This window comes from Styela clava, chromosome 5, assembly GCF_964204865.1.
Source record: "Styela clava chromosome 5, kaStyClav1.hap1.2, whole genome shotgun sequence".
Taxonomy (NCBI): Eukaryota; Metazoa; Chordata; class Ascidiacea; order Stolidobranchia; family Styelidae; genus Styela; species Styela clava.
The window spans coordinates 10,716,711-10,860,194 of NC_135254.1; the positions used below are offsets into that span (position 1 = coordinate 10,716,711).

General features: G+C 33.5%; 15 protein-coding genes across 23 annotated transcripts in view; 8 read left to right on the forward strand and 7 right to left on the reverse strand.

Moving 5' to 3' along the window:
- Window positions 1–2,090, reverse strand: part of LOC120344702 (uncharacterized) — a 7,024-nt gene extending 4,934 nt beyond the window's left edge. For all 3 annotated transcript variants that reach the window (XM_078112832.1, XM_078112831.1, XM_078112830.1), the window contains exons 1-4: window positions 1,946–2,090; window positions 1,699–1,872; window positions 987–1,223; window positions 125–255 (exon numbers count right to left, since the gene is read on the reverse strand). In XM_078112832.1, coding sequence (XP_077968958.1) covers window positions 125–255; window positions 987–1,223; window positions 1,699–1,872; window positions 1,946–2,009 — 606 coding nt within the window. In that variant the 5' untranslated portion in view covers window positions 2,010–2,090. The remainder of the gene's footprint in view (window positions 1–124; window positions 256–986; window positions 1,224–1,698; window positions 1,873–1,945) is intronic.
- Window positions 2,091–4,232: 2,142 nt separating this feature from the next.
- Window positions 4,233–6,965, forward strand: LOC144422986 (collagen alpha-1(XXI) chain-like). The gene is made up of 5 exons (XM_078113127.1): window positions 4,233–4,389; window positions 4,840–5,014; window positions 5,477–5,540; window positions 5,960–6,105; window positions 6,519–6,965. Exons 1-5 carry the CDS (start codon window positions 4,326–4,328, stop codon window positions 6,631–6,633), a joined length of 564 nt encoding a protein of 187 aa, XP_077969253.1. The 5' UTR covers window positions 4,233–4,325; the 3' UTR covers window positions 6,634–6,965.
- A 6,051-nt stretch (window positions 6,966–13,016) lies between these two features.
- On the reverse strand, window positions 13,017–23,825 carry LOC120344885 (macrophage mannose receptor 1-like). The gene is made up of 13 exons (XM_078112638.1): window positions 23,762–23,825; window positions 23,514–23,687; window positions 23,013–23,249; window positions 22,255–22,385; window positions 21,672–21,738; window positions 21,082–21,255; window positions 20,456–20,710; window positions 17,107–17,280; window positions 15,643–15,897; window positions 15,090–15,217; window positions 14,482–14,695; window positions 14,156–14,261; window positions 13,017–13,861 (listed from the first exon to the last, which is right to left on the reverse strand). Exons 1-13 carry the CDS (start codon window positions 23,823–23,825, stop codon window positions 13,579–13,581), a joined length of 2,262 nt encoding a protein of 753 aa, XP_077968764.1. The 3' UTR covers window positions 13,017–13,578.
- A 5,858-nt stretch (window positions 23,826–29,683) lies between these two features.
- LOC144422884 (uncharacterized) lies at window positions 29,684–33,318 on the reverse strand. The gene is made up of 6 exons (XM_078112837.1): window positions 33,204–33,318; window positions 32,328–32,458; window positions 31,340–31,541; window positions 30,991–31,141; window positions 30,774–30,871; window positions 29,684–30,477 (listed from the first exon to the last, which is right to left on the reverse strand). The coding sequence occupies exons 1-6, from the start codon at window positions 33,298–33,300 to the stop codon at window positions 29,864–29,866; spliced, it is 1,293 nt and encodes a 430-aa protein (XP_077968963.1). The 5' UTR covers window positions 33,301–33,318; the 3' UTR covers window positions 29,684–29,863.
- Window positions 33,319–45,827: 12,509 nt separating this feature from the next.
- LOC144422881 (uncharacterized) lies at window positions 45,828–54,600 on the reverse strand. 3 transcript variants are annotated; one of them, XM_078112828.1, is made up of 11 exons: window positions 54,133–54,600; window positions 53,889–54,062; window positions 53,199–53,435; window positions 52,332–52,462; window positions 51,504–51,570; window positions 50,571–50,698; window positions 50,045–50,120; window positions 49,295–49,942; window positions 48,360–48,510; window positions 48,143–48,240; window positions 45,828–47,588 (listed from the first exon to the last, which is right to left on the reverse strand). In XM_078112828.1, exons 1-11 carry the CDS (start codon window positions 54,233–54,235, stop codon window positions 47,416–47,418), a joined length of 1,986 nt encoding a protein of 661 aa, XP_077968954.1. In that variant the 5' UTR covers window positions 54,236–54,600; the 3' UTR covers window positions 45,828–47,415. The 3 variants fall into 3 exon arrangements, 2 of the variants coding, with proteins under 2 accessions (XP_077968954.1, XP_077968955.1); XM_078112829.1 differs by having other exon boundaries at window positions 48,190–48,240; window positions 49,295–50,120; XR_013475418.1 differs by having other exon boundaries at window positions 47,499–47,588; window positions 48,190–48,290; window positions 49,295–50,120.
- A 1,918-nt stretch (window positions 54,601–56,518) lies between these two features.
- On the forward strand, window positions 56,519–62,172 carry LOC120344886 (uncharacterized). Its single transcript, XM_078112839.1, has 6 exons — window positions 56,519–56,678; window positions 57,097–57,271; window positions 57,734–58,888; window positions 60,687–60,798; window positions 61,208–61,311; window positions 61,423–62,172. The coding sequence occupies exons 3-6, from the start codon at window positions 58,874–58,876 to the stop codon at window positions 61,681–61,683; spliced, it is 492 nt and encodes a 163-aa protein (XP_077968965.1). The 5' UTR covers window positions 56,519–56,678; window positions 57,097–57,271; window positions 57,734–58,873; the 3' UTR covers window positions 61,684–62,172.
- Window positions 62,173–62,267: 95 nt separating this feature from the next.
- Window positions 62,268–66,165, reverse strand: LOC144422994 (uncharacterized). The gene is made up of 5 exons (XM_078113137.1): window positions 65,803–66,165; window positions 65,050–65,177; window positions 64,483–64,696; window positions 64,183–64,288; window positions 62,268–63,909 (listed from the first exon to the last, which is right to left on the reverse strand). Exons 2-5 carry the CDS (start codon window positions 65,125–65,127, stop codon window positions 63,657–63,659), a joined length of 651 nt encoding a protein of 216 aa, XP_077969263.1. The 5' UTR covers window positions 65,128–65,177; window positions 65,803–66,165; the 3' UTR covers window positions 62,268–63,656.
- A 3,421-nt stretch (window positions 66,166–69,586) lies between these two features.
- LOC144423048 (matrilin-1-like) lies at window positions 69,587–71,793 on the forward strand. 2 transcript variants are annotated; one of them, XM_078113221.1, is made up of 4 exons: window positions 69,587–69,713; window positions 70,059–70,233; window positions 70,957–71,020; window positions 71,623–71,793. In XM_078113221.1, exons 1-4 carry the CDS (start codon window positions 69,650–69,652, stop codon window positions 71,770–71,772), a joined length of 453 nt encoding a protein of 150 aa, XP_077969347.1. In that variant the 5' UTR covers window positions 69,587–69,649; the 3' UTR covers window positions 71,773–71,793. The 2 variants fall into 2 exon arrangements, with proteins under 2 accessions (XP_077969347.1, XP_077969349.1); XM_078113223.1 differs by lacking the exon at window positions 69,587–69,713 and adding an exon at window positions 69,816–69,975.
- Window positions 71,794–72,208: 415 nt separating this feature from the next.
- Window positions 72,209–75,291, forward strand: LOC144423047 (uncharacterized). The gene is made up of 4 exons (XM_078113220.1): window positions 72,209–72,301; window positions 73,778–73,889; window positions 74,324–74,427; window positions 74,538–75,291. Exons 1-4 carry the CDS (start codon window positions 72,287–72,289, stop codon window positions 74,796–74,798), a joined length of 492 nt encoding a protein of 163 aa, XP_077969346.1. The 5' UTR covers window positions 72,209–72,286; the 3' UTR covers window positions 74,799–75,291.
- A 1,139-nt stretch (window positions 75,292–76,430) lies between these two features.
- Window positions 76,431–79,551, reverse strand: LOC144423050 (uncharacterized). The gene is made up of 5 exons (XM_078113225.1): window positions 79,189–79,551; window positions 78,436–78,563; window positions 77,869–78,082; window positions 77,569–77,674; window positions 76,431–77,295 (listed from the first exon to the last, which is right to left on the reverse strand). The coding sequence occupies exons 2-5, from the start codon at window positions 78,511–78,513 to the stop codon at window positions 77,043–77,045; spliced, it is 651 nt and encodes a 216-aa protein (XP_077969351.1). The 5' UTR covers window positions 78,514–78,563; window positions 79,189–79,551; the 3' UTR covers window positions 76,431–77,042.
- A 3,421-nt stretch (window positions 79,552–82,972) lies between these two features.
- LOC120345112 (collagen alpha-1(XXI) chain-like) lies at window positions 82,973–86,672 on the forward strand. The gene is made up of 6 exons (XM_078112838.1): window positions 82,973–83,099; window positions 83,445–83,619; window positions 84,343–84,406; window positions 84,847–84,992; window positions 85,314–85,419; window positions 86,471–86,672. The coding sequence occupies exons 1-6, from the start codon at window positions 83,036–83,038 to the stop codon at window positions 86,642–86,644; spliced, it is 729 nt and encodes a 242-aa protein (XP_077968964.1). The 5' UTR covers window positions 82,973–83,035; the 3' UTR covers window positions 86,645–86,672.
- A 13,974-nt stretch (window positions 86,673–100,646) lies between these two features.
- Window positions 100,647–110,943, reverse strand: LOC144422883 (uncharacterized). Of its 3 annotated transcripts, none has more exons than XM_078112835.1 (10): window positions 110,805–110,943; window positions 110,558–110,731; window positions 109,846–110,082; window positions 108,980–109,110; window positions 107,158–107,224; window positions 104,431–104,558; window positions 103,900–103,975; window positions 102,636–102,786; window positions 102,419–102,516; window positions 100,647–101,989 (listed from the first exon to the last, which is right to left on the reverse strand). In XM_078112835.1, the coding sequence occupies exons 1-10, from the start codon at window positions 110,866–110,868 to the stop codon at window positions 101,262–101,264; spliced, it is 1,854 nt and encodes a 617-aa protein (XP_077968961.1). In that variant the 5' UTR covers window positions 110,869–110,943; the 3' UTR covers window positions 100,647–101,261. The 3 variants fall into 3 exon arrangements, with proteins under 3 accessions (XP_077968961.1, XP_077968959.1, XP_077968960.1); XM_078112833.1 differs by having other exon boundaries at window positions 103,777–103,975; XM_078112834.1 differs by having other exon boundaries at window positions 100,648–101,989; window positions 103,837–103,975.
- Window positions 110,944–115,394: 4,451 nt separating this feature from the next.
- LOC144423034 (uncharacterized) lies at window positions 115,395–118,647 on the forward strand. The gene is made up of 4 exons (XM_078113194.1): window positions 115,395–115,498; window positions 116,939–117,050; window positions 117,490–117,593; window positions 117,704–118,647. Exons 1-4 carry the CDS (start codon window positions 115,484–115,486, stop codon window positions 117,962–117,964), a joined length of 492 nt encoding a protein of 163 aa, XP_077969320.1. The 5' UTR covers window positions 115,395–115,483; the 3' UTR covers window positions 117,965–118,647.
- A 2,100-nt stretch (window positions 118,648–120,747) lies between these two features.
- On the forward strand, window positions 120,748–129,019 carry LOC120344507 (uncharacterized). Of its 2 annotated transcripts, XM_078112945.1 has the most exons (13): window positions 120,748–120,871; window positions 120,945–121,118; window positions 121,400–121,636; window positions 122,355–122,485; window positions 122,993–123,044; window positions 123,817–123,990; window positions 124,202–124,456; window positions 124,739–124,866; window positions 125,327–125,405; window positions 125,517–126,128; window positions 126,884–127,034; window positions 127,138–127,235; window positions 127,814–129,019. In XM_078112945.1, the coding sequence occupies exons 1-13, from the start codon at window positions 120,808–120,810 to the stop codon at window positions 128,548–128,550; spliced, it is 2,892 nt and encodes a 963-aa protein (XP_077969071.1). In that variant the 5' UTR covers window positions 120,748–120,807; the 3' UTR covers window positions 128,551–129,019. The 2 variants fall into 2 exon arrangements, with proteins under 2 accessions (XP_077969071.1, XP_077969070.1); XM_078112944.1 differs by having other exon boundaries at window positions 125,327–126,128.
- A 155-nt stretch (window positions 129,020–129,174) lies between these two features.
- LOC120344945 (uncharacterized) lies at window positions 129,175–136,704 on the forward strand. Its single transcript, XM_039414289.2, has 7 exons — window positions 129,175–130,899; window positions 131,187–131,405; window positions 132,105–132,281; window positions 132,762–133,004; window positions 133,646–133,928; window positions 134,002–134,048; window positions 134,273–136,704. Exons 1-7 carry the CDS (start codon window positions 130,851–130,853, stop codon window positions 135,601–135,603), a joined length of 2,349 nt encoding a protein of 782 aa, XP_039270223.2. The 5' UTR covers window positions 129,175–130,850; the 3' UTR covers window positions 135,604–136,704.
- The last annotated feature ends 6,780 nt before the right edge of the window (window positions 136,705–143,484 follow it).

A 143,484-nucleotide genomic window follows, 5' to 3' on the forward strand; every position in this document is an offset into this window, starting at 1 on the left:
CTGTCAATGTTATATTTGTAACAGATCCGGCTGAAAAAGATGACTTTAGTGAAGGAACCGGCTGACAAAAAATTTGAACCCACCACTGGTTATATATATATATATATATGTAAAACAATTTTACTTCAAACTGTGATGCCGTATCGTTGCATGAGTATGGACCAATTCTTCCGCTGTCAACACAAGTTCGGTTTCGCTGCCTCATTCCGGGGCATTCACAGCTTCCCCAGGACTCCCATGATCCCCAATTCCAGCCTGCAGAAACATGTAGATTAAAATATTCGTTATATATTTTACAACCGAGTATTTCAAAGCAATATGATATCAGTAAATTTAAATCAAGATGAACTGTTAATACAATATGAGCGGTAGAAAAAATAGCATAGCTGTGCATAGTATAAATAACGATGAGATGACATTATGGAAACGTTAAAACATTTTCAAAATCTTTCCTGCACTTATAGCTAATCGAAAAAAGTTTTGTACGGAATATTTTAGATGAAATTCAGCTGACACGTTTTTGGCGGTTTTATCGAAAACTGAGATTTCTTCTGACAGTAATTTAATAATATGGCGCTGCTTTCTTTATTAAACATAATTTATCCAGTTAAATTTAAAACATCTGACCCAGTTAACTCAATTCTCATTTTTTTATAGGAGATTTTACTCAAAGAAAAGTCAGTCGCAATCACTCGAAAAATGTAAACTAGTGTCTGATTAAAATGCGCGCAGTCGCAGAGATGCCAAGTGCTACTGAAATCAAACAGTATTTTAATGGTGCAATAAGCAACAGCGAATACCTGATGAAGTGATACTTGAAGCACTTTAAATCGATGCTATAAAGTATGAGGCAGTAAACATGGCATGAATAAAATTTACTAGATTGGAGTCAATGTCATTAAAAATATATAAATATTTATTTGTATAAAGAAATAGAAATTGCGTGGAAAATTTAGTATACATTTATTACAAATAAAGTTTTTTACCGATTACTCGTTGACAGACAAATGCAGTTGGCGAATTCGCAGTGCAATTGACGTCATACCACGGTAGATTTGCATAATACGTGTGCCACCACCCCATAGCAACACAAGGTTCAGGTTTATCACTAGAAGGTTCTCCTGAGTTCCAGTTAGTGTAAGTTAGTTCCGAATTGTCATTCCAGATGAAGGTATCGTTTGTGCCAACTTCCTTTAATCCAATATAAAACCCATAGGGTTGTCCTGTAGACAATAAGATGCTTTAGAGCAGAATTTCCCAAACTGGGCTCCCTTAGCTTAATTGAGCAGTAAAAAGCATTAATGACGTTTGTGTTGCTACATATATGAAACATTATCCTTCCTCATCCTTTCTCCTGGTTAGACACATAAATTGATTCGGCATACCATAGGGATCCGACAAAACTAAGATTTACAAATATGGGTACGCGACTTAAAAAGTTTGGGAAACCCTGCTTCAGATTAATGGAAAGTTATGTAAGGTTGTATGTAAACATGGCTGGTTAGGACTGTTGTACATAATTGAAAACAGGTAAAACAAATACGTAAAGACTGACGAATTAAAAATTCTCAAACCAACGTATTGAGAATTCCAACACAAATCCCAAAACGCATGAACAAAGATAAAAATCATAATGTTAAATAACCTTAAGCAAATTCATTTCGGGATTTGGGGTAAAACGTGAAATGTCTTGTTTACCTGAGGTAGCTGAGACTTGATTCTGAATAAACATTTGAATCTCGCTAGTTTTTATCATTGCTATCTCACCATCATTGTTTTTACAGAATGTTTCACCATCAACATAGGATTTTTTATCATCTTTTCCAGATACGTAGTATTGGTAACTTCCAAATGCATTCCACTTACCTCTACCTTGTCGTAAAATAAAGAGTTTATGAATAAGCACATCATTTGAAAGTCATGATGATATATAGTATATGCCAACCTGCGCTAACGACGGCAACCATCCAAGCAAAAATCCCAACGAATATCAAAAGATTCTCCTTCATTTCCGCGCTAATTATCTAACTTTCTTACCCCATAACATTCTTATTTGAATCCAAAAATTGAATAAAACGAGATTGATATATACCAGATAGGGAAAACTAACGAGTAACGACATAAACTTCTCAAGACAATAGTAAAACATCAAAATCTATGAATCGATTAGATAACACTACTACATATCTACAAAGCAAATAATTCAATGCATAATACTTCATGCCATAACTAGGAACGAATGATTTGATTGCCCACAATAGCATTAAATGTAAATATTCGAAAATTTTTGATATTATATTTAGTACACTGCAACTAAAGTTCATATTACTAGCCGCATTACTTCCATTATCAGAAGAGTGATGCAGATAAGACCTTAATTCGACTTGCCGGGATGAAATCATAAGCAATATGATCTGACAGTTCTTACCTTACAATAACTAAGTCTAATATGAGTAATGAAGTTAATAAAGATAATATTTTTATAGAATACAAAATGAAACTTCCTATTACGAGTGGGATGTTTGAATAACCTCCTAGTCACAACATTTTTGAAATTACAGCAAAGAGATGATTAATGACGAATATGCTTCAGGAGAAAATACTTATTACAAGACTGATTAGCCTTGTTATGCGGTATTCTCTAGTCACCTATGTTTATCTCAAGATTGGCCTATTTAGTTGAGATTTGAACGCAACAATTGTTTCTTTCCTAAAAATAAATATCTGTATCATATTTTAATATATGAATTGTTTCTAATATTGGACGAGTTATTTAATATGAAATCTTTGATTCTGGTTTCACCGATCAACTCAAATTATTCGCTTATGTTGAAAATGATATTTCGATCATATTCTGTTTGTTTTTGTAGTATAATAAACAATAACCATAATAAAGTAATAAATATTTATTTCACGAATGACACATGAATAACAGACGGAAAAAATGAAAGAATTGTATTGTTTGCTACATTGATTGGCTAATTGGTTGTGTTTTCCGTTTTGGCTTCTACTACAGAAGCCATACGATAACCATTACTATGGCCTTCTTACTAAGGAAATGCATGTCGAGAAAACAACAACGGAGAATATGACCAATCTAAGCAGAACGAAGATGGAAATTACATAAACAACAACTATTAAAGTCATACATGAATATCATGACAACTTTATAAGCAAAGTCTGGTAAAGCGATGAATATTGTGGGCTATACTAGAGTTTTAACCTAATAAAAGTTTAGTAATCTCTTGTGACTGACTGCTGTGCTATCGTAAATGACAGAAGGATTATTGAACCATCATTCAAAATACACAATTCGATATTTGTAGAAAAATTATTCATTTATAAAATAATAAATACATGAGTTCAAATCAATTTCGTTTTGTGGAACAAAAAAAAAACATAAAATTCAAAAATATGTTGAAATAAATGAACGATTGTTGGTAAATGAGATGAATTCAGGTTTTAAGTTACACACAAAAAAATTAAATTATATGTAACAACATGATTTCTCGAAAATCATTCTTTCTCCTAAGGGGTGTAATTAGACACTTTTATTTTCCATTGCAGAAATGAGTGTAACATTACGATGATGACTTGTGCAACAAACACTATTTTCTGAAAGTAGAAGTGTGAGCTACATATTTAGTGACAACTTGTGTTTATTTGGTATGTGTATGTGACTCGTCGAATTTTTTAGAATTTGACCAAGTTTTGGGAAAGTTTAACGAAATTTGATTCAAAAATTACGATTATATATTGTAAACTGGATTTTAGAGATACACTAAAATAACTGTTCACGTTTTGGCGTTTGCGAAAATGATTCACTGAAATAATTAGTCATAAAAAACGAACCTTGTTGATCCCCTCGCATTTAATTGATCATAGTATAGTTAAATCTGTATTCAATTTGCATTTGTTCGTTTATCATTGCATTTTAGCCACTTGTGCTGTATATTTGAAAAATATGGGAATTTTGCACTGCGACTGAATATCTCGAACCGAAATTAGAATGGCGATAACAAGCAGTGATATGTAAATGGGGCATTGACGCATGTATCAAGCGCACGTATTTGACTTATTGTACATATTTTCAATTTCAATAATATATGAAAGAATAATATACTAGTGGCATAGGTAACTAAATGCCAAGGATTTATCAATTCTTTGTGGAAGAAATTTCTTTAAAATGTTTTGGTATTTTTATTATTCATTTTGTTTAACAGAGCGTTTAACGTTTTTCAGAGCTAATCATTTTTACTGCTAGTTACATGCGCAAAGCATTACAATCTATATTTGAATTTTGTCAGCTTATATGATTCAGAAGAATGAGAATCGAATTAATATTTTTGTTGGTTCTTCTTCAATATCCGAGGCATCTGAACGCAGCAGGTATTATTTCATTGTTATGACTTTTTTTTTAGAAAATTCACTGAAAACAAGGTTACTCATACAGGTATAAGGGAGATTGATCTGATCAAAGATTTTGAGACTATAAGAGCTTAAAGGATAGAATTGAGTGTTGGTAAATACCGATCGGCACTAAACTTAAAAGCAGTTCATATCAATACAATCAGTAAAAGATGTGTGAGGTATTGAATTCCATATACATGGAGTTTTTGGAATGATCTTAGAAATTATAGGTACACTAACAGTAAACTGATGAGAGCTCACAGTCAATCGTATTTAACGGCTGAAAACATTTTAGGGGGACAATATTCACATTTTTGAACATTTAGTAAGCGGTAACAACGGTTGCCTGACAATATGAAATGGTAAAATTTGTTTAGATAATATAGGATTACATTACGTTATGTCTCAAATAATAATTTATTTTGCCAGAATGTCGGGAAACGCCCATGGATCTTGTATTTATGCTGGATGGATCGGGTTCTATCACAAATGTGAATTGGGAGCTTATGAAGTCATGGGTCAAGTTGGTAGCAGAAAATTATGACTTAGGCGGATTAACACAGATTGGCGTCGTTCAGTTCTCACACTGGTTTTCAAATGAGAAGTAAGCTATAGAAAGAGATTTCATTTTATTTAATTAGATTTTAAGCCGCATTTATAAATAATTTATTTAAATTATTTGAAAGCAGCTGCTCTATTAGTCAAGATCAAATTGCCTAGAAACAGCTGCCATGACATGTATTTGGCTTAACTTTGTGGCGAAGAATGATTCCTTCTTAAGCGTCAAATGAGATCATCATGATCACCATAGTTGTCAAAATTATGTCAACAGTGTTTTAGCTCTGTTGTGTATTTTAGTGCTTTATTAAAAATTAACAAGGAATTAGTTTTGATCGTTTTCCACTTTGTTCCACTTCGCTGCGAGTGTTTTTACGACTTTTATCTGGGTACAGTAAGACTAAGATACATTCTTCTAAAATCATTTTCGGCGTTTGTTTGTATTTTCAAATTCATTGTTATTCAATAAAAAAAATTCGATAAAATAATTTTCATTTTCTTTTCATAGCACACAGCCCTATTTAAAAACTGAAATTCAGCTAGGAAAACTGAAGACCAAAGCCCAATTGAAGGTAAAATATTCATCAAGGGTTGAGCAGTCGAGACTGGTACCGTCACGGTAAGATCAGACCACAGTTCTTGCTGATGAGGTATCGAACATGGCGGAATAAAAAGTATTCCTCTCTAATTAAAATACAATAGTAAACTTTCGAGATAATCATTTGGTTCTATAATTTTTTTAAAAAATTCCATCCGTAACAACAACAAAAAACAAAACCCAGAATTTAGCATATTTTAGATTCACATGTACAATGAACGCAGTTGCAAAACAAAGCTAGTGAGATAGTTTGGGGTCACGTTCTATGCGAAAAAGAACTAAAGTTATATTTGTCGTATGAATTGTCTTATTTAACGATTTGTTCACAAAATTGTGATACCTTCAGAATTCAAAATGCAATTAGCTTTAAATTAATAACTGAGTATTCTTTAGGCCGCTGTTGACGAAATATCAATTCATGGATTCACAACTTACACTGCACATGCTATCAACAAAACAGTGAACGAAGATTTCATGAGATCTGATCGTTTTTATGATGCTTCAGTGAAGAAAGTCATTATTTTATTTACAGATGGAAGGTAATAACTTGTGTGTACGTCTGAATACACGTAAAATGCACCTTTGAATTGTATCGTTAACTGTTGTTAATGTTTTTGTTATTATTGTTAATGTTTACGGTTCTTGTAAGGGTAGTTAGCAGAGTTCTTTTGATATATCCGTATATTTAGCCCTTTGTTTTTCAACTTGGGTTTCTGCGCGATATATATTATTTTTATACCATCAAGATATTAGTTGTTGAAAATCTAAATAAATGTTATTTCAAAGCTGATTACTACTTTATTATTTACCAAATTATTCTAATCTTAGACATCAAAAAATTAAGAAGTAGTATAAAACCGTTTTCGTTTTGCTCGATTTATTGAAGGTATGCTCGTGTAACAAGTCTTAAATATGTGTGTAGATTGTAGATAATTTTTTAAATCTTTTGAAGATCTACCGACAGAAATGATTTGCTTTTGTCAGCAAAATATGCTCGGTCAAATGGGATTACTATATTTGCAGTTGGTGCTGGAGGTTATGTAATGGAGGAATTACAGGTAATCTGAAAAGTTGTAACAAATTGAAATAAGAGAAATTTTATGTTTCAATATATTATAGCTTTTCTACCTTTTGTCTAATCAATATATTTCTGTGTATCAAAGATTGTTCATCAACAAGACTGAGAAAGTATAACCAAATTAGTTATCAGGATAAAACTCTTTTTGACTGAGATTGATAAGTAACAATGTAGGCTACTGTAGTTGTTTAAATGTTCTTTCTATTTGGGCATTCGTGAGTGAGACCAGCTTCTTCTCTGTTTCTTATATCTGGGATTGGCAAAACATATTTCATTCAAATAATATTTTTCTATTAAATAATTAGGCATGATGCATGGATAAATGACGTATCGCGGGAGCTCGAGCTGATATGCGACTGGCGACGTTCCATTTAATCACTGTAGCCCCAGTGGTGATGACATTTGTGACTGCGAGCACACTTGATTTGGATTAGACGCCCAGATAGACGCCCAGGATCTCCGCTGATACATGAGGCTCGTTCTCCAGCAAAACGTTAAGTCATGCATGCAAAATTGCAGATCAATAACGGCAGTGTATTGCGGAACTGCCAGTTTATTTGGACGCTGCGCGGCTCTTCAGCATCTCAGCTTGTGCGATTGTCTGTGGCTAATTGTCAAAACATGTTCACTTGAATTCCTAACTTCCACAAATCGATACATCCATACGTTTGATATCAGAGCACTTTGTTTCCTTATTGCAAACCATAATACACTGCATTTGATGAATGATCTCGTTTGCAATGAATTTTCCATTAGGAATAATTACTATAGTGACGCTATGATTCGAGTCTTTGCCACCATTCACGTTTTGCCTGTGCTTGAACGTATTTGAATAAACAGCGCTAGGATTGAGGGCATGGACGTGCCTTTGCTGCTGTCCAGTATGAAGTTATGATAATGATGCCCCCCAACTTCAAAAATAATTCGGGGGATAAACAAATTAAAGCTGTTGCTATACATGAGAATGAATGAATTAAAGGTCACGTATGAGGGGAATCTTTGGAAATATGTGATAAATCACGCAATGACCAGACGAGCACATTGGCGGACAAGAGCGGTCAGCCACCATCATCATCACAATCAGTCACACATGACCATTCACGTCATGTCAACTTTACTTGAATAAAACACATACAGAGAAAAATGTGTAATATCGTGAACTCTACAGCTTGGATCTGCTGCCTCTCCCCCGCTGGCCCGCCCCAGAGTGAGGATGAAATTCACTTAGTCTAGGTTGAATTAAATGTTTCAAGCATGGTCTCTACTAGCACAATAAATCGCTTCTCAAATATCTCAATACCTGTATCTTGAAAAAACAGATTCGAGCTATGTTCATCTATAGATCATAGTTGAATTATACCCGAGGAAATTTGAACTCGACCTCGGCAAAAACAACTTTGTGTTGGCATGTAATAAGACTCCGGCATCCCTTTTAATTTAGCTTTCTCTGGTATGATTGTCTCCATTACGATTTTAATATTCATAGTTCTAGCAAATTTTATTTATGTCTTTGTGTTCATTTTTAACTACATAGTTCAATTGGGATCATATGAGTAGGAAATAACAAATAAAACGGTAACTAAAATATTTTTTTAGTAACGAACAAGACCTAACCTCGTATAGCTTGACTACAACGGATGTTTAAACCGAAACATATAAAAATCAACTTTTATTCACAGATTATTGCAAATGGCCAGGTCAATAACAATGAACGAGTGATCACAGTTTCAAATTTTACTAGGCTGAATACTACGGTAGACATTTTAAAGCAAGGTATATGTGCTATCCAAGGTAATGTTGATATTAATAGTCAGTTTTTTATTGAGGCTGCTACGATGTGTTAGTAGCATATAATTTCGAACTACGTTTTCAAAAAATTCTTTGCGCCCGAATCTGATATTGAGCCAAGACACTATAATAAATAAATGTTCCACATTTCGACGCCTAAGCTGAAATGATATTCGATTTTTGTTTTGTTAAAATCAGTGGATTATAAGATGTTTTGCAGGCTATCACAACAGAATTAACGATTGAAATTTATTTTCTCGTTTTCGAAAAGAATTTCGTTCAAAGCGCAGAACATATAATAACTCATTTCCTACAGATTTTATAGCATATAATATAGAAATTCACATTCACCACAAGTTATAACAGCTGAAATGTACAAATTAAAGAGGGAATTATATAAGATTCAAAAAAATATTTATATTCGTTTATAGTTCCCTTCATAGTGTCTCGCTACACTTGCACAACTTCATCGCTGGAAGTTCAATGGGAAACAACTACATTTAAGTCGGTCTTCTCATACAGACTTCAAATTCAGGTTGCCTTTATAAATAGAATGAAAATCATTACATTGGTCTAAACATTTTTACTGTGCGCTAGAACTTGCCATTTCATGCTAAATATCACATTTATGTATTTAACTTATAGGATCTCAAGACCAAAGAAATCAAGAAGACAAGCGTTCAGTTACTCATGAAAAAGGAACCAACAATAAAAATTCACGGAGAAAACACATCTTCGAAGTTTGCTTGCGTCACTACGACAAATTTGTATATTTCAAGCAACTACGAAATCGTTGTTGAGCAAATATCGGCAAAAACAAACAATCAAATAAAAACCATATCCAAAGTTCTTCACAATGCAAATGGGAAGACTATTATGCGGTTAACGTTTCTTGATTTTGTCTAAGTTATATTCCGGATATCAGACATTTTCAAAAAAAAAAATTGTTTTACACATACCAACTTAAAACACATGTAAATCTATAAATGTGTGCGTGTTTTTTTCATTCAGTCTATCGGTGGAAACCAAATAAACATATTAGGAAAATCCATCTATTATATGCTGATATAGCCACCACCACATTCAGAGTGTAATAAACTGGGTTAGGAATGCGCAACCGGAAATATTCTTGTCCGCCAAGCTCTGTTCTTTATGTATTATTTACTACTTCTGGTTTCTTATTCGAGGTGAAAGTGTAGATAACACTTCATAAAAATATTGTCAACTGACTACAGCTCCAAACTTGATTGGAATCCTGATTCAAATTGATGATACATTCAATTATTCAGGATGTACTTGGGCATTTGATAATGGCAAGGAAAGCCAACATTGCTTCACAACGCAATCGGACTCAGTTCAGATGAATTAAACTAAATGTTCTTTTTTTCATTCAGATTTTAGCTTTGTCAAAAAGTTATCACCATCCAGTGTAAATAGATTGAAATCTTGTTTTCAAATTTATAAGGAAAATAGGTCGATTTTTTTTTAAATTTCCAAACTCGCTTTCGAGATCAATTTGCTTTGACTCATTCTAATGGAATATTTACTAAGAACTCATTTCACACTTGGTAAATAAAAACAAAATGAATATAATAAATTTTGATTGTATTTATCGATAGTATTTTAGTCTTGGAGAAATCGTCATTACCAATAATTAATTTTTAGTACGAGACTAAATCATTTAGTTTATACTTTATCGAATACCTTATTGCCCAACTTAAGGACAGTCAGCTAACTAAAGAAAATCACTCGAGCATGTATGTTTTTACGTGGGGACATTTGTTTTACGTCACAATTCACAAATACCGCAATCGATGTTATGCTACGGTTCACATCATGAGAAAGCGTTTACCAAGATTTTATATATATGTGATTTTTGTTTAATTTGGAAAATTTTAGGTCAGGATGGTCCAAGGTTGTCGGCTCCGCGGGCCACAAAATTATTTTTGCATGGTTCGCGGGCCACAATAGTGCCAAGAATAGGTAAACAGTGCAATACAAAACAAACTCTTTCATTGTGCAAACACATAGTTATCAGGCAAAGCCATTCTAGGCTAATAGAAGCCGCATTCGATTTTTAGTTTTCTCTGATGCATATATTCTCGTTAGCATATATTCCCGATCAAATAGTTAAAAACCTGATAATAATTTAGACTGACAAGCACATTATTTAACTTCGCTAGTTGACTCAGCTAGCCATAACACTATTTAATTCAGTGACATTATAAACACTTGAGCGAAATCAAGTAATCTTTGAAGTGATATATATATTCACTATATGGTCGTAAATTCTATTATTCTTGTATGAATATGTCAGTTCAGGATTTCTTGATAGTGTTGATAAAAAATTACAAGAAATTCCGTTTAAATGATAACACGCATATCCTCATTCAAATTTATGTTTAATCTGACTACTTTACAAGTCTTTATCAAGAATGTAACTAACTGAAGCGAGTCATATGAAAGCATATTATATTTTCTGCTCATCCTTTATTCAAAGTATTGACATGCAATGCAAATAGGAAAGTGTGAACTTATCACTTAGTCCTATAGCATTAAATAATATGACGATATCACCAAGCTTCAAATTATTAAATAACAATTATTGCAATAAGAATGTCAGTGGCACCTACAAACAAAAAAGAAACAAACTTTACAAAAATGTGTTTCTAATTTAGAAGGAAACATGGGATGGATGTTATCAGGGTAAAGAAACCATTATAAAAGAAACCATTAGCAGCCTAGATCACGTTATGCGAGTTATACAAATCCAGATCCATCTTCGCCATATTTAACAAAACGCATCAGCAGATGACGTCACTACACTTGACTTGCCTTTTTAAAACATCCGAATTTTACATCTGCGATACTGACGAAAAATAAACGTTCATAATTTGAACAACAGGAAAAACATCAACCAATATGCAATGTTATTTTTGTTTCAATAAATATCAGTTAACACAAGCGCAGAAGTTCAAGAACAAGATAGTAATAGTTAAATTCACAACGAAAATAGCAATGAATGATCGCCATTTATATTCAACATGTCAAGCATCATATTCATTTTCAGGCATTGAATTGATGTACGGATGTTCTATTGTTTTACCATCATCCATTTCTTCGTATTGATGATCTCTATCTTTTATTTCCTCATAAATATGCGGGATTTCATAATTTCCATCTTTCTCTTCTCTTATCTCATAGTTTCCGGAGTTCAGTTGTGATGTTTGAATTTCATCAAATTTTTCATAAGAACTCGGGACGTCACTAACAACGTTATTCATCTCTGAAAGACTTTGTGGTTGAGTTGCGATTTTTTGAGAATTCCTTCTGTGAAGAACAATAAGTTAAAGATATTTTATTTTATAATATTTTTCGAAATCGTTTCCGAGATCAATTTGCTTTGATTCATTTAAATGGAATATTTACTATGAACACATTTCACAATTATATTAGTAAATTTAAAAAAAAATGAATCTAATAAATTTTGATCGTATTTAGTGATAATATTTACTGCCTTGGAGAAATTACCATTATAATGTTTAGTACAAGGTTATATTATTTAGTTTATACTACTGTCGAATAACTCATTCTAAAACGTAAGGGCAGTCAGCTAACTAAGAAAATCATTCGAGCACTATATTTTTACGTTGTTACGTATGGTTGTTCTCTATTAGTACGAGACTAAATCATTTAGTTTATACTTTGCCGAATAACTTATTTCCCAACTTAAGGACAGTCAGCTAACTAAAGAAAGTCATTCGAGCATGTATGTTTTTACGTGGTGACGTATGTTTTACGTCACAATTCACAAATACCGCAATTGATGTTATGCTACGGTTCACATCATGAGAAAGCGTTAACCAAGATTTTATATGTGATTCTTGTTTAATTTGGAAAGATCTAGATCATATTTGAACAAATACATTCAAATCTAATTATTAATTTAAGATTATATGGTTACAAACATTATTTATATATAATCTGTTTGACTTATATTCATAGTTTTGCACAAAACAAAAACAATATTGGACCATACAAGTAAGTTCTAAATGTTGGGTGCTCCCGAAGTATGCGAACCAAGATGGCGGACATCGGAACGTAACATGGGTAACAGGTTAGGGTTAGGCAATAATTTTTTTCCAAATTTCCTTATTTTAGTCCTATCATCAGTTCGAAGACTAGCCAAGAGCCTCCCGTAGTATTTATACTTAAAATTATGGCCTAACCCTAACCTAGTACACATATTACATTCCGATGTCCGCCATCTTGGTTCGCATACTTCGGGAGCCCCAAATGTAGTTATATTTTAAAGTTTCTATTACAAACACTTGAACGAAATCAGGTAATCTTTGAAGTGATATATATATTCACTATGTGGTCGTAAATTTTATCATTCTTGTATGAATGTGTCAGTTCAGGATTTCTTGATAGTGTTGATAAAAAATTACAAGAAATTCCGTTTTAATGATAACACGCATATCCTCATTCAAATTTATGTTTAATCTGACTACTTGACAAGTCTTTATCAAGAATGTAACTAACTGAAGTGAGTAAAATGAAAGCATATTATATTTTCTGCTCATCCTTTATTCAAAGTATTGACATGCAAGGCAAATAGGAAAGTGTGAACTCATCACTTAGTCCTATAGCATTAAATAATAAGACGATATCACCAAGCTTCAAATTATTAAATAACAATTATTGCAAAAAGAATGTCAGTGGCACCTACAAACAAAAAAGAAACAAACTTTACAAAAATGTGTTTCTAATTTAAAAGTAAACATGGGATGGATGTTATCAGGGTAAAGAAACCATTATAAAAGAAACCATTAGCAGCCTAGATCACGTTATGCGAGTTATACCAATCCAGATACATCTTCGGCATATTTAACAAAACGCACCAGCAGAAGACGTCATAACACTTGACTTGCATTTATTAAAAAATCCGAATTTTACATCTGCGATACTGACGAAAAATAAACGTTCATAATTTGAACAACAGAAAAAACATGAACCAATATGCAATGTTATTTTTGTTTCAATAAATATCAGTTAACACAAGCGCAGAAATTCAAGAACAAGTAGTAATAGTTAAATTCACAACGAAAATAGCAATGAATGATCGCCATTCATATTCAACATGTCAAGCATCATATTCATTTTCAGGCATTGAATTAATGTACGGATGTTCTATTGTTTTACCATCATCCATTTCTTCGTATTGATGATCTCTTTCTTTTATTTCCTCATAATTATGCGGGATTTCATAATTTCCATCTTTCTCTTCTCTTATCTCATAGTTTCCGGAGTTCAGTTTTGATGTTTGAATTTCATCAAATTGTTCATAAGAACTCGGGACGTCTTTAACAACGTTATTCATCTCTGAAAGACTTTGTGGTTGAGTTGCGATTTTTTGAGAATTCCTTCTGTGAAGAACAATAAGTTAAAGATATTTTACATGTAGGCTTTTGAATAAGAAACAATGGATTTTTTTCTTGAATCGCTTCTATTATAGAGGAATTAGGCGTCATTGTGATCGTTGGACACAAAAAACTAGACGAAAGTGTGAGAGCACATAATCTCAGCCATTATTCCGGACATTGAGATTGGATATGCGGCTGTATAAAAAGTTTCACTTTTCTGACTAAATTTAAAGGAAATACTAAAAAATTTTAAACATTTTATATACACATTTTATTGTTGTATCGAACAATTCTCACCTCATTACTCTGCATTTACGAATCAGCAAAACAATTCCAAATAAAATGGCTGCAAGAATCAATGTGACTATGGATGAGATAATTGCAACCAATAGAATGTTGTGTTCTGCAATATATTTCAATATATAATAAGAATCATAAACCTCAATAAATTTATCAGGTGCGACCACAAACAACTACACAACAGTAATGAAAACGGGTAAATATCAGTTGTAAAAACCAGAAAGTCAGTGAGCATATTGTACCACAAAATAGTAGTTCAGAAAATCGAATTATGCGCACTTGAGACTAATGTCTCTTATAATTTGTAAGCTATATAATCTTACCACTAGAATTCGTTGTAGTAGTAGTGATTGCACTGATGGGAGAGAGAATGTTTATCTCCGTAGTTTTTGTGTCATTTGCAATGGCAGACAATGCGGAAGTATGTGTCATGTCAGTAGGAGTTGTAAATTCATGATATTTATTTGTTGTTGTCATTTCAACGGTTGAAGGGGTGGGCGTTGTTTCACAGGTAGTGTCTTTTGAACATTTGGTCGTCTGAAGAAAGTAATTGTGATTTAGCAATATTTCGATTCAATATATGTACGATAATTTTTTATTTATTTCAACGGTTTTTTAAATCTGTATAATGTTCTTCAAAAAGTTGAACAAATATAAAAATGCTCACAAAAATATTGATTCACATGCTAATGAAAAATATCGAAAGTGAATAATTTAGATGAATCAGAAACCTTTTTGGTAATTCGTCAATAGCCAGGTCTTGCGACCTGAATCAGAAATATTGAAGATTCACTTTTGAAAGTGCAGCTTATACATTAATATAGTATAAACTAATAAAAAAACATAGAATGATAATCATTTTTCTTTTAAGCACTTTAGAAGATCAAAAACTATTAAATTACTACAAAAAGTGGCTTTCCCTATTTTTTACCTCAAAATTAGAACCAATGCAATTATTGGGCCCCATCCTGCTCGAGTCAATGCATGTCCGATTTCTTATTTTCATCATAGAGCTGCAGTAACATAAACTCCACGATGACCAGGTTTCCCAGTATTTCCCTACACAGTGTAAACATAATCATACGTACGATTCCTCTTTTTATTGATTTTATTCATGGTCCATATTCCAACTATATCATATTCTAAACTTTATGCTCTTTCAATTTGTTGAATCTTACAACTAAATATAGATTCAGAGCCAGGTTTTTTTTGTCATAATTGAAACTAAGTTAAGTTGGAGTTCGTGTAAATTTATATTCCTTTTCACCGTTTGCGTTATATTAAATCTTATTTTTAACATTTTATACTGTTTTAAGCACACAGCAAAAGTAAATTCGCGCTGGAGTTGAATGTATTGAAGCTATGTTGAATAAATATAGCAGTTTGACCTGTCACTTCATCACTTCCTATTTTTTTTTACTTTTATCAGAAAAATTATGCTAAACATTCGTCTCAACTCGGTTGTCAACAGACATTTTACTCACCGATAATGCGTTGACACACCAATCCTTTCAATCCTGTTGCTCCAGTGTCACAGTCCATCGTATGCCATAGAAGATTTGCGTCATAAGTTTTTTGTTCACCTATCGATACACAAGTCTGTGTTCCACTATCAGTATCATGATTGTTTGGTTCCCCTTCATCCCAACGAATGAATGAAAGGTTTGTTCCGTCGTTCCATTTAAACATCGACTTTGATTTGTCATAAACAAGTCCAATGTAGAATGTGTATGGTTCTCCTGTAATAAGACATATCATATCGTCACGCTAATAACCGAATTGCGTAAGTCATTTTTGGCGATTTCGAGTTTTTTTTATAAAATAGGTATTTATGTAATACTGCGCACCTGTCTGTTAAATCAGATTTTATTTTCAAGAATTCTGAAACCCATAAAAATGGAGATTTAGTATGACATGCACATTTGTGCAATTGTTTCGTCATAATGAATTATCATTGTTACAACAGGACTATTGTGACGTCACAAAGGAAAATAACCTCAGCGAAGTATTTTCGAGTTTTTGCATCTCGGATTCTAGCTTAGCGCGTATTAATTTAAATTTATACTACAGTATAGGAAGACGTGCACTTGTGATATTCACTGTCCGAGTCCAATTCACCTTGGTTGGCTTTTATATTGGGTGCATTGCTGTTTTATTCTTTATATTTATTCTTAGTCTAATTTCGGTGGGTGTGCAGGACATGTTATATTGATGAAATATATATTTTTAAACATAAAAAATAATGTAATTGAAACTGATTAGCTATTTTGGGGATTAGACATTGTAGATACTGAGAATTACATTCGTTTTTGGAATGTTTTGTTTTCAGGACTGGTGCATATAGTAAAGTTGCAAAATTGCGTATGTCCCCAAGTCATACACACATTTCTGCCTAAGTCACAGTGCACCATTATGACGTCACTTAACTGCGTCATACAAATTAACTTAAATCCGGCTACGATCAAAAAATTGAACCATGGCAAATCATTGACTCTCAATGGCATAACAATATCATTAGGAAGTTTTTTACGTTTTTCTCAAAACTGCTAAAAATGACTTACGCAATTCGGTTATTAGCGTGACGATATTGTTTTATACTGCTAGGGCACGTCTAGACAAGTGTTTTAGCGATGATCAATCGGTTGAAGCGTTAGCTCTAACTGTGTTGGCGTAGCAGATTACGCATCTTCGTTTCAACAGCCATCCCACGTCACCCGTGGGTGTAATGAATTGGTCAGAAAATGCCAAACAGTTATAGAATCTCCCTATATATTGTTAGATATCAGTGGTTTTTGTACAGGTCCGCGTTCGCGTCCTTGTGGGTGTCATATCCCACAGGGATCGGACTTATTGCATTTCGTTCGTAATGCCATCAACGACCGAAGTTATTATATCGCCGCAATACATACACATTCATTGACTTTCAATACTTATAATATTACACGTACCTGATCCATCAAAAATAAGTGTTTTTAGAAATCCTTGAGTAATATCATCCTTTATTAATGCTAATTCACTTTCTTTATTTTTGCAAAAAGTTTTTGAATCTTTATAAGATCTTGTACTACCACCCGGTGAAACGTAATATTCATAATTTCCATTGGAAAACCAGTTTCCTCGATCTGTTTCACAAATACATCAAATAATTGAATAATATCAGTAACTTGAAAAATGCACAGTGAAAATGCACGGTGGAACGAGATGGCATCAATTATTGCCGGCACTTACTTCAACATACCAAAGTGAAAAATAAAAAGAAACGTTGATATATTAACTCATTTAAATTTTCCGATCATAATCCGTTTTAGCACCTTTCGAATAGAGCGAATAGCATAGTAAATAGCACGGCGTGATTCAGTGAAAATATTCGTAACTTTATTACAAAAAGATGTTTGTTTTGACGTGACTTATGTGAAGGAGATTGACCCATTGTTCATATATATCTTATCTCTTTTTTTGCAACGATTGTAAGAAGTGGTCAGTTTAATGGAAAATGAAGACGTAATAATCTAATTTTAAAATGAGTTATTCATTCTCACTCAGTGTAGTCGGAGCTGTGGTCAATGAAGGCATAATTACATTGCAGGAAACGGATGGCGTGCAAATCTAAAAACAACGTTCGATATTTAATCATGCATGTAGGTGTTTCAAAACCGAACTAACTATAAGTCCAAAATTCAATATTTCATGTAGAATGATCCAAAAATAGTTTTTCTGCGGCAATGAAATCCAAATTAATGGGGTCTGGACTGAAGGATTTGCAAGTTACATACAAAATTGGATTATGGAAATATTTTAATACGTCAATCAATCTGTTTAAATAATAACGAAATAGACTAAACTGACTTGAATAAATTTACCTGGGTGGCAATGCCAGGTGTAGCTAAATAATATCGTCGATGAAGTTTGAGTACAAAAATCGATCAAACGATTGCTATATAATGTAAGCGTGCCTCAACAATGTGTATGAGAAAAAATGTTATTCCCATCTGTTTATTATAGTTTTGGAACGACATGCTAGAACTTTATAAAATCCTGAACTTGAATGTAATAGTTATTAATACAGCTAGATAATGAGCAAGAAATTTGATAGGAAACAAATTAATAATGAGTTATATATGTAAATAACGTTCACTTTGGACTGTGTTGCCGTATCATTGCATGAGTTTGGACCAATCCTTGAGCTGTCAACACAAGTTCGGTTACGCTGCCTTATTCCCGGGCATTCACAACTTCCCCAAGATTCCCACGATCCCCAATTCCGGCCTGCAGAAACATACAGAGAAAAAAAGATTTTTATTTTCAACTAATATGATATCAGTAAATTTAAATCAAGATAAACTGTTAGCATAGATGTGCGAGGTATAAATAGTGGCAAGATAACAATATTAAAACTTTTAAATCTTATCAGAATCGTTCCTGCACTAATAGGTAATAGTTAGTTTTGTACTGAATATTTATGATAAAATTCAGCTGGCAGGTTTATAGCATTTTTTTTATTTATCAAAAACTGAAAGTTTTGTTAACAGTAAATTAATGATATTGTGCAACTACTTTCTTTAATAAACATAATTTATCCAATTTAAAACATTTAACTATATCTCCAAGTTAGTACCTACACTAAAGTCATAAGATTTTAACAGGAATGTTTATCTGAGATATCAGGGAGACGCTTTGAGTAATAAAGGCAATGATAATCATATACCAACGCTCACGGGCATACTACAATTCAAAAGCATTTGAATCAGGGGCCCGCTCACTGCCTCAAATTCGACAATACAAGTGCGAGAATATACTTAGATCGGGTCGGCACGCAGGTTCGAATCAGGGCCGGATTTAGACGATGTGAATCCCTGGGCCAGGGGCAAGCCCTGTCAAGCGTGCCGAACTTGGCACGCGAGCCCATTTATTCGGCACGCGAGCGAGGCTTCAGAAACGAAATCATTTTTCTTCCGAAAAAAAGTTTCAATACTCTGAATTATCTGTTGAAACTCTGCTTCCGTTTAATCATTATTGTTTGTTAACAATCCGTTATTTATTTAAATTCTTTTTGACCATTCATGACATATGGCTTCAAAGAAATATTTTATGACTTCACAACTGAGTGAGCTATCGACAAATTTGGTCGGCACGCGGAAGAATTTTGTCATTAAATTCAGTCGATTTTGGCACGCGAGCCGGAAAAGTTGCCCTATGCCTAGGCTATGCTAATTGTAAGGGCCCTCTGTAACAATGACGTCACATCAAATCTGTCATAACGACATATAAGTGATTGCAAGTTCTTGTATTATGATATCACAAGTTCAGTTTTTGAATTCTGTGAGTTACAAACGTTTAGCTACCGCCAAGATACTTACGTACAGAACGTCATGGCACCAGAAAAGTCGACTTCATAAAAACTCGTTTATAATGAGCTCTGGCATAGTAAAAATTATATGGAATATTACTTACATTCTCGGTTGATTAGATGTATCATTATATACAGAAATATATAGGTATTTTTTTCATAAAATTAAGATATTATTACGTTAAAAACTGTTCAGGTAGTTAAAAAATTTTTCAAGAGTTTTTCTAAGTTATACATATTCATTTATTCGGTCATATTTCTAATTTTCCAATTTTTCAATCGGTAAATATTTGGAATTATTACCTTCATTAAAAAAATATGAGAACTATAAAGTTTTAAACTGACATTATTCTGGAACAAGCCTTTACAATTCAAAAACGATTTAAAATGAATAATAGTTCAAAATTGATTGTCAAGTCCTTCGAAGTTAGAGACCCCAAGACTTTAGCCTACCTTGCCCAATAGTATATTCGGCCCTGGTTCGAATCCCATGAGTGATGTGACAATGCGCAAGAGTGTTGGACTTCTCAACGTCATAGGGTGGTTCACGTAATGGCTTATCGGTTGCGTCTTCCTCCGCCGGCCACGTTTGCAGACGCCTTGCGCTACAGCCTGAGAAGGCGTGTATGGGCAAGCCATCGATATTTGTGGTGTTTCGACGAGTTTATTGGGAATAAAAAGCAATGGCAAGTTTCTACATAAGTTTTTCTTTGTTAGGTTTTAACTTATTAAATACAAAAAAATAACACAGCCATTTTGAACAAAACTGGCAAAAAACTTGACTTACAACAATTCTCTTCAAACAAATCTCTGAATATATTGAAGCTATTATGAATAAACATAGCAGTTTTGCCTGTCACCTCATCACCTCATTTATATTTTTATTTTTAATATAAGAAAAAAACGCTAAATATTCGTTTTTATTCGCTGTCGCAAGTTATTTCACTCACCGATACGTCGTTGACACACCAATCCTTTTGGTCCTGTTGCTCCTATGATACAGTCCATCGTATGCCATAGAAGATTTGCGTCATAAGTTTTTTGTTTACCAATCGATACGCAAATCTGTGTTCCACTACCAGAATCATGATTGTTTGGTTCTCCTTCATCCCAAAGAGTGAATGAAAGGTTTGTTGCATCATTCCATTGAAACATCGACTTTGATTTGTCATAAACAAGTCCAATGTAGAATGTGTATGGTTCTCCTGTAATAAAACATATCATATTGTTTTACAATGCTAGGATATGCTTAGACTAGTGTTTTAGTGAGGGTTAAGCGGTTGAAGCGTCAGACATAATTGTGATGGCCATGGCATTGCAGGTTATGCATCTCAGTTTCCCGCGCCACCCATGGGTGTAATATTTTGGTCAGACAATACCAAACATCAATAGAAGCTCCTTATATATTGTATCTTATAGTTTTGTACAGTGATTTGTTCGAGTAAATAAGCGTTATATCCCGCAAGGAATGAAATTATTGCATTCCGTTCGTAATGTTATCAACGACCAAAGTTATTATATCGTCGCAGTACAAACATATTTATCGGCTTTAAATACTTAAAAGTAATGCACATACCTGATCCATCAGAAATGAGTGTTTTTATAAATCTTTGTGTTATTTCATTCTTTATTAATGCTAGTTCGCCTCCTACATTTTTGCAAAATGTTTTCGAATATTCATAAGATCCTGAACTACTACCCGGTGAAACGTAGTATTCATAACTTCCATTAGGAAACCAGTTTCCTCGATCTGTTTCACAAATGAAATATCAAATAAATGAATAATATCAGTATCTCGAGAAATTCGCAGTGAAAATGCACGGTGGAACGAGATGGCATCAATTGCAGGCACTTGCTTTAACTTCAATACCGAAGTGAAAAATAAAGAGAAGCCTTGATATATTCACGCATTTAAATTTTTCGACTTTAAGCCGTTTTAGCACTTTTTGATTAGAGCGAATGGCATAGTAAAAAGCAACGACGTGATTCAGTGGAAACATTCGTAACCTAATTACAAAAGAGAAGTTGGCTTCGACGTGACTTATGTGAAAGAGAATAACAAGCCCATTGTTTATATCTCTTTTTGCAACAATTGTAATAACTGGTCAGTTTGCTTGGAAATGAAGACGCAACAATACAATTTTAAAGTGAAGTTTTCATTCTCACCTGGTGGAGTCGGAGCTGTGGTCAATGAAGGCATAGTTGCATTACAGGAAGCGTCTGGCGTGCATATCTAAAAGCAACGTTCAATTTGTTCAATCGTACATGTAAGTGTTTGATTGGAACTAACCGTAACTCCAGAATTCACGACATTATGAAAAAAGGAAGAATTTTTCCTCAACAATAAAATCGAAATTAATGGTGTCGAGACTGAAGGATTTGCAAGTCATATTTAAAATTACAATTGGATTATGGGATTATTTTAATACGTTAGTCAATCGGATTCAATTAATAACGAAATACGACTAATAACTGACTTGAATAAATTTACCTGAGCGGCAATGCCAAGTGTAGCTTAATATTATTGTTGATGAAATTGAGTACAAAAATCTACCAAACGATAGTGTGCATGCGTAAAAATTTATTCTTATTTGTGAGTTATAGTTTTGGAACGAAATCTTAATCAACATGCTACAACTTTATAAAATCCTGAACTTAAATTTAATAGTTATCAATAGAGCTAGGATAAGTGCAAGCATTTTGAACGGAAACACAATCAAAATGAGTTATATATGTGAAACAAGTTTACTTCCGACTGTTTTGCCGTATCATTGCATATGTATGGACCAATTCTTCCACTGTCAACACAAGTTCGGTTACGCTGCCTTATTCCCGGGCATTCACAACTTCCCCAAGACTCCCATGATCCCCAGTTCCAGCCTGCAGAAAAATACAGAGTAAAATGAGAGTTAAATTTTTTACAACTAATATGATATCGGTAAATTGTTAATGTAGTATAGACGGTAGAAACAATAGCATAGCTGTGCAAAGTATAAATAGTAATAATATGACATTATTGAAACTTTTGAACATTTCCAGAATCTTTCCTACACTCATAACTAATCAAAAGTTGCTAGTTTTGTCCGAGATACATATGATAAAATTCAGCTGACAGGTTTTGTTCAATTTTCTTCCATCAAAAACAGAAAGTTCTGCTGGCAGTAAATAAATGATATTGTGCAACTGATTTCTTCAATAAACATAATTTATCTAGTTGAATCTAAAGCATTGGACCTAGATAACCCAATTCTCATTTTCCGTAGAAGAATTTGCCCAAAGAAAAGTTATAGTCGCACTCACTCGGAATAGGAGATACTCGTATCTTGATTAAAATACGAGGAGTGTAATCTGAAGTAAGGTATTTTGATTTTTGATGGTGCAACATACACTATAGCGAATATCTGTTATATCGAAGTCAATGGCATTAAAATATATAAATAGTTATTTGCATAAAAAGGACATTTTCCACAAATTAAGTATACATTTATTGCAAACAGAGTTTGTTACCGATTAATCGTTGACAGACAAATCCAGTTGGTGCATTCGCAGCGCATTCGGAGTCATACCACGGTAGATTTGCATGATACGCATGCCACCACCCCATAGCAACACAATGTTCAAGTGGATAACTAGAAGGTTCTCCTGTGTTCCAATTAGTGTAGGTTATTTCTGAATTGTCCTTCCATTTGAAGATATTGCTTGTGCCAACTTCCTTCAATCCAATATAAAATCCATATGGTGTTCCTGTAGAAAATAAAATGCTTTGGCGTAATAGAACGTTTTGTCGTGTGTAATATTTGTTGTGTGGCTGGTTGGGGCTGTTGGACATAATTGAATACATGTGCAAATATACGAAGACTGACGAATTAGAAATATTACGAATTCAATTAAACAAACGTATGAATGATTCTTGCGCAAATACCAAAACATTTTTATGACTGTGATGGTAAATAACCTTGAGCAAATTCATTTGGAGATTTTGGGTAAAACGTAAAATGTCCTATTTACCTGAGGTAGCTGAGACTTGATTTTGAATAAACGTTTGAATTTTGCTAGTTTTTATCATTGCCATCTCGCCATCATTGTTTTTACAGAATAATTTACCATCAGCATTTGATTTTAAATCTCCTTTTCCAGATACGTAGTATTGGTAACTCCCAAGTGCATTCCACTCACCTCTACCTTGTCGCAAAAATAAACAGTTTATGAATAAGCACATAATTTGAAAGACGTGATGACATATAATATATACCAACCTGCGCTAAGGACGGCAATCGTCCTAGCAACTAATCCAATGTATATTAAAAATTTCTCTCTCATTTTCACTGCTAATTATCTAACATTCCTAACTTTTTTCATTAACATTCTAATTTGAATCCGAAAATTAAAATAAAACAAGGATAATGTATATTCGCAAGCTAAAAACGTTGTCATCTTCTTCGTCACAAAAATGAGAAAATTCAAAAAAGTTTTTGGGTAAGAACTAGTATGGAATATTAACGACGTTTTCGATTTTCGATAAATCGATTGGATAGCACTACTAAATTTCTTTCAAAGCTAATAACACAACTGTATGCAATACTTATGAATGAATGATTTGATTTCCCACAATAGCATTAAATATAGGTATTCAAAAACCTTCGATCTTATTTTCAGTACACTGCAAATAATTATCAAATTTCTAGCCGCATTAATTTCAGTTTCGGAAGATTAATGCAGATGAAACCTTAATTCGACTTGCCAGGATGAAATCATAAGTAATATGATCTGACATTTCTTAATTATACAATAATTAGGTCTAATATGAGTAATGGAGTTAACATTTTTACACATGTAAAAATAAAGCGTTTGTGGGGGACAGAAAGAGTAAAACTTACTATCATGAGTGGGACGTTTCAATAACCTTTTAGTTACAAAGTTTTTGAAATGACAGCAAAGAGATGATTAATGACGAATATGCTGCAGAAGAAGATACCTATTACAAAGCTACTTAGCAATGTTATGACATTATTCAGTCACTTATGTTCGTGTTATATATTGAGCAAACCTTATTCATACAGAAACATAGTGGCATTTTAAAAAATGACAAAACTCGGATATCAAAATGTAAAAATTATAACAGGGTTGGCCTAATGCTATTTAGTTGAGATTTGAACGAAACAATTAGTTTCTATTCTAAAAGAATTAAAAATAATATCGTTTAGTGCCATTTCACACACATTTGGTTTTTCTAAATAAATAGTGAGTTGCGAAAATAAAATTGCAAAACTTCTAAATGCAAGTATATACAAGTGTTATAGTGATCACTGGCTCAGAGATATCTTTATGCGGTAATGTAATAAATAAGGATAAGTGTGCTCCTACATTTCATGAAAATGTCTTTTTATGCATTATAATAAAACCGTTAAATTTGAGGTGAGATAGCGGGTCCTACAGGATTTAGAGGTAATGTGAAAGACATGATATATATAGACTATGGCATTCTTGCGGTTTTGCAATCTTCGGGTACTAAGAATCAGAAATCGATTAGTTGGAGTTCAATTACGATAAAATAGCCTATAGGTTCATCACTACAGCATCGACAACAACAGTAATTTAGAAAAACGATTTATATGTCCATTTCGTGTTCACAATTTGCACGAGGCTCTATTGCATTCAAATAACCATTTTTGATTGTTACTGCAGATTTCAAGATTAGACACCGGGCTGTCATCCTCTGTATGCCAACAACAAACGATAATGTTACTTGAGCATAGCGATCAATTAGACTTCTTTTGCCACAATGACATATTCATCACCTTTAGGAACAGTAACTGTCCTTTGTATTCTATTCTGACTGCCGTGGTCTTATCAATTTCCTCATATACATCCTGTTCACATGATTTAAAACTTGGATTGACGGGTGTTTCAACCTTAATGTAGTCATCTTCAAGACTCCCTTCTTCAGCTAGACATTGACGGAGTGCGCTCGAGACTACTTTGATTGTTGATTCACTTTGTATTTCAGCGAAAATTTCGTTTCGACTATCCACAGGAGAATTTCTATCGTCTATTAATATTGGTATTGTAGGTAAAATCATATTCTTTATGACAAATTTATTCTTATTTGAAACATTGTTGAGACTTTCTTTAGTTCTCCGGGATTCTTCGGTCTCTGTAGATTTTTGCTCGTATTCTATTGCACTATATGGCATAATATCATTTCCTTTTTTTATGCCTGTGGCTTTGGGTAAGGTCGGCAAAGTACTGCGCTACAATATTTTGATTATGCTACTATTTTTGGTCTTTCTTCTCATTGAATTTTGTTTTGTTAGGATAACTTCCGGCGGCAGTACAACCTATAATGACACAGTTTTCATTTCCGCCATTATTATTGGGTTCTCCAGTAAAACATTTTTCATAAGATTCAATCTCGCCATCAATCCACGCAAAGAAGTTATTTCTCACTTTTTGTAAACCAATAAAAAAGCCATATGGCATATCTGTACATTTTTGTTGTTAAGACTTCGTTGATTTTTACAGAAAATTGGTTAAATAAGAATAAACGTTTCACATTTTTAGATAAGGTAAGTATATTTTTAACAAATAAATTGGCTTACCATACGTCCCGCTTTAGGCGGGACAGTCCCGCTTTTCAGCGTTTTGTCCCGCCATCCCGATAAGTCTGCCAAAAGTCCCGCTTTTCCAGCATAATACACAAACATGTTCTCGTTACTGTTGTTTCTGTGTAGCGCAGCGCTAGCCTACTTACTGAAGGTGAATGCGTTCGTTTCCCGCTGATTCCCATTGATGGCAGACGTATCGCATGTAAAACCAATACTAATTAGTCTCAATTCGAGTTATTTGTACCGGTATCGTTAACTTCAATTCCTTCCTATTTTTCGAACTGAACCCGATATTTGGACAGAGAATATGCGCATGAAATTTCGATAACAATATGGTCAATAAAGACAGTCGAGACAGCTTCAAATGTAGGAATGTAGGCCTATGTAGTAAAATCGGAAAATGTGAAGTTATAAAATCACAGCTAAGGGGTCGTTGTCTTTCGAGGCGTCCCGATTTGAATACACAAAAATATGGTAACCCTACAAATAAAATAAATACACCAAGTCGTAGACACAGCTTTGCTTGTTAAAGTTAATTCAAGCTAAATTAATATCCAATAATTCAGAAACTTCAGCTATCATCTATCAGCTATATGAAAAAGTTTTCGTCACATTTTCAGAAATTTTATGTCAAACTTATTACTACGCATTTTTAATACTGAATGACGACTACACGAAAAACACCAAGAAAGGAGTATTTGCTCAATGTCATAGTCTATAACAGGGCTTCCCAAACTTTTGAGCTCGCGGCCCCTTTTAATATATTAAAATTTTTCGCGGCCCTTGTCCACGTTAAATAATGCCAAACAGTTCAAATTATGCATTTTTGATGTTTTATTGGCACAGCTAATTCTCGACTTTAACATGTCTACTCAATAACAAAAACAAGCACATATTTATTCAGATTAACGATTCTCAATTATTCAGTGTAATGGGTACGAATACTTTTCGCTGCATATACAGGCCTAAATGGTGAATTACAATGTCTGGCTACCGACGGCATGGTCCTTATCTCGAATTATTCACTCTTATTGATCAAACTTAGCATAAGGCAGCATTTTGTGCGACGCCAAATTATCAGGGAAAAAACTCATGGCGCACCTACACGACAAATATACTACCTCGGAACAAAACACAATTTTGTCATCGTTAATATGTACTTAATGTCTTTCTTTTTTTTTTTCTTTTTTCTATCTCTGCCTGGTTTTTCTTTAAAATGCTAAAAAAATCACTCAAAATTGATGAACTCGGTTTAGCAAATGAATAAACTGCAGCTTATATGAAATTGCAGCATGTAGGGTTTATCTCTTATATTACGTAACAATAGACCCTACGTACAGAAAGTAAACACATAGAATGGCAAAATGACTTTGATTCATAAACACGTCATTTGAAACAATTAAACATTTAGAATAACTATGATATGTAATATGTTTTGAGGAGCACTCAGCAAAACGTCTTCGAAAACCGCTAGCTTAACGATTAAAGCCGACATTGTTATGGAAACCGCAAACCGGGTTTCACGATCAGAATATGCATTGTTATGCAAGCGCCATCATTCTACCGTGTTTCTCCGAAGATCAGACCAAGCCTGAATTTTAAAAAAGGATTTCAATATAAGCGCTCGCCTTTAATCAGCTCAAATCGTTTTATCCAGCCTCCTACAAACCCTATCCAATCGTCTTATTTATTTCACAGACCTACAAAATATTGCATGTTCTGTTACTTCCCTGCATTGCCCTATTTTAAAGATATGACTTTAATCCTTCTCAGCGATTAATGAACAGTATTTATGTATGCAAAATGGATATATTTTTTCAGTTTCATGAAGTTTAGACATCCCACTCGTTTACATTATTTGTTTTGACGTGTTTTATATACGTGGTTTCTACATCACCACGCTTTCCTATTCTTGCTAATATACGAACATGCATGCAGCTATACGTTATGTTGTTTTGAGTCGATAAATTTATAACAAGACATTTACACAATGTGAATTATATGAAAAAAAGATGGTGAAACTTATAGAGATCTTATAGTAAGTTTCTTATTGTTCACACTTGTTCTGGAATATGTAACACCAAAGTAATCAATTGTATTGGTGGACAAGAGCCCTCTCCTAAATTTATTGTATGTTTTTCCACATATGTGACTTTTGGTTAAATACAACTATTATAAAATTAAACTCAGTTACTTCGTAGCGCTATTCATAAATCGTGGTTGAGCCTAACAAATCTTGTAACATGGCCCTGATTAGGTAACAAAATTTTAGACAAATAATGGCTGTGACCTCCAAGTCAAGAAGTTTGATTAAAATTCATATGAATTTACAATGAAAGCTATATATGTGAAGGTAAACTAGTAATATATATTTGCGAAATGCGTTTTAAATTCAATGTTCGATAAAAAATAAATTCAAAGTAGTTAGTAAAATTCTCTGACCAAGTTTATTGCATATATATATTTGAATAAATGTCAAATTCTAACAGGATTGTCAGCTCTACCACTAGAATCAGATGAAATTTAGTTTTGCATATTTCATACCTTTATTGCGAGATTTGATAGACAAAACGGAAAAGCTAGATTTGATAAAAATACCCATCGATTAAATAAAATTGGTAGTGTAAATATTTATATATTGGAATGAAATACTGTTACCATGACGAAAAAGGCAATGCTATGCATGATTGAAAAGTATGGATTCAACTTTATTTATGGAATCTGTATATAAAATATAAAGCAGTATAAGGCAGAACAGCGTAACATATTCGAAAACTAAAAAATAGTCAAAATTTACGGTAAAAATAACTTGAAAAACCCTTCCAGATAACCAGACAAATGAATATTGTTCCCAATACATGTTTATATCATGGCATCAAAGTAGATATAGTTTGGTAAAGATTTTAACAACAAAGGCGTTTTGTCTAATAACCGATCCGGGTCCGATCTGTAAATAGTTAACCAAGTAATCATTGAAGTAATCAAATGTTTCATTGAAGAAGAATATCATGACAATTTTCTAAGTTTCGTTCACACCTTCAATGAAAATAACGCTTTGGTAAAGCAGTTTGAATTGGATTGTTCAAATTCATAATTATTTTACAAAATCAATTAAAGTAAATTCATTGTGAATTTAACTTATATATTGGTACTATGCTGGCCTTTTTGTCAGTTTTCTTTTATAAATTGTCGACGATGGGGCGAAGTTGTTGAACCTTCATCATTCAATCAATTTAAAACAAGCTTCAAAATTACTATCGTAAAGTTTATTGGGATTAGAAAATACCTTTTCAAATAACAAAGCAGGAGCAGTTTATAATCAACCCGGGGCGCTCCAGAGGTGTGTGTACCAATATGGAAGTAGTTAATTTTGTTCGCCTACTTTACATCAAGTTTTGTGAAGGTACTGAAACCTGTGGGCAGAGGGCATGTTAACTTGACTAACACAGACAATCCCAAGTTCGTAATACAACCAAAATAAAGGGAAATCGGGATAAAATTATGGCCTAACCCTAACCTGGTACACACCCTACGGAAGTAGCCAACCAGATGTATAATATATTAGATAATCAACAGTTACCTCCAGAAGCAACATGGCTCGTAGTAAGCATTAGTAGGTTTATTTATCAGTCTGAACCTGTTTTTCTGCTACTAATCCAATAAATATGTGATATTGATTATAGTTTAATTTAACTTTCCCATCCTTATTTATTATTGTCAATATTTGCATATGGATCATCGTTTACTTCAATGTCAGCCTTCGGCATCTCCCGTGACATCGGAATTCTGATCAGTTTCAGGTTTATTGACCGTTGCATAAGTTACTTCATTGAAGTTTGAAGAATCATCTTTTTTGGGTTTCTGTACAACAGCAAGGGTCACTTTATTGTCGTCTCCATCTGAAGATATTTCCTTTTCATCAAAGAAGTTTTCTGATTGCGAAATTTTTTTAGAATCCTCAACATTGTGTTTTTGAACCGTTTCATAAACCACAGGGGAGTTCTCGTCAGGGAAACCAGAAACCTTAATTTTTTCACTCTTTTTTTGCTTATCAACAACAGCGTATTGAGTTTCTGATACATCTACCGCGTCCAAATCTTTTGAGGATTTGGATAACTTTTTCGATTTTGTCTTGATAACAGCAGTATATATAGCATTGTTGTTGCCTTCTGTGGTCACATCGTTTATCTGATCTTGATGGTTATCGGCAATGGCGTAGAGGAAATCTTGCCCGTTTAATGAGTCAACTTGATCTTCGGGTAAAAGAGAATTATTGTCTGCCTGTTCATCAGATTTTACAAACGTCTGATAACGAAGAGTTTCCGTATTTTGAGAATTGTCTCGACTAGATACTACATCTTCGGGATCTATAGCAGTAAAACATGTTAGTGATATATAATAATGTAACACCTTATCTTGTTTTATGCTTCTCTGTGTAGTATTCCTATATGCTTTATATTCTCAATATATTTCCACAAAATCACTGTTTTTCCTATTAGTCATATAGTTCAAATAAGATAATCATATGGTGCACATAGAAATGAGCATTCCTTTTTGTTTGTCATACATTTACTAGCATGTGGTAGACAGTAAAGTATAGGAATTCATCAACCCAGATACAATACGTTGACGTAATACTTTAAAGGAAGTTACATTAACTTACGATCTGACATTAGATCCCTCGGATTGAGATGATCTTCAATTTCCAACCCATGATTGTAATTGCCAAGCTCTGCTGTGTTTATGATTCCTTGTCCTCTTCTGAAAGCAAAACTTTAGATTATATACATTCCATGTAAAATGAGTGAACCCTTAAAAGAATATTTGGTATTTGTTCACTATTCATAAGAGATATAATGTCATAATGTGGGATATATTACCTTTTTTTGAGTTGCTTTGAAAGTATATAAACAATGATAAGCGCTAAAAGAAGAAATCCGCCGATAGTTCCCACGACTGGTCCGATGATTGATGTTTGTGCAGCGGGTGTAGATGGACGAAGAATACCAACCGTCGAAATGTCAGGAATTTCTGTGTGAGATAATATAAGAATTAATATATATGATCAGAAATTTGATTTAATACATTATGTTCATTTAGACAAGCCAACACATTTTCGCGAGCTGAAATTGAATGTAAAATTTTTTGCAACGCGTTGCTTGTTGATTGCTACTATATTCTGAATTGGTAATGACTGTAGAATTCTGCTCAAAGCATGTAATGTCGTACCTGCGAATGAAGAAGAAGTGCCTTGCAAGTTAAAGGTTGCGTTTGTCACAACATACACACCGGCAGTCATGGTAGTCATTGCGTCGGAGGGTTCTTCGTTTGTGGGCGAGGTGGTTAACTCACTAGCAGTCGTAGTTAATGGAAATGTTGTTTCCGCAACAGTAGTCGTATAACAACTTGGGTCTTTTGTACAATTTGCAGTCTGTATTTTGTAATCAAGTTGTTTACATTATAGAGTCGCAATCGCGTTGCTCAATTTATTTGTACCCCTTTGTGATGTCGCATCGAGACGTTTCTAGACTTGCCGAAGTCGGCGAGCATCTTTGATTAAGATATGCGCCGTTTGTAACTGTAATTCCTAGATTATGGTTGTAAATGCAGTAGGTTGCGTATGACTTAGTTCAGTTACCGTGACCATTAGATTTTGTTTTTAGTTGTTTAGGGCTATTGCATTTAGAATAGTTATATGTTTATGATGGAATAGGAATTATAGCTCCACTGAATATCCCTTATTGTTATTTATTTGCAGTTAAGTTACTTATCTTAATTGTGATTTAAGTTGTTCACTTTTGTAAAACCCGTTAGGGTACTCATTACCCGTTACGATACTAGATACCCATTACCCCGGTTTGGACGTATCGTATTTGTTATCAAGACGTTATCTACACCTGCAAGTTACCTATATGTTTACTGTCATTATTTCTGGATTTGATGATTAACTTTCGACATTAACATTTAAAGTTCTGTGGAACCTTTTCAATATAAGTTTCAAAGCAATTCAGATTGTTTGACAGTGTGGAACTGGGGAGGGATTTTGCAAGGTTCAACTAAGATCGTATCAAATTATTATTGTTTGCCGAGCAAAAGGTTCGGGGTCTACAGTACGCTAAAGTCAAACGCTAGAACTCTAGTCCAAATATCCAACACCGGCTGGCAAAATATTTGAGTCCCACCACTGGTCATATATATATATGTAAAACAATTTTACTTCAAACTGTGATGTCGTATCGTTGCAAGCGTATGGACCAATTCTTCCGCTGTCAACACAAGTTCGGTTTCGCTGCCTCATTCCCGGGCATTCACAACTTCCCCAAGACTCCCATGATTCCCAATTCCAGCCTGCAGAAACATGCAGATTAAAATAATAGTTATATATTTTACAACCGAGTATTTCGAAGCTATATGATATCAGTAAATTAAAATCAAGATGAACTGTTAATACATTATGAGCGGTAGAAAAAATAGCATAGCTGTGCAAAGTATGAATAGCGATGAGATGACATTATGAAAATTCTAAAACATTATCAAAATCTTTCCTGCACTCATGTCTCATAGCTAATCAAAAAAAGTTTTGTACTGAATATTTTAGATAAAATTTAGCTGACAGGTTTTTGGCGGTTTTATCGAAAACTGAGAATTCTTCTGACAGTAATTTAATGATATTGCGCAACTGCTTTCTCTAATAAACATAATTTATCCAGTTAAATTTGAAACATCTGACCCAGTTAACCCAATTCTCATTTTTTTTGTAGGAGAATTTACTCAAAGAAAAGTCAGTCGCAATCACTCGTAAAATGTAAACTAGTGTCTGATTAAAATGCGGGCAGTCACAGAGATGCCAAGTGCTACTGAAATCAAACGGTATTTTGTTGGTGCAATAAGCAACAGCGAATACCTGATGATGTGATACTTTAAGCACTTTAAATCAATGCTATAATAAACTACGAGGCAGTAAACATGGCATGAATAAAATTTACTAAATTGGAGTCAAATGTCATTAAAATATATAAACATTTATTTATATAAAGAAATAGGAATTGAGTGGCAAATTTAGTATACATTTATTACAAACAAAGTTTTATACCGATTACTCGTTGACAGACAAATCCAGTTGGCGAATTCGCAGCGCAACTGACGTCATACCACGGTAGATTTGCATGATACGCGTTAAACCACCCCATAGCAACACAAGGTTCAGGTTTATCACTAGACGGTTCTCCTGAGTTCCAGTTAGTGTAAGTTAGTTCCGAATTGTCATTCCATATGAAGGTATTGTTTGTGCCAACTTCTTTCAATCCAATATAAAATCCATAGGGTTGTCCTGTAGACAATAAAATGCTTTAGAGCAGAATTTCCCAAACTTAGCTTAATTGAGCAGTAAAAAGCATTAATGACGTGTGTGTTGCTACATAGATGAAACATTATCCTTCCTCATCCTTTCTCCTGGTTAGACACATAAATTGATTCGGCATACGATAGGGGTCCGACAAAACTAAGATTCACAAATAGGGGTACGCGACCTAAAAAGTTTGGGAAACCCTGCTTCAGATTAATGGAAAGTTATGTAAGGTTGTATGTAAACAAGGCTGATTAGGACTGTTGGACATAATTGAAAACAGGTGCAAATATGTAAAGACTGTCGAATTAAAAATTGTCACACAAACGTATTGAGAATTCTAACACAAATTCCGAAACGCTTGAACAAAGATAAAGACCATAATGTTAAATAACCTTAAACAAATTCATTTCGGGATTTGGGGTAAAACGTGAAATGTCCTGTTTACCTGAGGTAGCTGAGACTTGATTCTGAATAAATGTTTGAATCTCGCTAGTTTTTATCATTGCCATCTCACCATCATTGTTTTTACAGAATGTTTCGCCATCAGCATATGGTTTTATATCATCTTTTCCAGATACGTAGTATTGGTAACTTCCAAATGCATTCCACTCACCTCTATCTGGTCGCCAAAATAAAGAGTTTGTGAATAAGCACATAATATGAAAGACCGGATGATATATGATATATACCAACCTGCGCTAACGACGGCAACCATCCAAGCAAATATCCCAACGAATATCAAAAATTTGTCTTTCATTTCCGCGGTTAATATCTAACATTTCTAACTTTCCCCATAACGTTCTAATTTACATCCAAAAATTGAAATAAAACCAGGTTGATATATACCAGATAGGGAAACTATCTACATAAACTTTCCCTGACAATATTAAAATAGCAAAAGCTATGAATATATTAGATACCACTACTAAATTTCTTCAAAGCTTATAATACAATGCATAATACTTTAAGCAATACTTAGAAATGAATGATTTGAATGCCCACAATAGCATTAAGTATAATTATTCGAAAACCTTCGATATTGTTTTTAGTACACCGCAAATAAGAATCATATTTCTAGCCGCATTACTTTCATTATCAGAAGAGTGATGCAAATAAGACCTTAATTCGACTTGTCGGGATGAAATCATAAGCAATATGATCTGACAATTCTTACCTTACAATAACTAAGTCTAATATGAGTAATGAAGTTAATAAAGATAACATTTTTATAGAATACAGAATGAAACTTCCTATTACGAGTGGGATGTTTCAATAACCTCCTAGTCACAACATTTTTGAAATTACAGCAAAGAGATGATTAATGACGGATATGCTTCAGAAGAAATACCTATTACAAGACTGATTAGCATTGTTATGCGGTATTCTCTAGTTACTTATGTTTATGTCATGTATAAAGCAATCCTTATTCATACAGAAACATAGCGATATTTTAAAAAATGAAGCACTCAGATATCAAAATTTAACAATTAGAACGGAAGAGGATTGGCCTATTTAGTTGAGATTTGAAAGCAACAATTGTTTCTTTCCTAAAATTAAATATCTGTTTCATATTTTAATATATGAATTGTTTCTAATATTGGACGAGTTTTTTAATAAGAAATCCTTGATTCTGGTTTCAGCAATCAACTCAAATTATTCGCTTATGTTGAAAATGATATTTCGATCATATTCTGTTTGTTTTTGTAGTATAAGCAACAATAACTATAATAAAGTAAATAATATTTATTTCACTACTGACACATGAATAACAGACGGAAAGAATGAATGAATTGTATTGTTTGCTACATTGATTGGCTCATTGGTTGCGTTTTCCGTTTTGGCTTCTACTACAGAAGCCATACGATAACCATTACTATGGCCTTCTTACTAAGGAAATGCATGTCGAGAAAACAACAACGGAGAATATGACTAATCTAAGCAGAACGAAATTGGAAATTATATAAACAACAACTATTAAAGTCATAAATAAATATCATGACAACTTTATAAGCAAAGTCTGGTAAAGCGATGAATATTGTGGGCTATACTAGAGTTTTAACCTAATAAAAGTTTAGTAATCTCTTGTGACTGACTGCTGTGCTATCGTAAATGGCAGAAGGATTATTTAACCATTATTAAAAATACACTTGATATTTGTAGAAAAACTATTCATTCATAAAATAATAAATCCATGAAATCAAATCAATTGCGTTTTGTGGAACAAAGAAAAAATAATCATAAAATTCTGAAATTTTGTTGAAATAAATGAACGATTGTTGATAAATGAGATGAATTCAGGTTTTAAGTTACACAAGAAAAAATTTAAATTATATGTAACAACATGATTTCTCGAATATCATTTTTTTCCTAAGGGGTGTAATTAGACACTTTTATTTTCCATTGCAGAAATGAGTGTAACATTACGATGATGACTTGTGCAACAAACACTAGTTTCTGAAAGTAGAAGTGTGAGCTACATATTTAGTGACGACTTGTGTTTATTTTTTATGTGTATGTGACTCGTCCAATTTTATAGAATTTGAGCCAGTTTTGGGGAAAGTTTAACGAAATTTGATTCAAAATTTACGATTATATATTGTAAACTGTATTTTAGAGATACACTAAAATAACTGTTAACATTCTGGTATTTGCGAAGATGATTCACTGGAATAATTAGTCATAAAAAACGAACCTTGGTGATCCCCTCGCATTTAATTGATCATAGTATAGTTAAAGATATGAGCATTTCGCACTGTGACTAAATATCCCCAATCGAAATTAGTACAGCGATACCAAGCAGTGATATGTAAATGGGGCATTGGCGTATGTATCAAGCGCACGTATTTAACTTATCTATTATACATATGCCTGAAATTATACATATTTTAAATTTCAATAAAATATGAATAAATTAATATACTAGTGGCAGAAGTAACTGAATGTCAAGTATTTATCAATTCTTTGGAACAAGTTTCTTTAAAATGTTTTGGTATTTTTATTATTCATTTTGTTTAACACGTTTTTCAGAGCTAATCATTTTTACTGCTAGTTACATCCGCAAAGCATTACAATCTATATTTGAATTTTGTCAGCTTATATGATTCAGAAGAATGAGAATCGAATTATTATTTTTGTTGGTTCTTCCTCAATATCCGAGGCCTCTGAACGCAACAGGTATTATTTCATTATTATGACTTTTTTTAGAAAATTTACTGAAAATAAGGTTACTCATACAGGTATATGGTGGCCCATCGTTGTCACGTGTAAAATTTAAAAAAAAAATGAAAAAATAAAATGAAAAAGCAAAAATAAAAAAATAGTTGTGAAAAAACACAAAAATAATTGAAAAAAAAGAAATAAAAAAAAATTGAAATTAAAAAAAAAATTGAAAAATAAAACAAAAAATAAAAAATAAAAAATAAATTAAAAAAAAAAAAAATTAAAAAAAAAAAAAATTGAAAAAAAAATTGGATAAAAAGAAAATAAAAAGGTTGACAACGATGGTCCGCCTCGTGGCCTATCGTTGTCACGCGTTTTTATTTTTGGAAAATTTGATGCTGCTTGGGACCAACGTTGTCAGGCTTAATCCTACACGCACAAATGTGTTTCCTGGGTTTCTAACTCACTACTGATTTTCATGAGCACTATCCAATAAATTCAACATGAAAATGTTCTATAAATTCTCCATGCTACAAGTTCAACCACAAGCAATATATTTATAATAATGATAAGAGAATATAGAATTGGATACGAAAATTTGTTTTTACGTGTAGAAGGTAATTTAATTGGAAAATGCTGCTTAACTGCTCAGACACTCGTGCGATGCCGGTACGGTACCGTCTGACCGTACCCATGCAATCACTCGTGAAAGAATGGGAGATACGGATAGTCTCGTAGAATATAGTCTACTGAAACACTCTCTGCGCCTGCCCCATACCGTACAGCCGTAACGTACCGATCCAGACAAATGATAAATCGCCCGTGCTCAACCATTTATTTCAATCCATACCTCGACTCACTATATTCTACTAGGATCGAGGTATGGATTGAAATAAATGGTTGAGCACGGGCGATTTATCATTTGTCTGGATCGGTACGTTACGGCTGTACGGTATGGGGCAGGCGCAGAGAGTGTTTCCGTATTCTATATTCTACGAGACTATCCGTATCTCCCATTCTTTCATGAGTGATTGTATGGTTAACGGTACGGTCAGACGCAAAGCGACTATAACCGACTACCGGTATTTGGTAAGACGGTACGGTACCGGCATCGCGAGTGTTCAGACAACTGAGTAGTTAAGCAGCATTCTCCAATTAAATTACCTTATACACGTAAAAACAAATTTTCCGAACTTTCGTATTCAATTCTATATTCTCTTATCATTATTATAAATATATTACTTCTTGTTGAACTTGTAGCATGGAGAATTTATAGAACATTTTCATATTGAATATTGCTCAAGAAAATCAGTAGTGAGTTTGAAACCCAGGGAACACATTTGTGCGCGTAGGATTATGCCTGACAACGTTGGTCCCAAGCAGAAGCAAATTTTCTAAAAATAAAAACGCGTGACAACGATGGGCCACGAGGCGGACCATCGTTGTCAACCTTTTTATTTTCTTTTTATTCAATTTTTTTTTTTTTAATTTTTTTTTTTTTTGATTTTTTTTTTTTGTTTTTCCTTTCGTTTTTATTTATTTATTTTTTTTTTAATTTTAATTTTTTTTTCATTTTTTTTTTAATTATTTTTATATTATTTTTATGTTTTTTCACAACAATTTTTTTATTTTCGGTTTTTTATTTTATTTTTATTTTCAATTTTACGCGTGACAACGATGGGCCACCATACATATCATTTAAGTACGGTATTTAAATTATGCGCAAATAATTAAAATTTGATCTAAATTTGTCGCAAATAATGTTACAACATTCAGGCCGCGAAATGATTTAATGTAAAATGAAGCATGGTAATCGGAATAACGTCAATAAGTCGGCATCAATAATTATTATAAAATGCTGACTAGGTAGTAAAGTCGAATAATGTTAAAAACGGTGCAATAACAAGTCTTCGTCCCGAAGCAAGCGCAAGTATAATCAAACGAGAGAATACGCTCGTCGTGGCATTGATAAATTGGAAACCCGACACGAAATACCTGCGATGCCTGCTGATGCTTTAATACAAGCAGTTCAAATCAATGATATAATGAGCATAATCATGTGCAGTAAATCCTGACATAGTTACAATTTACTAAATTGGCGTTAAAATATATAAATAGTTATTTGCAAAAAGATTATGACTCTTGTGCTTTACAAAGTTCCGACAACCATTTATTGCATAAAAGATTAAGCTGTATTCACAAAAAATACATAATCTACAAATTAAGTATAAATTTATCACAAACAAAGTTTGTTACCGATTGATCGTTGACAGACAAATCCAGTTGGCGCATTCGCAGCGCATACCACGTCATACCACGGTAGATTTGCATTGTACGTGAGAAACCACCCAATAGCAACACAAAGTTCAAGTGCATAATTAGAAGGTTCTCCTGTGTTCCAGATAGTGTAAGTTAGTTCCGAATTGTCATTCCATATGAAGGTATTACTTGTGCCAACTTTCTTCAATACAATATAAAATCCATAGGGTTGTCCTGTGGATAATTAAATGCCTTAGCTTAGAGTAATAATAAGTTTTGTTGTGTGTAATATTTGCCGTATATAACCATGGCTGATTGGGGCTGTTGAACATAATTGGAAACATGTGCGAACACTTGTATACTGATGAATTAAGAATTCATAAACCAACGTATGGGGATTTCTCGCGCAAATCCCCAAACCGATGAGCAAAAGATTCTAATGATCATGATGATAAATAACCTCAAGCAAATTCATTCAGGGATTCAAGATAAAACGTGAAATGTCCTATTTACCTGAGGTAGCTGAGACTTGATTCTGAATAAACGTTTGAATCTCGCTCGTTTTTTTCATTGCCATCTCACCATCATTGTTTTTACAGAATGTTTCAGCATCAGCATATGGTTTTATATCATCTTTTCAGGATACGTAGTATTGGTAACTTCCAAATGCATTCCACTCACCTCTACCTGGTTCGCAAAAATAAAGAGTTTATGAATAAGCACATAATATGAAAGACCGGATGATACACGATATATACCAACCTGCGTTAACGACGGCAATCATCCAAGCAAATATCAAAAGTTGCTCTTTCATTTCCGCGGCTAATTATCCAACATTTCCAACTTACCCATTAACATTTTAATTTGAATGTAAAAATTAAAATAAAACAAGGATGATATCTATTTGCGAGCTGAAAACGTTGTAAACTTCTTCGTCACAAAAATGAGAATATTCAAAAAAGTGTTTGCGTAAGAACCAGTATGGAAAACTAACGACATAAACTTTTCTTGACAATATTAAAACATCAAAAACTACGGACTGATTTAGCACTCCTCTTTCAAAGCTAATAATACAACATTATGCCATACTTATGAATGAATGATTTGATTGTCCACAATAGCATTAAATATAGGTATTCAACAATCTTCGATCTTATTTTCAGTACACTGCAAATAATTATCAAATTTCTAGCCGCATTAATTTTAGTTTCAGAAGAGTAATGCAGATCGACTTGCCAGAATGAAATCATAAGCAATATGATCTGACATTTCTTATTATAGAATAACTAGGCCTAATGTGAGTAATGAAGTTAACATTTTTACACATTTAAAAATAAAGCGTTTGTGGGGGACAGAAAGAGTAAAACTTACTATCATGAGTGGGACATTTCGATAACCTTTTATTACAACGTTTTTTAAATGACAGCAAAGCGATGATTAATGAAGAATATGCTGCAGAAGAAGATACCTACTACAAAGCTCATCAGCAATGTTATGATATTATCTAGTCACTTATGTTCGTGTTATATATTGAGGAAATCTTATTCATACAGAAACATAGTGGCATTTTAAAAAATGACAAAACTCGGATATCAAAATGTAAAAATTATAACAGGGTTGGCCTAATGCTATTTAGTTGAGATTTGAACGAAACAATTAGTTTCTATTCTAAAAATAAATATATGTATTATATTTTAATGTGAAATAAAAATAATATCGTTTAGTGACATTTCACACACATTTGGTTTTCATAAATGAATAGTGAGTTGCGAAAATAAAATTGCAAAACTCCTAAATGCAAGTATATACAAGTGTTATAGTGATCACTGGCTCGGAGATATCTTTATGCTGTATTGTAATAAATACGGATAAGTGTGTTCCTATATTTCATAAAAATGTCTTTTTATGCATTATAATAAAACCGTTAAATTTGAGGTGAGATAGCGGGTTTTGCAATTTTTAGGTACTGGGAATCAGAAATCGATTAGTTGGAGTTCAACTACACCAAATTAGCCTTGGGTTCATCACTACAACATGGACAACAACAGTAATTTAGAAAAACGATTTATAAGTCCATTTCGTGTTCACAATTTGCACGGGGCTCTATTGCATTCAAATATTTATTTTTGATTGTTACTTCAGATTTCAAGTTTAGACACCTTGCTGTCATCCTCTGTGTGCCAACAACAAACTGCCCGTCAGGCGATAATGTTACTTGAGCATAGCGATCAATTAGACTTCTTTTGTCACAATGACATATTCATCACCATCACCAATAACTCTCCTTTGTATTCTATTCTGCCTTCTGACTGCCGTGGTCTTATCAATTTCCTGGTATACATCTTGTTCAAATGATTTAAAACTTGGATTGACCGGTGTTGCAACCTTATTAATGTAGTCATCTTCAAGACTCCCTACTTCAGCTAGAGATGGACGGAGTGCGGTCGAAACTACTTAGATTGTTGATTCACTTTGTATTTCAGCGAAAATTTCGTTTCGACTTTCCACAGAAGAATTTCTATCGTCTGTTAATATTGGTATTGCAGGTAAAATCATATTCTGTATGAAAGATTTATTCTTATTTGAATCATTGTTGAAACTTTCTTTAGTTCTCCGGGATTCTTCGGTCTCTGTAGATTTTTTGCTCGTATTCTATTGCACTGTATTGCATAATATCATTTCCGATTTTTATGCCTGTGGCTTTGGGTGAAGTCGGCAAAATACTGCGCTACAATATTTTGATTTTGCTAATATTTTTGATCTTACTTCTCATTGAATTTTGTTTTGTTAGGATAACTTAAGGGGGCAGTACAACCTATAACAGGGATGGTGAACCTTTTTCGACGAATGGGTCAAAAATTATTTTTTTATCACGGAACAGAAGAGTGTGGGTCACAAATAGTTAATCAATGTTAGTATCTATAAGAAACTTGCTGCTGCATCCTATCTTTCAAATCTTATAAGCTTCGGTTGGTGTTGTGTAGCTTTGGGCTTTATTTATGCAGCACTTCAACCAGAGACTACTGGACTGTTTATGACACTCGATTTTATGAAATTCATGTACAAAAACACGCATATTATGAATTACCCAAAAACGTTTAGAATGAAGCGGCAAATTATTTTGCGCACCAAAGAGTTTGGAGGGAATTCCACTTTGATAGAGTTATAGTTTTCGATTGGCTTTCAACCAGATTATGGTACTTTCACACTGCCACCATTGTTGTTTCAGATTTCTAGGTCCTCATTTTGAGTCTAACAGATTTCGTTTCCTCCACGACATTGTAGGCGAGAAACTAATGAATGCAAAGTAGCATCTAGTTTTCGTATACCCTAAACTAAACAGTCTGCAGTGCCTTTTTGGTTCACGTGAATGAACGCTGTAACACAGTGGTTCTCAACCTTTTACTGACCGCGTACCACTTTTGTGTTTTTACCATGGCCGCATACCACCGACAAAACCGCTTTTGTGGCGGGGAACAATGACACAAGAAACGCTCTATGGTACTATTTTATGTGGCACTACATCCATTTTTAGAGCTTCGTGCAAAGTTTCAACGTAATAATTATATGCAGTAACAACGTAATAATTGCGTGCAAAATCACGAGAGAATTTGCGTCGTTTATCGTCGGCTCTAATCATCGTCATCACTGAATTATCGCAAAACTCGGACAAATACACTTCGGTCGGCACTAGCAGCTATCCGGAACTGCCTAATCTAGTCTTCAAATTATTTGGACTCAAAAGTCAAGATTATGTCGATCAGCCAATACATACATCAGACAGTAATAGTAACATATTTATGATGTATTTAGGCAGGGGTGAAAACGTGCGTCCAAGATTGGGAGTTCTGAAATTACCATACCGATCCGGAAATTTGTATTTGGGCGTTCGCAGGCCTGGCTGCCCAACTGACGTTACATTATGTAGTTTACTTATTGTTAACTTTGTTTGAAGCCGGTTTTATCAATTTTTATCACTTATAAGTTAGTATGTTTTTATTTCATTCGTGCCTTGGCGGGTCACCGAAAAACACGGTCGGTCACTTTGTGACCCGCGGGTCAGTGGTTCGCCATCCCTGACCTATAATGACACAGTTTTCATTTCCGCCATTATTATTGGGTTCTCCAGTAATTCATGTTTCTTAAGATTCAGCGTTATTTCTCACTTCCTGTAAACTAATCAAAAAGCCATATGGTTTTTCTGTGCAACAAATTTTTGTTGTTAAAATTTGGTCGATTATTATGAGCTACAATAAATCTTTGTCGTTAAGACTTCGTTGATTTTTACAGAAAATTGTTTAAAAAAGAATAAACGATTCACATTTTTAGGTAAGGTAAGTATATTTATAAAATAAATACACCAAGTCGTAGACACAGCTTTGCTTGTTAAAGTTAGTTCAAGCTAAAATAATATCCAATAATTCAGAAACATCAAAATTAAACAAATTTTTATCAGCTATATAACATAGCTTTCGTCACATTTTCAGAAATTTTAGGTCAAATTTATTACTACGCATTTTCAATACTGAATGACGGCTACACGAAAAACATCAAGAAAGGAGTATTCGCTCAATGTCATAGCCTATACAACAGTGGTAACCAAACTATTTAGTACTCATTAGTACTCATAGAGGCGTTTAGTACTCATGGTCCCCTATTTATCGTTCCAGCAGTATTTTATTTTGTAGTGTTATTTTGATTGGTAGATTCCAAATCCCATCATGTTCAAACAATTCAAACTCAACAAAGTGAAAATAAAATACCTTGTGAAATACCTTTAACGGTCAATGAAATTAGGAAAAACTTGAAATTTCCATGTAAAGGAAAAAGTAAAATCAGAGTTGAGTCTAGCATGGTGGCCCCCTCCAACTGCTCTGTAGCCTTTGTAAACCACAGGTCATAGGTTGGAAACTGCTGCTATACAATATAATCATGCCTGAGTCCGGGATCACAAGACTAGGAATAAAATTTAGCGTTTCGCTTGTTTTACCAAGAGCATCCCACCCTGTTGTATACAAAAGTTTTTACTTTTGTCGAAACTCCTTATGTCATCAGCTTTAGATACATAATATTCGATATTTTTATAGTCTCTGCCAACTCCCACGACGATCTATTTAGAGAAAAAACTTTGGTACACTGGTTGTGTACATTAAAATTTATATAAAAAAAAACTCAATCGTCTTTTGGTTTTCAAAAATTTGAGATTAATATTTTTGAAAAATCATTTTCTCTGGCTACTGTTTAATAATTTCGTAAACTTTTTCAAATACCTTTGAAAAATACAACATATTTGGAGATGTATTTTTTTTAATTTTTGAACAACGTTTAATTTTAACATTGTAATTATTTCCATCATCGTTGTTATATTGAGTGTCAAACTGGAACAATTTCTCGAGTGCAGAATACATGTTTTGAAGAGAATCGACTTACATATATCACGTACCTTGGACAGAAGTAAATTCATAAAGGTTCGTGCTTTGAGTTGTTTTTGTTGATCGGGTTGATATAATGTATGTCGATGCCGTTGAAAAGATTTTGTCCACCATATAGTTTGGGAACTGGTTTTATCCGATGTCCATATTGCCTCTAGAGTTGTCTGCTGGACTGATTGGTTGACGGAAGTGCAAAGCAAAAACAGTCTCCTTATCATAAACTGTTGGGGCGATGTTGTCAGCGTTGGCTGTTGTCGATTCGTCCCACCCAAAACCAGATGAGCCAAGAACAGCTATTTAAAAAATCACAACAACTAAGCTTCAACATTTTTGATACTTGATTCATTCAGAGTAATTTTTCATAAAAACACGAAAACCCTTTCCCTTATTTATTATTTATTTCACATCTTCGATTCTAGAAAGTAAATATTTGGTGCTATCTAAATCTATATTCTGCAAATTTTTTGATTTATATTCACAGTATTGCAAAACTCTTACTTGTAAATTTCATGACACAGAAGATCCAGTAGCAGAAGAAGAATTTCTACGTTTACGTCAACATATATAATAAAATCTCAATAATAACTTGAAATCCCTTTTTATCTTGAACTACCAATCAAAAAATTTGCGCACGTGTATCCAGCTCAAATCGTTTTATCCTGCCTCCTACAAACCCTATCCAATCGTCTTATATATTTCACAGACCTACAAAATATTGCATGTCCTGTTACTTCCCTGTATTGCCCTATTTTAAAGATATAACTTTAATCCTTCTCAGCGATTAATGAACAGAATTTATGTATGCAAAATGGATATATTTTTTCAGTTTCATGAAGTTTACACATCCCAATCGTTTACATTATTTGTTTTAACGTATTTTCTATACGTAGTTTCTACATCACCACGCTTTCCTATTCTTGCTAATATACGTACATGCATGCAGCTATACGTAATGTTTTTTTGAGTCGATAAATTTATAACAAGACATTTACACAAAGTGAATTATATGAAAAAGAGATGGTAAAATTTTAGAGATCTTACAGTAAGTTTCTTATTGTTCACACTTGTTCTGGCATATGTAACACCAAAGTAATCAATTGTATTAGTGGACAAGAGCCCTCTCCTAAATTTATTGTATGTTTTTTCACATATGTGACTTTTGGTCAAATACAACTATATAAAATTAAACTCAGTTACTTTGTAGCTTCATTCAACAAATCTTGTAACATGGCCCTGATTAGGTAACAAAATTTTGGACAAATATTGGCTGTGACCTCCAAGTCAGGAAGTTTGATTAAAATTTATATGAATTTACAACGAAAGCTATATATGTGAAGGTAAACTAGTAATATATATTTGCGAAATGCGTTTTAAATTCAATGTTAGAATAAAATAAATTCAAATTAGTAAACAATTCTCCGACCAACTTTATCGCATATGTATATTTGAATAAATGTCAAATTTTAACACGATTGTCAGCTCTACCACTAGAATCAGAGGAAATTGAGTTTTGTATATTTCATACCTTTATTGCGAGATTTAATAGATAAAACGGAAAAATTGGATTTGATAAAAACACCCATCGATTAAATAAAATTGGTAGTGTAAATTTTTATATCTTGGAATGAAACATTGTTACCAAGTCGAAAAAGGCAATGTTATGCATGATTGAAAAGTATGGATTCAGCTTTATTTATGGAATCTTATGAATCATTTTTTTTTTCTGTTTTATCAGTGTATATATTATATAAAGCGGTATGAGGCAGAACAGCGTAACATATTCGAAAACTAAAAAATAGACAAAATTTACGGTAAAAATAACTTGAAAAACCCTTCCAGGTAACCAGACAAATTAATATTGCTCCCAATACATGTTTATATCATGGTATCAAAGTAGATATAATTTATAAGATTTGAACAACGACGGCGTTTTGTCTAATAACCGATCCGGGTCCGATCTGTAAATAGTTAACCAAGTAATCGTTCCAAATGCACAACGTGAAAGCAACACGATACTTTCCATTGGATTTGGATCGAAATTCTGCTTTACTGCTTGTTTGTTTCATTGAAGAAGAATATCGTGACAATTTTTCAAGTTTCGTTCACACCTTCAATGAAAATAACGCTTTGGTAAAGCAGTTTGAATTGGATTGTTCAAATTCATAATTATTTTACAAAATTAATTGAAGTAAATTCATTGTGAATTTAACTTATATATTGGTACTATGTTGACCTTTTTGTCAGTTTTCTTTCGTAAATTGTCGACGATGGGGCGAAGTTGTTGAGCCTTCATCATTCAATCAATTTAAAACAAACTTCAAAATTATTATCGTAAAGTTAATTGGGATTAGAAAATCAAAATACCTTTTCAAAAATCAAAGCAGGAGCAGTTTATAATCAACCCGGGGCGCTCCATAGGTGTGTGTGTGTATCAATATGGAAGTAGCTGAATTCATTCGGCTACTTTACATAAAGTTGTGTGAATGTACTGAAACCTATGGACAGAGGGCATGTTCACTTGGCTAACACAGACAGTCCCAATCTCGCAATAGAACTAAAATAGGGGGAAATCGGAATAATATTATGGCCTAACCCTAACCTGGTACACACACTACGGGAGTAGCCAACCAGATGTATAACATAATATTAGATAATCAACAGTTACTTCCAGAAGCAACATGGCTCGTAGTTGGGTAAGCATTAGTAGGTTTATTCATCAGTCTGAACCTGTTTTTCTGCTACTAATCCAATAAATATGTGATATTGATTATAGTTTAATTTAACTTTCCCACCCTTATTTAATATTGTCAATATTTGCATATGGGTCATCGTTTACTTCAATGTCAGCCCCTTCAGCATCTCCTGTGACATCGGAATTCTGATCTGTTACAGGTTTATTGACCGTTGCATAAGTTACTTCATTGAAGTTTGAAGAATCATCTTTTTTGGGTTTCTGTACAACAGCAAGGGTCCCTTTATTGAGTTTCTGATGCATCTGCCGAATCCAAATCTTTTGAGGATTTGGATAACTTTTTCGATTTTGTCTTGTTTACAGCAGTATATATAGCATTGGCGTTGCCTTCTGGGGTCACATCGTTTATCTGATTCTAATGGTTATCGGCAATGACGTAGAGGAAATCTTGCCCGTTTGATGAGTCGACTTGATCTTCGAATAAGAGAGAATTATTGTCTGCCTGTCCATCAGGGTTTGCAAACGTCTGATAACGAAGAGTTTCCGTATTTTGAGAATTGTCTCGACCTGATTCCACATCTTCGGGATCTGTAGCAGTAAAACATGTTAGTGATATATATTAATATGAAGCAGCTGTTTTGACACACTTGAAGCATTTTCGTTTGGAGGAGTTGGAAAATAGGTCGGAGCCATTCAGATTAACTGACTACAGATTTGAATACGGACTCATACACGCTATTACCTACCCGAGTTACCTATATTAATATAATTACCAAAACTGAATGCATGATAAAGTTCATTAGAAACAACAATTCTGAATTTTTACGTGGAAAGATTCTATTTAGTATCGGTTGGTATCGTTGCAACAGGATGTGATTTAAATGTAACATCTTATCTTGTTTTACGCTTCTCTGTGTAGTATTCCTATATGCTATATATTCTCAATATATTTCCCACAAAATCACTTTTTTCCCATTAGGCATATAGTTCAAATAAGATAATCATATGGTGCACATAGAATTGAGTATTCCTTTTTGTTTGTCATACATTTACTAGCATGTGGTAGACAGAAAGTATAAGAATTCATCAACCCAGATAGAATACGTTGACGTAATACTTTAAATGAAGCTACATTAACATACGATCTGACATTATATCTCTCGGATTAAGTTGAATTTCCATTTCTAACCTTTTATTGTAATTGCCGCGCTCTCCTGTGTTTATGATTCCGCGGCCTCTTCTGAAAGCAAAACTTCAGATTATATACATTCTCTGTGAAATGAGCGAACCCTTAAAAGAATATTTGATATTTGTTCACTATTCATAGGAGATGTAATGTCATAATGTTGGATATATCACCTCTTTTTGAGTTGCTTTAAAAGTATAAAAACAACGATAAGCGCTAAAAGAAGAAATCCTCCGATAGTTCCCACGACTGGTCCAATGATTGATGTTTGTGCAGCGGGTGTAGATGGACGAAGAATACCAATCGTCGAACTGTCAGGAATTTCTGTGTGAGATAATATAGAAATTGATATCAGTACAATATAAATGATCAGAAATCTAATTTAATACATTATGTTCATTTAGACAAGCTAACACATTTTCGCGAGCTGAAATTGAATTTGAAATATTTTGCAACGCTCACATTTGAAAATTATTCGTACGAAAGTTATTTGACTGCTTCATCTTGATTGTATGTTAACATTTAAGCATTCTAATTGGTTTTTTCAATGATCGAATGTTGGCCACGTTCTCGCGTGCATATTAGTAAAGGACTCAATTCTACAAAAGGCGAAACTAACCTATAAACTTATGACTTGGTATGCTAAACGATTGCTAATGCCGTTATAATTATCCCACGTTCCGTTTGTTGGTATTATTTAAGTTTGGTTTCATTGCAGATTTTGCCAATATTAACTCTGATCAAATGTATATTGTTGCTTATTTGCAGCTAATAGTATGAGGTCAAGCCCGTAAAATTATAAATCGCAGTTTTTTTGGCGCGATTCTCATTTTTAGAAAGTGACTTGAGTTAAAAGAAAGATATGAATGAAGTATTCCTAATTCTGCTACCGGAGAGTATAAATTGATTTTGTCCTCAAAGTGAATTATGACTTCCATGTTTGCGTTTTGTGACATTACATTTATATTGTGACGACCCGTTTACATTTTTACTTAAATAGCGCGCCTCATATTAAACTCAAATACGCTAATATGTGAATAATATGTAAAAAAAATTTAGATTTTGTAATCTTCTCTGCTTTGAAATATATAATCTTTGTGAAATTTACTCGACGTTTCGTCTTCAGTTGACGATTCAAAAGTAGCAATCTTTTGCGTCTTTGTTTGTTCCATAGTGGGTTTCATAGTGCTTTTATGTTCTGTCGTCGTTGCGGTTGTAACACTAATTGAAGTTGCGTGTTGATTGCTGCTAGATTCTGGATTGGTAGTGATTGTAGACTTATGATCAAAGCTCGTAGTGGCGACAGTAGACGTGGAATCAGTTTTTGTGGGAGTGGAAAAAGATTGAGTAATTTTTCCTGTCGTTGTTTCCATTACCGTTGTTGCCGTAGACAAAATTGGCGATGTCACTTCGAAATTACTTCCTTGGCTTGTTTCGCTCGTTGATTGTATCATTGTATTTGTAGGGATTGTGGTTTCCAATAAGCTACTTGTTATTCCACCGCTATCAGAAGATGTCATTTTATTTGCCATCGTCGTTCTACTCTCATTTGTCTGTGCGAGGGACATGGGGGATGGCCCTGTAATCGTCGTGCTTTCTGTATTAACAAAGTGGCTGTCCATCCCTGTGGTTGTCGTTGGTTCGGGGAGATGAATAGTTGACTGGGTTAAATTTATGCCCATTTCTTCAGGGCTGTTAATTTTAGTTTCAGATGTGAATTGGAAGGTCACTGTCGTCATTTGGTCTTGTTCAGTTTCTGCGAGTGAAGAAAATGTGCCTTGCAAGTTAGAGGTTGCATTTGTAACAACATTATTTTTCTCTGTAGAACCGGTAGTTATTACGTCGGTGGTTAACTTACCAGTTGTAATTAATGAAAATGTTGTTTCCGCAACAGTAGTTGTGTAACAAGTTGGGTCTTTTGTACAATTTGCAGTCTGTTAAAAATATTGAATCAAACTAAGGGAAAATTGAAATTGATCACTATTAATAATTCCCAAACATTACTTTTAAATGGCAAAAGTTTCTGTATCATACCCGGAAAGCATTAATATTTTCAATATATATACACAGGATATGATATAGTATCACTCTGATTCTTCCACCGCCAAAACGATTTGATCATGCCGTGGAAATAAGTTCTACGATATATTATTTTGAGGTTCAAGATCATCTCTAACATGCTAAAGTAGATTATTCCGAATGGAGAATGCCATCACTTTATAACGTGATTACTCGAGAATGAAAAACTATCATTCAATATAGCTGTGTATAAATTTGACATTGAGTTCAAGCTACACTACAGTAAAAAATTGCAGATAAAATAAACAACCACGACGACAAGAAAATCATAAAATGTACACGTTAAATATTTAGCTACTTCATACCTCATTGCGACTGCCAGCGCATGCATCGGGTCCTGTTCGCGGAGAATTAATGCATGTGCGATTTCTCAATTTGATTATGGTTGAGCAGTTACATTCACTCCAAGAAGACCAGGTTCCCCAGTATTTACCTATATTGGAACTGTTATTTTTTTATAAATGCAATCAGCTAGATAGTAATATATATAGATATACAAAGGGGGTTTTCAGCAAAGTTCTAACTTTCTAACAAACTTTTTTGCAAAATGTTCTCGAATCTTCATAAGATCCTGAACTACCACCTGTTGAAACATAGTATTCATAACTCCCATTAGGAAACCAAATTCCTCGATCTGTTTCACAAAAGAAATATCAAATAATAGAATAACGAGAATATCGGTCGGAGACCGAAGACTTATCCGTTGAAAGTTAGGGGATCCCCCCAAACAGCGATCTTACTCCACAGTGACACTTTGTGTCCCGTCACTAAATATTTAATAACTTGCTAATTATACTACATAATTTGCCCAAAATCAATAGGCTTCTGGTCCGAGATATGATAAACGTACAAGCAAAATCTGAAGCAGATTTAATCTCGCTTTCGTTAGATATCGCGTGCATCTAACAGACAGACAGACAGACAGACAGACAGACAGACAGACAGACAGACAGACAGACAGACAGACAGACAAATACCTATCAACATACTTACCGATTAAAATCGATAAGTAATGACAGTATCTCGAAAAATGCGCAGTGAAAATGCGTGAGCTAGTGAAAACATTTGAAAAATAATTAAAAAAAATACGTTGGCTTTGGGGTGACTTATATGGGAGCGAATAACAGAGCCCATTGTTCATATCTTATCTCTTTTTCCCGACAATTACGATAAGTGTCGAGTTTGATGGAAAATGAAGACGTAACAATCTAATTTTAAAATGGGTTTTTCATTCTCACCTTGTGGATTCGGAGCTGTGGTCAATAACAACATAGTTGCATTGCAGGAAGCGGATGGCGTGCATATCTAAAATCAACGTTCAATTTGTTCAATCGTGAATGTAGGTGTTTTAACCAAACTAAATTTAAGTCAAAAATTTAATATTTAATGTAGAATGATCAAAAAATGATTTTTCTCTGGCAATAAAATCCGAAATAGTTGGGTCCGGACTGAAGCGTTCGCAAGTCACATTCAAAATTGGATTATGGAAAGATTTTGAGATGTTAATCAATCTGTTTGAATTAGTAACAAAATACGACTAAACTGACTTGAATAAATTTACCTGGGTGGCAATTCTAGGTGTAGGTATTAATGTCGTCGATGAATTTGGGGACAAAAATCTACAAAACGGTTGCTATATAACGTAATTGAGTCTCAACATGGATATGTATGGAAATTTTTATTTTATTTTATTGGGAAGTTAGGTTTCAAACGACACACTAATCGACATGCTAGGACCCTATAAAATCCTAATTTAAAATGTAATAAATATCAATACAGCCAGGTAATAAGCAAGCATTTCGAGCGGAAACACAATCATAATGAGTTATATACAGTGGTGGAATTCAGCCGGTTCGCAACGGTTCTATGGAACCGTCTCACGGAATTTTATGAGATCAGCTAACCGGTTAGCATTACTGGTTACTGTCAATGTTCTGTTTGTACCAGAACCGGCTGAAAAATATGACTTTTGTGAAGGAACTGGCTGAAAAAAAATTTGAATTTCATCACTGATTATATATATATATATATATATATATATATATATATATGTAAAACAATTTTACTTCCGACTGTGATGCCGTATCGTTGCAAGCGTATGGACCAATTCTTCCGCTGTCAACACAAGTTCGGTTACGCTGCCTCATTCCCGGGCATTCACAACTTCCCCAAGACTCCCATGATCCCCAATTCCAGCCTGCAGAAACATGTAGATTGAAATAATAGTTATATATTTCACAACCGAGTATTTCGAAGCAGTATGATATCAGTAAATTTAAATCAAGATGAACTGTTGATACAATATGAGCGGTAGAAAAAATAGCATAACTGTGCAAAGTATAAATAGCGATGAGATGACATTATGAAAACTTTAAAACATTATCAAAATCTTTCCTGCACTCATAGCTAATCAAAAAAAGTTTTGTACTAAATATTTTAGATGAAATTCAGCTGACAGGTTTTTGGCGGTTTTATCGAAAACTGAGAATTCTTCTGACAGTAATTTAATGATATTGCGCAACTGCTTTCTTTAATAAACTTAATTTATCCAGTTTAATTTAAAACATCGGTCCCGGTTAACCCAATTCGCAATTTTTGGTAGGAGAATTTACTCAAAGAAAAGTCAATCGCAATCACTCGAAAAATGTAAACTAGTGTCTGATTAAAATGCGGGCAGTCGCAGAGATGCCAAGTCCTACTGAAATCAAACGGTATTTTGATGGTGCAATAAGCAACAGCGAATACCTGATGATGTGATACTTTAAGGACTTTAAATCAATGCTATAATAAACTACGAGGCAGTAAACATGGCATGAATAAAATTTACTAAATTGGAGTCAATGTCATTAAAATATATAAATATTTATTTGTATAAAGAAATAGGAAATGAGTGGCAAATTTAGTATACAATAATTACAAACGAAATTTTTTACCGATTACTCGTTGACAGACAAATCCAGTTGGCGAATTAGCAGCGCAATTGACGTCATACCACGGTAGATTTAAAAAATAAGCGTTAAACCGCCCCATAGCAACACAAGGTTCAGGTTTATCACTAGACGGTTCTCCTGAGTTCCAGTTAGTGTAAGTTAGTTCCGAATTGTCATTCCATATGAAGGTATCGTTTGTGCCAACTTCCTTTAATCCAATATAAAATCCATAGGGTTGTCCTGTAGACAATAAAATGCTTTGTAGCAGAATTTGCTAAATTGAGCAGTAAAAAGCATTAATGACGTGTGTGTTGCTACATTGATGAAATATTATCCTCCCTCCTCCTTCCTCCTGGTTCGACACATAAATTGATGCGGCATATGATAGGGGTCCGACAAAACCACGATTCACAAATAGGGGTACGCGACTTAAAAAGTTTGGGAAACCCTGCTTCAGATTAATGTAAAGTTATGTAAGGTTGTATGTAAACATGGCTGGTTAGGACTGTTGTACATAATTGAAAACAGGTGCAAATATGTAATAAATGACGAATTAAAAATTCTCAAACAAACTTATTGAGAATTCTAACCCAAATCACGAAACGCATGAACAAAGATAAAGACCATAATGTTAAATAACCATAAGCAATTTCATTTCGGGATTTGGGGTAAAACGTGAAACGTCCTGTTTACCTGAGGTACCTGAGACTTGATTCTGAATAAATGTTTGAATCTCGATCGTTTTTATCATTGCCATCTCACCATCATTGTTTTTACAGAATGTTTCACCATCAGCATATGGTTTTATATCATTTTCTCCAGATACGTAGTATTGGTAACTTCCAAATGCATTCCACTCACCTCTATCTTGTCGTAAAATAAAGAGTTTATGAATAAGCACATAATTTGAAAGACGTGATATATAATATATACCAACCTGCGTTAACGACAGCAATCATCCAAGCAAATAATTCAGTGTATATCAAAAGTTTCTCATTCATTTCCGCGGCTAAATATATAACATTTCTAACTTTCCCCATAACATTACAATTTGAATACGAAAATTGAAATAAAACAAGAATGGTGTGTATTTGCGAGCTGCGAACGCTTTCATCTTTCTCTTTAATAAAAAATGAGAATATTTGAATAAGTGTTTGGTTAGGTTTGAAAACTAACAACAAATTTGTCTATATACCGTGACTTAACGCCCTGATTGTGAATGCAGCTTTGTTTAATTCAGCAGAGAATCCTGTGGAAAACTAACGTCATAAACTTTTCATGACAACATTAAAACATCAAAAGCTATGACCTATTAGATAACACTACTAAATTTCTTCCAAAGCTAATAATACAACTTTATGCAATACTTATGAATGGGTGATTTGTTTGCCCACAATAACATTGAATATAATTATTCGAAAATCTTCGATACTATTTTGAGTACACTGCGACTAATTATCAAATTTCTATCCACATTACTTTCAGTATCAGAAGAATGATGCAGCTGAAACCTTAATTCGACTCGCCAGGATGAAATCATAAGCAATATGATATAACATTTGTTAGATCAGTCAGTTAGATCTGACAGTTCTTATCTTACAATAACTAAGTCTAATATGAGTAATAAAGGTAATATTTTTATAAATGCAAAAATAAATAACATTTTTGTGGGGGACAGAATGAAACTTCCTATTACGAGTGGGATGTTTCAATAACCTTTAAAGAAAAGATTAACGACGAATATGCTTCAGAAGACGAAACCTATTACAAAGCTACTTAGCAATGTTATAGCATTATTCAGTCACTTATGTTCGTGTTATATATTGAGCAAAGCTTATTCATATAGAAACATCGTGGCATATTAAAAACTGATAACACGCAGATATCGTATTGTGGAAAATTAACAGGGTTGGCCTAATACTATTTATTGGAATTTCTACGCAACAATTAGTTAATATTCTGAAAATACCTGAATTATATTTTATTATACGAAATGTTTCGAATATTGGCCAAATTGTTTTCATATGATATTCTTGATTCTGGTTTCACCAATCAAATCCATTTATTCGCCTATGTTGAAAATAATATTTTTTCATCGTCTGTTCGTCTTTGTAGTATATGACTAGGAACTCACAAAATAAATAATATTTATTTCACTACTGACACATATAAACACTTGAATGAATGAATGAATGAATGAATGAATAGCTTGTTTGCTACATTGATTGGCTCATTAATTGCGCTTTGACTTCTACTGCAGTAGCCACGATAACCATTACTATGGCCTTCTTACTAAGGAAATGCATGTCGAGAAAACAACAACGAAGAATATGATTAATCTAAGCAGGACGAAGATGGAAATGACACGTACCACAACTATTAGAATAATACATGAATATCATGACAACTTTATAAGCAAAGCCAAGTAAAGCGATGAATATTGTGGGCTATACTAGAGTTTTAACCAAATAGATGTATAGTAATCTCTTGTGACCGACTGCTGTGCTATCGTAAATAGCAGAAGGATTATTGAACCATTATTAAAGATACATTATTTGATATTTGTAGAAAAACTATTCATTCATAAAATATTAAATTCATGAGTTCAAATCAATTGCGTTTTGTGGAACAAAAAAAAATATTCATAAAATTCCGAAATTTGTGTTGAAATAAATGAACGATTGTTGGTAAATGAGATGAATTCAGGTTTTAAGTTACAGAACAAAAAAAATTAAATTATATTTAACAACATGATTTCTCGAATATCATTTTTTTCCTAAGAGGTGTAATTAGACACTTTTATTTTCCATTGCAGAAATGAGTGTAACATTACGATGATGACTTGTGCAACAAACACTATTTTCTGAAAGTAGAAGTGTGAGCTACATATTTAGTGACGACTTGTGTTTATTTGGTATGTGTATGTGATTCGTTCAATCTATTCGAATTTGAGCCAGTTTTGGGGAAAGTTTAACGAAATTTGATTCCAAATTCAAGATTATATATCGTGAACTGTATTTTAGAGATACACTAAAATAACTGTTAACGTTCTGGCATTTGCGAAAATGATTCACTGGAATAATTAGTCATAAAAACGAACCTTGGTGATCCTCTCGCATTTAATTGATCATAGTATAGTTAAATCTGTATTCAATTTGCATTTGTTCGTTTATCATTGCATCTTAGCCACCTGTGCTGTATATTTGGAAAATATGAGCATTTCGCACTGTGACTAAATATCCTCAAGTATTTATCAATTCTTTGAAACAAGTTTCTTTAAAATGTTTTGGTATTTTTATTATTCATTTTGTTTACAGAGCGTTTAACGTTTTTCAGAGCTAATCATTTTTACTGCTAGTTACATCCGCAAAGCATTACAATCTATATTTGAATTTTGTCAGTTTATATGATTCAGAAGAATGAGAATCGAAACAATATTTTTGTTGGTTCTTCTTCAATACCCGAGGCATCTGAACGCAGCAGGTACTATTTCATTGTTATGACTTTGTTTTAGAAAACTTACTGAAAACAAGGTTACTCATACAGGTATAAGGGAGATTGATCTGAACAAAGATTTTGAGTTGGTAAATACCGATCGGCACTAAGCTTAAAAATTGTTCATATCAATACAATCAGTAAAAGATGTGTGAGGTATTGAATTCCATATACATGGAGTTTTTGGAATGAACTTAGGAATTATAGATACACTAACAGTAAACCGATGAGAGCTCGCAGTCAGTTGTATTTAACGGCTGAAAACTTTTTAGGGGGACAATATTCACATTTTTGAACATTTGGTAAGCGGTAACAACGGTTACCTGACAATATGAAATGGTAAATTTTGTTTAGATAATATAGGATTACATTACGTTATGTCTCAAATATTAATTTATTTTGCCAGAATGTCGGGAAACGCCCATGGATCTTGTATTTATGCTGGATGGATCGGGTTCTATCACAAATGTGAATTGGGAGCTTATGAAGTCATGGGTCAAGTTGGTAGCAGAAAATTATGACTTAGGCGGATTAACACAGATTGGCGTCGTTCAGTTCTCACACTGGTTTTCAAATGAGAAGTAAGCTATAGAAAGAGATTTCATTTTATTTAATTAGATTTTAAGTCGCATTTATAAATAATTTATTTAAATTATTTGAAAGCAGCTGCTCTATTAGTCAAGATCAAATTGCCTAGAAACAGCTGCCATGACATGTATTTGGCTTAACTTTGTGGCGAAGAATGATTTCTTCTTAAGCGTCAAATGAGATCATCATGATCACCATAGTTGTCAAAATTATGTCAACAGTGTTTTAGCTCTGTTGTGTATTTTAGTGCTTTATTAAAAACTAACAAGGAATTAGTTTTGATCGTTTTCCACTTTGTTCCACTTCGCTGCGAGTGTTTTTACGAATTTTATCTGGGTACAGTAAGACTAAGATACATTCTTCTAAAATCATTTTCCGCGTTTGTTTGTATTTTCAAATTCATTGTTATTCAATAAAAAAAATTCGATAAAATAGTTTTCATTTTCTTTTCATAGCACACAGCCATATTTAAAAACTGAAATTCAGCTAGGAAAACTGAAGACCAAAGCCCAATTGAAGGTAAAATATTCATCAAGGGTTGAGCAGTCGAGACTGGTACCGTCACGGTAAGATCAGACAGTTCTTGCTGATGAGGTATCGAACATGGCGGAATAAAAAGTATTCCTCTCTAATTAAAATACAATAGTAAACTTTCGAGATAATCATTTGGTTCTATATTTTGAAAAAAAAAATTCCTTTCGTAACAACAAAAAAAACAAAACCCAAAATTTAGCATATTTTAGATTCACATGTACAATAAACGCAGTTGCAAAACAAAGCTAGTGAGATGGTGGGGTCACGTTCTACGCGAAAAAGAACTAAAGTCATATTTGTCGTATGAATTGTCTTATTTAACGATTTGTTCACAAAATTGTGATACCTTCAGAATTCAAAATGCAATTAGCTTTAAATTAATAACTGAGTATTCATTAGGCCGCTGTTGACGAAATATCAATTCATGGGTTCACAACTTACACTGCACATGCTATCAACAAAACAGTGAACGAAGATTTCATGAGATCTGATCGTTTTTATGATGCTTCAGTGAAGAAAGTCATTATTTTATTTACAGATGGAAGGTAATCTTGTCTAAACAATGTCTGAATACACGCAAAATGCACCTTTGAATCGTATCGTTAACTGTAGTTAATGTTTTTGTTATTATTGTTAATGTTCACGGTTCATGTAATGGTAGTTAGCAGAGTTCTTTTGATATATCCGTATATTTAGCCCCTTTGTTTTTCAACTTGGGTTTCTGCGCGATATATATTATTTTTACACCATCAAGATATTAGTTGTTGAAACTCTAAATAAATTTTATTTCAAAGCTGATTACTACTTTATTATTTACCAAATTATTCTAATCTTAGACATCCAAAAATTAAGAAGTAGTATAAAACCGTTTTTGTTTTGCTCGATTTATTGAAGGTATGCTCGTGTAACAAGTCTTAAATAGGTGTGTAGATTGTAGATGGTTATAGATAATTTTTTATATCTTTTGAAGATCTACCGACAGAAATGATTTGCTTTTGTCAGCAAAATATGCTCGGTCAAATGGGATTACTATATTTGCAGTTGGTGCTGGAGGTTATGTAATGGAGGAATTACAGGTAATCTGAAAAGTTGTAACAAATTGAAATAAGAGAATTTTTATGCATCAATATGGTATAGCTTTTCTATCTTTTGTCTAATCATTATATGTCTGTGTATTAAAGATTGTTAATCAACAAGACTGAGAAAGTATAACCAAATTAGTTATCAGGATAAAACTCTTTTTGACTGAGATTGATAAGTAACAATGTGGGCTACTGTAGTTGTTTAAATGTTCTTTCTATTTGGGCATCTGGAGTGAGACCAGCTTCTTTTCTGTTTCTTATATCTGGGATTGGCAAAAAATATTTCATTCAAATAATATATTTTATTAAATAATTAGGCATGTTGCACGGAGAAATGACGTATCGCGGGAGCTCGAGCTGATATGCGACTGGCGACGTTCCATTTAATCGCCCAGGATCTCCGCTGATACATTAGGCCCGTTCTCCAGAAAAACGTTAAGCCATGCATGCAAAATTGCAGATCAATAACGGCAGTGTATTGCGGAACTGCCAGTTTATTTGGACGCTGCGCGGCTCTTCAACATCTCAGCTTGTGCGATTTTCTGTGGCTAATTGTCAAAACATGTTCACTTGAATTCCTAACTTTCAAAGTTTCCCCAGTTGTGGAATATCGAAGTTAGTTTACGAGAAAATCACCTGGAGCAACATCCAACAAATCGATACATCCATACGTTTGATATCAGAGCATTTTGTTTCCTTATTGCAAACGATTGCGGGAGTGCTACCATAATACACTGCATTTGATGAACGATCGTTTGCAATGAATTTTCTTTTTACTTATTATATGGAATATTTACTAGTGACGCTCTGATTCGAGTCTTTTGCCACCATTCACGTTTTGCCTGTGCTTGAACTTATTTGAATAAACAGAGCTAGGATTGTGGGCATGGACGTGCCAAACTTTACTGCTGTCCAGAATGAGGTTATGATAATGATGTCCTCCAACTTCAAAAATAATTCGGGGGATAAACAAGTTAAAGCTGTTGCTATACATGAGAATGAATAAATTAAAGGTCACGTATGAGGGGAATGTTTGTAAAATTGTGATATATCACTTAATGACCAGACGAGCAAAACGGCGGTCATCCATTGCTGATTCATCACAATCAGTTTCACAAATCTATACACGTCATGTCATCTTTTACTTGAATAAAACACATAGAGAAAAATGTGTGATATCGTGAACTCTACAGCTTGGATTTGCTGCCCGCTCATCCGCTGGCCCGCCTCAGAGTGAGGATGAAATTCACTTAGTCTAAGTTGAATTAAATGTTTCAAGCATGGTCTCTACTGGCACAATAAACCACTTCTCAAATATCTCAATACCTGTATCTTAAAAAAACAGAATCGAGCTATGTTCATCTATAGATCATAGTTGAATTATACTCGATGAAACTTGAACTCGACCTCGGCAAAAACAACTTTGTGTTGGCATGTAATAAGACTCCGGCATCCCTTTTAATTTAGCATTCACTGGTATCATTGTCTTCATTACGATTTTAATATTCATAGTTGTAGCAAATTTTATTTATGTCTTTGTGTTCACGTTTAACGACATAGTTGAATTGGGATCATATGAGTAGGAAGTATCAAATAAAACGATAACAAAAATATTTTTTTAGTAACGAACAAGACCTAACCTTGTATAGCTTTGCTACATCGGATGTTTAAACCGAAAAATATTAAAAAGTTACCACGATAAGTTGTGATTGAAAAAGCAGATTGGGACAGTCGTAAAATGCAACAAGTTTAACCTAACTGACGGATAAATTTCATATACTTTTATTTACAGATTATTGCAAATGGCCAGATCAATAACAATGAACGAGTGATTACAGTTTCAAATTTTACTAGGCTGAATACTACAGTAGATATTTTAAAGCAAGGTATATGCGCTATCCAAGGTAATGTTGATATTAATAGTCAGTATTTATTGAAGCTGCTACGATATGTTAGTAGCATGTAATTTCGAACTACGTTTTCAAAATATTACTATACCTATAATAATTAAATGTTCCCCATCTCGACGTCATAAGCCGAAATGATATTCGATTTTTTTTTTGTTAGAATCAGTGGATTATAAGATGAGATGCTTTTTGCAGGCTACCACAACACAATCAACGATTGAAATTTATTTTCTCGTTTTCGAAAAGCATTTCGTTCAATGCGCATAGCTAATAATAACTCATTTCCTACAGATTTTATAGCATATAATATAGAAATTTACATTCATCAAAAGGTATAACAGCTAAAATGTACAAACTAAAGAGGGAATTATATAAGATTCAAAAAAATATTTATATTTGTTTATAGTTCCCTTCATAGTGTCTCGCTACACTTGCACAACCTCATCGCTAGAAGTTCAATGGAAAACAACTACATTTAAGTCGGTCTTCTCATACAGACTTCAAATTCAGGTTAAATTTATAAATACAATAAAAGTCATTTTATTGGTTTAAACACTTTCACTGTGCGTTATAACATGTAATTTTATGCTAAATATCACATTTATGTATTTAACTTATAAGGATCTCAAGACCAAAGAAATCAAGGAGACAAGCGTTCAATTACTCATGAAAAAGGAACCAACAATAAAAATTCACGAAGAAAACACATCTTCGGAGTTTGCTTGCGTCACTACGACAAATTTGTATATTTCAAGCAACTACGAAATCGTTGTTGAGCAAATATCGGCAAAAACAAACAATCAAATAAAAACCATATCCAAAGTTCTTCACAATGCAAATGGGAAGACTATTATGCGGTTAACGTTTCTTGACTTTGTCTAGCTTATATTCGGGATGTCAGACTTTTCAAAAGAAGATATTTTTTACACATACCAACTTAAAACACATGTAAATCTATATATGTGTGCGTATATTTTTCATTCAGTTCAAATAAACATATTAGGACAATCCATCTATTATATGCTGATATAGCCACCACCACATTCAGAGTATAATAAACTGGGTTAGGAATGCGGAACCGGAAATATTCTGGTCCACCAAGTTCTGTTCTTTATGCATTATTTACTACTTCCATGGTTTCTTATTTGGGGTGAAATGGTGAAGAACATTTCATAAAAATAATGCCAACTGATTACAGCTCCAAAGTTGATTGGAATCCTGATTCAAAATGATAATACATTCAATTATTCAGGCTCTACTTGGGCATTTGATACTGGCAAGGAAAGCTAACACTGCTTGACAACCCAATCAAACTCAGTTCAGGTGAATTAAACTGAATATTCTCTTCTTCATTCAGATTCCAGTTTTGTCAAATAAATTATCACCATGTAATGTAAATAGATTGAAATCATGTTTTTGAATTTATAAGGAAAATTTATAGAATTTTGTAATATTATTCGAGGACGCTTTCGAGGTCAATTTGCTTTGATTCATTTTAATGAAATATTTACTATGCACACATTTTACACTTATATTAGTAAATCAAAAAAAAAATGAATGTAATAAATTTTGATCGTATTTAGTGATAATATTTACTGCCTTGGAGAAATTACCATTATTTAAATGTTTAGTACAAGATTATATTATTTAGTTTATACTACTGTCGAATAACTTATTCTCGAACGTAAAGGCAGTCAGCTAACTAAAGAAAATCATTCGAGCACTATGTTTTTACGTTGTTACGTATGGTTGTTCTCTTTTGGTACGAGACTAAATCATTTAGTTTATACTTTGCCGAATAACTTATTGCCCAAAGTAAGGGCAGTCAGCTAACTAAAGAAAATCATTCGAACATGTATGTTTTTACGTGGTGACGTATGTTTTACGTCACAACTCACAGATACCGCAATCAATGTTATGCTACGGTTCACATCATGAGAAAGCGTTTACCAAGATTTTATATGTGATACTTGTTTAATTTGGAAAGATCTAGTCTAGGTCATAATTGAACAAATACATTCAATTCGAATTATTAATTTAAGATTATATCGTTACAAACCTTATTTATATATAATCTGTTTGACTTATATTCATAGTTTTGTACAAGACAAAAACAATAATGGACCATACAAGTATGTTCTGAATTTGGTTATATTTTAAAGTTTCTATAACGAACACTTGAACGAGTGTGAACTCATCACTTAGTCCTATAGCATTATAAAATAAGACGATTCCACCAAGCTTCAAATTATTGAATACCAATTATTGTAAGAAAAATGTCAGTGGCACCTACAAACAAAAAAGAAACACACTTAAAAAAATATGTTACTAATTTAGAAGGAAACAGGATGGATGCTATCAGGGTAAAGCTTTCAACAAAATATGACTTGAAATTAACAATATTTGTTGAAAACACTTCAGAGTTAGACAATAGTGCTTGTGTACTTGCTTTCATTTATGGTAGGAAATAGAAAACCAAGGAATATCACAATACATCCATAATACAATACATCAACTTCATTTATATTACGGGATTCTTAAAAAAGTGGCAAATGTATTGCAAAGAAACCATTACCAGCCTAGATCATGTTATGCCAGTTATACGAATCCAGATCCACAGTTGCCTTTATAATGAAAGATCCAAATTTTACATCTCCGATATGCAATGTTATTTTTGTTTCAATGAGTATCAGCTAATACAAGCGCAGAAGTTCAAGAACAAGTAGTAATGGTTAAAATTACAATGCTTGTATGCGTTTCAGAATGTATAACAAGATTCACGACTAAACAGGAGTGGCAATGGATGATTGCTATTTAAAATCAACATGTCAAGAATCATATTCATTTTTAGGCATTTAATTGATGTACGGATGTTCTTTTGTTGTGCTATTATTCATTTCTTCGTATTGATGATCTCCGTCTTTTATTTTCTCATAATTATGCGGGATTTCATAATTTTCTTCTTTCTCTTCTCTTAACTCATAATTTCCGGAGTTCAGTTGTGATGTTTGAATTTCATCAAAGTTTTCATAATAACTCGGGACGTCATTAACAACCCTATTCATCTCTGAAAGACGTTGTGGTTGAGTTGCGATTTTTTGAGAATTCCTTCAGTAAACAAAAAATAAGTTAGAATTAATTAATAAGTAGGATTTTAAATAAGAAACATTGGATTTGTTTTCGGAATTGCTTCTACCATAGAGGAGTTAGACAAAACAATCGACGAAAATGTTAGAGCCCAGTATTGCAGACATTGTCCCAGACATTGAGATTGCGCATACAGCTGTATAAAGAGACACACCTTACTGATTCAATTAAGAGTGAATACTCCAAATTTTCGGAAAATATACACATTTTGTTGTAGTATCGAACATTTCTCACCTCATTTTTTTGTTTCTACAAATCAGCGAACCAATTCCAAATAGAATGATTGCAAGAATCAATGTGACTATGGATGAAATAATTGCAACCAATAAATTGTCGTGGCCTGCAATATATTTCAACATATAGTAAGAAGAAGCATAAACGTTAAAAAAATTATCAGCATTGAACACAGGTTAAACATGAGAATCAGAAAGTCAGTGAGCATTTTATGTAACCACAAAATAGTAGTTTTAAAAACTCTGATTTTGTGCACTTAAGACTAATGTCTCTTATAATTTGTAAGCTATATAATCTTACCACAAGAAGTCGTTGTAGTAGTAGTGATTGCACTAGAGGGAAAGAAAATGTTTATCTTCGTAGATTCTGTGTTATTTGCATTGGCAGACAATGTGGAAGTATGTGTCATGTCATTGAGAGTTGTAAATTTATGATAAATATTTGTTGTTGTCATTTCAGCAGGCGCCGCGGTGGACGTTGTACTACAGGCAGTGTCTCTTGAACAATTGGTCGTCTGAAGAAAGTAATTGTGTTTAGCAATTTTTCGATACAATATATGTACGATAATATTTGTATATTCCAACATTTATTTAAATCCGAAGTTTAATGGTTGGACGTTCTTCAAAAAGTTAAACAAATTTAAAAATGCTCACAAAAATATTAATTCACACGCTTATGAAAAATAACGTCGGGCGCCCTGAATAAGAACTACTAGATATTCACTTTTACGACTGCGGCTTATACGCTGTGAAATAGTAAAAACTATTCACACAACATAGAATGATGATCCTTTTTTTTTGAACCTTTTAGAAAATCAGAAATTATTAACTTACTACAAATAATGGCATTTTTTTTATTATTTCTTACCTCAAAATTAGAACCAATGCAAATATTGGGCCCCGTTCTTCCCGAGTCAATGCATGTTCGATTACGTACTTTCATCATTGAGCTGCAGTTACATGTACTCAACGATGACCAGGTTTCCCAGTATCTTCCTGCACAGTGTAAAGATTTAAAACAAAAGTTTTTTTGCCTGTTTTGATTAGAATGGCTGTATTTTTGTACGTAGTAAATAGGTTTAAACTTAAATAGGAAAAATTGCCAATTGCTTCTTATTCGCAATAAACCCTTCGAAACTCTACAAATATCGATGACTTGCCCATACACGCCTTCTCAAGCTGTAGTGCAATACGTCCGCAAACATGGTCGGCGGAGAAAGACGCAAACGATAAGCCATTAAGTGAACCACTCCGTGTCGACGAGAAGTCCAACACTCTTGCACATTGTCACATCCCTCATGAGATTCGAACCAGGGGCGACTATACCATTGGGCAAGGTAGGCTAAAGCCTTGAAGCCTCTAACCTCGTAGGCCTTAACAATCAATTTTAAGCTCATATTCACTGTAAATCCTTTTTGAATTGTGAAGCCTTCAGAGTTCCAGAATAATGTCACTTTAAAACTTTATATTTTTATTATTCACGGTAATAATTCCAAATATTTACCGATTGAAAGATTAAAAAATTTGAAATATGGCCGAATAAATGATTTTGTAATAATACATCAACTTGAAATCCCTATTATGTTATATCCCATGGTTTAAATTTGTCCCAGATTCGAACCTGCATTCCAGCCGATCTAAGTATATTCTCCATTATTGTATTAATGCACTTGTTTTGTCGAATTTACAAGCGGTGACCGGGCTCCTGATGCAAATGTCTTTAGATTGTAGTAGGCCCGTGAGAGATGTTACATGATTTTTCTTTTTTTTTACTCAAAGCGTCTCCCTGATAACTCAGATAAACATTCCTGTTAAAATCTTACGACTTTAGTGTTGGTACTAAGTTGGCGATATAGTTGCACAATGACAGTGAAACTTGAAGCAAACATTATAATAATCATTTATGCACTAATATTTAATCAAGAGTAGTTAGTTTTGAACGGAATATTTATGATAGAATTCATAGTCGCACTCACTAGGAATAAAAAAAAATCGTATCTGATTAAAATACGGGCGGTCGCTGAAATGCCAAGTGCCACTGAAATCATACCGTATTTTGTTGGCGCAAAGAGCAACAGCGAATACCTGTTGATGCGATACTTGAAGTTATTTAAATTAATGTTATAAAGTTTAAGTAAAATAACGATCAGTAAACATTGGTATGATTTAAATGAACTAAATTAAAGTCAATGGCATTAAAATACATAAATAGTTATTTGTATAAAGAAAAAATGACATAATCTACAAATTAAGTAGACTTATTACATTAAAAGTTTGTTACCGATTAATCGTTGACATACAAATTCAGTTGGTGCATTCGCAGCGCAATCGACGTCATACCACGGTACATTTGCAAAATACGCGTTAAACCACCCCATAGCACCACAAGATTGGGTACTCTCACTAGAAGGTTCTCCTGAGTTCCAGTTAGTGTAGGTTAGTTCTGAATTGTCATTCCATATGAAGGTATTACTTGTGCCAACTTCCTTCAATCCAATATAAAATCCATAGGGTTGTCCTGTGCACAATAAAATGCCTTATCTTAGGGTAACGTTTTGTCGTGTGTAATATTTATCCAATATGAACATGGCTGATTGGGGCTGTTGAACATAATTGGAAACATGTGCGAACACTTGAATACTGATGAATTAAGAATTCATAAACCAATGTATGGAGATTTCTCGCGCAAATCCCAAAACCCATGAGCAAAAGATTCTAATGACCATGATGATAAATAACCTTAAGTAAATTCATTCAGGGATTTGAAATAAAAAGTGAAATGTCCTATTTACCTGAGGTAGCTGAGACTTGATTCTGAATAAACGTTTGAATCTCGCTCGTTTTAATCATTGCCATCTCACCATCATTGTTTTTACAGAATGTTTCACCATCGGCATATGGTTTTATATCATCTTTTCCGGATACGTAATATTGGTAACTTCCAAATGCATTCCACTCACCTCTACCTGGTTCGCAAAAATAAAAAGTTTATGAATAAGCAAATAATTTGAAAGACATGATATATAGTATATACCAACCTGCGTTAACGACAGCAATCATCCAAGGAAATAATCCAATGTATATAAAAAGTTTCTCCTTCATTTACGCGGCTAATTATCTATCATTTCTAACTTTCCCCATAACATTACAATTTGAATACAAAAATTGAAATAAAACAAGAATGGTGTGTATTTGCGAGCTGAGAACGTTTCCATCTTCTTCATCACAAAATTGAGGATACTCAAAATAGTGTTTGATTAGGTTTAAAAACTAACAACAAATTTGTCTATATACCGTGACTCAACGTCCTGACTGTAAAGGCAGCTATGTTTTCATGCAGCAGAGAACCCTGTGGAAAACTAACTAAATAAACTATCCATGACAACATTAAAACATCAAAAGCTATGACCGATTAGATAACTCTACTAAATTTCTTCCAAAGCTAATAATACAATACACGCAAAACTTATGAATGAATGATTTGATTGCCCATAAGTACATTGAATCTAATTATTCGAGAATTTTCATTATTATTATCAGTACACTGCGACTAATTATCAAATTTCTAGCCACATTACTTTCAGTATCAGAAGAATGATGCAGCTGAAACCCTAATTCGACTCGCCAGGATGAAATCGTAAGCAATATGATCTAACATTTGTAAGATCAGTCAGTTCTTATCTTACAATGCCTAAGCCTAATATGAGTAATAAAGGTAATATTTTTATAAATGTAAAAATAAATAAAGATTTTGTGGGGGACAGAATGAAACTTTCTATTACGAGTGGGATATTTCCATAACCTTTTAGTTACAACGTTTTTGAAATGACTGCAAAGAGAAGATTAAAGATGAATATGCTCCAAAAGACGATACCTATTACAAAGCTAATTAGCAATGTTATCATATTATTCAGTCACTTATGTTGATGTTATTTTCGAGCGAACCTTATTCATACAGAAACATAGCGGTATTCTGAAAACTGACAACACTCAGATATAGGTATGTGAAAAATTATAACAGGGTTGACCTAATACTATTTATTGGAATTTCTAGCGCAAATAAGATGGTTATTATATTGAAAATACATATCTGAATCAGATTTTAATATACGAATTGTTTTCATATGAAATTCTTGATTCTGGTTTCGCCAATCAAATCGATTTATGCGTTTTGGTTTCTACTGCAGAAGCCATACGATAACCATTACTATGGCCTTCTTACTACGGAAATGCATGTCGAAAAAAACAACAACGGAAAATGAAGCAGAACGAAGATGGAAATGACACGTACCACAACTATTAGAATAATACATGAATATCATGACAACTTTATAAGCAAAGCCAAGTAAAGCGATGAATATCGTGGACTATACTAGAGTTTTAATCTAATAAAAGTTTAGTAATCTCTTGTGACCGACTGCTGTGCTATCGTGAATGTCAAAAAAATTATTTAACCATTATTAAAAAAACACTATTTGATATATGTAAAAAAACTATTCATTCATAAAATAATAAATCCATGAGTTCAAATCATTTGCGTTTTGTGGAACAAAAAAAAATAATCATAAAATTCCGAAATTTGTGTTGAAATAAATGAACGATTGTTGGTAAATGAGATGAATTCAGGTTTTAAGTTACACAAAAAAAAATTAAATTATATGTAACAACATGATTTCTCGAATATCATTTTTTTCCTAAGGGGTGTAATTAGACACTTTTATTTTCCATTGCAGAAATGAGAGTAACATTACTATGATGACTTGTGCAACAAACACTATTTTCTGAGAGTAGAAGTGTGAGCTACATATTTAGTGACGACTTGTGTTTATTTTGTATGTGTGTGTGATTCGTTCAATCTATTCGATTTTGAGCCAGTTTTGGGGAAGTTTAACGAAATTTGATTCAAAAATTACGATTATATATTGTAAACTGTATTTTAGAGATACACTAAGATAACTGTTTACGTACTGACGTTTGCGCAAATGATTCACTGGAATAATTAGTCATAAAAAATGAACCTTGGTGATCCCCTCGCATATAATTGATCACAGTATAGTTAAATCTGTATTCAAGTTGCATTTGTTTGCATTTTTGTTTATCAGTGCATATTATAGCCACCTGTGCTGTATATTTAAAAATATGAAAATTTCGCATTGTGACTAAATATCTCAAACCGAAATTAGTATAGCGATACCAAACAGTGATATGTAAATGGGGCATTGGAGTATGTATCAAGCGCACGTATTTAACTTATTAGACATATTTTCAATTTCAATAAAATATGAATGAATAATATACTAGTGGCAGAAGTAACTGAATGCCAAGGATTTATCAATTCTTTGGAACAAGTTTTTTTTTAATGTTTTGGCATTTTCATTATCATTCTGTTTAACATATTTTTCAGAGCAATCATCCGCAAAGCATTACAATCTATATTTGAATTTTGTCAGCTTATAGGATTTAGAAGAATGAGAATTGAATCAATATTTTTGTTTATTCTCCTTCAATACCCGAGGCATCTGAACGCAGCAGGTATTATTTTATTGTTATGACTTTTTCAGGAAATTTGCTAGAAACAAAGTCATTCATTCAAGGAAAAGGGAGCTTGATCACTGATCAATGTTAGTGCAACCACGAAACGCCATCAAGAAATTTTGAGACGTTAAGAGATTGAAGCATAGAATTGAGCGTTGGTTAATACCGATGGGCATGAGGCGTAAAACTAACTGAATTTAACGGCTGAAAACTTTTAGAGGGACAATATTCAAAGATTCAAAAGAAAATTTTAAAAGCGGTAACAACGGTTGTCTGACAATGTGAATGAGTTTAGAAAATATAGGATTACATTACATCTCAAATATTAATTTATTTTGCCAGCATGTCGTGAAACGCCCATGGATCTTGTATTTGTGCTGGATGGATCGGGTTCCATCAGAGATGAGAATTGGGAGCTTATTAAGTCATGGGTCAAGTTGGTAGCAGAAAATTATGACTTAGGCGGATTAACACAGATTGGCATCGTTCAGTTCTCACACTGGTTTCCAAATGAAAGGTAAGCTTAGAAAGATATAATCATTCAACAAATCAACGTCAATAAAGTAAGATTTTCATTTTATTCATTTTGTAAGCCGAATTTATAATTTTTCTTTAAATTATTCAAAGCAACTGCTCAATCAATTAAAATTAATTTACCTATAAACAGCTGCCATGCCATGAATGATTTTTTTCAAGCGTCAGACCATGAATGTAGCTTCAAAAATTTTCTGACTTAAGTAATGAGCTGTGTTAAATATTGTAAAATTTTTGGACATGTTAGTGGACATAACGATCGTTTCGTTATTATGTTATTGTTGTTCTTGTTGTTCTTTGTCATAGAAAAAAAAATCGTTTTTCTCTTTGATCACTGGACCAATCGCTTTGAAATTTAAGTGCCTAATTTTTTGCTAGAAGGCTATTACTTTGATTTATTTTAAATATTCAAGTGAGCTGTATAAAATTCGTTATTTTGTGTGCTATGACGTCATCAAAGTTTGCTACCATGTGGCGCTACGTTTCCATATATTGAGCATAGCTCTCTTGTTTTAATTACCCAAAAAGTGTTAATTTTAAACTTTGCCATTTTGTTGTTCCACTTCGCTTCGTGTTTTCACTGCTTTTATTTGAGTACAGTCAGCATACATTCTTCCAAAATCATTTTCGGCTTTTCTTTGGGTTTTCGAATCCATTGTCATTCAAACACAAAATATGATAAAATGATTTTCATTTTTTTTAACAGCGCACAGCCATATTTAAAAACTGAAATACAGCTCGGAAAACTGAAGTCTGAAGCCCAATTCAAGGTAAAATATTCATCGAGCGTTGAATACCGCTGAGAGGGGCAGCGTCACGGTACGATCAGACGAGAGTGCTTGCTGATAATGTCTCAAGCATGGTAGAATAAAAAGTATTTTTCTATAGATAAAATACAATGGTGAAATTTCGAGTTAGTTATTAGGCGACATGGGTGTCAAAAAAAAATTGAAAAAAACAGCAATATCATTCGTAAAATCAAAAATACTAAAAACCAAAATTCAGACGGACTTCTTTTTTTTTTTTTTTTTTTTTTTTTTATATATTCATTAATAAATAAAACACAATTGATCGGTACATCTACAACAATCACTAATCATGAACAATACACAATTCATCATATAAAATAATCAGTAAATGTATCATAAAATTTTCCATTTTTGATCAGACGGACTTCGTGTGTACACGAAATGTAGTTTCCCAACAATGCTATTGAGCTAGTGTGAGTCACCTTCTATGCAGAATAGAATTTAAAGGAAAATTTGTCGTATGATTTATCTTATTAAAAAGATTTGTTCACAAATGTGTGATATTTAAATATATCAAAATGCAATTAGCTTCAAAATAATAACTTGAACTGAGTATTCCTTAGGCCGCTGTTGACGAAATATCAATTCATGGATTCACAACTTACACTGCACATGCTATCAACAAAACAGTGAATGAAGATTTCATGAGATCTGATCGTTTTTATGATGCTTCAGTGAAGAAAGTCATTATTTTATTTACAGATGGAAGGTAATATCTTGTGGGAACAATGTCTGAATACACGTAAAATGCACCTTTGAATCGTATCGTTAACTGTTGTTAATGTTTTTGTTATTATTGTTAATGTTCACGGTTCATGTAATGGTAGTTAGCAGAGTTCTTTTGATATATCCGTATATTTAGCCCCTTTGTTTTTCAACTTGGGTTTCTGCGCGATATATATTATTTTTATACCATCAAGATATTAGTTGTTGAAAATCTAAATAAATGTTATTTCAAAGCTGATTACTACTTTATTATTTACCAAATTATTCTAATCTTAGACATCCAAAAATTAAGAAGTAGTATAAAACCGTTTTTGTTTTGCTCGATTTATTGAAGGTATGCTCGTGTAACAAGTCTTAAATATGTATGTAGATTGTAGATGGTTATAGATAATTTTTTAAATCTTTTGAAGATCTACCGACAGAAATGATTTGCTTTCGTCAGCAAAATATGCTCGGTCAAATGGGATTACTATATTTGCAGTTGGTGCTGGAGGTTATGTAATGGAGGAATTACAGGTAATCTGAAAAGTTGTAACAAATTGAAATTAGAGAAATTTTTGGTTTCAATATATTATAGCATTTCTACCTTTTGTCTAATCATTATATTTCTGTGTATTAAAGATTGTTCATCAACAAGACTGAGAAAGTATAACTAAATTAGTTATCAGGATAAAACTCTTTTTGACTGAGATTGATAAGTAACAATGTAGGCTACTGTACTTGTTTAAATGTTGTTTACATATATGAAAACAAGAATACCTATAAGCCATATTTGCATGATAATTTCTTTCTAACAAAATGTCTATAATTCTAGCCATTAATTTGTATTCCGTGATTAGATAAGTTAGAACTCTATTAAGTAGTATTTTAAAATATTGAATAGTCATCATAAGCATTGCATGATTCACCGATAAATTCAACTAATATGCATATGCAATAAATACATGCACGCGATTTACATATAAAACAAGCCGGTAGACGCCCAGAATCTGCACTGATACTTGAGGCCGGAGGTTCAGGAAAACGTTACCACACATGCAAAATAACAGATCTATAACGACAGTGTACTGCGGAACTGCCAGTTCATTTGAACGATGCGCGGCTCTTCAGCATCTCAGCTTTGGCGGTTTTCTGTGTTTAATTGTCAAAACATATTTACTTGTATTCCAAACTCCTGAGGTTTCCCCAGTTGTAAAGTATCGAAATTAAATTACGAAATATTCTTCTACAGCAACATCCAGCAACATCAATTTTAAGTGCATTTACTTTCAATCGTTTGATATTAGAGCATTTTGTGCTCTTTGCAAACGATTGCGGGAGTGCTAGCATAACACACTGCACTTTATGAGTGATTGTCTGTGTTTTCTCGTTTGCAATGAATTTTTCTTTAGGAATATTGACTAGTGACGCTATGCTTCGCGTCTTTTGCCACCAATCACGTGTTGCCTGTGCTTGAAAATATACAGCGCTAGGATCGAGGGAAGGGACGTGCCAAACTTCTCTGCTGTCCAGTATGAGGTTATGATAGGAATGCCCCATAACTCCAAATCAATTCGCGGAATAAACAAATTATAGATGTTGTTATAAATGAGAATGAATAACTTGAAGGTCACGTATGAGGAGAATGTTTGTTGTATAATTGCGATATATCACTATGTGTTGGCATGTAATAAGACTCCGGCATCCCTTTTAATTTAGCATTCACTGGTATGATTGTCTCCATTACGATTTTAATATTCATGGTTTTAGCAAATTGTATTTATGTCTTTGTGTTCATTTTTACCGACATAGTTGAATTGGGATCATATGAGTAGGAAGTATCAAATAAAACGGTAACAAAAATATTTTTTTAGTAACGAACAAGACCTAACTTTGTATAGCTTGGCTGCATCGGATGTTTAAACCGAAACTGGGACAATCGTAAAATACCAACATGTAAAACTCCGCTGGCAAATAAGTTTCATATACTTTGACAGTAACTTTTATTCACAGATTATTGCAAATGGCCAGATCAATAACAATGAACGAGTGATTACAGTTTCAAATTTTACTAGGCTGAATACTACGGTAGACATTTTAAAGCAAGGTATATGTGCTATCCAAGGTAATGTTGATATTAATAGTCAGTTTTTATTGAGGCTGCTACGACATGTTAGTAGCATATAATTTCGAACTACGTTTTCAAAATATTTTTTGCGCCCGAATCTGATATTGAGCCAAGACACTATAATAATTAAATGTTCCACATTTCAACATCATAAGCTGAAATGATACTTGATGGTTTTTTGTTTAAATCATTGGATTATAAGATGAGAGGCTTTTTGCAGGCTACCACAACATAATCAACGATTGAAATTTATTTTCTCGTTTTCGAAAAGCATTTCGTTCAATGCGCAGAGCTAATAATAACTCATTTCCTACAGATTTTATAGCATATAATATATAAATTAACATTCACCACAAGGTATAACTGCTGAAATGTTCAAATTAATAAGGGAATTATATAAAATTCAAAAAAATATTTACATTCGTTTATAGTTCCCTTCATAGTGTCTCGCTACACTTGCACAACTTCATCGTTAGAAGTTCAATGGGAAACAACTACATTTAAGTCGGTCTTCTCATACAGACTTCAAATTCAGGTTACATTTATAAATAGAATGAAAATCATTACATTGGTCTAAACACTTTTACTGTGCGCTAAAACTTGCCATTTTATGCTAAATATCACATTTATGTATTTAACTTATAGGATCTCAAGACCAAAGAAATCAAGAAGACAAGCGTTCAATTACTCATGAAAAAGGAACCAACAATAAAAATTCACGAAGAAAACACATCTCCGGAGTTTGCTTGCGTCACTACGACAAATTTGTATATTTCAAGCAACTACGAAATCGTTGTTGAGCAAATATCGGCAAAAACAAACAATCAAATAAAAACCATATCCAAAGTTCTTCACAATGCAAATGGGAAGACTATTATGCGGTTAACGTTTCTTGACTTTGTCTAGCTTATATTCGGGATGTCAGACTTTTCAAAAGAAGATATTTTTTACACATACCAACTTAAAACACATGTAAATCTATATATGTGTGCGTATATTTTTCATTCAGTTCAAATAAACATATTAGGACAATCCATCTATTATATGCTAATAGCCACCACCACATTCAGAGTATAATAAACTGGGTTAGGAATGCGGAACCGGAAGTATTCTGGTCCACCAAGCTCTGTTCTTTATTTATTATTTCTACTTCCCATGGTTTCTTATTTGGGGTGAAATTGTGAAGAACATTTCATAAAAATAATGCCAACTGATTACAGCTCCAAATTTGATTGGAATCCTGATTCAAATTGATATTACATTCAATTATTCAGGCTGTACTTGGGCATTTGATGATGGCAAGGAAAGTCAACACTGCTTGACAATACAATCAAACTCAGTTCAGGTGAAAAAACTGAATGTTCTCTTCTTTATTCAGATTCCAGTTTTGTCAAATAAATTATCACCATTTAATGTAAATAGATTGAAATCATGTTTTTGAATTTATAAGAAAAATTTATGAATTTTTGTGATATTAGTCGAGGACGCTTTCGAGGTCAATTTGCTTTGATTCATTTTAATGAAATGTTTACTATGTACACATTTCACACTTATATTAGTAAATTTAAAAAAAAAGGAATGTAATAAATTTTGATCGTATTTAGTGATAATATTTACTGCCTTGGAGAAATTACCATTATTTAAATGTTTAGTACAAGATTATATTATTTAGTTTGTACTACTGTCGAATAACTTATTCTCGAACGTAAGGGCAGTCAGCTAACTAGAGAAAATCATTCGAAGACTATGTTTTTACGTTGTTACGTATGGTTGTTCTCTAGTAGTACGAGACTAAATCATTTAGTTTATACTTTGCCGAATAACTTATTGCACAAAGTAAGGACAGTCAGCTAACTAAAGAAAATCATTCGAACATGTATGTTTTTACGTGGTGAGGTATGTTTTACGTCACAACTCACAAATACCGCAATTAATGTTATGCTACGGTTCACATCATGAGAAAGAGTTTCCCAAGATTTTATATGTGATACTTGTTTAATTTGGAAAGATCTAGTCTAGGTCATATTTGAACAAATCCTTCCAATTCCAATTATTAATTTAAGATTATATCGTTACAAACCTTATTTATATATAATCTGTTTGACTTATATTCATAGTTTTGTACAAGACAAAAACAATAATGGACCATACAAGTATGTTCTGAATTTAGTTATATTTTAAAGTTTCTATAAGGAACACTTGAACGAAATCAAGTAATCTTTAAAGTGACATATTTACTATGTGGTCGTGAATTCTATTATTCTTTTATGTCAGTTTGAAGATTTCTTGATAGTGTTGATAAACAATTACAAGAAATTTCATTTTAATGATACCATGCATATTCGTATTCAAATTTATGTTTAATCTGATTACTTTAAAAGTCTTTATCAAGAATGTAACCAATTTAAGCAATTCAAATAAAAGCATTTTTTTGGCTCATCCTTTATATTCAAAGTATTGACATGCAAGGCGAATAGGTGAGTGTGAACTCATCACTTAGTCCTATAGCATTATAAAATAAGACGATTCCACCAAGCTTCAAATTATTGAATACCAATTATTGTAAAAAAAATGTCAGTGGCACCTACAAACAAAAAAGAAACACACTTAAAAAAATATGTTACTAATTTAGAAGGAAACAGGATGGATGCTATCAGGGTAAAGCTTTCAACAAAATATGACTTCAGATTAACAATATTTGTTGAAAACACTTCAGAGTTAGACAATAGTGCTTGTGTACTTGCTTTCATTTATGGTAGGAAATAGAAAACCAAGGAATATCACAATACATCCATAATACAATACATCAACTTCATTTATATTACGGGATTCTTAAAAAAGTGGCAAATGTATTGCAAAGAAACCATTACCAGCCTAGATCATGTTATGCCAGTTATACGAATCCAGATCCACAGTTGCCTTTATAATGAAAGATCCAAATTTTACATCTCCGATATGCAATGTTATTTTTGTTTCAATAAGTATCAGCTAATACAAGCGCAGAAGTTCAAGAACAAGTAGTAATGGTTAAAATTACAATGCTTGTATGCGTTTCAGAATGTATAACAAGATTCACGACTAAACAGGAGTGGCAATGGATGATTGCTATTTAAAATCAACATGTCAAGAATCATATTCATTTTTAGGCATTTAATTGATGTACGGATGTTCTTTTGTTGTGCTATTATTCATTTCTTCGTATTGATGATCTCCGTCTTTTATTTTCTCATAATTATGCGGGATTTCATAATTTTCTTCTTTCTCTTCTCTTAACTCATAATTTCCGGAGTTCAGTTGTGATGTTTGAATTTCATCAAAGTTTTCATAATAACTCGGGACGTCATTAACAACCCTATTCATCTCTGAAAGACGTTGTGGTTGAGTTGCGATTTTTTGAGAATTCCTTCAGTAAACAAAAAATAAGTTAGAATTAATTAATAAGTAGGATTTTAAATAAGAAACATTGGATTTGTTTTCGGAATTGCTTCTACCATAGAGGAGTTAGACAAAACAATCGACGAAAATGTTAGAGCCCAGTATTGCAGACATTGTCCCAGACATTGAGATTGCGCATACAGCTGTATAAAGAGACACACCTTACTGATTCAATTAAGAGTGAATACTCCAAATTTTCGGAAAATATACACATTTTGTTGTAGTATCGAACATTTCTCACCTCATTTTTTTGTTTCTACAAATCAGCGAACCAATTCCAAATAGAATGATTGCAAGAATCAATGTGACTATGGATGAAATAATTGCAACCAATAAATTGTCGTGGCCTGCAATATATTTCAACATATAGTAAGAAGAAGCATAAACGTTAAAAAAATTATCAGCATTGAACACAGGTTAAACATGAGAATCAGAAAGTCAGTGAGCATTTTATGTAACCACAAAATAGTAGTTTTAAAAACTCTGATTTTGTGCACTTAAGACTAATGTCTCTTATAATTTGTAAGCTATATAATCTTACCACAAGAAGTCGTTGTAGTAGTAGTGATTGCACTAGAGGGAAAGAAAATGTTTATCTTCGTAGATTCTGTGTTATTTGCATTGGCAGACAATGTGGAAGTATGTGTCATGTCATTGAGAGTTGTAAATTTATGATAAATATTTGTTGTTGTCATTTCAGCAGGCGCCGCGGTGGACGTTGTACTACAGGCAGTGTCTCTTGAACAATTGGTCGTCTGAAGAAAGTAATTGTGTTTAGCAATTTTTCGATACAATATATGTACGATAATATTTGTATATTCCAACATTTATTTAAATCCGAAGTTTAATGGTTGAACGTTCTTCAAAAAGTTAAACAAATTTAAAAATGCTCACAAAAATATTAATTCACACGCTTATGAAAAATAACGTCGGGCGCCCTGAATAAGAACTACTAGATATTCACTTTTACGACTGCGGCTTATACGCTGTGAAATAGTAAAAACTATTCACACAACATAGAATGATGATCCTTTTTTTTTGAACCTTTTAGAAAATCAGAAATTATTAACTTACTACAAATAATGGCATTTTTTTTATTATTTCTTACCTCAAAATTAGAACCAATGCAAATATTGGGCCCCGTTCTTCCCGAGTCAATGCATGTTCGATTACGTACTTTCATCATTGAGCTGCAGTTACATGTACTCAACGATGACCAGGTTTCCCAGTATCTTCCTGCACAGTGTAAAGATTTAAAACAAAAGTTTTTTTGCCTGTTTTGATTAGAATGGCTGTATTTTTGTACGTAGTAAATAGGTTTAAACTTAAATAGGAAAAATTGCCAATTGCTTCTTATTCGCAATAAACCCTTCGAAACTCTACAAATATCGATGACTTGCCCATACACGCCTTCTCAAGCTGTAGTGCAATACGTCCGCAAACATGGTCGGCGGAGAAAGACGCAAACGATAAGCCATTAAGTGAACCACTCCGTGTCGACGAGAAGTCCAACACTCTTGCACATTGTCACATCCCTCATGAGATTCGAACCAGGGGCGACTATACCATTGGGCAAGGTAGGCTAAAGCCTTGAAGCCTCTAACCTCGTAGGCCTTAACAATCAATTTTAAGCTCATATTCACTGTAAATCCTTTTTGAATTGTGAAGCCTTCAGAGTTCCAGAATAATGTCACTTTAAAACTTTATATTTTTATTATTCACGGTAATAATTCCAAATATTTACCGATTGAAAGATTAAAAAATTTGAAATATGGCCGAATAAATGATTTTGTAATAATACATCAACTTGAAATCCCTATTATGTTATATCCCATGGTTTAAATTTGTCCCAGATTCGAACCTGCATTCCAGCCGATCTAAGTATATTCTCCATTATTGTATTAATGCACTTGTTTTGTCGAATTTACAAGCGGTGACCGGGCTCCTGATGCAAATGTCTTTAGATTGTAGTAGGCCCGTGAGAGATGTTACATGATTTTTCTTTTTTTTTACTCAAAGCGTCTCCCTGATAACTCAGATAAACATTCCTGTTAAAATCTTACGACTTTAGTGTTGGTACTAAGTTGGCGATATAGTTGCACAATGACAGTGAAACTTGAAGCAAACATTATAATAATCATTTATGCACTAATATTTAATCAAGAGTAGTTAGTTTTGAACGGAATATTTATGATAGAATTCATAGTCGCACTCACTAGGAATAAAAAAAAATCGTATCTGATTAAAATACGGGCGGTCGCTGAAATGCCAAGTGCCACTGAAATCATACCGTATTTTGTTGGCGCAAAGAGCAACAGCGAATACCTGTTGATGCGATACTTGAAGTTATTTAAATTAATGTTATAAAGTTTATATAAACTAACGATCAGTAAACATTGGTATGATTTAAATGAACTAAATTAAAGTCAATGGCATTAAAATACATAAATAGTTATTTGTATAAAGAAAAAATGACATAATCTACAAATTAAGTAGACTTATTACATTAAAAGTTTGTTACCGATTAATCGTTGACATACAAATTCAGTTGGTGCATTCGCAGCGCAATCGACGTCATACCACGGTACATTTGCAAAATACGCGTTAAACCACCCCATAGCACCACAAGATTGGGTACTCTCACTAGAAGGTTCTCCTGAGTTCCAGTTAGTGTAGGTTAGTTCTGAATTGTCATTCCATATGAAGGTATTACTTGTGCCAACTTCCTTCAATCCAATATAAAATCCATAGGGTTGTCCTGTGCACAATAAAATGCCTTATCTTAGGGTAACGTTTTGTCGTGTGTAATATTTATCCAATATGAACATGGCTGATTGGGGCTGTTGAACATAATTGGAAACATGTGCGAACACTTGAATACTGATGAATTAAGAATTCATAAACCAATGTATGGGGATTTCTCGCGCAAATCCCAAAACCCATGAGCAAAAGATTCTAATGACCATGATGATAAATAACCTTAAGTAAATTCATTCAGGGATTTGAAATAAAAAGTGAAATGTCCTATTTACCTGAGGTAGCTGAGACTTGATTCTGAATAAACGTTTGAATCTCGCTCGTTTTAATCATTGCCATCTCACCATCATTGTTTTTACAGAATGTTTCACCATCGGCATATGGTTTTATATCATCTTTTCCGGATACGTAATATTGGTAACTTCCAAATGCATTCCACTCACCTCTACCTGGTTCGCAAAAATAAAAAGTTTATGAATAAGCAAATAATTTGAAAGACATGATATATAGTATATACCAACCTGCGTTAACGACAGCAATCATCCAAGGAAATAATCCAATGTATATAAAAAGTTTCTCCTTCATTTACGCGGCTAATTATCTATCATTTCTAACTTTCCCCATAACATTACAATTTGAATACAAAAATTGAAATAAAACAAGAATGGTGTGTATTTGCGAGCTGAGAACGTTTCCATCTTCTTCATCACAAAATTGAGGATACTCAAAATAGTGTTTGATTAGGTTTAAAAACTAACAACAAATTTGTCTATATACCGTGACTCAACGTCCTGACTGTAAAGGCAGCTATGTTTTCATGCAGCAGAGAACCCTGTGGAAAACTAACTAAATAAACTATCCATGACAACATTAAAACATCAAAAGCTATGACCGATTAGATAACTCTACTAAATTTCTTCCAAAGCTAATAATACAATACACGCAAAACTTATGAATGAATGATTTGATTGCCCATAAGTACATTGAATCTAATTATTCGAGAATTTTCATTATTATTATCAGTACACTGCGACTAATTATCAAATTTCTAGCCACATTACTTTCAGTATCAGAAGAATGATGCAGCTGAAACCCTAATTCGACTCGCCAGGATGAAATCGTAAGCAATATGATCTAACATTTGTAAGATCAGTCAGTTCTTATCTTACAATGCCTAAGCCTAATATGAGTAATAAAGGTAATATTTTTATAAATGTAAAAATAAATAAAGATTTTGTGGGGGACAGAATGAAACTTTCTATTACGAGTGGGATATTTCCATAACCTTTTAGTTACAACGTTTTTGAAATGACTGCAAAGAGAAGATTAAAGATGAATATGCTCCAAAAGACGATACCTATTACAAAGCTAATTAGCAATGTTATCATATTATTCAGTCACTTATGTTGATGTTATTTTCGAGCGAACCTTATTCATACAGAAACATAGCGGTATTCTGAAAACTGACAACACTCAGATATAGGTATGTGAAAAATTATAACAGGGTTGACCTAATACTATTTATTGGAATTTCTAGCGCAAATAAGATGGTTATTATATTGAAAATACATATCTGAATCAGATTTTAATATACGAATTGTTTTCATATGAAATTCTTGATTCTGGTTTCGCCAATCAAATCGATTTATGCGTTTTGGTTTCTACTGCAGAAGCCATACGATAACCATTACTATGGCCTTCTTACTACGGAAATGCATGTCGAAAAAAACAACAACGGAAAATGAAGCAGAACGAAGATGGAAATGACACGTACCACAACTATTAGAATAATACATGAATATCATGACAACTTTATAAGCAAAGCCAAGTAAAGCGATGAATATCGTGGACTATACTAGAGTTTTAATCTAATAAAAGTTTAGTAATCTCTTGTGACCGACTGCTGTGCTATCGTGAATGTCAAAAAAATTATTTAACCATTATTAAAAAAAAACTATTTGATATATGTAAAAAAACTATTCATTCATAAAATAATAAATCCATGAGTTCAAATCATTTGCGTTTTGTGGAACAAAAAAAAATAATCATAAAATTCCGAAATTTGTGTTGAAATAAATGAACGATTGTTGGTAAATGAGATGAATTCAGGTTTTAAGTTACACAAAAAAAAATTAAATTATATGTAACAACATGATTTCTCGAATATCATTTTTTTCCTAAGGGGTGTAATTAGACACTTTTATTTTCCATTGCAGAAATGAGAGTAACATTACTATGATGACTTGTGCAACAAACACTATTTTCTGAGAGTAGAAGTGTGAGCTACATATTTAGTGACGACTTGTGTTTATTTTGTATGTGTGTGTGATTCGTTCAATCTATTCGATTTTGAGCCAGTTTTGGGGAAGTTTAACGAAATTTGATTCAAAAATTACGATTATATATTGTAAACTGTATTTTAGAGATACACTAAGATAACTGTTTACGTACTGACGTTTGCGCAAATGATTCACTGGAATAATTAGTCATAAAAAATGAACCTTGGTGATCCCCTCGCATATAATTGATCACAGTATAGTTAAATCTGTATTCAAGTTGCATTTGTTTGCATTTTTGTTTATCAGTGCATATTATAGCCACCTGTGCTGTATATTTAAAAATATGAAAATTTCGCATTGTGACTAAATATCTCAAACCGAAATTAGTATAGCGATACCAAACAGTCATATGTAAATGGGGCATTGGAGTATGTATCAAGCGCACGTATTTAACTTATTAGACATATTTTCAATTTCAATAAAATATGAATGAATAATATACTAGTGGCAGAAGTAACTGAATGCCAAGGATTTATCAATTCTTTGGAACAAGTTTTTTTTTAATGTTTTGGCATTTTCATTATCATTCTGTTTAACATATTTTTCAGAGCAATCATCCGCAAAGCATTACAATCTATATTTGAATTTTGTCAGCTTATAGGATTTAGAAGAATGAGAATTGAATCAATATTTTTGTTTATTCTTCTTCAATACCCGAGGCATCTGAACGCAGCAGGTATTATTTTATTGTTATGACTTTTTCAGGAAATTTGCTAGAAACAAAGTCATTCATTCAAGGAAAAGGGAGCTTGATCACTGATCAATGTTAGTGCAACCACGAAACGCCATCAAGAAATTTTGAGACGTTAAGAGATTGAAGCATAGAATTGAGCGTTGGTTAATACCGATGGGCATGAGGCGTAAAACTAACTGAATTTAACGGCTGAAAACTTTTAGAGGGACAATATTCAAAGATTCAAAAGAAAATTTTAAAAGCGGTAACAACGGTTGTCTGACAATGTGAATGAGTTTAGAAAATATAGGATTACATTACATCTCAAATATTAATTTATTTTGCCAGCATGTCGTGAAACGCCCATGGATCTTGTATTTGTGCTGGATGGATCGGGTTCCATCAGAGATGAGAATTGGGAGCTTATTAAGTCATGGGTCAAGTTGGTAGCAGAAAATTATGACTTAGGCGGATTAACACAGATTGGCATCGTTCAGTTCTCACACTGGTTTCCAAATGAAAGGTAAGCTTAGAAAGATATAATCATTCAACAAATCAACGTCAATAAAGTAAGATTTTCATTTTATTCATTTTGTAAGCCGAATTTATAATTTTTCTTTAAATTATTCAAAGCAACTGCTCAATCAATTAAAATTAATTTACCTATAAACAGCTGCCATGCCATGAATGATTTTTTTCAAGCGTCAGACCATGAATGTAGCTTCAAAAATTTTCTGACTTAAGTAATGAGCTGTGTTAAATATTGTAAAATTTTTGGACATGTTAGTGGACATAACGATCGTTTCGTTATTATGTTATTGTTGTTCTTGTTGTTCTTTGTCATAGAAAAAAAAATCGTTTTTCTCTTTGATCACTGGACCAATCGCTTTGAAATTTAAGTGCCTAATTTTTTGCTAGAAGGCTATTACTTTGATTTATTTTAAATATTCAAGTGAGCTGTATAAAATTCGTTATTTTGTGTGCTATGACGTCATCAAAGTTTGCTACCATGTGGCGCTACGTTTCCATATATTGAGCATAGCTCTCTTGTTTTAATTACCCAAAAAGTGTTAATTTTAAACTTTGCCATTTTGTTGTTCCACTTCGCTTCGTGTTTTCACTGCTTTTATTTGAGTACAGTCAGCATACATTCTTCCAAAATCATTTTCGGCTTTTCTTTGGGTTTTCGAATCCATTGTCATTCAAACACAAAATATGATAAAATGATTTTCATTTTTTTTAACAGCGCACAGCCATATTTAAAAACTGAAATACAGCTCGGAAAACTGAAGACTGAAGCCCAATTCAAGGTAAAATATTCATCGAGCGTTGACTACCGCTGAGAGGGGTAGCGTCACGGTACGATCAGACGAGAGTGCTTGCTGATAATGTCTCAAGCATGGTAGAATAAAAAGTATTCTTCTATAAATAAAATACAATGGTGAAATTTAGAGTTAGTTATTGGGCGACATAGGTGTCAAAAAAAATTTGAAGAAAACAGCAATATCATTCGTAAAATCAAAAATACTAAACACCAAAATTCAGACGGACTTCGTGTGTACACGAAATGTAGTTTCCCAACAATGCTATTGAGCTAGTGTGGAGTCACGTTCTATGCAGAATAGAATTTAAAGGAAAATTTGTCGTATGATTTATCTTATTAAAAAGATTTGTTCACAAATTTGTGATATTTGAATATATCAAAATGCAATTAGCTTCAAAATAATAACTTAAACTGAGTATTCCTTAGGAAGCTGTTGACGAAATATTAATTCATGGATTCACAACTTACACTGCACATGCTATCAACAAAACAGTAAACGATGATTTCATGAGATCTGATCGTTTTTATGATGCTTCAGTGAAGAAAGTCATTATTTTATTTACAGATGGAAGGTAATAACTTGTCTGAACAATGTCTGAATACACGCAAAATGCACCTTTGAAACGTATTGTTAACTGTTGTTAATGTTTTTGTCACTATTGTTAATGTTCACGGTTAATGTAATGTAAGTTAGCAGATTTCTTTCGATATATCCGAATATTTAGCCCCTCTGTTATTCAACTTTGGTTTCTGCGCGATATATATGGTATTTCAAAGATAATTACTCAGAATTATTATTTCGTTTTATTATTCACTAAATTATTCTAATCAAAGTGATGCCCGCATAAGAATTCTTAGTTATTCTTGTACAGAAATTTTTAATTTATTTGAAGATCTTACGACAGAAATGATTTGCCTTTGTCAGCAAAATATGCTCGATCAAATGGGATTACTATATTTGCAGTTGGTGCTGGAGGTTATGTAATGGAGGAATTACAGGTAACTGAAAAGTTGTGACAAATTGAAATAACTGAGAAAAAATAACTAAGTTAGTTATCAAAATAAAACTCTTTTTGACTGAGATTGATAAATAGCAATGTATTATGAATGTTTAAATATTGTTTCTTTTTGGGGATTTGTGAGTGAGATTCGCTTATGTATATTCTATGCTTCTCAGTTCCGGGTTTTTCACAAAATATTTTATTTAAATAATATTTTTGTGTTAAATAATTAGGGATGTTGCATGGAGAAATAATGTATCGCGGGAACTCAAAGCTGATATACGACCGGCACCGAGTACGTCTTCGCATTTGCAAAATGCTCGGTGACGTTCAATATAATCGCTGAAGAGCCCCAGTGGTGATGACGTTTGTGGCTGCGAGCCATCGCACAATTGTGTTGGATTTGTTCGAAATTACTGGATGGTGTGCGATATAGTAACTGTGGAAACACGCATACATAAAAGCCATATTCGCATAATAAATTTCATTATAACAAAATGTCTAAAACTCTGGCGATTAATTTGTATTTCTTGATTAGATAAGTTAGGACACCATGATTCAGTAGTATTTAAAAAAGTTGAATGGCCATTATACGTTGTTATGTTTCATCAATAAAGTCAACTAATATGCATTATGCACATGCACGTGGTTTGCATTTAAATCAAGCCGGTAGACACCCAGGATCTCCACTGATACATGAGGCTCGTTCTCTAGCAAAACGTTAAGCCATGCATGCAAAATTGCTGATCAATATCTGCAGTGTATTGCGGAACTGTCAGTTTATTTGGACGCTGCGCGGCTCTTCAGCATATCAGCTTGTGCGATTTTCTGTGGCTAATTGTCAAAACATGTTCACTTGAATTCCTAACTTCCAAAGTTTCCCCAGTTGTGGAATATCGAAATTAGTTTACGAGAAAATCTACTGGAGCAACATCCAACATTTTGTATTCACGTTTAACGACATAGTTGAATTGGGATCATATGAGGAAGTATCAAATGAAACGGTAACAAAAATATTTTTAGTAACGAACAAGACCTTTTATTTACAGATTATTGCTAATGGCCAGGTCAATAACAATGAACGAGTGATTACAGTTTCAAATTTTACTAGGCTGAATTCTACGGTTGATATTTTAAAGCAAGGTATATGCGCTATCCAAGGTAATGTTGATATTAATAGTCAGTTTTTATTGAGGCAGCTACGATGTGTTAGTAGCATATAATTTCGAACTACGTTTTCAAAATATTCTTTGCGCCCGAATCTGATATTGAGCCAAGACACTATAATAATTAAATGTTCCACATCTCGACGTCATATGCCGAAATGGTATTCGATTTTTTTTTTGTTAAAATCAGTGGAATATGAAATGAGATTATTTTTGCAGGCTACCACAGCAAAATTAACGATTGAAATTTGATTTCTCGTTTTCGAAAAGCATTTCGTTCAATGCGCAGAGCTAATAATAAATAACTCATTTCCTACAGATTTTATGTCATATAATATAGAAATAACAAGGTATAACAGCTGAAATGTACAAATTAAAGAGGGAATTATATAAGATTCAAAAAAAAATATTTATATTTGTTTATAGTTCCCTTCATAGTGTCTCGCTACACTTGCACAACTTCATCGTTAGAGGTTCAATGGAAAACAACTACATTTAAGTCGATCTTCTCCTACAGACTTCAAATTCAGGTTATATTGATAAATATAATGAAAATCATTACATTGGTCTAAACACTTTTACTATGCGCTAGAACATGCAATTTTATGCTTAATATCACAAATATGTATTTAACTTATAAGGATCTCAAGACCAAAGAAATCAAGGAGACAAGCGTTCAATTACTCATGAAAAAAGAACCAACAATAAAAATTCACGAAGAAAAGACATCTTCGAAATTTGATTGTATCACTACGACAAATTTGTATATTTCAAGCAACTACGAAATCGTTGTTGAGGAAATATCGGCAAAACAAATAATCAAATAAAAACCATATTCAAAGTTCTTCACAATGCAAATGGGAAGAATATTATGCGGTTAACGTTTCTTGACTTTGTCTAAGTTATATTCCGGATATCAGACATTTTCAAAAAAATATATTTTTCACACATACCAACTTAAAACACATGTAAATCTATATCTGTGTGCGTGTTTTTTCATTCAGTGTATCGGTGGAAACCAAAATTAAACATATTAGGACAATCCATCTATTATATGCTGATAGCCACCACCACATTCAGAGTGTAATAAACTGGGTTAGGAATGCGGAACCGGAAATAATCTGGTCCACCGAGCTCTGTTCTTTATGTCTTGACTACTTCCTTATGTAATTGACTACTTCCATGGTTTCTTTTTTGGAGTGAAATTGTGGATGACACTTCATAAAAATAACGCCAACTGACAGCTCCAAACTTGATTGGAATTCTGATTCGAATTGATAATACATTCAATTATTCAGGCTGTACTTGGGCATATGACAATGGCAAGAAAAGCCAACACTGCTTGAAAACACAATCAAACTCAGTTCAGGTGAATTAAACTGAATGTTCTCTTTGCCATTCAGATTCCAAATTCAGATTTCAGATTCCGTAAAATAGATTATCACCATGTAATATAAATAGATTGAAATCATGTATTCAAATTTATATGAAAAATATGTAGATTTTTTAATATTTTTCGAAATTGTTTTCGAGATCAGTTTGCTTTGATACATTTTAATTGTATATTTACTATGAACACATTTAAAACCTATATTAGTAAATTAAAAAAAAAACGAATGTAAGAAAGTTTTAATTTTATTTGGTTATTGTATTACAATCTTGGAGAAACTGTCATTGCCATTATCCTAATGTTTAGTACAAAACAATATTATTTAGTTTATATACTCTGTCGAATAACTTATCCTCGAACGTAAGGGCAGTCAGCTAACTAAAGAAAATCATTCGAGCATGTACGTTTTTACGTCACAACTCACAAATGCCGCCATCGGTATCACATCATGAGAAAGCGTTTACCAAGATTTTATTTGCGCTTCTTGTTTTCTTTTGAGATATCTAGGTCAGTGGTTTCCAAACTTTTCAGAGTTGGGACCCACTAATTATTACCACAGCTTTTGGCGGCCCAATTAACTTTAATTAAATTTTTTTTTATGACATAACACAGAACACAGCACTGGCTAATCATTGTAAAACTACCGGGTTTCCTCGAAAATAAGACCAGGCCTGAAAATAAGATAATAATTTGAATTTTCAAATGATTTTAATTAAACCTTACCCTTAAAATAAATTTAAAATGTATGGAGGAGGAAAGGTTCATTGGCCTGAGGTAAGGTGAAGATCACACCACTATTCAAGATTGTGTGATATCACAATTATGATATTTGTCACTTGATTTTTGTATAGGAAATACAAATAGAAACAATGGACGTCGGTTTTTATATAATGTTTAGTAAAAAATCTTGTGATTTTCTACAATGTGATTATATTTTTGATAAATGAACACAAAAGACCTCTTCCAAAAACAACCATAGTGTTATTCTTCAAAAGAAAATAAATCTGAATCCTGACTAAATTTCAGGGAAACACGTTAAGAAGTGCTGTACAGTGTACAAAACACTATGCGTAAAAAAGCCACATGGTCATTCTTGTTACTTTGAAAAGATCGTAAAAAGGAAACTTTCACAGATTAGAATTTAATTTATTTTGTTTTTATGAAGATTTACGTATTCGAGTCGCCCCCGATCCTAATAACCAGTATAATTAACCAAATCTTTCGACATCTTTTCACGACCCACTAAGATTCCTTTTGCGACCCACCAGTGGTTTGCCACCCATAGTTTGGGAACCGCTGATCTAGGTCATATTTGAACAAATACATTCAATTTAAAAAATTAATTTGTGAATATATGCTCACAAACCAATTTTGTATTGAATATATAAACGATACCACCAAGTTTCAAATTATTAATATCAGTTATTGCAAGAAGAATGTCAATGGCCTCCACAAACAAAGAATGAAAAAAACTTCACAAAAAATGTTTCTAATTCAGAAGGAAACGTGAGATGGCTGGTATCAGGATAAAGCTTTCCATAGATTATGACTTTAATTTACTCGAGTTTAGAAATATTTGTTGAAAACACTTGATAATTAGACAATAGTGCTTGTGTACCCGTTTTCATTTATGGTGGGAAATAGAGAGCCAAGGAATATCACAATGTATCCATAATATACTATATCAAACTTATATTATTGAACGGGACGCTTGAAAAAGGGCAAATGTATTTCAAAGAAACCATTAGCAGTTCAGATCATGTCATGAGAGTTATACAAATCTAGATCCTCCTTAGTTGGTTCGTATGCCACTTCCGGTCCTCGCCGCATTTAAAAAAACGCATCAGCAGATGACTTAACTACACGTGACTTGCCTTTATAATGAAAGAACCGAATTTCACATCCGAATATTACTAAATAAATTTATTTTGTTTCAATAAATATCAGTCAACACAAGAGCAGAAGTTCAAGAACAAGTAGTAATAGTTAAAGTAACAATGTGTATATGTGTCTCGGAAAGAATAACATGATTCAGGATTGAACAAAAATGACAAAGGGTGATCGCCATTTATATTCAACATGTCAAGCATCATATTCATTTTCAGGCATTGAATTGATGTACGGATGTTCTTTTGTTGTACGATCATTCATTTCTTCGTACTGATGATCTCCGTCTTTTATTTCTTCATAATTATGTGGGATTTCATAATTACCTTCTTTTTCTTCTCTTAACTCATTATTTCCGGAGTTCAATTGTGATGTTTGAATTTTATCATATTGTACATAAGAAACCGGGACGTCATTAACAATCCCATTCATCTCTGAAAGACGTTGTGGTTGAGTTGCGATTTTTTTAGAAATTCCCCTGTAAACAACAATAAACTTGAAATAATTCACACGTAGGCTTTTGAATAAGAAACAATGGATTTTTTTTTTTATTGAATTGCTTCTAATAACATATATTAGCTAAACGTCATCGTGATCGGACGAAAATGTTAGAGCCCAGTATTTAAGACATTGTTCCAGACATTGAGATTGTTACTGCTGTATAAAAGATTTTATTTAACTTATTCAATTGAGAGGAAATACTCAAAATCGTTTAAAACTTACACATTTTATTGTTGGATCGAACAATTCTCACCTCATTACTCTGCATCTACGAATCAGCAAAACAATTCCAAATAAAATGACTGCAAGAATCAATGTGAAAATGGATGAGATAATTGCAACCAATAGAATGTTGTGTTCTGCAATATATTTCCATATATAATAAGAATCATAAACCTCAATAAATTTATCAGGTGCGACCACAAACAACTACCTAACAGTACAGAAAACGGGTTAAATATGAGTTGTAAAAGACAAAAAGTCAGTGAGCATATTGAACCACAAAATAGTAGTTTAGAAAATCAAATTATAAGCACTTGAGACTAATGTCTCTTATAATTTGTAAGCTATATAATCTTACCACTAGAAGTCGTTGTGGTAGTATTGATTGCACCAGTGGGAATGAGAATGTTTATCTCAGTAGTTTTTGTGTAATTTGCATTGGCAGACAATGCGGAAGTATGTGTCATGTCAGTAGGAGTTGTAAATTCATGATATTTATTTGTTGTTGTCATTTCAACGGTTGAAGGGGTGGGCGTTGTTTCACAGGTAGTGTATCTTGAACAATTGGTCGTCTGAAGAAAGTAATTGTGATTTAGCAATATTTCGATTCAATATATGTACGATAATTTTTTATTTATTTCAGCGGTTATTTAAATCTGTATAATGTTCTTCAAAAAGTTTAAAAATATAAAAAAGCTCACAAAAATATTGATTCACATGCTAATGAAAAATATCGAAAGTGAATAATTCAGATGAATCAGAAACCTTTTTGGTAATTCGTCAATAGCCAGGTCCTGCGACCTGAATCAGAAATATTGAAGATTCACTTTTGAAAGTGCAGCTTATACATTAATATAGTAAAAACTAATAAAAAAAACATAGAATGATAATCATTTTTCTTTTAAGCACTTTAGAAGATCAAAAATTGTTAAATTACTACAAAAAGTGGCTTTCCCTATTTTTTACCTCAAAATTAGAACCAATGCAATTATTGGGCCCCATCCTGCTCGAGTCAATGCATGTCCGATTTCTTACTTTCATCATAGAGCTGCAGTTACATATACTCCACGATGACCAGGTTTCCCAGTATTTTCCTACACAGTGTAAACATAATCATACGTACGATTCCTCTTTTTATTGATTTTATTCGTGGTCCATATTCCAACTATATCATATTCTAAACTTTATGCTCTTTTAATTTGTTGAATCTTACAACTAAATATAGATTCAGAGCCAGGTTTTTTTTGTCATAATTGAAACTAAGTTAAGTTGGAGTTCGTGTAAATTTGTATTCCTTTTCGCCGTTTGAATTCGTCTCAACTCGCTTGTCACCAGACATTTTACTCACCGATATGGCGTTGACACACCAATCCTTTCAACCCTGTTGCTCCAGTGTCACAGTCCATCGTATGCCATAGAAGATTTGCGTCATAAGTTTTTTGTTCACCTATCGATACACAAGTCTGTGTTCCACTATCAGTATCATGATTGTTTGGTTCTCCTTCATCCCAACGAATGAATGAAAGGTTTGTTCCGTCGTTCCATTGAAACATCGACTTTGATTTGTCATAAACAAGTCCAATGTAAAATGTGTATGGTTCTCCTGTAATAAGACATATCATATCGTCACGCTAATAATCGAATTGCGTAAGTCATTTTTGGCGATTTCGAGTTTTTTTTATAAATTAGGTATTTATGTAATGCTGCGCACCTGTCTGTTAAATCAGATTTTATTTTAAGAATTCCGAAACCCATAAAAATGGAGATTTAGTATTACAGGCACATTTGTGCAATTGTTTCGTCATAATGAATTATCATTGTTACCGCAGGACTATTGTGACGTCACAAAGGCAAAATAACCTCGGCCAAGTATTTTCGAGTTTTTGCATCTCGGATTCTAGCTTAGCGCGTATTAATTTGAATTTTTACTACAGTATAGGAAGACGTGCACTTGTGATATTCACTGTCCGAGTCCAATTCACCTTGGTTGGCTTTTATATTGGGTGCATTGCTGTTTTATTCTTTATATTTATTCTTAGTCTAATTTCGGTGGATGTGCAGAACATGTTATATCGATGAAATATATATTTTTAAACATAAAAAATAATGTAATTGAAACTGATTAGCTATTTTGGGGATTAGACATTGTAGATACTGAGAATTACATTCGTTTTTGGAATGTTTTGTTTTCAGGACTTGTGCATATAGTAAAGATGCAAAATTGCGTATGTCCCCAAGTCATACACACATTTCTGCCTAAGTCACAGTGCGCCATTATGACGTCACAACCTAAATCCGGCTACGATCAAAACATTGAACCATGGCAAATCATTGACTCTCAATGGCACAACAATATCATTAGGAAGTTTTTTACGTTTTTCTCAAAACTGCTAAAAATGACTTACGCAATTCGGTTATTAGCGTGACGATATTGTTTTATACTGCTAGGGCACGTCTAGACAAGTGTTTTAGCGATGAACAATCGGTTGAAGCGTTAGCTCTAACTGTGTTGGCATTGCAGATTACGCATCTTCGTTTCAAAAGCCATCCCACGTCACCCGTGGGTGCAATGAATTGATCAGACAACGCCAAACAGTTATAGAATCTCCCTATATATTGTTAGATATCAGTGGTTTTTGTACAGGTCCGCGTTCGCGTCCTTGTGTGTGTCATATCCCACAGGGATCGGACTTATTGCATTTCGTTCGTAATGCCATCAACGACCGAAGTTATTATATCGGCGCAATACATACACATTCATTGACTTTCAATACTTACAATAATGCACGTACCTGATCCATCAAAAATGAGTGCTTTTATAAATCTTTGTGTTATTTTATTCTTTATTAATGCTAATTCGCCTCCTTCATTTTTGCAAAATGTTTTCGAATATTCATAAGAACTTGAACTACCACCCGGTGAAACATAATATTCATAACTTCCATTGGGAAACCAGTTTCCTCGACCTGTTTCACAAATGAAATACCAAATATTTGAAAAATACCAGAATCTCGAAACATGCGCAGCGAAAATGCACGGTGGAACGAGATGCCATCAGGTATTGCAGGCGCTTGGTTTTCTTTAAATACTAAAGTCAAAAATAAAGAGAAGCGGTAATATAGGGACTATTTAAAATTTTTTGGAATATTAGCTATTTTATCACCTTTTGATTAGAGCGAATAGCATAGTTAAAGGCAACGGCGTGAGTCAGTGGAAACATTCGTAACATAATTACAAAAAGACGTGTGTTCGACGTGACTTATGTGAAAGAGTTTAACAGAGCCCATTGTTCATTTCCCAATCTCTTTTTAGCATTAATTGTAATAATTGGTCAGTTTTCGGGAAATGAAGACGTAATAATATAATTTTAAAATGAGTTTTCCATTCTCACCTAGTTGAGTCGGAGCTGTGTTCATAAAGGCACAGGTAGCGGATGGCGTGCATATCTAAAAACAACGTTCAAATTGTTCATTTGGGCATGCAAGTATTTTAACCGAGCCAACTATAATAAACAAGCATTTTGAACGGAAAGTCAATCATAATAAGTTATATATCTAAAAAACGTTTACTTCAGACTGTGTTGCCGTGTCATTGCATAAGTATGGACCAATTCTTCCGCTGTCAACACAAGTTCGGTTAGGCTGTCTTATTCCCGGGCATTCACAACTTCCCCAAGATTCCAATGATCCCCAATTCCAGCCTGCAGAAACATACAGAGTAAAATAGGAAGTATATTCTTTACAACTAAGTATTCTGGATCAATTTTGTATCAGTAAATGTAAATCAAGATGAACTTTTAATACAGTATGAGCGGAAGAAACAATAGCATAGCTGTGCAAGGTATATAAGTAGTGATAAGATCAAAAACAGTTAGTTATTTTTGCTTGCAGTAAATTTATGATATTTTGAAACTGCTTTCTTTAAACATAATTTATCCTGTTAAATTTAAAATATTGGACCCAGATAACCCAATTCTCAATTTTGCTCAAAGCAAAGTTAGTCGCACTCATTCGGAATAAAGTATACTAGTATCTGATAAATATACGGGCGGTCGCTAAAATGCCAAGTGTCATTGCAATTATACAGTATTTTGGTGGTGCAATAAACACCAGCGGATGCCTGCTGATGCGTTACTATAAGCAGTTCAAATTAATGCTATAATGAGCATAATCATGGGCAGTAACTCTTGACATGGTTAAAATTTACCAAATTGGCGTTAAAATATATAAATAGTTATTTGCATAAAGATTATGACTCTTGTGTTTTACAAAGTTCAGACGACCATTTATTGCATGAAAGATTAGTCCGTATTCACAAAAAATACATAATCTACAAATTAAGTATACATTTATTACAAACAAATGTTGTTACCGATTAATCGTTGGCAGACAAATCCAGTTGGCAAATTCGCAGCGCAGGCGACGTCATACCACGGTAGATTTGCATAATACGTGAGAAACCATCCCATAGCAACACACGGTTGGGGTCTCCCACTAGAAGGTTCTCCTGAGTTCCAGTTAATGTAGGTTAGTTCTGAATTGTCATTCCATATGAAGGTATTACTTGTGCCAACTTCGTTTAATGCAATATAAAATCCATAGGGTTGTCCTGTGGATAATGAAATGCCTTAGCTTAGGGTAATAAAACGTTTTGTCGTGTGTAATATTTGTCCAATATAACCATGAATGATTGGGGCTGTTGAACATAATTGGAAACATGTGCGAACACTTGAATACTGATGAATTAAGAATATTAAGAATTCATAAACCAACGTATGGGGATTTCTCGCGCAAATCCCCAAACCGATGAGCAAAGGATTCTAATGACTATGATGATAAATAACCTCAAGCAAATTCATTCAGGGATTTGGGATAAAACGTGAAATATCCTATTTACCTGAGGTAGCTGAGACTTGATTCTGAATAAACGTTTGAATCTCACTCGTTTTTATCATTGCCATCTCACCATCATTGTTTTTACAGAATGTTTCACCATCGGCATATGGTTTTATATCATTCTTTCCGGATACGTAGTATTGGTAACTTCCAAATGCATTCCACTCACCTCTACCTGGTTCGCAAAAATAAAGAGTTTATGAATAAGCACATAGTATGAAAGACCGGATGATATATCATATATACCAACCTGCGTTAACGACGGCAATCATCCAAGCAAATATCAAAAGTTGCTCTTTCATTTCCGCGGCTAATTATCCAACATTTCCAACTTACCCATTAACATTTTAATTTGAATGTAAAAATTAAAATAAAACAAGGATGATATCTATTTGCGAGCTGAAAACGTTGTAAACTTCTTCGTCACAAAAATGAGAATATTCAAAAAAGTGTTTGCGTAAGAACCAGTATGGAAAACTAACGACATGAACTTTTCTTGACAATATTAAAACATCAAAAACTATGAACCGATTATATAGCACTACTAAATTTCTTTCAAAGCTAATAATGCAACAATATGCCATACTTAGGAATAAATGATTTGATTTCCCACAATAGCATTAAATATAGGTATTCAAAAATCTTCGATATTATTTTCAGTACACTGCGAATAATTATCAAATTTCTAGCCGTATTAATTTAAGTTTCAGAAGAGTAATGCAGATAAATCCTTAATTCGACTTGCCAGGATGAAATCATAAGCAATATGATCTGACATTTATTATTATACAATAATTGGGTCTAATATGAGTAATGAAGTTAACATTTTTAGACATGTAAAAATAAAGTGTTTGTGGGGGAAGGAAAGAGTAAAACTTACTATCATGAGTGGGACGTTTCAGTAACCTTTCAGTTACAACGTTTTTTAAATGACAGCAAAGAGATGATTAATGACGAAATTTCCTTCAGACGACGATGCTTATCACAAAGCTAATTAGCATTATTATAGTATTCTCTAGTAACTTATGTTCTGTTATGCATTGAGAAAACCATACAAAAAAATAGTACATTTTAAAAAATGACAAAACTCGGATATCAAAATGTAAAAATTACAACAGGGTTGGCCTAATGCTATTTAGTTGAGATTTGAACGAAACAATTAGTTTCTATTCTAAAAATAAATATATGTATTATATTTCAATGTGAATTAAAAATAATATCGTCTAGTGCCATTTCACATGGTTTTCATAAATAAAAAGTGAGTTGCGAAAATAAAATTACAAAACTCCTAAATGCAAGTATATACAAGTGATATAGTGATCACTGACTCATAGATATATTAATGCGGTAATGTAATAAAAACGGATGTTTTCCTATATTTCATAAAAATGTCTTTTTATGCATTATAATAAAACAGTTAAATTTGAGGTGAGATACAAGCGGGTCCTACTGGATTTAGAGGTAATGTCAAAGACATAATATATATAAGCAATGGCATTCTTGCGGTTTTGCTATCTTCGGGTACTAGGAATCAGAAATCGATTAGTTGGAGTTCAATTACGACGAAATAGCCTATGGGTTCATCACTACAGCATCGACAACAACAGTAATTTAGAAAAACGATTTATATGTCCATTTTGTGTTCACAATTTGCACGGGGCTCTATTGCATTCAAATACCCATCTTTTATTGTTACTTCAGATTTCAAGATTGGACACCGGGCTGTCATCATCTACATTCTACAACAACAAACGGCCCGTCAGGCGGTAATGTTACTTGAGCATAACGACCAATTAGACGTCTTTTGTCACAATGACATATTCATCACCTTTTGGACCAATAACTGTCCTTTGTATTCTATTCTGCCTTCTGACTGCCGTGGTCTTATCAATTTCCTCGTATACATCCTGTTCACATGATTTAAAACTTGGATTGACCGGTGTTGCAACTTTTATGTAGTCATCTTCAAGACTCCCTTCTTTAGCTAGAGATGGACGGATAAAACATTTTTGGGGATGTATTTATTTGTTTTTGAATAACGTTTAATTTTAACATTGTAATTATTTTCATCATCGTTGTAATATTGAGTGTCAAATTGGGACAATTTCTCGAGTGCAGAATACATGTTTTGAAGAGAATCGACTTACATATATCACGTACCTTGGACAGAAGTAAATTCATAAAGGTTCGTGCTTTGAGTTGTTTTTGTTGATCGGGTTGGTATAATATATGTCGATGCCGTTGAAAAGATTTTGTCTACCGTAGTCTGAGAACTGGTTTTATCCGATGTCGATATTGCCTCTAGAGTTGTCTGCTGGACTGATTGGTTGACGAAGTGCAAAGCAAAGACAGTCGCCTTATCATAAACTGTTGGGGCGATGTTGTCAGCGTTTGCAGGTGATGTTGTCGATTCGTCCAACCCGAAACCAGATGAGCCCAGAACAGCTATTTAAAAAATCACAATAACTAAGCTTCAACATTTATGATACTTGAGTCATTCAGAGTAATTTTTTATAAAAACACGAAAACCCTGATACATTTTTATTATTTATTTCACATCTTCGATTCTAGAAAGTAAAGTTTTGGTGCTATCTAAATCTATATTATGCAAATTTTTTAATTTATATTGCAACAGTATTGCAAAACTCTTACTTGTAAATTCCCTGACACAGAAGATCGATCCAGTAAAAGAAGAAGAATCGCATTTCTACGTTTACGTCAACATATATATTAAAATCTCAATAATAACTTGAAATCCCTTTCATCTTGAACAGCCAATCAAAAAATTTGCGCACGTGTGCCCAGCTCAAATCGTTTTATCCTGCCTCCTACAAACCCTATCCAATCGTCTTATTTATTTCACAGACCTACAAAATATTGCATGTTCTGTTACTTCCCTGTATTGCCCTATTTTAAAGATATAACTTTAATCCTCCTCAGCGATTAATGAACAGAATTTATGTATGCAAAATGGATATAATTTTTCAGTTTCATTAAGTTTAGACATCCCACTCGTTTACATTATTTGTTTTGACGTGTTTTATATACGTAGTTTCTACATCACCACGCTTTCCTATTCTTGCTAATATACGTACATGCATGCAGCTATACGTAATGTTGTTTTGAGTCGATAAATTTTTAACAAGACATTTACACAATGTGAATTATATGAAAAAAAGATGGTGAAACTTTTAGAGATCTTACAGTAAGTTTATTATTGTTCACACTTGTTCTGTCATATGTAACTCCAAAGTAATTAATTGTGTTGGTGGACAAGAACCCTCTCCTAAATTTATTGTATGTTTTTCCACATATGTGACTTTTGGTTGAATACAACTATATAAAACTAAACTCAGTTACTTTGTAGCTCCATTCATAAATCGTGGTTGAGCTTAACAAATCTTGTAACATAGCCCTGATTAGGCAACAAAATTTTGGACAAATAATGGCTGTGACCTCCAATTCAGGAAGTTTGATTAAAATTTATATGAATTTACAATGAAAGCTATATATGTGAAGGTAAACTAGTAATATATATTTGCGAAATGCGTTTTAATTCAATGTTCGATTAAAATAAATAATTTAGTAAAATAAATAAGTTAGTAAAAAATTCTCTGACTAAGTTTATTGCATATCGTCACGCTAACAACCGAATTGCGTAAGTCATTTTTGGCGATTTTGAGTTTGTTATAAAATAGGTATTTCTTTAATGCTGCGCACCTGTCTGTTCACTCAGATTTTACTTTAGGAATTCCGAAACCCATGAGAATGGAGATTTAGTATGACATGTATATTTGTGCAATTGTTTCGTCATAATGAATTATCATTGTTACCGCAGGACTATTGTGACGTCACAAAGGCAAAATATCCTCTGCTAAGTATTTTTGAGTTTTTGCATCTCGGATTCTACATAGCGCGTATTAATTTGAATTTATACTACAGTATAGGAAGACGTGCACTTGTGATATTCACTGTCCGAGTCCAATTCACCTTGGTTGGCTTTTATATTGGGTGCATTGCTGTTTTATTCTTTATATTTAATCTTAGTCTTATTTGGGTGTGCAGAACGTGTTATATTGATAAAATATATATTTTTAAACATGAAAAATAATGTAATTGAAACTGATTAGCTATTTTGGGAATTAGACATTGTAGATACTCAGAATTACATTCGATTTTGGAATGTTTAGTTTTCAGGACTGGTGCATATAGTATACTTGCAAAATTGCGTATGTCCCCAAGTCATAGACACATTTCTGCCTAAGTCACAGTGCGCCATTATGACGCCACTTAAATGCGTGATACAAATTACCTCAAATCCGGCTACGATCAAAAAATTGAACCCTGCCAAATTATTGACTCTAAATGGCATAACAATATCATTAGGAAGTTTTTTACGTTTTTCTCAAAACTGATAAAAATGACTTACGCAATTCGGTTATTATCGTGACGAAATGTATATTTGAATAAATGTCAAATTCTAACACGATTGTCAGCTCTACCACTAGATGAAATTTGGTTTTGCATATTTCTTACCTTTATTGCGAGATTTAATAGACGAAACGGAAAAGCTAGATTTGATAAAAAATACCCATCGATTAAATTAAATTGGCAGTGTAAATTTTTATATCTTGGAATGAAACATTGTTACCAAGTCGGAAAATGCAATGCTATGCATGATTAAAAAGTATGGATTCAGCTTTATTTATGGAATCTTATGAATCGTTTTCTTTTTCTGTTTTATCAGTGTTTATAGTATACGGCAGAACAGCGTAACATATTCGAAAACTAAAAAATAGTCAAAATGTAAAAATAACTTGAAAAACCCTTCCAGATAACCAGACAAATTACTATTGTTCCCAATACATGTTTATATCGTGGCATCAAAGTAGATATAGTTTGGTAAAGATTTAAACAACGACGGCGTTTTGTCGATTAACCGATCCGGGTCCGATCTCTGTGAATAGTTAACCAAGTAATTGTTCCAAATGCACAACGTGAAAGCAACACGATACTTTCCATTGGATTTAGATCGACATTCTGCTTTACTGCTTGTTTGTTTCATTGAAAAAGAATATCGTGACTATTTCCGAAAGTTTTGTTCACACCTTCAATGAAAATAACGCTTTGGTAAAGCAGTTTGAATTGAATTGTTCAAATTTATATTTATTTCACAAAATCAATTTAAGTATATTCATCGTGAATTTAACTTATATATTAGTACTATGTTGACCTTTTTGTCAGTTTTCTTTTGTAAATTGTCGACGATGGGGCGAAGTTGTTGAACCTTCATCATTCAATCAATTTAAAACAAGCTTCAAAATTACTATCGTAAAGTTAATTGGGATTAGAAAATATATTTTCAAAAACAAAGCAGGAGCAGTTTATAATCAACCCGGGGCGCTCCAGAGGTGTGTGTACCAATATGGGAGTAGCTAATTTTGTTCGCCTACTTTACATCAAATTATGTGAAGGTACTGAAACCTTTTGGCAGAGGGCTTGTTCACTTGGCTAACACAGACAGTCCCAATCTCGTAATAGAACTAAAATAGGGGGAATCGGAATAAAACTATGGCCTAACTCTAACCCGGTACAGACACTACGGAAGTAGCCAACCAGATGTATAACATATTAGATAATCAACAGTTACTTCCAGAAGCAACATGGCTCGAAGTTAGAAAAGCATTAGTAGGATTATTCATCAGTCTGAACCTGTTTTTCTGCTACTAATCCAATAAATATGTGATTTTGATTATAGCTTAATTTAACTTTCCCATCCTTATTTAATATTGTCAATATTTGCATATGGGTCATCGTTTACTTCAATGTAAGTCCCTTCAGCACCTCCCGTGACATCGGAATTCTGATCAGTTTCAGGTTTATTGACCGTTGCAAAAGTTACTTCATTGAAGTTTGAAGAATCTTTTTTTGGGGGTTTCTGTACAACAGCAAGAGTCACTTTATTGTCGTCTCCATCTGAAGAAGTTTCCTGTTTCACGGGGACTTTCGATTTGGTATCCTGCACGGTAGCGTAAGTCGGACCAGACACTAGTTTTTCATCAAATGAATTTTCTGATTGCGACATTTTTTTAGAATCTTCAACGTTGTGTTTTTGAACTGTTGCGTAAACCACAGGGGAGTTTTCGTCAGGGTAACCGGAAACAATAATTTTTTCGCTCTTTTTTTGCTTCTTAACGACAGCGTATTGAGTTTCTGATACATCTGTCGCATCCGAATCTTTTGAGTATTTGAATAACTTTTTCGATTTTGTTTTGTTTACAGCAGTATATATAGCATTGTTGTTGCCTTCTGTGGTCACATCGTTTATCTGATTCTGATGGTTATCAGCAATGGCGCAGAGGGAATCTGGCCCGTTTGATGAGTCAACTTGAACTTCGGGTAAGAGAGAATTATTGTCTGCGTGTCCATCATGGGTTACAAACGTTTGATAACGAAGAGTTTCCGTACTTTGAGAATTGTCTCGACCTGATTCCACATCTCCGGGATCTGTAGCAGTAAAACGTGTTAGTTATATATATTAATATGAAGCACCTGTTTTGACACACTTGAAGCATTTTCGTTTGGAGGGGATGTAAAATAGGTCGGAACCATTCAGAATAACTGACTACAGATTTGAACACGGACTCATAACCTATTACCTACTCGAGTTACTTATATTAATATATTCACCAAAACTGAATGCATGATAAAGTTCATAAAAAACAACAATTCTGAATTTTTACGTGGAAGATTCTATTTAATATCAGTTGAGATCGTTGCAACAGGTTGTGATTTAGGTGATAATACATAGAAATGAGTATTTCCTCTTATTTGTCATACAATTACTAGCATTTGGTAGACAGTAAAGTATAGGAATTCATCAACCCAGATACAAAACGTTGACGTAATACTTTAAATGAAGTTACATTAACTTACGCTCTGACATTATATCTCTCGGATTAAGTTGATCTTCCATTTCTAACCCTTCATTGTAATTGCCGCGCTCTCCTGTGTTTATGATTCCGTGTCCTCTTCTGAAAGCAAAACTTCAGATTATATACATTCTCTGTGAAATGAGTGAACCCTTAGAAGAATATTTGATATTTGTTCACTATTCATAAGAGATGTAATGTCATAATGTTGGATATATTACCTCTTTTTGAGTTGCTTTGAAAGTATAAAAACAACGATAAGTGCTAAAAGAAGAAACCCTCCGATAGTTCCCGCGACTGGTCCAATGATTGATGTTTGTGCAGCGGGTGTAGATGGACAAAGAATACCAATCGTTGAAATGTCAGAAATTTCTGTGTAAGATAATATAAGAATTGATATCTGTATAATATAAATGATCAGAAATCTAGTTTAATACATTATGTTCATTTAGACAAGCTAACACATTTACGCGAGCTGAAATTGAATTTAAAATATTTTGCAACGCTCACATTTGAAAATTAATCGTACGAAAGTTAATTGACTGCTCCATCCTGATGTTATATATTCTAATTGGTCTTTTGATCGATGAACAAATCTTGGCCACGTTCTCACGTGCATTTTAATAAATCACTCAATTGTAGAAAAGGTGAAACTGATTGTATCAACTTATGATTTGTTATGGCAAACTATTTCTAATGCTGTTATAATCATACCACGTTACGTTTGTTGGTATTTTTTGAGTTTGGTTTAAGGCGGATTTTGCCAATATTAACTCTGATCAAATATAGATGGTTGCTTATATGCAGCTAATAGTATAAGATCATGCCCGAAAATCATAAATTGCTGTTATTTTGCGCGTTGCGTGTTGATTGTTACTAGATTCTGGATTTATAGTGACTGTAGAATTCTGCTCAAAGCATGTAGTGTCGGCAGTAGACGTAGAATCAGTGTTTGTGGGAGTAGAATCAGATTGAGTAATTCTTCCGGTCGTTGTTTCCATTACCGTTGTTGCTACAGACAAAATGGGCGATGTGACTTCAAAACTACTTCCTTCGCTTGTTTCGTACGTTGATTGTATAATTGTACTTGTAGGGATAGTGGTTTCCAATTAGCTACTTGGTATTTCTGCGCTACCGAAAGTTGTCATTTCATTTGCCATCGTCGTCCTCCTCTCATTTGTCTGTGTGAGAGACATGGTTGAAGGCCCTGTAATCATCGTGCTTTCCGTATTAAAAACGTGGCTATTCGGTGATCTGGACAGTTGAATGGGCAAAAATTTATGCCCGTTCCTTCTGTGCTATTAATTTTAAATTAAGATGTGAATTAAAAAGTCACTGTCGTCATTTGGTCTTGTTCCGCACCTGCAAATGAAGAAGAAATGCCTTGCAAGTTAAAGGTTGCGTTTGCCACCACATACACACCGGCGGTCATGGTAGTCATTACGTCGATGGGTTCTTCGTTTCTGGACGAGGTGGTTAACTCACCAGTTGTGGTTAATGGAGATGTTTTTTCCGCAACAATTGTCGTATAACAAGTTGGGTCTTTTGTACAATTTCCAGTCTGTTAAAAATATTAAATCAAACTAAGGGAAAATTGAAATTGATCACTATTATTACAATTCCCAAACATGACTTTTAAATTGCAAAAGTTTCTGTAACATACCCGGAAAGCATTAATATTTTCAATATACAAAGGCTATGATATAGTATCCCTCTGATTGTTCCACCGCCAAAACAATTTAATCATACCGTGAAAATAAGTTCTACGATATACGCTATAATATTTTGAGGTTCAAGATCATCTCTAACATGCTAAAGTAGAATATTCCGAATGGAGAATGCCATCACTTTATAACGTGGTTACTCGAGAATGGAAAACTATCATTTATTATAGCTGTGTATACATTTGACATTGAGTTTAAGCTACACTGCAGTACAAAACTGCAGATAAAATAAACAACCACGACGACAAGAAAATAATAAAATGTACATACTAAATATTTAGCTAATTCATACCTCATTGCGACTGCCAGCACAGGCATCGGGCCCTGTTCGCGGAGAATTAATGCATGTGCGATTTCTCAATTTGATTATGGTTGAGCAGTTACATTCACTCCAAGAAGACCAGGTTCCCCAGTATTTATCTAGATTGGAACAGTTCGTTTTTATCAATGCGATCAGCTAGATCAGGGGTCACCAACGCGTTGCCCGCGGGCATCAAGTCGCCCGCGAAGATCATACAAGTTGCCCGCAGGCATGTTCCAAACTAAGCTTAATAACGGCGCTTATAAGTGAGCTACATCATCTAAATGTTGTCCTGCTATTCTTGTATAAATCACACTTATATGGAACTGAGAATGACACTATATTATTTATTGTAACCATCAATCTGATTTTTATTTGACCTCAGTAATGTGACGCGTCAATTAACACTTTTCCAATTATGACATCACACTGATATCACTTTCCACGAACCCGCGCTTTTTCTTGTCCGCTAGTTTGTGGAGCAGCAGTAATACAATTATAGATTCCAAAGAAAAATGGCAAAAAACGATGAAAAACCCACCATTTTCACGATGAATGGGAGGTGGATATATTTTTACCACCATAAAACAGACTGCGTGTGTCTCATTTGTGGGGCGATTGTAGCGACAGTAAAGCGAAGAGATATTTCACATCTTGTCACGCAATCTACCACGCTTACTATCCACTGGTCAGCACTGTACGGGCAGCTCGCGATTCAAATCATACAGCAATTCTATTTTACGAGACCATTGTTTGGTTCAACCTATCTTTGCGAATCAACATTTTCGACATAAACTCAGGATAGGATTTACATATTTATCCCAGGGGAGAAGATAGCCGATATGACGACTTAACCATATGACGAACCACGGCCTCTCGTCCGGTTACCATTCCATGTCGGGTATGAGATTAGTTAGTTATTTGCTTTTGAAAGCATGGACTTGATGGCGAAGGAAGCGGTTACGTGAAGCACCCAATGGCGGCGAGGCGTCCAGCAATCCTCTCGCACTTAACTATCCCCGCATGTGATTCTAACCTGCGAACCTAGCGCTTAGCACGATGGGCCACACCGCCGCGACTCACTCCACCAAGAACAAACACTGAACACGCCTCACTAATGAAAATGTACAAGACTTGCTCAGAGTTACAGTGTCAAGCACACGTCGAGGTTTTGAATGCAAGTGTCATTGATAGAAATTAATTTGCTACGTTGTGATAATCGTTTGACTTTCTGAAGGATCCACTAATGCAGGGGTCTCAAACTCGCGGCCCGCGGGCCAATTGCAGCCGTCGGTTAGCTTGTTGACTGTTAACTATTGACTTTGTTAAAGACAAACAAAGGCAAAAGGTCAACCGTTATTCCTCCATCTCTACCTGGTTTTACTTTGAAATGCTGAAAGTTTTTTGCGCATTTGCAACTCGCCACGGCGAAACCATTGGGAACCGCTATATTGCACCGTTTTTCTATATCAATTTGACAATTTCACCCTTTCATTTTTTGGTGTTCCGCGAGGAGATATAAAAAGTGTAAGTGTTGCGTGGCCGAAAATGGGAAACTCTCACGTAGTGCAAAACAAAATATTTTATTATCTATTTCCTGAAAGAAATATGCGGTGCGGTAACCTACCAGTACCATACCTGTAGGCCTGCGCCTGATATTCGATCGCGGGACCGCCTGAAATAATTCAAAAACAATGTTCCATGATTTTTGACGTCACAATCACTAACGCTTAGATTTATCTTGATACATTGTAACCATGTTTCCCATGTGGCGAAACATCACTGTCCATCGGCTAAATGCTTGATTGAAACATCAGCGCAACAGTTATTACAAAATGGAATTTTATAATTTCGCACATCCCTAAACGTGTCGTTGGAAGTGAAGTTTCAGTAAACAGAAAGGTTGGTGATGAGCACAGACAATTTCAAAAAACTGGGAAATGCAATATTTCTTTGTTGAGCATAGGAGCATCCCGACATGTTTTATCTGCACAGTTAAAGATGCAGTGCACACGGAATACAATTTAAACGAATTGCTAAGCTTTTATTGTGGAAAACCAGATGCAACCCGGACTCATCCAGACTCTGCCCTAGCGGCCCCCAAGTAAATTGAGTTTGAGACCTCTGCGACTAATCCTATCAGTGTCTCTACTTGACTAAATACCAGTAATTATCAATAATTGAAGTTTAATTCAGCAAACTGGCTTTTTTGGAATAGTACATTGAACTGGAAGCCCGCAGCTTAATCTGTACCCAGAAAGTAGCCCTCGGCCTCGAAAAGGTTGGTGACCCCTGAGCTAGATAGTAATATATAGATATATAAAAGTGGTGGTTCAGCAAAGTTCTAACTTTCTAACTAACTTTTTTGCAAAATGTTCTCGAATCTTCATAAGATCTTGAACAACCACCCGTTGAAACATAGTATTCATAACTTCCATTAGGAAACAGATTCCTCAATCTGTTTCACAAATGAAATATCAAATAATAGAATAAAGACAGTATCTCGAAAAATGCGCAGTAAAAATGCGTGAGCTAGTGAAAACATTTGAAAAATAATTACAAAAAATACGTTGACTTTGGCGTGACTTATATGGGAGCGAATAACAGAGCCCATTGTTCATATTGTATCTCTTTTTCCCGACGATTGCAATAAGTGTCCAGTTTGATGGGAAATGAAGACGTAACAATCTAACTTTAAAATGGGTTTTTCATTCTCACCTTGTGGAGCCGGAGCCGTGGTCAATAACGGCATAGTTGCATTGCAGGAAGCGGATGGCGTGCATATCTAAAAACAACGCTCAATTTGTTCAATCGTGCATGTAGGTGTTTTAACCAAACTAAATGTAAATCAAAAATTTAATATTTAATGTAGGATGATCAAAATATGATTTTTCTCTGGCAATGAAATCTGAATTAGTTGGGTCCGCACTGAAGGGTTCGCAAGTCACATTCAAAATTGTATTATGGTAATATTTCATTACGTCAATCAATCTGTTCGAATTAATAACGAAATACGACTAAACTGACTTGAATAAATTTACCTGGGTGGCAATGCTAGGTGTAGCTATTATTGTAGTCAAGGAAGTTAGGGACAAAAATCTACAAAACGGTTGCTTCACAACGAAATTGAGTCTCAACATGATTATGTACGGGATTTTTTTTTTATTTCATTGGGAAGTTAGTTTTCGAACAACACACTAATCGACATGCTAGAACCCTATAAAATTCCAAACTTAAATGTAATAGTTATCAATACAGCCAGGTAATAAGCAAGCATTTTGAACGGAAACACAATCATAATGAGTTATATACAGTGGTGGGATTCAGCCGGTTCGCACCAGTTCTATAGAACCGTCTCACGGAATTTTATGGGATCAGCGAACCGGTTAGCATTACTGGCTACTGTCAATGTTTTATTTGTAACAGAACCGGCTGAAAAAGATGACTTTCGGAAGGAACCGGCTGTTACGGACTGCTAATAATCAAATTTCATCAAGTTGTTTCATGTAATCAAGTTGTTTACATTTTTAGATTTTGTTTTTAGTTGTTTAGGGCTATTGCATTCAGAATAGTTATATGTTTATGATGGAATAGGAATTATAGCTCCACTGAATATCCCTTATTGTTATTTATTTGCAGTTAAGTTATTTATCTTAATTGTGATTTACGTTGTTCACTTTTGTAAATCCCCCGTTAGGGTACTCATTACCCGTTACGGTACTAGATAGTATACCCATTACCCCGGTTTGGACGTTTCGTATTTGTTCTCAAGACGTTATCTACACCTGCAAGTTACCTATATGTTTACTGTCATTATTTCTGGATTTGCTGCTTGATGATTAACTTTCGACATTAACGGTGACCGTACATTTGAACCCACGTACATTTGAACCCATGTGTATATCCACTGGTTCAATCTATATGCTGGTGCTAAAACCCATGGGTTAGGGTTAGTATGGGTTCGGTTCCATTACATTTGAACCCACGTACATTTGAACCCATGGCAATTGCACCTGTATGCTATTGCACCCATAGAATTTTTTTTTGTTTTTCGGATAGTTAAACCCATACTAACCCTAACCCATGGGTTTTAGCACCCGCATATAGATTGAACCCGTGGATATACACATGGGTTCAAATGTACGTGGGTTCAAATGTACGGTCACCTATGGGTTCAACTATCCGTAAAACAAAAAAAAAATTCCTAGGTACAATAGCATACAGGTGCAATTGTCATGGGTTCAAATGTACGTGGGTTCAAATGTAATGGAACCGACATTAACATTTGAAGTGCTGTGGAACCTTTTCAATATAAGTTTCAAAGCAATTCAGATTGTTTGACAGTGTGGAACTGGGGAGGGATTTTGCAAGGTTCAACTAAGATCGTATCAAATTATTATTGTTTGCACCGAGCAAAAGGTTCGGAGTCTACAGTACTCTAAAGTCAAACGCTAGAACTCTAGTCCAAATATCCAACGCCGGCTGGCAAAATATTTGAATCCCACCACTGGTTATATATATATATGTAAAACAATTTTACTTCGAACTGTGATGCCGTATCGTTGCAAGCGTATGAACCAATTCTTCCACTGTCAACACAAGTTCGGTTTCGCAGCTTCATTCCCGGGCATTCACAGCTTCCCCAAGACTCCCATGATCCCCAATTCCAGCCTGCAGAAACATGCAGAATAAAATAATAGTTATTTATTTTACAACCGAGTATTTCGAAGCAATATGATATCAGTAAGTTTAAATCAAGATGAACTGTAATATAATATGAGCGGTAGAAAAAATAGCTTAGCTGTGCAAAGTATAAATAGCGATGAGATGACATTAAGAAAATTTCAAAACATTATCAAAATCTTTCCTGCACTCATAGCTAATCAAAAAAAAGTTCTGTACTGAATATTTTAGATAAAATTTAGCTGACAGGTTTTTGGCGGTTTTATCGAAAACTGAGAATTCTTCTGACAGTAATTTAATGATATTGCGCAACTGTTTTCTTTAATAAACATAATTTATCCAGCTAAATTTAAAACATCTGACCCAGTTAACCCAATTTTCAATTTTTTGTAGGAGAATTTACTCAAAGAAAAGTCAGTCGCAATCACTCGAAAACTGTAAACTAGTGTCTGGTTAAAAGGCCGGCAGTCGCAGAGATGCCAAGTGCTACTGAAATCAAACGGTATTTTGATGGTGCAATAAGCAACAGCGAATACCTGATGATGTGATATTTGAGCACTTTAAATCAATGCTATAATAAACTATGAGGCAGTAAACATGGCATGAGCAAAATTTACCAAAGTGGAGTCAATGTCATTAAAATATATAAATATTTATTTGTATAAAGAAATAGAAATTGCGTGGAAAATTTAGTATACATTTATTACAAATAAAGTTTTTTACCGATTACTCGTTGACAGACAAATCCAGTTGGCGAATTCGCAGTGCAATTGACGTCATACCACGGTAGATTTGCATAATACGTGTGCCACCACCCCATAGCAACACAAGGTTCAGGTTTATCACTAGAAGGTTCTCCTGAGTTCCAGTTAGTGTAAGTTAGTTCCGAATTGTCATTCCATATGAAGGTATCGTTTGTGCCAACTTCCTTTAATCCAATATAAAACCCATAGGGTTGTCCTGTAGACAATAAGATGCTTTAGAGCAGAATTTCCCAAACTGGGCTCCCTTAGCTTAATTGAGCAGTAAAAAGCATTAATTACGTTTGTGTTGCTACATATATGAAACATTATCCTTCCTCATCCTTTCTCCTGGTTAGACACATAAATTGATTCGGCATACCATAGGGATCCGACAAAACTAAGATTTACAAATATGGGTACGCGACTTAAAAAGTTTGGGAAACCCTGCTTCAGATTAATGGAAAGTTATGTAAGGTTGTATGTAAACATGGCTGGTTAGGACTGTTGTACATAATTGAAAACAGGTAAAACAAATACGTAAAGACTGACGAATTAAAAATTCTCAAACCAACGTATTGAGAATTCCAACACAAATCCCAAAACGCATGAACAAAGATAAAAATCATAATGTTAAATAACCTTAAGCAAATTCATTTCGGGATTTGGGGTAAAACGTGAAATGTCTTGTTTACCTGAGGTAGCTGAGATTTGATTCTGAATAAACATTTGAATCTCGCTAGTTTTTATCATTGCTATCTCACCATCATTGTTTTTACAGAATGTTTCACCATCAACATAGGATTTTTTATCATCTTTTCCAGATACGTAGTATTGGTAACTTCCAAATGCATTCCACTTACCTCTACCTTGTCGTAAAATAAAGAGTTTATGAATAAGCACATCATTTGAAAGTCATGATGATATATAGTATATGCCAACCTGCGCTAACGACGGCAACCATCCAAGCAAAAATCCCAACGAATATCAAAAGATTCTCCTTCATTTCCGCGCTAATTATCTAACTTTCTTACCCCATAACATTCTTATTTGAATCCAAAAAGTGAATAAAACGAGATTGATATATACCAGATAGGGAAAACTAACGAGTAACGACATAAACTTCTCAAGACAATACTAAAACATCAAAAGCTATGAATCGATTAGATAACACTACTAAATATCTACAAAGCAAATATTTCAATGCATAATACTTCATGCCATAACTGGGAATGAATGATTTGATTGCCCACAATAGCATTAAATGTAAATATTCGAAAATTTTTGATATTATATTTAGTACACTGCAACTAAAGTTCATATTACTAGCCGCATTACTTCCATTATCAGAAGAGTGATGCAGATAAGACCTTAATTCGACTTGCCGGGATGAAATCATAAGCAATATGATCTGACAGTTCTTACCTTACAATAACTAAGCCTAATATGAGTAATGAAGTTAATAAAGATAATATTTTTATAGAATACAGAATGAAACTTCCTATTACGAGTGGGATGTTTGAATAACCTCCTAGTCACAACATTTTTGAAATTACAGCAAAGAGATGATTAATGACGAATATGCTTCAGGAGAAAATACTTATTACAAGACTGATTAGCCTTGTTATGCGGTATTCTCTAGTCACTTATGTTTATCTCAAGATTGGCCTATTTAGTTGAGATTTGAACGCAACAATTGTTTCTTTCCTAAAAATAAATATCTGTATCATATTTTAATATATGAATTGTTTCTAATATTGGACGAGTTATTTAATATGAAATCTTTGATTCTGGTTTCACCGATCAACTCAAATTATTCGCTTATGTTGAAAATGATATTTCGATCATATTGTGTTTGTTTTTGTAGTATAATAAACAATAACCATAATAAAGTAATAAATATTTATTTCACGAATGACACATGAATAACAGACGGAAAAAATGAAAGAATTGTATTGTTTGCTACATTGATTGGCTCATTGGTTGTGTTTTCCGTTTTGGCTTCTACTACAGAAGCCATACGATAACCATTACTATGGCCTTCTTACTAAGGAAATGCATGTCGAGAAAACAACAACGGAGAATATGACTAATCTAAGCAGAACGAAGATGGAAATTACATAAACAACAACTATTAAAGTCATGCATGAATATCATGACAAATTTATAAGCAAAGTCTGGTGAAGCGATGAATATTGTGGGCTATACTAACCTGAGTTTTAACCTGATAAATGTATAGTAATCTGTTGTGACCGACTGCTGTGCTATCGTAAATGACAGAAGAATTATTGAACCATTATTCAAAATACACAATTCGATATTTGTAGAAAAATTATTCATTTATAAAATAATAAATACATGAGTTCAAATCAATTTCGTTTTGTGGAACAAAAAAAAAAATCCTAAAATTCTAAAATTTGTGTTGAAATAAATGAACGATTGTTGGTGAATGAGATGAATTCAGGTTTTAAGTTACAAAAAAAAAATTAAATTATATGTAACAACATGATTTCTCGAAAATCAATCTTTCTCCTAAGGGGTGTAATTAGACACTTTTATTTTCCATTGCAGAAATGAGTGTAACATTACGATGATGACTTGTGCAACAAACACTATTTTCTGAGAGTAAATGTGTGAGCTACATATTTAGTGACGACTTGGGTTTATTTGGTATGTGTATGTGATTCATCCCATTTTTTTTAGAACTTGAGCAAGTTTTGGGGAAAGTTGAACGAAATTTGATTCAAAATTTACGATTATATATTGTAAACTGTATTTTATAGATACACTAAAATAACTGTTAACGTTCTGGCATTTGCGAAAATGATTCACTGGAATAATTAGTCATAAAAAACGAACCGTGGTGATCCCCTCGCATTTAATTGATCATAGTATAGTTAAATCTGTATTCAATTTGCATTTGTTCGTTTATCATTGCATCTTATAGCCACCTGTGATGTATATTTGGAAGATATGAGCATTTCGCTCTGTGACTAAATATCCCCAATCGAATTTAGTATAGCGATACTAAGCAGTGATATGTAAATGGGGCATTGGCGTATGTATCAAGCGCACGTATTTAACTTATCTATTACATATGCCTCAAATTATACATATTTTAAATTTCAATAAAATATGAATAAATTAATATACTAGTGGCAGAAGTAACTGAATGTCAAGTATTTATCAATTCTTTGGAACAAGTTTCTTTAAAAATGTTTTGGTATTTTTATTATTCATTTTGTTTAACAGAGCGTTTAATGTTTTTCAGAGCTAATCATTTTTACTGCTAGGTACATCCGCAAAGCATTACAATCTATATTCGAATTTTGTCATCTTATATGATTCAGAAGAATGAGAATCGAATTAATATTTTTGTTGGTTCTTCTTCAATATCCGAGGCATCTGAACGCAGCAGGTATTATTTCATTGTTATGACTTTTTTTTTAGAAAATTTACTGAAAATAAGGTTACTCATACAGGTATAAGGGAGATTGATCTGATCAAAGATTTTGAGACTATAAGAGATTAAAGGATAGAATTGAGAGTTGGTAAATACCGATCGGCACTAAACTTAAAAGCAGTTCATATCAATACAATCAGTAAAAGATGTGTGAGGTATTGAATTCCATATATATACATGGAGTTTTTGGAATGAACTTAGGAATTATAGGTACAGTAAACCGATGAGAGCTCACAGTCAATCGTATTTAACGGCTGAAAACATTTGGTAAGCGGTAACAACGGTTACCAGACAATATGAAATGGTAAAATTAGTTTAGATAATATAGGATTACATTACGTTGAATATTGTTCCAAATATTAATTTATTTTGCCAGAATGTCGTGAAACGCCCATGGATCTTGTATTTATGCTGGATGGATCGGGTTCTATCACAAATGTGAATTGGGAGCTTATGAAGTCATGGGTCAAGTTAGTAGCAGAAAATTATGACTTAGGCGGATTAACACAGATTGGCGTCGTTCAGTTCTCACACTGGTTTTCAAATGAGAAGTAAGCTATTGAAAGAGATTTCATTTTATTTATTTAGTTTTGAAGCAGCATTTATAACTAATTTATTTAAATTTTTCAAAGCAGCCGCTCAATCAGTCAAGATCAAATTTCCCAGAAACAGCTGCCATGACATGTATGGGGCTTGACTTTGTGGCGAAGAATGATTCCTTCTTAAGCGTCAAATGAGATCATCATGATCATAATAGTTCAAAAATTATGTCAACAGTGTTTTAGCTATGTTTTATATTTTGGTGCTTTATTAAAAATTAACAAGGAATTAGTTTTGATCGTTTTCCACTTTGTTCCACTTCGCTGCGAGTGTTTTTACGACTTTTATCTGGGTACAGTAAGACTAAGATACATTCTTCTAAAATCATTTTCGGCGTTTGTTTGTGTTTTCAAATTCTTTGTAATTCGATAAAAAAAATTTGATAAAACAATTTTCATTCTTTTTTCATAGCACACAGCCATATTTAAAAACTGAAATTCAGCTAGGAAAACTGAAGACCAAAGCCCAATTGAAGGTAAAATATTCATCAAGGGTTGAGCAGTCGAGACTGGTACCGCCACGGTAAGATCAGACCACAGTTCTTTCTGATGAGGTATCAAACATGGCGGAATAAAAAGTATTCCTCTCTAATTGAAATACAATAGTAAACTTTCGAGATAATCATTTGGTTCTATATTTTGAAAAAAAAAATTCCTTTCGTAACAACAAAAAAAACAAAACCCAAAATTTAGCATATTTTAGATTCACATGTACAATAAACGCAGTTGCAAAACAAAGCTAGTGAGATAGTGTGGGGTCACGTTCTATGCGAAAAAGAACTAAAGTAATATTTGTCGTATGAATTGTCTTATTTAACGATTTGTTCACAAAATTGTGATACCTTCAGAATTCAAAATGCAATTAGCTTTAAATTAATAACTGAGTATTCATTAGGCCGCTGTTGACGAAATATCAATTCATGGGTTCACAACTTACACTGCACATGCTATCAACAAAACAGTGAACGAAGATTTCATGAGATCTTATCGTTTTTATGATGCTTCAGTGAAGAAAGTCATTATTTTATTTACAGATGGAAGGTAATAACTTATGTGTACAATGTCTGAATACACGTAAAATGCATCTCTGAATCGTATCGTTAACTGTTGTTAATGTTTTTGTTATTATTGTTAATTTTCACGGTTCATGTAATGGTAGTTAGCAGATTTTTTCCGATATATCCGTATATTTAGCTCCTTTGTTTTTCAACTTGAGTTTCTGCGCGATATATATTATTTTTATACCATCAAGATATTAGTTGTTGAAAATCTAAATAAATGTTATTTCAAAGCTGATTACTACTTTATTATTTACCAAATTATTCTAATCTTAGACATCCAAAAATTAAGAAGTAGTATAAAACCGTTTTCCTTTTGCTCGATTTATTGAAGGTATGCTCGTGTAACAAGTCTTAAAGATGTGTGTAGATTGTAGATGGTTATAGATAATTTTTTAAATCTTTTGAAGATCTACCGACAGAAATGATTTGCTTTTGTCAGCAAAATATGCTCGGTCAAATGGGATTACTATATTTGCAGTTGGTGCTGGAGGTTATGTAATGGAGGAATTACAGGTAATCTGAAAAGTTGTAACAAATTGAAATAAGAGAAATTTTATGTTTCAATATATTATAGCTTTTCTACCTTTTGTCTAATCATTATATTTCTGTGTATTAAAGATTGTTCATCAACAAGACTGAGAAAATATAACCAAATTAGTTATCAGGATAAAACTCTTTTTGACTGAGATCAATAAGTAACAATGTACTGTACTTGTTTAAATGTTGTTTACATATATGAAAACAAGAATACCTATAAGCCATATTCGCATGATAATTTCTTTCTAACAAAATGTCTATAATTCTGGCCATTAATTTGTATTCCGTGATTAGATAAGTTAGAACTCATCATAAGCATTGCATGATTCACCGATAAATTCAACTAATATGCATATGCAATAAATACATGCACGCGATTTACATATAAAACAAGCCGGTAGACGCCCAGAATCTGCACTGATACTTGAGGCCGGAGGTTCAGGAAAACGTTACCACACATGCAAAATAACAGATCTATAACGACAGTGTACTGCGGAACTGCCAGTTCATTTGAACGATGCGCGGCTCTTCAGCATCTCAGCTTTGGCGGTTTTCTGTGTTTAATTGTCAAAACATATTTACTTGTATTCCAAACTCCTGAGGTTTCCCCAGTTGTAAAGTATCGAAATTAAATTACGAAAAATTCTTCTACAGCAACATCCAGCAACATCAATTTTAAGTGCATTTACTTTCAATCGTTTGATATTAGAGCATTTTGTGCTCTTTGCAAACGATTGCGGGAGTGCTAGCATAACACACTGCACTTTATGAGTGATTGTCTGTGTTTTCTCGTTTGCAATGAATTTTTCTTTAGGAATATTGACGCTATGCTTCGCGTCTTTTGCCACCAATCACGTGTTGCCTGTGCTTGAACATATTTGAATATACAGCGCTAGGATTGAGGGCATGGACGTGCCAAACTTCTCTGCTGTCCAGTATGAGGTTATGATAGGAATGCCCCATAACTCCAAATCAATTCGCGGAATAAACAAATTATAGATGTTGTTATAAATGAGAATGAATAACTTGAAGGTCACGTATGAGGAGAGTGTTTGTTGTATAATTGCGGTATATCACTATGTGTTGGCATGTAATAAGACTCCGGCATCCCTTTTAATTTAGCATTCACTGGTATGATTGTCTCCATTACGATTTTAATATTCATGGTTGTAGCAAATTGTATTTATGTCTTTGTGTTCATTTTTACCGACATAGTTGAATTGGGATCATATGAGTAGGAAGTATCAAATAAAACGGTAACAAAAATATTTTTTTAGTAACGAACAAGACCTAACCTTGTATAGCTTGGCTACATCGGATGTTTAAACCGAAACTGGGACAATCGTAAAATACCCACAAGTAAAACTCCGCTGGCGAATAAATTTCATATACTTTGACAGTAACTTTCATTTACAGATTATTGCAAATGGCCAGATCAATAACAATGAACGAGTGATTACAGTTTCAAATTTTACTAGGCTGAATACTACGGTAGACATTTTAAAGCAAGGTATATGTGCTATCCAAGGTAATGTTGATATTAATAGTCAGTTTTTATCGAGGCTGCTACGACATGTTAGTAGCATATAATTTCGAACTACGTTTTCAAAATATTCTTTGCGCCCGAATCTGATATTGAGCCAAGACACTATAATAATTAAATGTTCCACATTTCGACATCATAAGCTGAAATGATACTTGATGTTTTTTTGTTTAAATCAGTGGATTATAAGATGAGAGGCTTTTTGCAGGCTACCACAACATAATCAACGATTGAAATTCATTTTCTCGTTTTCGAAAAGCATTTTGTTCAATGCGCAGAGCTAATAATAACTCATTTCCTACAGATTTTATAGCATATAATATAGAAATTAACATTCACCACAAGGTATAACTGCAGAAATGTTCAAATTAAAGAGGGAATTATATAAAATTCTTTTACAAAAAATATTTACATTCGTTTATAGTTTCCTTCATAGTGTCTCGCTACACTTGCACAACTTCATCGTTAGAAGTTCAATGGGAAACAACTACATTTAAGTCGGTCTTCTCATACAGACTTCAAATTCAGGTTACCTTTATAAATAGAATGAAAGTCATTACATTGGTCTAAACACTTTTACTGTGCGCTAGAACTTGCCATTTTATGCTAAATATCACATTTATGTATTTAACTTATAGGATCTCAAGACCAAAGAAATCAAGAAGACAAGCGTTCAATTACTCATGAAAAAGGAACCAACAATAAAAATTCACGAAGAAAACACATCTTCGAAGTTTGCTTGCGTCACTACGACAAATTTGTATATTTCAGGAAACTACGAAATCGTTGTTAAGCAAATATCGGCAAAAACAAACAATCAAATAAAAACCATATCCAAAGTTCTTCACAATGCAAATGGAAAGACTATTATGCAGTTAACGTTTCTTGACTTTGTCTAAGTTATATTCCGGATATCAGACATTTTAAAAAAAAAAAAAATTTTTACACATACCAATTTAAACGACATGTAAATCTATAAATGTGTGCGTGTTTTTTTCATTCAGTGTATCGGTGGAAACCAAATAAACATATTAGGACAATCCATCTATTATATGCTGATATAGCCACCACCACATTCAGAGTGTAATAAACTTGGTTAGGAATGCGGAACCGGAAATATTCTTGTCCGCCAAGCTCTGTTCTTTATGTATCATCGACTACTTCTGGTTTCTTATTCGAGGTAAAATTGTGGATAACACTTCATAAAAATAATGCCAACTGATTACAGCTCCAAACTTGATTGGAATCCTGATTCAAATCGATGATACATCCAATTATCCAGGAATAATACATTCAATTATTCAGGCTGTACTTGGGAATTTGATACTGGCAAGGAAAGCCAACATTGCTTGACAATACAATAAAACTCAGTTTAGGTGAATTAAACTAAATGTTCTCTTGGCCATTCAGATTCTGTCATATAGAATATCACCATGTAATGTAAATAGATTGAAATCATGTATTCAAATTTATATGGAAAATATGTAGATTTTTTTAATATTTTTCGAAATCGTTTTCGAGATAAATTTGCTTCGATTCATTTTAAGGGAATATTTACTATGAACACATTTATCAATTATATTAGTCAATTTAAAGAAAATTGAATGTCATAAGTTTTGATTGTATTGATTGCTAGTATTTACAGTCTTGAAGAAATTGCTATTACCATTATTTTAATGTTTAGTACAAGACTATATTATTTACTTTATAATCTGTCGAATAACTTATCCGCGAACGTAAGGACAGTCAGCTAACTAAGAAAATAATTTAAGTACTCAGTGTGAGTGTCAAAATTATTTAGAGTTAAAAGCGACGAATCTTAATTAATCATAGAAGAGGGCAACAGTTGGTATGAGTCGAGAGACTTCGAAAAGGAACAGTTCGGCCCATCGCCGATACATAATCTTACTGACTGAAAATGCCGATAGCCTGGAACACATTTGAGCATCTGCATCCAACTTTTAGGTATCATGCATAATTGATAATTGCTCCTCATATGGATTATGACTGGAGGCTTTTTTAAAATTTGATGACTGTACAATTAAATTGCAAATTCAGTATGCGATAGAAAAACAGCAACTGGCTATAGGACAGGCAACTGCTCCCATTAGTAGAGAGCTTTAAAATGTTTACATTATATTGGTGATATCTCGCCTTGAAAAGTAATAATAACGCATTGTGCATCTGGTGCTGCAAATACAGAACCTTGTTTCCGAAGCGAACGTCGTAAAAAATCGTTGTTTCACTACTTGAACGATAACACTAGCAATCACATTGCTCAAAGTTTAATAGGCTTTATTCTGCTGAATTTACATGATTAAGACAGGTAAATTTCCGTGTTGGTGTAATCGTGCGCAATAACCACCTGCATCCGGTGCTTGAGGCTTCTGGGAAATCCACCTCATGATTGCAACTTTGTGTTGATATATGAATTCAATAAAACTTTTACCTGCTTCTGTATAGACGGACGTTAAATACGAGTACTTGGCGAAATTTGACCTAGAAGATAAAAATTCTCATAGCCTCGCTTATAAATAGAACAATGTCTGTAATATGATTAAACAAATATTCTCGCTGTGGTAATATTGTTGCCACATTTCAACTTCACAATATGTTTAGCAATAATGAATTCTGTTCCATGCAAAGGTATATATGTTTAAAGCTACTAATTATGAGGTAGGCCTACTAAAATAAGTTGTAGAAAGCTCGGAATATAAAGGTTTTCTATGTATAATCTAGTGAACTGGACAGTGTGTGTGGAGGAAGTAACCTATGACGTTATCTGTAAGACAGTAAAAGTAATCATGAGACTCGAGTAATAGGTTTTGCAAATTGGACTTTAGTCATCATAACAAAGCCGGACAAATCCGGGCCGAGGATAAACTCAAATTATATAGAATTGGTTTAGATGGTCTTCATTTGATAGGAGTATAGTTTGTGTTGACTGCACAGGTGAACACAATTTTACTTATTTAATCATATCGTTCCTTTCAAATTTTCAACATTTCGAATAATGTATCTCCTACGTACCACATACGGAAGAAGGAAGTAATTACTTAGTTGGAAATTTTGATAACAATACTACACGCTAATGTGTCAATGCAGTAATGCTCTTTAGACCTTTTGTGATATCGAGTATTTTAGATATCTAAATGAATCATATATATATATGTCGGCAATACCAAGTATTCATCAGATCAGAGGGAATTCTGTTTAGCGTAGATTAGCATATACATTCTTACATTGTAGATATTCATTGCTATATACAAATGGGATAACTTGAGTGTTTTGTAGTACAAACAACTACACTGTCACTGGAGTTTTACATTGGAAATGTTATTAGATTGTCTTCAATTAGATCTCATGAGCAAAGAAATATCTCATTTGACAATTTATGAACGAGGGAGGTAAATATAGTATTCAAAATTTCCATTATTTTCAATAATATATATATATAACAAGTGCCGTGATTGCGTATTTAGATGTATAAAAACATAGCTGAATTCACAGTCAGGACGTTAAGTCACAGTATATTGGCAACTTTTATGTTAGTTTACCCGAAAACTTCTCTGAATATTGTTATCCTCCATTTGCTGATAAAGGAGATGGCAATGTGTTCAGTTCCAGAATATCCATTATCCCTGTTTTGTATTATTTTTTTTAACTTGTTTTATTTCGATTTTTGGATTCAAATTAGAATGTTATTGGGAAAGTTAGAAATGTTAGATAAGTAGCCGCGGAAATGAATGAGAAACTTTTGATATACATTGGATTATTTGCTTGGATGATTGCTGTCGTTAGCGCAGGTTGGTATATATTATATATCATCACATCTTCTAATTTTGTGCTTGTTGATAAACTCTTTATTTTTGCGACCAGGTAGAGGTGAGTGGAATGCATTTGGAAGTTATCAATACTACGTATCTGGAAATGAAGATATAAAACCATATGCTGATGGTGAAACATTCTGTAAAAATAATGATGGGAAGATGGCATTGATTAAAACGAGCGAGATTCAAACGTTTATTCAAAATCAAGTAACAGCTACCTCAGGTAAATAGGACATTTTACGTTTTACCCCAAATCCCCGAATGAATTTTCTCAAGGTTATTTATCATCATGGTCATAAGAAATTTTGTTCATGTGTTTTGGGATTTGCGCAAGAATCATTCATACGTTTATTTAGAAATACTAATATTACTAATTTGTCAGTCTTCATGTATTTGCACATGCTTTCAATTATGTCCAACAGCTATAATCAGCCATGTATACATGCAACAAATATTACACACGACAAAACTTTTTATTACTACAAGGCATTTTATTGTCTACAGGAACACCCTATGGATTTTATATTGGATTAAAGGAAGTTGGCACAAGCAATACCTTCATATGGAATGACAATTCAGAACTAACTTACATCAACTGGAAGAAGGGTCAACCTTCTAGTGAGAAACCTGAACCGTGTGTTTCTATGGGGTGGTTTCACACGTATTATGCAGATCTACTGTGGTATGACGTTGAATGCGTTGCGAATGCACCAATTGGGTTTGTCTGCCAGCGATTAATTGGTAAAATTTTGTTCTCTATTTTGTTTATATTGTCTAGACTTCTGTTTTATGTAACAAATCGCTGTCTTAACTTTGTAAAACACAAAAATGATAATCTTTTTGCAAATAACTATTTATATATTTTGATGCCATTGACGTCAATTTAATCTATTTTTATCATGCCAAGGTTTACTGCCCCATAGTTTATAGCATTAATTTTAAGTTATTAAAGCATCTCATTAACAGGTATTTGCTGGTGGTGATTGCACCATCAAAATACTGTATGATTTCATGGACACTATACATTTCTGCGACCGCCCGAGTTTGAGCAAATGCCCCTAAGAAAATTGAGAATTGAGTTATCTGGGTCCAATGTTTTAAATTCAACTGGATGAAATATGTTTATTCGCGAAAGCAGTTGCACAATATCATTTATTTGCGGCCAGATGAATTTTCAGTTTTATATGAAACAAAACTGCTAAAAACCTGTCAGCGGTTCAATTTCAATTTCATTAAAAATGTTTCTTACAAAACTAACTACTTTTAGCTATTAGTGCAGAAAATATTCTGAGAAAGTTTTTAAGTTTTCAGTAATGTCATCTTATCACTAATTATACCTTGTACAGCTATGCTATTGTTTCCATCGCTGCTACTGTATTAACTTGAGTTAAATTTACTGATATAAAATTCTCAGAATACTCAATTGTACAAAATATATTTTCTCTGTTTTTTTCTGCAGGCTGGAATTGGGGATCATGGGAGTCTTGGGGAAGTTGTGAATGCCCGGGAATGAGACAGCGTAACCGAACTTGTGTTGACAGCGGAAGAATTGGTCCATACTCATGTAATGATACGTCAACACAATCGGAAGTAAACTTGTTTTACATATATAACTCATCATGATTGTCATTCCGTTCAAAATGCTTGCTCATTACCTCGTTGTATTAATAAATATCACATTAAAGTTTAGGATTTTATAAAGTTCTAACATGTCGATTAGTGTGTCGTTTCAAAACTAACTCAAAAATAGAAATACATTTTTTTATGCTTACCGTTGAGACACGCTTACGTTAAATAGCTATTGTTTGGTTGATTTTTGTACTCAACTCAACGACATTGCCACACAGGTAAATTTATTTGAGTCAGTTTAGTCGTATTTAGCTATTAATTGAAACAGATTGATTAATGTAATAAAATAAGTCCATATGACAGTTCTAATTTTAAATGTAACTTGCAAATCCAGTCTGCGCCGCATCAATTTGGATTTCATTGTTACATTTTTCTATTTTTTTGGATCATGTAATAAATTTCAGAGTTACAGTTAATTTGATTAAAACACGTACATGTACGGTTGAACAAAATGAACGTTGTTTTTAGATATGCGCGCCATCTGTTTCCTGCAATGCAACTATGCCTTTGATTCCACTAGGTGAGAATGAGAACCTATTCTAGAATTAGGTTGTTATGTTTTCATTTCCCAGCAAACTGACCACATAGTACAGTTCTTGCGAAAATGAGATAGTGATATGAACAATGGGCTCTGTTATTCTCTTTCACATGAGTCATGAACCAGTTTCTATCAATTATCTTTCTCTAGTGAAACTGTATAATTTTTTTTTTATTGTAACTTTGGCACGAATATATATATTTTTTTTATTGGCTGAAAAGCAATATAGACTGAGTATATACAGATACACGGTACTCTGTACTGGTAACGGAACCGTAAGGGTACCTGTACCAAGCGTAACCGGTAAAGTAGGTTACCGTTGTCGTTTACTGATAATGTTGAAGGACAGCGTCAACGACAGTAGATTCAAAGCTCTAAAAAAAAAATTTAAATTACATATTTGAACCTTTGCTGTTGCTGCTCAATAACCAGCTTTGGTCCCCCGCGACTACTCTTTCCCAGTAAATCTGTGTAAATAATATTTTCTCGTACTTTGTGTTCGATTGTTGTTAATTTACTGGTTGGAAAAAATAAACTTGACTTGACTCTAATCGAAAGGTGCTAAAACGACTTACAATCGAAACTTTTAAATGCGTCAATATATCAACGTTTTTCTTTATTATTTACTTTGGTACTTAAATTAAAGCAAGTGCTTGCGATAATTGATGCTATCTCGCTCAATCGTGCATTTTCATTGCGAATTTATCGAGATACTGATATTGTATAATTATTTGATATTTCATTTGTGAAACAGATCGAGGAAACTGGTTTCCTAACGGAAGTTATGAATATTACGTTTCACCGGGTGGTAGTTCAGGATCTTATGAATATTCGAAAACATTTTGCAAAAATAAAGGAAGCGAATTAGCATTGATAAAGAATAAAATAACCCAAGGATTTATTAAAACACTCATTTCTAATGGATCAGGTACGTGCATTATACGTGCAGTATTAGTTTTTAGCACTGTATGGCAAATTTATTACACCCATGGGTGACGTGAGATGATATTTGAAACTGAGATGCGTAATCTGCAATGCCAAAACAATTAATTCGTACGCTTTAACCGCTCTGTCATCGATAAAACGCTTATCCACGCATGTCGCAGCAGTATAAAATAATACGGTATGTTTTATTACAGGAGAACCATACACGTTCTATATTGGACTTGTTTATGACAAATCAAAGTCGATGTTTCAATGGAACGATGGAACAAACTTGTCATTCACTCTTTGGGATGAAGGAGAACCAAACAATCATGATTCTGATAGTAGCACACAAATTTGCGTATCGATTGGTAAACAAAAAACTTATGACACAAATCTCCTGTGGCATACGATAGACTGTATCACAGGAGCAACAGGACAAAAAGGATTGGTGTGTCAAAGAATTATTGGTAATTGCAATTAGTTAATGTCGAAAGTCTCGAAAGTCACGTTACTGCCCCTCTGACCACTAAAATCGTTTATTCCATTGAACAAACTTGGTAAGTTTCAATTGAATGGAGATTGCTTTATGGGGTATAAAAAACATAAAGCTGACTAAAATCAAGTGATGTGGTAAAATGTTATGGCAAACCTTGCGTGGAAATTTAGGCCCTTTTGTGAACCGCTCCCATCGTATTTCTAAATTACCATCTAGCTGATCGCATTAATAAAAACGAACTGTTTTGATCTAGGTAAATACTGGCAAACCTGGTCTTCTTGGAGTGAATGTAACTGCTCAACCATAATCAAAATGAGAAAACGCACATGCATTGATTCTTCTCGAACAGGGCCCGATGCGTGCGTTGGCAGCCACAATGAGGTATGAAGTAGCTAAATATTCCATATAGGTACATTTTATTTTTTTTTTATCGCCGTCGTGGTTATTCATTGATATCTTCAGTTTTGTACTGCAGTGTAGCTTGAACTCGATGTCAAATTTATTCACAGCTATATTAAATGATATTTTTTTATTCTTAAATAACCACGATATGAAGTGATGGCATTCTTCATTCGATGTAGTTTTTTAGCATGTTTAAGCTGATCTTGAATCTCGAAATAATGAAGCGGATATAATATAACTTATTTCCACGACATGGTCAAATCGTTTTGGCGGTAGCGGAGTGATACTATTGTATATCATAACATGTGCACATAAAATGAAATGTTGATGCTTTCCGGGTATGTTATAATAACTTTTGCTTTTAAAAACCATGTTTGGAAATTGTAATAAAACCGATCGATTTCAATTTTCTTTCAGTTTGTGTCAATATTTTTAACAGACTGCAAATTGTACAAAAGACCCAACTTGTTATACGACTACTGTTGCGGAAACAACATTACCATTAACTACAACTGCTGGTAAGTTAACCACCGACGTAATGACTATCATGACTACTGGTTCTACAGATGAAAATAATGTTGTGACAAATGCAACCTCTAACTTGCAAGGCACTTCTTCTTTACTCGCAGAAACCGAACAAGACCAAATGACGACAGTGACCTTCCAATTCACATTTGAAACTAAAATTAACAGCACTGAAGAAATGGGCATAAATTTAACCCAGTCAACTATTCATCTCCCCGAACCAATGACAACCACAGGGATGGACAGCCACGTTGTTAATACAGAAAGCACGACGATTACAGGGCCGTCCCCCATGTCCCTCGTACAGACAAATGAGAGTAAAACGACGATGGAAAATAAAATGACAACTTCTGATAGCGGTGGAATAACAAGTAGCTTATTGAACACCACTATCCCTACAAGTACAATAATACAATCAACGAGCGAAACTAGCCAAGGAAGTAATTTCGAAGTGACATCGCCAATTTTGTCTATGGCAACAACGGTAATGGAAACAACGACAGGAAGAATTACTCAATCTATTTCCACTCCCACAAAAACTGATTTCACGTCTACTGCCGTCACTACGAGTCCAGAATCTAGCAGCAATCAACACGCAACTTCAATTAGTGTTACAACCACAACGACGAAGGAACATAAAAGCACGGCCACAATAAAACAAACAAAGACGCAAAAGAGTGCTACTTTTGAATCGACAACTGAAGACGAAACGTCGAGTAAATTTCACAAAGATTATATATTTCAAAGCAGAGAATATTTCAAAATTATATTTTTTTTACGTATTATTTACATATTAACGTATTTGGAGTAAAAATGTAAACGTGTCGCCACAATATAAATGTAATGTCACAAAACGCAAACATGGAAGTCATAATTCATTTGAGGGCAAAATCAATTTATACACTCCGATAGCAGAATTAGAAATACTTCATTCATATCTTTCTTTTAACTCAAGTGACTTGCTACAGATGAGAATCGCGGAAAAAAAATGCGATTTATAATTTTACGGGCTTGATCTTATACTATTAGCTGCAAATAATCAACAAAATACATTTGATCAGAGTTAATATTGGCAAAATCTGCAAAGAAACCAAACTCAAATAATACCAACAAACGGAACGTGGGATAATTATAACGGCATTAGCAATAGTTTAGCATAACAAATCATAAATTTATAGGTTAGTTTCGCCTTTTGTACAATTGAGTCATTTACTAAGATACACGCGAGAACGCGGCCAACATTCGATCATTGAAAAAGCCAATCAGAATGTTTAAATGTTAACATACAATCATGATGAAGCGGTCTAATAATTTTCGGACGATTAATTTCCAAATAGGAGCTTAGGAAAAATTTTAAATCAAATTTCAGCTCGCGAAATTGTGTAAGCTTGTCTAAATGAACATTATCTATTAATTAAATTTCTGATTTTGTATATTGTACTGATATCAATTCCTATATTATCTCACACAGAAATTCCTGACATTTCGACGATTGGTATTCTTCGTCCATCTACACCCGCTTCACAAACATCAATCATTGGACCAGTCGTGGGAACTATCGGAGGGATTCTTCTTTTAGCGCTTATCGTTGTTTTTATACTTTCAAAGCAACTCAAAAAAAGGTAGTATATCCAACATTATCTGTTATGAATAGTGAATGAATACCAAATATGAAGGTACACTCATTTCACAGAGAATGCATATAATCTAAAGTTTTGCTTTCAGAAGAGGTAGTGGAACCATAAACAAGGGTGGGCGTGGCAATTACAATGAGGGGTTAGAAATGGAAGAACAACTTAATCCGAGAGATATAATGTCAGAGCGTAAGTTAATGTAACTTCATTTTAAGTATTACGTCAACGCATTGTATCTGGGTTGATGAATTACCGTACTTTACTGTCCACCACATGCTGCTAAATGTATGACAATTAAGAGGAAATACTAATTCCGACATGCACCGTATGATTATCTAAACTATAGGCCTTATAGGAAAAACAGTGATTTCATGGAAATATATTCATTCTGAGAATGTATAGCAAATAAGAATAGTATATATAGAAGCGTAATACAAGATTGAGTTTTACACTAAAATCACAACTTATTGCAACGAGCCCAACCGATATTAAATAAATCTTTCTACGTAGAAATTTCAGAATTGTTGTTACTTATGAACATAATTATGAGTTATTTATGTTAAAAAACGATACACCCAGTTATGGTGATTATATTATAACTAACTCAAGTTGGTAATAAGGTATGAGTCCGTATTCAAATCTGTAGTCGGTTAATTTGAATGGCTCGGACCTAATTTTCATCTCCTCCAGATGAAAACGTTTCAAGTGATTCAAAATTGCTGCTACATATTGGTATATAATATCACTTACATGTTTTACTGCTACAGATCCCGAAGATGTGGAATCAGGTCGAGACAATTCTGAAAAAACGGAAACTCTTCGTTATCAGACGTTTTCGAACCCTGCTGGAAATTCAGACAATAATTCTCTCTTACCCAAAGATCAAGTTGACTCGTCAAACGGGCAAGATTCACCCTACGCCGTTGTCGATAACCATCAGAATCAGATAAACGATGTGACCACAGAAGGCAACGACAATGCAATGTATACTGCTGTGAACAAGACAAAATCGAAAAAGTTAACCGAATCCTCAAATGTTTCGGATGCGGTGGATGTAACAGAACCCCAATATGCTGTTGTTGATAAGCAAAAAAAAGGCGAAATAATTAATGTTTCTGCTAACCCTGACGAGAACTCCCCTGTAGCTTATGCAACGGTTCAAAAAACCAATGTTGAGGATTCTAAAAAAATGTCAAAATCAGAAAACCCCTCTGATGAAAACCAAGAGTCTGGTCCGACTTACGCTACCGTGGAGAAATCGAAATCAAAAGGCCCTGTGAAACAGAAAACACCTTCAGATGGAGACGACAAACACGACAATAAAGTGACATACGCTGTTGTACAGAAACCCAAAAAAGATGATTCTTCAAACGTCATTGAAGTAACTTATGCAACGGTCAATAAACCCAAAACAGATCAGAGTTCCGATGTCAAGGGACGTGCTGAAGGGGCTGACATTGAACTAAATGACGACCCATATGCAATGATTGACAAGGGTAAATAAGGATGGAGAAGTTAAACGAAACTACAATCGATATTACGCGTTTGCTAGATTAGCAGCAAAAAAAGCAGGTTCAGACTGATTGATAAACCTACTAATGCCTAAATTAGAGCCATGTTGCTGCTAGAAGTAATTGTTGATCATCTAATGTGTTATACATCGGGCTGTTTCTGAACTGTTCCTGCTTTGTTTTTTGAAATGTGTTTTCTGATCGCAATTACCTTTACAATTGTAGTTTTGAAGCTTGTTTTGAATTGATTGAATTATTTAAATTAAATGTTCAACAACTCTGCCCCGGCGTTGAGGAGGAATTTAAAAATGAAAACTGGCAAAAAAAGTTAACATATCACCAATACGTTTAAATTCACATTAAATTTAATTTAACTGACTTTGTAAGTTGATTATGAATTTAAACAATCTAATTCAGACTGCTTTACCAGAGCGTCATTTTCATTGAAGGTGTGAACTAAACTTCTGAAAGTCACAATTAACATCCTCATGCAATGAAACAACCACACAGTATAGAAGATTTTTTATTCAAAATAATATAAAGTATCATGTTGCTTTCACTCGATGCATTTGGGAAGTATACATGGTCAACTATTCCCTCATCAGGCCCGGATCGGTTTCCAGACAAAAGGCTGTCGTTGTTCAAATCTTCACCAAACTATATCTTTTTTGATGCCATGATATCAGCATGTATTGGGAACAGTATCAATTTGACCGGTTATCTGAAAGTTTTTTCTAGTAATTTTTACCTGCATTTTTTGACTATTCTTTAGTTTTCGAGTTTTCGAAAGTGTTGCGCTGTTCTACTTTATATATATAACATATACATTTATACATTGACAACAGAATTTGATAATGATCCATAATATTTCGTGAATGAAGTTGAATCCGTACTTTTCAACTATGGATACCATTCTCTTTATTTGACATGATAAAGATGTTTCATTCCAAGATATAAGAATTCCATGCCATGTTTGCCTATATTAATCTCTAATATTATAGTTTCTGTAACTGTACTGATACTTCCTTATTTAGTAATGTAAATATTTATCCTATACTCTATATATTTATGCACAAATACTATCAATTTTATTTAATCGATTGCTATTTTTTATCAAAATAGCCTTTTTCGTTTCGTCTATCAAAATTCGTAATAACGGTATAAAATATGCAAAATTGAATTTCACCTAATTTCAGTGGTATAGCTAACAATTGTGTTCACTTTTATTCAAATATATACATGCAATAAACTTGGATAGAGAAATTTTTAAAATGTGTTTTAACTAATATTTATTAGTTACATCTCAAGTATCCTATGTTGAGATGTACTTCTATTTTTTATACCTGTATATTGTTGTTGCTATTATTATGTGCAACATAAGCAGGATATTGCGTATACTTTTGGCCCTAATTTGATTTTATTTGAATCAAGCATTATATTAAACGCATTTCCCCAATAATATACTAGTTTACCTGCCCACATAAATAGGCGCTATTCAATGTAAATTCATATAAGTTTTAACCAAACTTCCTGACTTGGAGGTCACAGGCAATGTTTGTCCAAAATTTTGCTACCTAATCAGGGTCAAGTTACAAGATCTGTTAGGCTTAACCACAATTTATGGAATAGACAAAAAGGTAACTAAGTTCGATCGTACAATTTTATATAGTTGAATTCAACCAAAAGGAACCTATGTGGAAAAACATACGATACGCTTCGAAGAGGGCTTATGTCCACCAATACAATTGATTATTATGGCGTTTCATATGCCAGAACAAGTGTGAACAATAAAAAACTTACTATAAGATCTCTAAAAGTTTCACCATCTTTTTTTCATATAATTCACATTGTGTAAATGTCTTGTAATAAATTTATCGACTCAAAACAACATTATGTATACAGCTGCATGCATGTATATTAGCAAGAACAGGAAAGCGTGGTGATGTCGAAACTATGTATAAAAACTACGTCAACACAAATAATGTATGCGAGTGGGATGTCTAAACTTCATGGAACTTAATAAATATATTGCATACTTAAATTGTGTTCATTAATCGCAGTGGTGGATTATAGTTATATCTGTAAAACCTGGCAATACAAGGAGGTAACCGAATATGCAATAATTTGTGGGTCTGTGAATTGATTAAGACGATTGGATAGGAATGATAGGAGGTGGGATAAAACGATTTGAGTTGAATACACGTCCGCAAATTTTTTGATTAATTGGTTTAAATCAGACTAGATTTTAAGTTATAATTAAAATTTTAATTTTTATGTTGACGAAAACGTAAAAATGCGATTCTCCTTCTGCTCATGGATCTTATGTGTCACGGAATTTACAAGTAAGAGTTTTGCAATATTGTAAATAAAAATTTAAAAGTTTGCGGCATATAGATTTAGACAGCATCAGAAATTTACCTTATCAAGATACCAAAAAATTTGTAAATATTTATTTCGAGTCTTATTATATCACCAGATATGTGGATTACCTGTAAATGGTTTGTAAGAAGCGAAGGTGTGATAAACCAATGGGAATTAAAATGTAGCAGGGCTTTCATGTTTTATATTCCGATTGAATCAAGTATGTATGATAAATGTTAAAACTTAGTTGTTGTTATTTTTTAAATAGCTGTTCTGGGCTCATCTGGTTTCGGGTTGGACGAATCGACAACGTCACCAGTAAACAATGATAACATCGCCTCAACTGTTTATGATAAGGAGTTTGATAAAACCATATCCCAGACTACGGTAGCCAAAATATTCTCAACTGCATCGACATCTAGTGCATCAACCCGAACAACAAAAGCAACCCAAAGCACGAGTCTATATGAAACTACTTCTGCCCAAGGTACGTAATATATTTGGACAATTTTCTTCAAGGCATATTTTCTTCGCTGGAGAAAGCCAGAAAGTTGACACTCAATATTATCACATCGATGATGGAAATGATTACAATGTTAAAATAAAACGTTATTCAGAAATAAATATTTACATCCCCAAAATTGCTTTTTCCAAAGGTCTTAGAGTTTACGAAATTATTAAACAAAGTTGCAAGATTAAAAAAAAGTCTATTTAAAATATTTGTCTCAAATTTTAGCCGATTTATTTTTAATTTTTTTCATACATTTTAAAACTGTAAACAACCGCAGTGTACCAATGGTTTTGTTTGAGTGATAAATTATATAAAATTTTCACAAAATACCAATAGGATGGGTTGTAGGATAATTGATACTGGTGCAAAAACTCGTCATAGGAACTATCAATTTCGGTTTTGTACAAAATACAAAAACAAGATGACATTTTAGCTTTAATGATATTGTGCTGGTTTGAGTTTAAAACATTTCTTTAATTAGAAAACTAGTCTTTTTGACATGCCCTAAACTGCATCCAAAATTAGATTATTTTGACAAAATGCATATGGCCAGATGGAGTCACCTACGCCACATTTTCAGTGATTAACACAGCCTATGTCATATCATTCAATAAATATAATTATGTGTATGTTCTTCATTATACCCTTTTTCTGTTTGTTTTTACATCCGAATAGATCGTCGTGGGAGTTGGCAGAGGCTAAATAATATCGAATATTACGTATCTAAAGCTAGAGAGATAAAGAATTTCGACCAAAGTAAAGAGTTTTGCAGGCAACAGGGTGGAACGCTTGCTCTTGTTAAAACAAGCGAAACACAGAGTTTCATTGCAAGTCTTGTGATCCGAGACTCAGGTATTTTTATAAGCTATGACATCGACTGAGTATACTTTTCTTGATGCTTTCCTTGGCGTTTAAAATTTTTCTCCTTCTGACATCATATTTCAATGCTAATTTTAATTTTATAAATTTGAATTAAATTTTTAACCAATATTGAAAATTGGTAGTAATGTTTTCGACACAACATTTTGTGAAAATATATATATATATTATAGATTTGTTTAATTTTGAAGTTACTAAATTATTGGATGTTATTTTATCTTGAACTTACTTTAAACGAGCAAAGCTGCGTCTAAGAAGTCATTTATTTTTCAAAATTTCACCTAAAAATGTGTAATATTTATTTTCAATTATCCAATTGTTTGTTTAGGCATAAATTTCTCAATTTCATTACTGTATAACAGTACAATTAATTTTTTTTAAGATGCAACAAAGAATTTATTTAAACCTGTAAAATTCAAAATAAAAAATTAAAAACAGCAATTCATTTCACAGGTACGCCATATGGGTTTTTCATTGGTTTGAAAAGAGTGAACAATAACAGCTTTGCGTGGATTGATAACGAGGCTGAATCGTATGGGGCATGGCATTCTGGAGAACCTAATAATACGGATGAAAATGAAGATTGCGTTATTATGGGTTGGATTCACGAATTTATGAAAAATCTCCGATGGAGAGACTACAAATGTGGCGTGGAAAAATTCGCACCAACCGGATTCATATGCCAAAGGATATTAGGTAAAATAACATAAATTTTGAATTAAATTATAATAATCTTTTCAAATACAAATACATTGGAGAAATTTTTAGACTGGGAAATATTAAAAAGTAAAACAAGTACCAAATAAACATTGATAAAATCTTTCACAGGGATGTGAACGCTTATCAAATATGACATAAATTCACATCGCAAAAGATAAATTGTAGAAAAATAAATTAAGGTTAAAATATGCAATTATGACATTGTAATTGTAAACAAAAATTAAAATTTGTCCCAAGTCCAAAATCAAAAATTGTCTTTCGCCTTTGAAATTTAAAAAGAATACATCGTCATGGTGAAATCTTTTTTCAACCTCTTGTGCTTTTCTTCAGTGAAGCTTGAATTTTTATATTAAAATTTGAAGTTGGTCAAAGTACCTAATTGATTTTTTTTCGTTTTCTACTAATCACGTATTTTTCATCAAAACTTCTATTGGGCATTTGTTTGACCATCTGACCACTGCTAGTTTGCATGTTGTCAGTGATAATTGTAGGTACGATCACAACCTTTTTTCGAATACCAGGCAAATGGGGAACAATACGATTGGCCATGAGCAACGACAGTTTTGTACTTAAACTTTTCTCAAATATAACAATATAATATTTATTTTCTATTTCAGAAACGACTGTCATTCCTACTACGGAGTCGTTCACAAGCGCTTTGAAAACTACAGCTTCAAAATATATTTCGACGGAAGGGGAACTCACAACAAAATCGTCAACTTCAGAAATCTTCGAACCCACGTCCGGGACTCAACAAATTTCAACAAAAGAATCGACTGATCTTATTTTATGGACAGAAAGACCGAATTCTCAAACTACAACAATTGGTCTTGTGGTCGGCGGGATATCGCTGTTGCTTCTAGTTGTGATAACCGTACTTGGATATTGCTATCGAAAAAGGTACATTGAATCGGGTGTTGGGCTTGTTAACGTTATCGTAGATTCAATATACATTTTGAATTATGTTTTATAGGCAATCTAAGAATGAATTACTGCAGAGAATACAAAAAACAAATCTTGGTAAGTACCGTAATATATGGTATATAATAGCTTTGAGAAGCATATAAAAATCTTTTTGGCAATATCCATTTTCTCCAGAAAACAAGTACAAGAATACAACATGTAATGTCACAATATTATCGAATTCAGCAATAATCGCGCATCTACCGTTGTTAAAAAATATTTTTACTCTGTGGTTCGCATTTTAGCGTACACTTCAAAGTTGTAATTTAACACTTTTGCAGATGTGGATGACTATGTGGAGTTACATCAAATTAATATTGAAGAACCCCGTTCTACAAAACCAGTACAGAAAGATCCTAGTTCGCCAACGCCTCTAGAATATATAAAAGATCGTGACACGTCTACAAAAATATCCGTAAGAGATTCAACATATGTGTTGATGACGTCTCCTTCAATAGAAATCAAATCTCGCTCTGAAAGCAATCGCTCATTCGTCGATATCATGCTTCCAACCACAAATGTAACTCCAACAGACAATACCATTACCAGTCCTGAAGCAGAAGCATACGAGTTTATGTCTGGTGGATTTGAAGAAGATGAAAAAGAAAAAAATCTGATTTTGGGCAAAACGCAATTGACAAGCGTAGGCCAGGAAACAACAGAAGGATGCTTATACGAAATCATGACAAAGGGAACAACGAACGAATCAAGTAATGTTAATAAACATTCGAACACAAGTCAAAGTTCAAAAATACATTTGAGAATGGATAATTCAAATAAGGATAAGCAAATGTCATCGCATATTTTGAAGGAAAAAGGCGACATCAAAAATATTGAAACACGTGAAAAATCAGCTCAAGGGGACAAATCGAATTTACAAGAAGATTTGCAGGGTAAAACTATACAGAAAGTGGAAAAAATCATTCAGTTACCATTACCTTCAATACCGAAGTGTGGAGATGAAAACAAGACCACTGATGAGTACGAATTGATGCCGTATGGCGAGATAACTTTTCAAAATGAACCTCCTAGTAAAGCTGATGTGCTGCCGCCTGAAGTTATCATGACAAAACAAAATTCAATGAGAATAAAGACCAACGATAGTAGCAAAATAGTGCAGGGCAGTACTCTGCCCATCTTACCCGAAAACACAGACATAGAAATCGATAATGACATTACGCCATATGGTGCAATTGAATACGAGGAAAAATCTACGGAGACCGAAGAATCGCTGAGCAATAAAGAAAATCTCAGCAACGATTCAAATAAGAATAAATCAGTCATACAGAATATGCCTTTACCTGCAATACCAATATCAGACGATAGCAATTCGCCTGTAGAAAGTCGAAACGAAATTTACGCTGAAATACAAAGTGAATCAACAATCAAAGTAGTCTCGACCGCACTCGGTCCATCTCTAGATAAAGAGGAGATTCTTGAAGATGACTACACCAAAGTGGAAACACCGGTCAAACTGAGTTTTGATCCGGGCGATCAGGATGTATATGAGGAGATTGATAAGACCACGGCAGTCAGCAGACAGAATAGGAAACGAAGGACAATTATTGGTCCTAAAGGTGACGAATATGCTATAGTGACAAAAGAAGTCTAATTGACCACAATACTCAAGTAACATTATTGCCTGTGGACCGTCTGTTGTTGGCGCATTGCTGATGGCATCCCGGTGTCGAATCTTGTTTAGTGAAGTAACAATCAAAAATAGTTATTTGAATGCAATATTGTCCCGTGCTAATTTTGGACACGAAATGGACATATAAATTATGCTCTGTTGTGAAAAACCCACAAACCATTTATTCGTAACTAAATTACGACTGATTGATTTCAGATTTCCATTCCAAAGGTGGTTGAAGCCTCAGGAATACCATTAATTTTAATATTTTTTTCGCATTTCCTCTAAATACTGTAGGACCCGCTATGCCACCCCAAATTCAGCTGTTTCATTCTAATTCATGAGAAGACTTTTTTATGAAAAATAAAAACATATTTTTATTCACGCATATCCATATTTATTGCATTACTCGATAAAGATATTTATAAGTCAGTAGTCATGAGTCACTATAACACATTTATATAGTTGCATTTAAGAGTTTTGCAATTTTATTATATATATTATGTTGATAAATAATGTAAATTAATGTATATACTTTACAGTATACTTTACTTCAAAGTGTTTACTTCAAAATGAAAAATGAAATCTTATGACTAAAGACATAAAATGTAGAAGGCTACAAGAGTCAAATTGCAAATACTTGAGATGCCATTTTAAACACATTTTCTGCATCGGAACCTTATTTACCCTAATTTCCCTGAAAACCCCAAAATTTTCAGATTTTCATTTATTTTAAAAAATTGTTGATATGCATTAAAATACCAGGAAACTTGTTGTGCATTTGTGATATTATGAAGGAATCACATTCAATGGAAAAGCAGATGGCACGTTCCATATGGCTTGCTTTCTAATATTTAGAGTGGGTGGAAAGACGATAAATAGCCGATGTCACGAACTCCGACGTAGTCTATCTCACGACGTTACGAGAAACGCAAATGAAAAACAAATTCCAAACAATGAACAGTTGTTATCATGGCGACCTCCAAGAAGCCTGTGAAGAGATGGATAATGACACTTCGCGATTTACCTACTTAGGTTTAGGATGCTATACCAGGTTACACATTAAATTGTGCAACCCAGTCATATCCTGGCAAGACAGAAGACCGAGCGACAGGCGTGGCTCGTCTATGAATTAATTTCCTTCGTTCAAATTCTTGAGAGGGTGTACCCTATAAAACTTTAGCAGTTCTTAAACAGGAATTATTACCTATACAGCCCTATATTACCTAAGAAGCGGTATTTTGTACTTACAATTGATACTTAAATTCAACAGTTTTACAGGTTTCACAGAAAAACGTTAAAATTAACTACAATACTTTGGATTGAAGTTGCATGCTATGATTTCGTGTACAGATTCCTTGAAGTTTTCCAGTATTTCCCATTTGTTTTCTGCCTCTTTGTAAACCTCTATTGTATTCGGTCCAAAGCTATCACCACCGATTACATAGAGCTTATTTTCAACAATACAGGCACTGAAGCTATTACGAGAAATACACATGCTTGCTATTTCAGTCCATTCATTTGTATTGGCGCTGTAAAACTCTACCTCGTTATCGATTCCACCGTTTACGATACCACCGCAAAGGTAAACTTTATGACACAAAGCTGCAGCTGCTGCACTCATTCTAATTCTTTTCATCTTTGCTATGTCCGACCATTTTTGTGTTGCTGGGTCGTACCGTCTGGCTCGTCTTGCAGAACCACACCCAATTGCATATATGAACTCATTTGACGCAGCGACAGCGATTCTAGGTTCGAGGTCAGTGCCAGGTAGGTTCTCAGACCATTTGTCGATGGTTGGATTATATGAAAAAATGCGATTTTCTCCGAGTACATAAATTTTGTTCTGAAATGCCACAGCCATGTGCCATCTGTCTGGAAGTCCAACTATGGACGCTTTTTTGATCCAAGATCCGTTATGTAAATAAACCAAATCTCTGTCCGTTATTGCGTAAAGACCGCTTCGAATAAATGCCATTCGGCTTGTTTGTTTTAGAGTTTTGAAGCTCGGGAGTTTACTCCAAATTTTCCTGATTGGGTCAAAATATTTGAAGTCTCCTGTATATGTATACATTACCGCAATGTGTGTTGCAGTAATAGGTCGGGTATATACCTCGTCAATTGTTTCGTAAATAGGTTCATCTGTTTCTTCGTACGTTGATATATTCTCTAATTGCGCAACATCGAATCGTCTTGAAACAGATGCGGGGTCATGTAGGTTATGCGTTGCACCCTTTTCTTCTGTGTCATCAACATCTTGTGCATAGTCATATATCGGTGACGCATCAGTAGCAATTGAATATTCACTCTCTTCAAAATTTATGGATGAGTCATTTTCGTCCTTCTTCGAAATATTTTGATTCGCGTAGTCATAAACATTTTCGTTCATTTGGTAGAACTTAATTTAAGTTTGATTGCAGTAATGAAAACGATGGGACACGGATTTAATTTCAATGAAAACCTTTCAACTGCATACGAATATAAAATATACTTCATCCAAAATATTTCATTGTCGAAGGAAGGATTCGATTTGTATTTGCAATGAACACATGGAACTAAGTCTAACCATAATTTTATAAGAATCATTGCGCTGGGATTAGATCATACTGTTGCCAATGCTATGTTAAGGTAAATAAATTCTGATAGAAAATCTGTAACAACGTTTACGATCTTGTAAAAGTCTCTGAAGAAAGACTTGTTTGCATCAGTGGAATTAGATAGCCATGATGGATTTGGAATTTTATTTTTCTCAATTCAGAAAATACTTGTCTCTATTTTTCCTTGAAAACGGTCACAGTTTTTTAGACAATTCAGATTGTTGGCAAGAAATTAGTGGTATTACAATAACATCCGGCGCACACGAAAAGTATGTACTGATATGGAAGTAACTAATTTTGATCGTCCTTATTCTATCGAGTTGAGTAAAGGGACTGAAACCTATGAACAGGGGGTATATTCACTTGGCTAACACAGACAATCACCGAACTCGTAATAGAACTAAAATAAGGAAAACATGAATAAAATTATGCTCTGACCCTAACCTGGTACACATATATACTAGGGGAGTACCTAACATCCAACCAGTACCCCGCGACAAAATATTTCAAACCCCGTAAATTATGCGTTGCTGTTATATAAAGCTAAAAAGAACATCTACTTAACTCTCATAAAAACATACATTTGAAATATAGTGACATACATAACACCCAACATAATTTAACTAAGCTAACCTCTTTAGACAGGTGAATAACATAGTCACTTCAGGTATGAAAATCTTTCTGTGCAATTTCCTAAACTGCCATAAATTTCAAACACAATACAAGCTAGAATATATACATATATCTTCACAAGAAGCCGATATAACGAGTTTCTTGTGTGTTGCCCCGGTTGACGGGTGTTTGCCTTGATACGAGCTGGTAAACACACTATTTCGGTAAACAATCGTATAGTTGCTCTCAGTCGGGAAATGACATGTTTTCCCCTTATTTGAATTTATTTGAAACAATTTGCTCGGCGCGCTAGGAGTGTGTGCACCAATATGGAGGTAACTAATTTTGTTCGTTTACTTCACATCAAGCTGTGTAAAGGGATTGAAACCTATCTGCAGGGGGTATATTCACTTGGCTAACACAGTCAGTCCCCGACCTCGTAATAGAACTAAATTAGGTAAATCGGAATAAAATTATGGCCTAACCCCAACCTAGTACACACACTACGGGAGTACCCTTTGCCCAGTATTACAGCTAAAGTTTGTTATATATTCGCTCAATATCTTCAGAGAGTGTTTTCAGTTTTTCTCAAGTAGATAACAGTTATAAAAATTGACGTGTAGGAACGAACGGCTAACTTGTCGAATTTGTTGAAATAAAAACAATTCATCTTTTTCCGAATTTGAATTATAGTTTATTCAACTTCTTCAACATCTTTCCAAACATGGTTTGAAAGGCATGTGATATACTACAACTATAACTGGGGTTTTCTACCTTTAAAATCCGAAATCTTGAACAGGTCCCACTATTAGGCCATCATGAAAACTGATTAGTAAAAATAAATTGTGATTTGTGTATTTCGAATCTGTATTATTTGCAAACCTCCTGTAACGTTTTGCGTAATTCACTTAACTAATGCACTACCAAGCCTTACACCAGATACCGCTTGAATGATGGACCGCATAATAATTTGCTTTTACTTTGCGCCCCTTCCATCCACTGATCCGAAATAGGGGAATGTATTCGCCTGAATTATGTTTAGTAAACGGGGGAATTTTTAGCAGTGTTTTCGTTTGATTTTCTTTTCCAAATTCATTGCGATTAGCAGTATCCTACAAGAATGGCGTACCAGTTATTTACATAAACGGGAATTTTTTGAGAATTTTTTGCTTGGAGTCAGTAGGTTATTTTACTAATTATTAATTAAGCTTGAATTTAATATTTTTTGTTATTTCTACATCTTAATATTTGAGGTAAGCAGGTCTCAAACTAAAATATTACGGCAAATCAAAAGGTGTTAAATTTCAATAATTGTAGTCAATGAAGCACACACGGAGATTTGAAGTAGAGTGAACAAATAAAATATGGAATTTCATTGGGATGAATATCGACAGAAACAACGATCCACGTATGAATTCAGTCATACCAAAAACGCATTCTTTTCGCGTGTCGTTCACGTTTAGTATAATTTGTATTCATGTATATTTATAACAAAAACATGCAAACTTGATACAAAAATAGTAAGAGGGTTAAACAATACAGCCGGCCGATCTCGACTGGACCACATGTCTTCAGATAGGCGGAGTGCCCTATTTCTTATGATAAAACGATGAAATATTTTTGTATTTTTATTAAATATCGAATAAAAATAAAATTAAATAATGAAAATAAAGATCAGTAGGAAATCATAGTTTTGATTTCCTAAACTTCTTCATAGAAAAGATTTTTGCAAATCGTCGCAAAAATCCTCCTTTCTTTTTCCTTCCTGCAACTTCTGGCAAAGCGGTGAATTTTTGCTCATTATTAGACGTTGGTATCGCATCATTGGAAATGATTTCAGGAATTGACAGTAGTTCTGTTGTCTGTGGCAATGATGCTGACTCTTCTCCTAATTGAACCTGAGCATTATCAGCATCTCGAATATCACCACTCTCTCGACATGGGGTTTCCAAATGTTGGGTAAACGATTCCAACCGCGAATCGCCACCCTGTTTTATTTGTAACTGCAACATTTGATTGTTTTTCACTGGTAAACAATCATCGAATGTTTTATGACAATTTATTTCAGGTTCGTCTTTGATTACTTCCTTTATTGAAGGCGAGGTGGACGAAGTTGAATCTTTTTCACACAAAGCATCTGGTTTTTGCAGAATGCTAACATCAGAAGTAGTTGGGGGAGTGGATATAATATATCTTGATATTGTATAGTTGTTTCCATTGTTGTTATCCCATGTTGTGCAACTATTCTGGAAACCACTGAGTGCGAAAATAGCGACCTCGCTTTCCTCCGGCCAGTTTACTTTGAAACTGAATAAATCGATGGCACCATCTCCTTCCTGCCACACTGCCTCTACATCGGAAAATGTATTCCACTTGTCGAACGAAATTTTTGAGAAAATGTTTTTTTCGTAAACTACGTTCTTGACTCCGATTTGGCCCATTATCTCCCTTTCGTCCCATACGAGATCAGTAAGGGCTAAATTTGTCGCGTAAACCAAAGCCCGACGTTCCTCGACTTTAGTCGTAAGTTCTTCAATAACGTCCATTTTCGAGAATTTATATCGACCTCAACCGCCCGATTAAAAAATGAATAAATTTTGCTTTATATTTCATTTTGAAATAAATTACGAATGTTTGTGACGTCACAATATCAGAATAGTGTCCGATCAAGACTGAAAGCATTTCATCACTGAGAATATATACATATATCTTCACAAGAAGCCGATATAACGAGTTTCTTGTGTGTTGCCCCGGTTGACGGGTGTTTGCCTTGATACGTGCTGGTAAACACACTATTTCGGTAAACAATCGTATAGTTGCTCTCAGTCGGGAAATGACATGTTTTCCCCTTATTTAAAATTATTTGAAACAATTTGCTCGGCGCGCAAGAAGTGTGTGTACCAATATGGAGGTAACTAAGTTTGTTCGTTTACTTCACATCAAGCTGTGTAAAGGGATTGAAACCCATATGCAGGGGGTATATTCACTTGGCTAACACAGTCAGTCGCCGACCTCGTAATAGAACTAAATTAGGGAAAATCGGAATAAAATTATGGCCTAACCCCAACCTAGTACACACACTACTGGAGTACCCTTTGCCCAGTATTACAGCTAAAGTTTGTTATATATTCGCTCAATATCTGCAAAACATTTTTAAATTGAATAAAAATCTACCTTCCCAGAAGAAATTTGGAAGGATTTGAGTTTTCAGTTTTTCCCAAGTAGATAACAGTTATAAAAATTGACGTGTAGGAACGAACGGCTAACTTGTCGAATTTGTTGGAATAAAAACAATTCATCTTTTTCCGAATTTGAATTATAGTTTATTCAACTTCTTCAACATTTTTCCAAACATGGTTTGAAAGGCATGTGATATACTACAACTATAACTGGGGTTTTCTACCTTTAAAATCCGAAATCTTGAACAGGTCCCACTATTAAGCCATCATGAAAACTGATTAGTAAAAATAAATTGTGATTTGTGTATTTCGAATCTGTATTATTTGCAAACCTCCTGTAACGTTTAGCGTAATTCACCTAACTAATGCACTACCAAGCCTTACACCAGATACCGCTTGGATCATAGACCGCATAATAATTTGCTTTTTCTTTGCGCTCCTCTCATCCACTGATCCGAAATAGGGGAATGTAGTCGCCTGAATTATGTTTAGTAAACGGGGGAATTTTTAGCAGTGTTTTCGTTTGATTTTCTTTCCCAAATTCATTGCGATTAGCAGTATCCTACAAGAATGGCGTACCAGTTATTTACATAAACGGGAATTTTTTGAGAATTTTTTGCTTGGAGTCAGTAGGTTATTTTACTAATTATTAATTAAGCTTAAATTTAATATTTTTTGTTATTTCTACATCTTAATATTTGAGGTAAGCAGGTCTCAGACTACAATATTACGGCAAATCAAAAGGTGTTAAATTTCAATAATTGTAGTCAATGAAGCGCACGCGGAGATTTGAAGTGGAGTGAACAAATAAATTATGGAATTACATTGGGATGAATATCGACAGAAAAAACGATCCACGGAATGAATTCAAACCTACCAAAAACGCATTCTCTTCACGTGTCGTTCACGATTAGTATAATTCGTATTCATGTATATTTATAACAAAAACATGCAAACTTGATACAAAAATAGTAAGAGGGTTAAACAATACAGCCGGCCGATCTCGACTGGACCATGTGTCTTCAGATAGGCGGATTGCCCTATTTCCTATGATTAAACGATGAAATATTTTTGTATTTTTATTAAATATCGAAAAAAAATAAAATTAAATAATGAAAATAAAGATCAGTAGGAAATCATAGTTTTGATTTCCTAAACTTCTTCATAGAAAAGATTTTTGCAAATCGTCGAAAAAATCCTCCTTTCTTTTTCCTTCCTGCAACTTCTGGCAAAGCGGTGAATTTTTGCTCATTATTAGACGTTGGTATCGTATCGTTGGAAATGATTTCAGGAATTGACAGTAGTTCTGTTGTCTGTGGCAATGATGCTGACTCTTCTCCTAATTGAACGTGAGCATTATTAGCATCCCAAATATCACCACTCTCTCGACACGGGGTTTCCGAATGTTGGGTAAACGATTCCAACCGCGAATCGCCACCCTGTTTTATTTGTAACTGCAATATTTGATTGTCTTT

Bases quoted from the DNA above. Each gene is read 5' to 3' on its own strand.
- LOC120344886 (XM_078112839.1), top strand. The intron at 60,799-61,207 runs GTAATGTTGATA...ATTTGTTTATAG, and splicing joins AGGTATATGCGCTATCCAAG to TTCCCTTCATAGTGTCTCGC. The intron at 61,312-61,422 runs GTTAAATTTATA...TTAACTTATAAG, and splicing joins CATACAGACTTCAAATTCAG to GATCTCAAGACCAAAGAAAT.
- LOC120344945 (XM_039414289.2), top strand. From the start codon at position 130,851: ATGCGATTCTCCTTCTGCTCATGGATCTTATGTGTCACGGAATTTACA. The intron at 130,900-131,186 runs GTAAGAGTTTTG...TTTTTTAAATAG, and splicing joins ATGTGTCACGGAATTTACAA to CTGTTCTGGGCTCATCTGGT. The intron at 134,049-134,272 runs GTAAGTACCGTA...ACACTTTTGCAG, and splicing joins AATACAAAAAACAAATCTTG to ATGTGGATGACTATGTGGAG.
- LOC144422883 (XM_078112833.1), bottom strand. From the start codon at position 110,868: ATGAAGGAGAATCTTTTGATATTCGTTGGGATTTTTGCTTGGATGGTT. The intron at 110,732-110,804 runs GTTGGCATATAC...TTTTACGACAAG, and splicing joins GGTTGCCGTCGTTAGCGCAG to GTAGAGGTAAGTGGAATGCA. The intron at 102,787-103,776 runs GTGCGGAACAAG...TATCTTACACAG, and splicing joins CATTTCTTCTTCATTTGCAG to AAATTTCTGACATTTCAACG.
- LOC120345112 (XM_078112838.1), top strand. From the start codon at position 83,036: ATGAGAATTGAATCAATATTTTTGTTTATTCTTCTTCAATACCCGAGG. The intron at 83,100-83,444 runs GTATTATTTTAT...TTATTTTGCCAG, and splicing joins GAGGCATCTGAACGCAGCAG to CATGTCGTGAAACGCCCATG. The intron at 83,620-84,342 runs GTAAGCTTAGAA...TTTTTTTAACAG, and splicing joins CACTGGTTTCCAAATGAAAG to CGCACAGCCATATTTAAAAA.
- LOC144423048 (XM_078113221.1), top strand. From the start codon at position 69,650: ATGAGAATTGAATCAATATTTTTGTTTATTCTCCTTCAATACCCGAGG. The intron at 69,714-70,058 runs GTATTATTTTAT...TTATTTTGCCAG, and splicing joins GAGGCATCTGAACGCAGCAG to CATGTCGTGAAACGCCCATG. The intron at 71,021-71,622 runs GTAAAATATTCA...AGTATTCCTTAG, and splicing joins AGTCTGAAGCCCAATTCAAG to GCCGCTGTTGACGAAATATC.
- LOC144423050 (XM_078113225.1), bottom strand. From the start codon at position 78,513: ATGATGAAAGTACGTAATCGAACATGCATTGACTCGGGAAGAACGGGG. The intron at 78,083-78,435 runs GTAAGAAATAAT...TACTTTCTTCAG, and splicing joins GCATTGGTTCTAATTTTGAG to ACGACCAATTGTTCAAGAGA. The intron at 77,675-77,868 runs GTAAGATTATAT...AATATATTGCAG, and splicing joins TACTACAACGACTTCTTGTG to GCCACGACAATTTATTGGTT.
- LOC144422881 (XM_078112828.1), bottom strand. From the start codon at position 54,235: ATGGGGAAAGTTAGAAATGTTATATATTTAGCCGCGGAAATGAATGAG. The intron at 54,063-54,132 runs GTTGGTATATAT...TTTTACGACAAG, and splicing joins GATTGCTGTCGTTAACGCAG to ATAGAGGTGAGTGGAATGCA. The intron at 52,463-53,198 runs GTAAAAAATTTC...ATGTTTCTGCAG, and splicing joins TGTCTGTCAACGAGTAATCG to GCTGGAATTGGGGATCATGG.
- LOC144422884 (XM_078112837.1), bottom strand. From the start codon at position 33,300: ATGGGGTGGTTTAACGCGTATCATGCAAATCTACCGTGGTATGACGTC. The intron at 31,142-31,339 runs GTACGACATTAC...TATCTCACACAG, and splicing joins CACTTCTTCTTCATTCGCAG to AAATTCCTGACATTTCGACG. The intron at 30,872-30,990 runs GTAATATATCCC...TTTTGCTTTCAG, and splicing joins TCAAAGCAACTCAAAAAAAG to AAGAGGACAAGGAATCATAA.
- LOC120344885 (XM_078112638.1), bottom strand. From the start codon at position 23,825: ATGAGAGAGAAATTTTTAATATACATTGGATTAGTTGCTAGGACGATT. The intron at 23,250-23,513 runs GTAAATAGGACA...TATTTTCTACAG, and splicing joins TCAAGTCTCAGCTACCTCAG to GAACACCATATGGATTTTAT. The intron at 14,262-14,481 runs GTAAGATTATAT...AATATATTGCAG, and splicing joins TACTACAACGAATTCTAGTG to AACACAACATTCTATTGGTT.
- LOC120344507 (XM_078112944.1), top strand. From the start codon at position 120,808: ATGAATGAGAAACTTTTGATATACATTGGATTATTTGCTTGGATGATT. The intron at 121,637-122,354 runs GTAAAATTTTGT...TTTTTTCTGCAG, and splicing joins TGTCTGCCAGCGATTAATTG to GCTGGAATTGGGGATCATGG. The intron at 124,457-124,738 runs GTAATTGCAATT...GTTTTGATCTAG, and splicing joins GGTGTGTCAAAGAATTATTG to GTAAATACTGGCAAACCTGG.
- LOC144422986 (XM_078113127.1), top strand. From the start codon at position 4,326: ATGAGAATCGAATTAATATTTTTGTTGGTTCTTCTTCAATATCCGAGG. The intron at 5,015-5,476 runs GTAAGCTATAGA...TTCTTTTCATAG, and splicing joins CACTGGTTTTCAAATGAGAA to CACACAGCCCTATTTAAAAA. The intron at 5,541-5,959 runs GTAAAATATTCA...AGTATTCTTTAG, and splicing joins AGACCAAAGCCCAATTGAAG to GCCGCTGTTGACGAAATATC.
- LOC144422994 (XM_078113137.1), bottom strand. From the start codon at position 65,127: ATGATGAAAGTACGTAATCGAACATGCATTGACTCGGGAAGAACGGGG. The intron at 64,289-64,482 runs GTAAGATTATAT...AATATATTGCAG, and splicing joins TACTACAACGACTTCTTGTG to GCCACGACAATTTATTGGTT. The intron at 63,910-64,182 runs GTGAGAAATGTT...TGTTTACTGAAG, and splicing joins TGTAGAAACAAAAAAATGAG to GAATTCTCAAAAAATCGCAA.
- LOC144423047 (XM_078113220.1), top strand. The intron at 73,890-74,323 runs GTAATGTTGATA...ATTCGTTTATAG, and splicing joins AGGTATATGTGCTATCCAAG to TTCCCTTCATAGTGTCTCGC. The intron at 74,428-74,537 runs GTTACATTTATA...TTTAACTTATAG, and splicing joins CATACAGACTTCAAATTCAG to GATCTCAAGACCAAAGAAAT.
- LOC144423034 (XM_078113194.1), top strand. The intron at 117,051-117,489 runs GTAATGTTGATA...ATTCGTTTATAG, and splicing joins AGGTATATGTGCTATCCAAG to TTTCCTTCATAGTGTCTCGC. The intron at 117,594-117,703 runs GTTACCTTTATA...TTTAACTTATAG, and splicing joins CATACAGACTTCAAATTCAG to GATCTCAAGACCAAAGAAAT.